The sequence below is a fragment of the Astatotilapia calliptera genome, chromosome 7 (genome assembly GCF_900246225.1).
Source record: "Astatotilapia calliptera chromosome 7, fAstCal1.2, whole genome shotgun sequence".
Taxonomy (NCBI): Eukaryota; Metazoa; Chordata; class Actinopteri; order Cichliformes; family Cichlidae; genus Astatotilapia; species Astatotilapia calliptera.
This window is the reverse complement of record NC_039308.1, coordinates 1490806-1612701: the sequence shown is the minus strand read 5'-3', so window position 1 is coordinate 1612701 and position 121896 is coordinate 1490806. Positions and strand designations below refer to the sequence as shown.

Below are 121896 nucleotides of genomic sequence, written 5' to 3'. Positions count from 1 at the left end.
ATTTGTAAAGGCTTTTGTAAGTGCAGGCACAGCAGTGCTTTTTTTTTAGATGCTGCCGGTGCGGTCGTCCTCCCAGGTCGTCGGCAGTCTGCAGCTGACCGCAGCCCTGGAGGAAAGAGCGAGTCCTGTCATCACTCCCGTTTTCATGGAGGAAACTCTCGAAGTGCAGAGACACTTCTTCCCCCTCTGCCGCAGTTTCCTGGTAGTAACACAAAAGCCACTCACTGCTCAACACTGTCAAACCCACTTTGGTGCAAATACACTGGAAGTGACAGTCGCTGAGAATCATCACAGCCTGCCAGAGGACAGCAGCTGGAGTGCTGGATGTGTGCGTGCTGTTCTGGTCATCACAGAATATTATCAGCACTGTTACCGTTTACATGCTTTATGCCTCATTTCCAGCAGAGAAAGACTCTAATCATGATGGAAAATGTGAAGGAGGGCATCGATTTTCAGCTCGTCCTGCTGGTAAAGACCTCCCACATCGTCATTCCTACTAAACCGAAGTAATTCAGTAATAGGCAAACAGCTAAACAACCATGCACGACAAAAATTCTTCCCTGTTTTGTTTAGTTGGTAGTTTTTTGTTGTTTTTTTTCCCACATTTTAAATTAAGAACATTTCTATGAATTAACATAAACTTTCTGTAGCTGCAGGACAGTCTGAGCAAAACCTTTTTTATTTTACACATTCATTTCTTATAATTTTCTCAGATTGTCCCACAAATCGAGACCTGCTGTTGAAATGACAGCGTGGTCTGCAGTGCCGCTGCAGGGGAGGAGGACGCACCTGAGCGGGACCGCAAACACGCCTCGCCGCCTTAACATCTGTGCTGTTGTGTTGGTGTGTGTCGGGCTGTGAGCTGCAAAGCTACAGCCGGCTGTGTGCGTCAGCACCTGTGTGTGAAAAGCGTGTTCATGCAAACATCGTCGGGTCTGCTGTGATATGTTTACAACGGGACTTCTGCTCCTGAACCTCTGCGCACAGCGTCTGCAGGTCGGGGCTGTACGAAGTCACTTTCATCTTTACAGGACTGTAAGCTGTCGTCTGTGAGGCGTGAGCGTGTTTGTCTTTAACACAGTTCACGGTGGAGCTGCTGACAAAATGTGGATCCGAAGATCCATAATTGGCCTACCTGGGGATGAAAGTCTCGATAAATGCAGGCGTTTCGGCGGCTACACCGGCTTCCACGAGTGTGACGCTTATTTTGAGCGATGAAAAAATAATAGAATATTGTGGTGGACCACTGGAGGGCTCCACTCACACCCAGTTCTCAGGAAGTGTTGTTGCTGTGTTTTGGAGTGAAAAGTATTCAGTTGTGTGGTGATGAGTAATAAACGAGGAGTGTTAATCGAGAGCTCTTGTGTCGTCTGTGTTTACCTCCACATTGGTGACCCCTGACTCCAACATGCTGTAGTCCAATGGTGGCGCCGACTCCGCTCTGGATGCATCAGCAGCCGCCAGCCCTCTGCCTCCTGCTGCAGCTGCGTTTGCTGTGGCGCTCGAGCTGCCGGACTTTTGGCTTCACGATCCCCCGTCGTGGTTCGTGCACGTGGAGGCTCAGTTCGCCCTTTGTGGCATCTCGGCTGACGACACGAAATATCACCATGTGGTGGCCTCTCTCGACCCGCCAACCACCCGTCATGCGTTGACTCTCCTCCGGGACCCACACACCCGAGGGAAATACGCCGCCCTTAAGGAGCTGCTTCTTCGGCGCTATGCCCTCTCCGATGCAGAGCGAGCCGAGAAGCTCCTCTCCCTCTCAGGCCTGGGTGGCGGTACGGCTCTCGAACTGATGGAGCACATGCTATCCTTTCTCGGACCGGACGACGGGGGGATTCCTCTTCGCCCACATCTTCCTCCGACAGTTGCCAGCGGCCGTGAGAGCCGGTGTTCCAGATCTACTGGCGTTTAGATCAACTGGCGTTGGTCGAACAGATGTGTGGCAGTCTTGCGTTTCAGGAGCTGCTACCGACAAACCAGCAAAAAAACAGCAAATGTGTCACCTGTGACACTTGTGAGGTTGTCTCAAACACACTCCGTCAGTCTTGATGCTGTTGAACAACAAAATGTTTAAAATGTGGCGAGTTTACCTGGTGATATCCTCACGCGCGACGCGATCGCGAAAACAGCAAACAAGTAACACCACGCCGATGTTGTTCACAGGACAGCAAGAGTCAACGATCGGGAGACTCTTGTCGTCGTTATCGTTCCCCTCGCACGGTTTATTTCTCCGAATTCAGCGTTTTTGCTTCACAACTACAGCGAGCAGTTTACTTTGTGCACTAACATGGAGTCGAGTCAACCAGCGCCACCTCTGGCCAAGTGCCACAGCCTACAGCCAGATCAGCCTGTGACACACATCTGCAGCACGTTTGAATTCGTGTCATGCACATTTGTACCTTTCAACTGTGTCTGTTTGTGCGTCATGCAAACAAACCTTTGAAATGAATGAAATGACACTAATATTTCACTAGTGTTGTAACATCACATGTCGTTAGCGTAGTCTGTCTGTGTCTTTACTCTGCGAACAAACATGTTAGAGTTGGTTGTGATATACAGTCTGCATAAGTGTGGTTAATCTAATAAACATGTGTAAGGAGACGGCAGTTACTGTGAATTCACAGCAGTTACACAGTGATTAGTAATAAACAGCCAGTGAGAGTGAGTGGATTTAAGAAAGTCAGTGACTCAGGTGTGTCGCTTGGTTTATCATCTGTTTGTGAGACTGGAGGAGACGTAGAAATCTTTTGTTTTAAATCTTAGTTAGGAAGATTCCTGTTTGAAAACAAGCACTCTTTGTGAGAAATGCAAGAAGCACATCTGCAGAAAGCACACAGTTACATTCTGTCCATCATGTGGACAAAATCGAAAATGTTGAGCATTGAAAAACTGAGAACATTGGGCAAGTTCAACAGAAATGTGTTTGTAAGAACGAAAAACCAAACTGTTCCTAAAATAGTTATGGAAAGTCTAACTGTTGTATGTCTGTGTTCTACATGTTTATCTGATGGGAAATAAAGGTGCTATTGTTTTATTGCAGTTTTTGGATAATTCTGAGTGGATTTACACAGTACGGGTCAAAATGACCCGCAACAAAATCAATGTCACTCTTTTGTTCTTCAACATAATACAAGGGTTAATTTCCAAAACTTGCTTATGATCTTCAATTTGTAGCAGATCCACTATCACACAGCAGCTGGAGCAGTTTCAAATGGAGCTCAGTCCACTGCTACCATAGCCCACTACTAGATTAACTTGTGACACATCTTCACCTGCTGCTATGATCACAGTGAGTAGAGGCTGAGTGGCTGCACTTACCCCTGGTACATCCAGATCTACCCACAAACATGTTGAAAGATGCAATGCCAGCAATGTGAATTGTCAACACTGAAAACAATCAGTAAGCAAAGACAACAGGGATCATTTGTTTCTGTTTATTTAGCACCCACAACATCTGTAGTCGCCTTCTGCACAGGGGAAGTCCACACACACCGTGTGGTACCACTTTCCACAGAAGGTGCATTCAGTCTGCAAGATTGAATGAGATTGTCAGAGTCATTGTCTGACTGTTTATTACTATTCACCTGCTGTACATTCACAGTAACTGCCGTCTCCTTACACATGTTTATTAGATTAACCACACTTATGCAGACTGTATATCACAACCAACTCTAACATGTTTGTTCGCAGAGTAAAGACACAGACAGACTGCGCTAACGACATGTGATGTTACAACACTAGTGAAATATTAGTGTCATTTCATTCATTTCAAAGGTTTATTTGCATGACGCACAAACAGACACAGTTGAAAGGTACAAATGTGCATGACACGAATTCAAACGTGGTGCAGATGTGTGTCACAGGCTGATCTGGCTGTAGGCTGTGGCACTTGGCCAGAGGTGGCGCTGGTTGACTCGACTCCATGTTAGTGCACAAAGTAAACTGCTCGCTTTAGTTGTGAAGCAAAAACGCTGAAACCGGAGAAATAAACCGTGCGAGGGGAACGATAACGACGACAAGAGTCTCCCGATCGTTGACTCTTGCTGTCCTGTGAACAACATCGGCGTGGTGTTACTTGTTTGCTGTTTTCGCGATCGCGTCGCGCGTGAGGATATCACCAGGTGAACTCGCCACATTTTAAACATTTTGTTGTTCAACAGCATCAAGACTGACAGAGTGTGTTTGAGACAACCTCACAAGTGTCACAGGTGACACATTTGCTGTTTTTTTGCTGGTTTGTCGGTAGCAGCTCCTGAAACGCAAGACTGCCACACATCTGTTCGACCAACGCCAGTTGATCTAAACTCCAGTAGATCTGGAACACCGGCGCTCCATCTGTTGTAAGTCCAACAAGTTTGTCCCAGGGCAGTTTCACGTCGTTACACTTTGCCATGCGTTTTTAAAAACGCCTTTTCCCGTCGTTGTCCCGTGCATCGATTTAATGTCCAATATTTCCTCTCCACGGATGAAGCTGGTCAGCTGTGCAGTGTCCATCATGTCTGTCCTTTCATCCACAGCCGAGCATGCAATAAAGTTTTTGCTTCTTTCACACAACTGTGTTCTTAAATCAGTGACCATCTCACCAACCGATCAGCAATCGTATTTCTGCTCAGGCTCACATTTGCTAAACTCTGCATTTTGTCTGGACACAAGACGTCCACAGCTTCATCCTGCAGCTCTTCAGAGTGGTACCGGGCTGCTTTGGCTCCTCTGCTACGATAAAACTTGCTTTCACAACAGCTTCACTTTGTGGTTTTGCTCTGGTGACGAACGTCTGCTGAAACGTCAGATTCTTCTTCAGCTCTTCTACTTCCTGTAGTTTCTGCGTTTCGGTTTTTCAGCTTATCCTGACGTTTTGTCTCGTAGTGCCGTCTTAAATTAAATTCCTTCATTACAGCCACATTAGCTCCATTAATAAGACGCACGGTTTACCAGCATGTCTGTAAACATATATTCAGCCTCCCACCGGCGCTGAAAGGCTCTGCTTTCAGAGTCAACTTTTCTCTGCACCATCGTGAGCGGCGAGCTTGACGCGGGAATGTTCCCAGTTAGCCTAGCGCTCAGCAAGGAGGCTGCAGCGCTGCATCATGGGATCCGTAGTTTGTATATTACTAGCGCCTCATATCGCCGGGACATGCATAACAATAATAATACATCTATATAAAATGATCCCGCGGGCCGGATGTGGCCCGCGAGCCTTGACTTTGACACATGTGCCCTAACCCTGACCCTAAACCTAATTGTAACCCCGACACTAAAACCACATTTTGAGCCTCAAAAAGGACTTCAAACTTGTGAGGACCGGTGAGTGTGTCCTCAGAGTGACTGTTGGTTCTCACAAGTATAGTAGGATGCAGATTTCGGTTCTCACAAAGATAGCTAGACAGGAACATGCGCACACACACACTCCTTCCCAGACTCCAGTGGATACAAACAGTGTGGAGGAAACGTTACCTGCAAGGTGCCGTTGCTCCCTCCTGCAGGTGTGGAGGCCTCCGGGCTCCGCCTCTCGGGTTTCTAGCGTGCCCAGCTGAGGCTCCTCACTGACAGACGCTCCGCTGCCCATCACGACATCCACAGACTCAGAAGCATCCAGAGAAAAGGAGACAGAGAGGGAGCTGGCAGTGATGTCAGCCTGACAGGTGAGAACAGGTAATCCGACACACGGGAGTGTCTCCTGTCACCTCTGAGGATGACTTAAAGGGGTTTCCCTTCTCATGAGGTCTTGTTAATGGTTTTTTATGAATGGTTTAAATGTGATTTCAGTAGTTATCATGTGACAAACTGCTGGTTTATCAACCTGCTGTTTGTCATTTACAAACTCATTTCTCCAAGAAGCTGCTGTGAAGAGAAGATCTCCAAAGTTTTACCCTCAGTGTTCCTGCTCTGCACTGCTGAAGATCAACACTAGAGGGCAGCATCTACACACTAAGACACTGCAGGGAACACGACTCCTGTTACTCATCCTGGAGAAGGTCGATGGTGTTGATACAGAAACACTTTAGACTGCAGAGCAAACTCACCTGTTCAGCCTTTCATGACCTGCCCACTGAGGCCCTGACCGTCCGACAGCTCTCCTTTCTTCTGCTTTGTTCAACACCAGTATCGGTCATTTAACCTTGCTTTAGGGTTAATCTCACTGTCGTGACCTCAGTCAGCAGTTTGCATCCTTCACTGTTGCCCAGGGGCGTGTCTAGAAGTGGGCGTGAGGTGGCGCCTGCCCTCCCTGAAATCTGATTGGCCCCTTGGGACCACGCTGGGCTGGAACACTGCTCCTCTTTTAGCCCCCACCATGTTGGATGAGACAGGAACATTTACTCAGGTTTTATGTACTTTTTCTTCATTGAAGTATTTCCACACACTTTATATTTTGAGTGAAATCACTGCATGATCGATCTGCTAAACAATATATTAGTGATTAAAACCATCATCAGCTGGAACATTAAAGATATACACATCAGTAAATCTATAATTACAGCCCAGTAACATCATCATATATTTGAATACACAACCACTCAGCTATTAGGCTACTTAAAAAAGCTTCATTTCTAAGGCTACATTAAACATTATCTTTGTTAGAATTACCTTTGAATATATATTCCAGATATCTGTAGTATTATTAGAATCATGAGATTACAACATATTTACCTCTCCTCCACTTCTTTGAAGTGTGTCCCAGTCCTAGCGCACTGGTTAGCATGTTTTGGTTCGTGCAACTGGTCCGTCGGGTTATTGTCTCCCCAGGAACATTTCCGTTGTCTTTTTTCCTATTTCCGTTGTGCTTCGTGTGCTTTTGCAGCGCTTTTCTTTTTGCAGCGTCTTTCTTTTTGCAGTGCAGAGTCTTTCTTTTTGCAGCATTTTTCTTTTTGCAAGTGTTTTCTGAAGTTGCAGTCCGTTTGGCCTCTCAGGGCCACCGTACTTTTTTGCACTTTGCAGAACACAAAAAACAAAAGCAAACACAAAAGAGTAGAGCATGTCTGCATGCATGCTGATTCAGCAGGGGTAATATTAAAGAAGGAAAGCAGAGAATATTTATTTGAAAGTGAAAGAGGATTCCTGAGAGCCTGACGACAGGAAGTTACTGATGCTCAGACTGTCGTGCCTGCTTACCATGTCCCCACAACACTAGAGCCAAAGCCACACTTATCAGAGGGCGAACAGGCACGTCCACGCCAGTTCACCCCAAATCACACGCGCAGAGCATCAAGCTGTGAAGACTGTTTGAAATCCGCTCGTGTGCAGCAGATTTACCACAGTGGAGAGGTGGGAGTGCTCAAAATGTGTACAGAAACAAAAGTGTGCCTGTGTGAGTGGAACGAGCGTGCTGGAGTAGTGCTGCAGGGCTGACAGTTTAAGGTGTTTTAGCCCCGCCTCCTGCTACACCTGAAATGAAGCCTGAGCTTCTGGCTCACATGGATTATGTGCACAGGTGACCTCGTTATCAGAACTGTGGCCATGTTTAATGCGAACATCCACCACGGCAGCAGGATACAGAGGAATAAATATATGTGAAAGGTTTACCCTCTTATGTGAACTCTGGCACTTTCTCTTCTTCAGTGTTCGGCTGTTTTGGACGTGTCATGAAATGTGCTCCCAGAACTCGCTTCAGGCCAGACAAAGTGAGAGCAGCTGGTGATCCCAGCAGATATATTGTATCCCAGTCTGTGAGCCATGGAGCAGTAAAATCCTCGCTGATTGCTCCTTTTAAAAGAGGTGGACGCGTTTCTGCTCCCGGAGGAGCTGCCGGCTGTTCTGGCAGCAGAGCGGCGGGTCGAGCGGTGAATAACAGCAGGACTCATTGTGCCTCGGCTCGGGCTCCACACCGCAGGCCAAATTAAAAATGACACGCAATGAAAGAGCAAAGGAAACGAGTTTCCCCCAGAGAACAATCTGGAAAATTACCCTCCATTCACACAGACAGGGAGAGTATTGACAGAGTGTCACACTCGCTCACAGCCAATCAGCTTTTGTTGCTTTCTATCAGAGCGGACTCAGAACATCTGCTGCTCCTCAAACGCAGCGCCTGTGTCTGCGTGGAGCTGAGACGCCTTACTGGAACAGGTGCTGAAGCGCGCAAACCCACAGCATGTTTGTCCTCGTGTAGCTCTACACAGGTAATGAAGTCACAGCAGCCATATTATTGTTCAGGTAATCGCGTTAAAAATTATCCAACAGGCTCCAGCAGCACAAACACAGTCCAGTTGTTCAGACAGCTAGCAGCTACAACCGCCTGTGTCGCCATCCACCTGTCAGTCAAAGAGGCCACGCCTCTAATAATGCAGAAGTCAGTTATCAGTTATAAAGAGAAATAGACTTTTAAGAGCAAAACAGTTTATCAGGCTGTAAACATGTTTATTTCTGCTGTAAAGTTTTCATTTGGGATGCGGAAAACGTCTCTATCGCCCCCTGGTGTCTGGCTGCAGTATAGGTCATAAACCCCGCCCCCTACATGTTAGCGGATGGGGCTGGGGTCAGACAAAAAAGTAATAATTCTCCTCAGATAAATTTTTTCCAAAGATTCTTTCTTTTGTTTTCAATAGTTCTCATCACGCTGATTTATGTCCAATGAGTCCTCTCTCATAAGTCTGATTCTACTTCCTACCGCGGTGATGTTAAATTGGGGTGGAACGTCATCATAACAGCTTTGACTTGCAGCTGCAGTCACGGAGAAACTTGCGTATCTCTGTTCGGCAATAGCAGATAGAGCGTAGGCTCTGAGAGGAGGGCCAGCGTTTACGCTACGAAAACACCACCGAGTGTTTTAACCTGACAGCCTGAGGTGTTCTTCAGTAAACTGGACTACCCGAGGCTGTTGGGGAAACTCATTTTGTAAAGTTTGTTTAGCTTCTTTTCTACAGTCACTGGGACCGACCTGCTGGAGCCTCTGCTGGACGTTAGAGGAACTGCAGTTTTTTGTCAGTTCCTGCATGTTTTCCCTGAAGCGCTGACGTTTGGATCCGCTCAGAGTTCTAAAATCCCGCACAGGCTTCTTTCTGTATGAGGCCTTTTTCCAAACAGCTGTTTGTTGCTTGAAGAAAACATTTTCTTACTTACTAAATATTTTGCAGAAAGATCTAAACGTGAACACACCTTTTTTTAAAGAATGTGGTGAAAGAAGCATGCAGTGCTTTTTCTTTGGAGGAAACTGGCGCTTTATTGTTGTGGGTATACACACATCATGTGTTTTACATTCTTTAAAATGCTGTGAGTTTAAATGGCTGCTACCTTGGTCAAGCCTCTCTTCTAAGAGAGACGTGATATTTAAAAATAAATAATGGGAAGCACAGTTTGAAAGGATCGCTTCTGGCTGCTATAAAAAGGAAGAACCTGGCAGCACGTATTCGCGGCGTTGTATACAAGGAGCATCATTTCTACATATTTTAAGCTTTTCTCACGTCTCTCTCTGGGACTGAGGAAGCAGAGATGGGGAGATGCAGAGTTCTTTCTGATACAAATGACTCACTGAAGGAATAAACTGTCCTTCGTACCAGCACTAAAATAAGTGACCTGGAAAGAATTGGAAAGGTTTGCAATTCATATATACTTACATGTTTGTTGTTGCATGCTGTTTTCCTTCCTGAAACTTAGTGGAAACGATGATGCGTTCAAGGACACTGTCCATTTAATGCCTCTGTGTATATCTATGATGGCACAAAAGACCTCACAAAAACTGCAGACGAACATCGTGTTTGGAGTAAAGACGAACAGGCAGACGCAGTAAAACAATGGTGTCCACTGCTGTACAGAAACGTTATCGCTGTAGGATCATTTTAATGCTTAATGGACTGAAAGAGCACAGATGATACAAGCACAACAGACTGCACATCTCACAGCATCCACCAGGTCACTGGTCAACCATCCAGGGTTGGTTTGTGTTTAATGTTGCGGGGGGGGGATAGCTCAGTAGGTAGAGTGGTTGCCCCATGATGGGAAGGTCGGGGTTTGACTCCACTGAACGGCTAACCTGAGGTACCCCTGAGCAAAGTACCGTCCCCACACACTGCCCTCCGGGCGCTGCATTGGTGGCTGCCCACTGCTTCACTGGGTGAATGGGTTAAATGCAGAGGAAGTAATTTCCCTACTGGGACTAACACATTATTATTACGTCCATCACACTCAGATAAAGAAATCTCTGAGACTTCATTGGACGTCTAACTCTGCACCTGGTGACCTGGTGGATGTTGACAGGTTAAACTATGTTTGTGAGAAAGTATTTTCCACATTATTTTGCATATTTGTCATACTTACATGTTTCCAATCAACAAACTATTTTTAATATTGAACGAAGATAAACCAAGAGAAGAGTTATCAAACCCACCTGCCCTGTGTGCGAAAGTAACTGCCCCCTAAATCTGATAACTGGCTGTTCAACCCTCGGCAGCAAGTCCTGCAGTCTCATGTTTGTGATCCATTCAGGGAGTCTTTCACATCACTGTGGAGGAATTTTGTCTTCTTTTCAGGATTATTTGAATTCAGACACACTGGAGGTTTTCCAGCATGAACGCCTGCTGAAGGTCACGCGGACGCACCTCAGTCTGACTGAAGTCCAGACTTTGACTCGGATGCTCTTGGAGTAATTTTGGAAGGTCGGTCACTCCTGGCTCGGCTCAGCCCTGTTCCAGGTTTTCTCCATGTGTGGATAACGGCTCTCACTGTGGTTCACTGAACTTCTTTGTAAGTGATTTCTGACTCAGTGTGGCAGTGAAACTCAGCTTTACAGAAATGTGGTTAATCACAGTTACTTCATGATGTATTAGGACAGTTACTTTTTCCACACAGGGAAGGTAGGTTGGGATAACTTTTTTAAATAAAGTTATCATAAAACAAAGTTGTTTGCTTCAAAGCACAGGCTGCTTGAAACCAAATCAGGAACATCTTTTCAAAAAGTCTTAATTCAGTTCTTCAATCGGGATCCTCAGTTGGTTTCTGTTTCAGTTTGGAGCAAAAGAGACGTCCAAATTTGTGAGTGTGGTTGATTACCGTAATTGTCGGGGTATAAGCCGCTACTTTTTGCACAAGCTTTGAACCCTGCGGCTTTTAGTCAGGTGCGGCTTTTCTATGGATTGTCCGTGATTTTTGTCATATCGTAAGACGATTTTTGTTTGTTCCGCTGTTGTACGGCACTACGTTGCCTGGCGGAAGGGCATGTGATCAGACACACAGTATCGGGGTTCAAGAGTGGTATGTTGGTCACGTGTCCATCCGCCAGGCAACATAGTGCCGTACGAAGTAGCGCGAAAAACAAACTTCAAAGTAGCGCTATGCGTTCAGCGGGAGGCGTGGATGATGAATAAACTTGTGAAAAGCAAGTTATGCCCAACTCCACCGGTGGATTCTGACAGCGTGGAAAAGTGTGAAAACATCCACGATCACCAACGGATTTCGAAGGGCTGGACTGCTGCATGATGGAGAGGAGGACACCGCCACGGCCCTTCTGAGGGTGTTCGACTCTGACAACGAGGATTTGTTTGGTTTTGAAAGTGACAACGAAGGAGAGAAGCTGAGAGTGGATGACGAAGCCACCCTGAGCCTGTTCGTGTCCGACACTGGAGGAGAGGACTTTGGTGGTTTTAGAGCGCAGGAAGAAGAGAAAGATGGTGAATGACTGACTTTTCTTCTTGTTAAAGCCGTGTCGCTGAACCTGAGCCTAAAAGGTAGTCCGAATCTATTTTTCTGGTGTGCTGTAGGCTACTGTTATGTACTACATTTGTTACTCATTTATGAAGCACAGTACATGTTTCCTACTTGTAATTACCGCTACTTGTACATATACCAAAAAAGTTGTGCAAATATGTACCCGTAACTTGTTTTGCAAAGTATTAATAAAAGGGGTGTGTCTCCAAACAGCCGTCTCTTTCCTGACAATTCCCTTTGTGCATATTCTCTTACATATGATAAGTCAACATTGAAACACCTGCGGCTTTTAGTCAGGTGCGGCTAATGTATGTACAAAACAGGATTTTCCCCTGATTTTAGCTTGTGCGGCTAATATTCAGGTGCGCTCTGTAGTCCGGGAAATACGGTATTTTTCAACAGTTTCTTTAAACCTGGATTTTCTGCTTCTCCAGCGCTGGGAGAACCGCCATCACGAACTAAACTGAAGAGTCTGAAACAACAATGAGGTCTGGAGCGGCTGAACACGTGTTTGATATAAGTGAGTAAATGTCCAAAGGTCACAGTGGGAATCCACAGAGGTTCAGTTCTGAAAAAAGAAAAGTACAGCAATGACATATCTCTTATTTGAAGGATAATTGTTTCTACGAGGACACGATGAGGGTGAAGTCAAAGCGCTGGGACCAAGACGTTGGTTTTCGGTTTGCACGTGAGATTTCTCCATAAATATAAAAATAGAGACACTCGTTCGTCCTGTCTTCCCTCCTTAGCTGAAGAAGTCTTTGGAAATGGCTTCCACAAAGTTGGGGGCGGACATGAGGATCCCGATGGTGCAGAGGATGGTGAAGAGCGAGAACGCCACCAGGCAGAGCCGGTCAATCACCGCCGCGGCGAACTTCCACTCGCTGCAGACCGTCTCCTCCTCGTCTTGGCCGCGGAAACGCCCAGCGATGTATCTCACCTCCTCCAGGATCTGGTTCAGCTCCGTCTCCAAGGCTGAACCCCCAGCTGCTCCCCCTGCTCTTCCTCCAGCTCCAACCCCTCCTCCTGCTCTCAGCACGTCTTCCTCAGCACCGACGGCGCCTCCAATGAGCCGTGAGCACAGGAGCTCAGGGTCAGCGGGGGATCCGTAGTGGAGTCCTTCCACACCCCTGAAGCCGACGTAGAGGAGGTTGCTGTTATTTACCTGTGGGTTGTGCCGCAGCGAGCCCTGGCTGACGCTGAGCTCCAGGCTGGACAGGCTGCCGCGCCGACGCTTGGCGGCGTTGTGACACGCTGGACGGACCTTCGCTTCGCCGGGGCGCCGCATCCTCAGGAACCAGGCACACCAGTTCAACAAAATCACACGAGTCTAAAGAAGAAAGAGAAGAAAGTCATTATTTCAAAGTAAATTTGATTTATTTTTCTGTTATCAGAGTTCCAGTTTTGCGATTCTGTGTTTTGGTTCCTTGGAACTTACGATTAAGATGTCGCTTTGTGCGTTTGGCTTCTCATTCTCGTCTCCATGTTTAGTACGAATCCTTCAAGTTGTTTCCTGTTTTATCATTATTATATATTTCTTATATATTTTATCTGGCTTCTTGATTAGGGCTTCCTTCCCCTGTGCGTTCGTCCCCTACAGCTTCAAACCCGTTTGGATAATATTTGGACTTTTTGTTCACCTTTTGGATGTCATGACTTTAAACTTATAAATAACCTCATTATTGGAAACTCCTTTTCTGTTTGCGTTCTCTCTGAGCCTGCTATCTGTTCCCACCTTAAAGATTAAGGGTCATCATAACAAGTGCCTGAGGAAGTTTGTGTTACTTGGTCTGTATCATTTAAATGTTAGCTTAAAAGTGCTTGTATGAAACATGTATGAATGGGTGAATGAGGCTTGTGGTACGAAAGTGGTTCAAGTGCACAGACAGAGTTGAAAAGCACCATTTAGGTGCGAGTCCATTTACCAAGTAGGTGAAAAACATTTTCTTAGGATTTTCTGCAGCCCCGTAAAGAATGCATCCTACAATTCAGTAGCTTGTAGAACTTCCTTCAGCCAGTCAGCGGTCGGAAGGAGCTCAAATCATCATCCCTCCACCACGCTGACAGTTGCCAGGAGGTGTTTGGTTTCCTCCAAACGTGCTGCTGTGCACTGTGCTTTGTTCAAATGCAGCTTTGCAAACCTCAGCTGTTCTTTCTGTGTCTCAGGTTTCGTTTTTTAATTGAACCGTTCACAGTATTTTATTGTTCTCTGATCACAGGCATGAGGATGCTCACTAAGAGCACAACCCTGCATGCTAGAGCCGGGCGATAGAACGATAACGATATGTATCGCGATATAACTTTTACTCGATAGAGAAATTAAACTATCGCGATAGACCTCGCCGCTCGTCCTCAAAAAAAAAAAAAAAAAAAGGTCAGCCAATCCAAATTCAGTAGCGCAGAGCCGAACCAATCACAGCCGCAGCGTCACGTTGCGTGACTTGTTACGTGTAGCACAAGTGCCAAGCCGCACGTGTGTTTGTTTGGGAAGCAGCCAGCGGGTAATGGAGGAAATGAGTGTGCCGACTAGAAAAATCAACCGAGCGTGACCGAAGAGAAAACAGATGATGGTTCCAACGCCGGAGAGATTGTCGAACGGAAGAGCCATAGAAGTTCCGTAGTGTGAAGGTATTTCAGCTATTTCAAGTCTGACAAAAAACAGAGTAGCGTGCACTGTAAATTGTGCCGAAAGCAAGTCTGGAAATACAATAAACTGGTGCATGCGTCACACTGTGCGCCACGTTATTGTTTCGGTGAAATGAATTTCTACAATACTGTTAATTCTACTCTCTGCAGTGTTTAAATGCTTACATATACACACAGTTACTGTCCCTCCACACGTACGACTCGGTTCTGCTTCTATGCCCCAGCTTTGTTTACTTTTTCCCACCGAGGCTTCTAGACTTCTGATTGGCCAACATTTCTGCACGGTTAGGAATCTAGCGCCACCTGCTGCTTTGGTATGTTCATAGCAGCGTTTTCCTTCATTTCTGCCTTTATGTGTGGACGGGATTATTTTTTAAAACGAAAACGGAAAATCTCCGTTTTCAAAAATACCCGTGTACGTGTGGACGTAGCCTCAGTCTCTGACTGGAAGCGCTAATTCGTCATTCGGCTTTTGTCAGACTAAAGTAACTGTTAAAACTGTTTGAAAAGCTCAGCTATACAACAAGGAGAGATTGAGAATTTCCTTTTAGTTCTCAGTTTATTTGATATTGACAAAAGTTAGTCAGTTTTGTCTGTTCTTCTGTAAAACAAACTAAGATTTATTTTTAGAATTAATATTTTGTTTCTAAGTGGAATTGACAATTTAGTCTGTTTCGTTTGTTCTATTTTGAAACTTAAACGCTTTAGCGGCTGCCTTTTGTATAGTTTGCAATATTTGCCTTTATTTATCTGAAAAAGTCTCATGTTCCTTAAGTACATCTACCCTGTTGAACTTATTATGGGAAATAAATATTTAAATAAAAACAAGCTGCTGATTATTTCACATTTTACTTGTGAGCAACGGCACATTTAAATCTTACAAATATAGTTATTTGGCTTATATCGTGATAGATATCGTTATCGCCTGAAATGAAAAAAACATATCGTGATATGAAAAAATCTCATATCGCCCAGCTCTACTGCATGCCCAGTGCGTCAGTCTGTCATTACACCGCCATGAGACTGTGACGGTGAAACAGAGCAGGGCGATATGGCCAAAAATATATATCACGATATATATTTGAAAATTTGCGATAACGATATAACTGACAATATAATTTCTGCGAGACAAAATACAACTGCACAACTTTACTAGCGCAAAAAACCCCCCATCCATTTAACAGTGCAAATGCAAATTCCTTGCTGAAAGTTTAACCAAAAGGCATTTCCAGTAGAAATGGGCTGACATATCCTGAGCATAACCATGTATAATATCCACTGAAGTTAAAAAGAGGAGCTTCAGTGCAGTTTCATGTCGTCATTAAGACGATCAGCATTTAAACCAGGAGGCGACTGCTGTTCATTGCTGGATCGTTGTCTACCACGCGTTAGTGAAGTCAAGCTACAGAAAGTCTAATTAAGAGTGTTTTCCTTTGTGCGTTAGGGCTGCTCGATTATGGCAAAAATGATAATCACGATTATTTTCACTGAAATTGAGATCTCGATTATTTGACGATATTTATTTAACCCTTTAAGACCTACTATAGAACCAAGTCCACCAGAGCTTATATTATTTTTTTACATGCTGTAGTGCCATTTGTGGGAGCATTTCAAGTTACTATACATCAATACAACTGTTATAGCCCATATTTTAATAATATGTATGCATTAAGTCCATAGTAATTACATAAATTGCAAAAAAGTGCAATAAACTACAAAAAAAATTGAAAATCGTTTTTGTTTTGTTTACATATATTTCTACTTGGAGAAGTTTAAGAGGTTTATCCCTCAAAACTTTAAATACAATAAAGTTGCAAAAAAATAGTTTACAACAACAGGAAATTTATTTTGAGTGTCTTCATAGTTTTATTTTGGAGATACAGCAATTTTTATATACTGCAGGAAAAACAAAAAACAATCCTATGATGCAAATTTGCAAAGAAAACAGCAGGTGCATCATTTCACTGTGGGAAGTGTTACGAACAGCTGATAGGAACGGCAAAGCGTGTTTCTGGAATATTATGTTTCTGTTCCTGCAAGCGCTTTTTATGCAATTTTTGCAAAGCTTTATGTGGAAGGAAACCGTGACCGAGGACAAGCTGATGGCATCAGATGTAAGTACAACTCCTCCGGTTTCATATGCAAAACAAATTATTGCGCTAGCTTACACGGTTCAGGTTCTACAGGGATTTAAAAATAGTTACGCAACACGGAGCGTGCTGCTCTGACCGGCTTTAAAGGGTTAACAATGACTTTAAAAAAATAATATAACATAGTGTGCAACACCACTGAAGTTTGTTTTTTAAACTCTCTTTTCAACCAACGGCAGTCACTCTCCAAATAACTTCTGCTTAGCTTTCCGAGCTTCCCTCGGGTCCTCTTAATCAGCGGTCTCCACCCTTTTTTGCGCCACGGACGGTTTATGCCCGACAATATTTTCACGGACCGGCCTTTAAGGTGTCGCGGATAAATGAGGGAGGGGCCAATAATCGGCTCAGTCATTTTTAATGATCGTTGAAAGCCCAGATCGTAATCGTGATTAAAATTCGATTAATTGAGCAGCCCTATTGTGGGTCGTACTTAACCCTGTCTCCCTGTCTACAGAGCTTCCTGGATTTTCCCCCGTGTGATTCCCGTGTGGCAGTGTCAGAGTGTGAGCCTGTGATCGTGTGTGTGGATGATCTGAAGAACGCGTGCTTTCCCCCTGGACTTCCCTGGAGACCCCTTCTTCCCTCACTCAGCTGTATATAGCACCCCCCGCACCTTCTTGTATATACACCTGGTGAATTGTAAATAAATCCTTCTTGTGAGCATCAGAACCGGAGTCCTGCGCTTGAGTCCTCCTCCAAACCGTAACATAAGTGAAACAAAGCAGTCAGATAAATCAAACGTTATTCATTCTTCTTGCTTCCTCCACTTCTGTACCATTGATTCATTAATGCTGTATTCTATCACAGCGGCTCTGTTCCCATGTTGTTGCAGTATATTAATGACTAACCTCGTATTGTGGATGGATTATCTCAGTTGTTCTCCTGACTGAAGTTTGGTCCGTTTACAGCATCCTGCCATGCGACTGTACAGTGGGGCAAAAAAGTATTTAGTCAGCCACCGATTGTGCAAGTTCCCCCACCTAAAATGATGACAGAGGTCAGTAATTTGCACCAGAGGTACACTTCAACTGTGAGAGACAGAATGTGAAAAAAAAAATCCATGAATCCACATGGTAGGATTTGTAAAGAATTTATTGGTAAATCAGGGTGGAAAATAAGTATTTGGTCAATAACAAAAATACAACTCAATACTTTGTAACATAACCTTTGTTGGCAATAACAGAGGTCAAACGTTTACTATAGGTCTTTACCAGGTTTGCACACACAGTAGCTGGTATTTTGGCCCATTCCTCCATGCAGATCTTCTCGAGAGCAGTGATGTTTTGGGGCTGTCGCCGAGCAACACGGACTTTCAACTCCCGCCACAGATTTTCTATGGGGTTGAGGTCTGGAGACTGGCTAGGCCACTCCAGGACTTTCAAATACTTCTTACGGAGCCACTCCTTTGTTGCCCGGGCGGTGTGTTTTGGATCATTGTCATGTTGGAAGACCCAGCCTCGTTTCATCTTCAAAGTTCTCACTGATGGAAGGAGGTTTTGGCTCAAAATCTCACGATACATGGCCCCATTCATTCTGTCCTTAACACGGATCAGTCGTCCTGTCCCCTTGGCAGAAAAACAGCCCCATAGCATGATGTTTCCACCCCCATGCTTCACAGTAGGTATGGTGTTCTTGGGATGCAACTCAGTATTCTTCTTCCTCCAAACACGACGAGTTGAGTTTATACCAAAAAGTTCTACTTTGGTTTCATCTGACCACATGACATTCTCCCAATCCTCTGCTGTATCATCCATGTGCTCTCTGGCAAACTTCAGACGGGCCTGGACATGCACTGGCTTCAGCAGCGGAACACGTCTGGCACTGCGGGATTTGATTCCCTGCCGTTGTAGTGTGTTACTGATGGTGACCTTTGTTACTTTGGTCCCAGCTCTCTGCAGGTCTTTCACCAGGTCCCCCCGTGTGGTTCTGGGATCTTTGCTCACCGTTCTCATGATCATTTTGACCCCACGGGATGAGATCTTGCGTGGAGCCCCAGATCGAGGGAGATTATCAGTGGTCTTGTATGTCTTCCATTTTCTGATGATTGCTCCCACAGTTGATTTTTTCACACCAAGCTGCTTGCCTATTGTAGATTCATTCTTCCCAGTCTGGTGCAGGTCTACAATACTTTTCCTGGTGTCCTTTGAAAGCTCTTTGGTCTTGGTCATGGCGGAGTTTGGAGTCTGACTGTTTGAGGCTGTGGACAGGTGTCTTTTATACAGATGATGAGTTCAAACAGGTGCCATTCATACAGGTAACGAGTGGGGGACAGAAAAGCTTCTTACAGAGGACGTTACAGGTCTGTGAGAGCCAGAGATTTTCCTTGTTTGAGGTGACCAAATACTTATTTTCCACCCTAATTTACGAATAAATTCTTTACAAATCCTACCATGTGGATTCATGGATTTTTTTTTCACATTCTGTCTCTCACAGTTGAAGTGTACCTCTTGTGCAAATTATTGACCTCTGTCATCATTTTAAGTGGGGGAACTTGCACAATCGGTGGCTGACTAAATACTTTTTTGCCCCACTGTATTTGTCTCTAACCATGAAGAACCTTCACGTTAACTTTTATAAGTGGAAAAGTGTTAGTGTTCGTCCTCCAGCTTCACTGTTTATGTTATGCTAACATAGCTGTGTCGCTAGCGATCACATAGCACAGTGGTTCACAAACTTTTTTTGCTGGGCCCCCCTTTGTTTTAAAAATGTAGCCCCGCGCACGCACACACACTTCCTCCAACCACACGCGCCCATATTTTGCTCCATTGCGGTTTATTTCACACCTCAAACATTTAGTAAACAATCAAGCAAATACAAGTAATCTGCAATAAATTACAGGTAGCAAGGAAATAAACCACTAACTCTTTTACGCTGCGTCCGCACCTACACGGGTATTTTTGAACACGCAGCTGTTTCGTCCACGTAGATGGCGTTTTGAATCACTGAAAACGGAGATTTTTTTTTAAAACTCCTTTTTTGCGTTTACATGTGGACGAGGAATACAGAGTTCATCACGCAATGTCAAAGGTATGTGTCTTTATTCACATCACGCTGTGGCCACGTTATTGTTTACATGAGATGAATTGCAGAATGGCAGATAAACAGTATTTTGTCTCTATCGGCAGGTTTTACACGCTTACATACACAGACAGCTACTGTCCCTCCATTTACAAAGGCAGTGATTATTTTACGTGTAGTTGTTTTTTCCTGTGTAATAATATTCAACATTGCGTCAATACATTTTTCAAAAAATGCCTGTCTGTGCAAAATAGGTTCAAAAACATAAACAGCTGTGGGATCCTGTTTGTCTGGTATTTGAACTGGGGGATAATTGTGGCAGGATCAGCCTGATGTTATTTGTATCCCGCTGTAACTTTACTGTATAAAGAGCTAACATCTCCAAAATGTCAGGAGTAGTTAGTCATTACAAGAAGTGTTTGTGAACTAAAAATCAAGAATGTGGGATCTTGTTTGTCTGTGATTTGAACAGCCCAGCGCTGCTCCCGATGCAGGGAAAACCAATCCTGCAGGGAGACCTACCTCGGCACTTGTGCAGGTGAAACCAAAGGGAATGCTTCATCTCCTGCTTTGCGTTTGTGTGGGAGCCCCGACAAAAACCTGTCCATTATGCTAGCAGTGTCCAAGCGTTGTTTTTTCCCCCCCTTTTCATACCGCGCACCCCCCCCCCCCTCCCCCACTCCCCCACTTTGGGAAGGTCTGACGTAGCACATCATTATATACCACCTAGTCCAACTCCAGTAACCCCACAAACGTCACTGCTGTTTAGTTTTCTGTCTTCATTCATGCTGGAAGTGATAGCAGAGCTGTACGTTTGAATGTTTTCAGAACTCTCTCAGTCAGAACATGCTACATCATGCTTAGCTAACTAGCAAAACTAGCGAGCTAACTTCCGCTAACTTCTAACTCCGTTAAGTGTAATAAATTCTGTTTTCATGGATGCCTGGATGTTAAACTTCATAGTTACACCTGGTAAAGCAGCAACGCTGATCGTTTTATTACAGATGAAAGAATTTAGACAGTTTTTAACTCTGTGATGTTCGTTTGACTTCGGGACCTAAAAGGACGGAGTTTAGGACCCAGATTACTCCCAGATTTACGAGCACCTTAGTCCAACAAATACGGCAATAACGACGGCCGCTTGCATGTTCTACAAAAAAAATGTGCTTTGTTGTGTATCTGACGGACAAACACCAAACCAGTTCAGTTGCACCATTTTTCCAAACCAATTCTGGTTCATCCGCTTCACTCAACTCTGCTTTCCCCATTCTCATTCTCGGTTACCGCTGCGCATGCGCGTTTTATCCATATTCTATCCCGATGTTTCATTTTCTTATCGTTGCCTAGCATTGTACCGATATAATATGGCCCAGCCCTATGGTGAAACAAGGAAATTTCTTCTTCAGAAGAAAAATGAACTCATTAACAAGCAGATCCTTTATACCAAAATGTTTTTCCTCATTTGTTAATTACTGATCGGTAGTTTGGATTTATTTGCTTACAGTGTAGAAGAGTTGCATAAATATCTGGGAAATCAGAAGCTCGTTAATATACAAATGCAAGCAGAGAGAAGCTCTGAAGTCTAATCAGATCACCTCCTCCATATGCATGTGAAGCGTCACATGTTCACACGTTCAGGAGAAGTCAGAGAGTAAAAGAGTCACGGAGAGGCAGAGTAATTACAGCGTGCTTATCTGAAAGTTGACTTTACAGGGTGCGTAAGTAAGGAAATATTTACGTGATTAAAATTCATTTATGCACAAACATGTTTATGCGGAACAAATGTGCACGAGTGAGAGAGATACGAGCTCCGTGTGCGACGCAGGAGGAGTGGGCAGATAAAAATAGAGCATGAATAAAGTGGGAGGGGGGCTGCTCGCCTCTCCGAGGAAATCTTCTCCAGCAGTCCAATATCTCACTGCACACACACACACTCATTAAATATTTAGCTGTCAAACGCAGTGTTGATGGACGGAGTCTGAACATCAGTCGGTCCTCAAACTGCTCAGTCTGAGTCATCCCGAGGAGCACGGACAGCACCTTAAATTACAGCCATTTCATTTCTTTCCTCTCCGCGTCCGTCACAGTCTGCCTGGATTTCCTTTCCTTTCACGTTCTTTAAACTTCTCTTCACTTCCCACAAAAGCACCGAAACCCTCCAGACTCAAACTTCTGCTCTGAAGCCGTTTCCTTCTCCCTGAGAGTGATGGTCACACAAACCTCCACAGCAGCCGCTCACATGGTTTGAATGTCAAACTTTCTGCAGGTTTAAAGAATAATGCAACATCTCGAACACCTCTTCTCGAAATCTGCATTCGTAGTTCTGCAAAAGCTGTATGAAATATTTTATTTCTAAATATCAAATCTGACGGTGCGTAAATATTTGTTTCTTCCTGATTTCTTATTTTTGTATTTGTCACATTTTCATAAACAAACTTTACGTTTTAGACAAAGATATCAGAGTCATCATGTTTTCACACTATTAAAAAACGAATATGAATTTTTTTCCCTCATGACTCCATAACTACAGGCAGGAATATATTTAAACCAATTTTACTTCGACTCCTATCATACTGCTGACTGACAGCTGTGTTTGGATTTTAAATTCCTTCAACAGCGTTGGAATTGACCCTCCGGACCCCAGGAAGTGTCCCGGCGATCCCGAGAGGCAGACCGCCACTGCAGCCGTGTATATATGAACCATTTCTGTCCTGACGCCAGCCCTGTGCAACGACACCGGAGCAAAATGTTAACAAGTCTTAACCCTCAAACGAGTCTTTGAAGAGACAAGTTTTATAAAATGTCATCACTCTGACGGTCTTGCGTTCAGAGACATGATTCCTGTAGAGACCTGTACCCTCCTGTGCATATGGGGTCGTGCACAAGTTATGTGACCTGTGCTTTGCTCCCATCTGCTCAGTCCTACATGCTCAGGCTGAACGAGGCACAGGCTGTTTCTAGAAGGCTCTACTCCACCTGGAAACCAAGCAGGAGACCAAGACAACAGCAGCGCTGCATCCTCCTCTGTGGTTGAGTGTTGACCCATCACCAAGAAGGGCTTCACTGAATATGCGACATCTTCCATTCAGACCAGCGTTCAAAGACTGAGCTGCACAGAAGAACCGTTTGCAGAAACATCTCAGCACTTCAGATTGTTCCAGAAGAACATTTGTGAGAACACACGCTGATGTTGGACAAGAACACCTCAGTCTCCACTCTGATTTTATCTAAATGTGTTCTGTCGGGTTGGGGCCAGGACTCTTCTGCACCAAACTGACTCATGGACCTGGACCTTGCTTTGTGCTCTGGTGTGCAGTCATGTTGGAACAGGAAGGCAGCATCCCCAAACCGTTTCTACTTTCCACTGACTCTGCAGGAAGTTGGCGACCTCTGCGCCTCAGCATCTCCTCTGCGATTTACGTGGCCTACAGCCAGTGTTGGGAAGGTTACTTTTAAAATGTATTCCACTACAGATTACAGATTACATGCCCCCAAATGTATATTGTAACGTATTCTGTTATGTTACTCAATGAGAGTAACGTATCCTGAATACTTTGGATTACTTAATATATTATCATGCTTTTTACAACTACATGAATATCCTATTGCTGTGATTTATTACTGAAGGTTACTCTCCATACCAACACCAGCTAGATGCTTAAATCTTAATATAAATGAGTAACAGTAGGTGGACATTAGGTAAGGCTGCACTTTTTGCAGCGATCTCGTATAGAAAACTATTCGGCGCGTATATAAAACAGGTGGCGTCCTATCACGGTACCACACGGCACATGCAGTCTGCTCACCTAGTTTCTGATTTTATACACCTGTGGCCATGGAGGTGACTGGAACCTGAAATCAGTGATACTATTGGCAATATTTGAATATTATCTTTGGCATTCATGTCATCTGAGTTTGAGAAACCTGCAGCCAAAACTCTGGCTTTACTTTGAACACACGTTCGGTGAGTTCATCTGTGCAGCTTTTTGTTTGCCTGTGTGTGACAGCCTGTTCTCAGGTGTCTGTTCTCCTGCACGCTTCATTCATTCAAACTGAAACAAACAAACTGCTGGACTCCTCGTGTGATCGGAGCGGACAGCCTCGTCCTCCTCACAGCTTCTCCTTCACACCTCAGTGGTCGTCCCTCCTCTTCCTCAGCAGGAACATTCACATTCATAAGAGGCATCAGAGCAGGACTGTCACCTTCACACACGACCGTGACACACACACACACACACACACACACACACACACACACACACACACACAGGTAAGAGTTCTGACCTTCAAACTAAATTCTGCTTTAATGGAATCTTGTTCAGAGCCCCAAGTGTGTGTGTGTGTGTGTGTGTGTGTGTGTGTGTGTGTGTGTGTGTGTGTGTGTAGTCGTTCTTTCTGAAGTTTCTGAAGGAAGCTGCTGTAAAATAAATAGGGTCTGTATTAATAGTCAATCAGTTCTTGGAGCGAAGCCTCTTCTTGTTCAGAGCTCGTTAAAGCACAGACCTCGTTAAGGACCTGCAGCTCATTAAAGCTGACTCGGCACAACGTAGAGACCAAACTGGACTCCTCACTAAGAAATCAGCGCATGCTGGAGCTACATAATTAAAATGCAGAAGAAGAAAAGAAGTGGAGTTACTGACCCACTGTGGCATGTGTCCTCCGTCGGGGTCGTGGTGGTGATACTGCAGAACCAGGACCGTAGCGATGACCGACAGACCCACAATCACCATGGTAGTGGCAAAGTACTGCGCTGAAAGACAGACGTCCAGAGGACACTCAGTGCTGCCCAGCTTTTACATCTGCAACATCCTCTACGCTTACGTTTGTCTTACTCGTGTGTTGGTTACTCGTCGTTTTTAATCTCCCATAAATGTGATAATTGGCAGAATTATCAGTGGAGCTGGTCCTGCAGGCTGCAGCGAGCCCTTTCTGTTCATTTTAGGAGCCAAGTGGGGTAGTGTTGGACCAAAAACACCCAGCCCAGAAGATTTTAAGCTGAATTTGGAACTATTTTTAGGTTTTCATATATATATGTATGTGTATATATATATATATATATATATATATATATATATATATATATATATATATATTCTTATAGACCTGGGAACAGCTAAGATACTGCGCAGGACCCTCAAGCTCCCAGGCCTCTGGTAGAGGACCCGAGCTTGAAGGATAAACCGCCCGCAGGGGCGAGCTGGGTGTTTATATATATATATTTTGTCCAGCATGAGTAAAATACATCATGGCTGTACTGGGAAACCGAAAGTAATGATGGAGAGTAAGTTTTCCTCAGCCTACAGCTCAGGATGGATTTTATATGGTGATTATGAGCAGCCAGCAACAGATTTCCTGTGCTGGCTTCCAATTATAACTCCATCACAGGAAGAGATGAGGTGATGGAGGGATTAAGGATGAGCAGCGTAATCTGAGTGAGGCTCACCTATGAGGGGAACGGAGTCCGAGGTTGCCGGCATGATCTCGGCCACGAGCAGCATGAAGACGGTCAGAGAGAGCAGCACGGTGATACCTGCAGGCACAAACCTGTCATCAGCTTCGTGTTTTTAGTGCGCTCATCAATTTCACAGTGTTCTGACATCTTTTATAATTTTATATTGAATACAAGCTTATTCGTTTGTTTCGAACCGTTTTGGAAATGTGGAGGATCTAATGTGCTGGTTTCCATTAACGAGGCTCCAGGTTAGCGTCTCTGTCAGACTCATCCACAGCTCAAATTCATCACTATTTGCTGCTCATTCATATAAGAAACGACTTTAAAGCTGGAGTAAGTGAAATCCATCATTACCTTTTCATGCCTTTCTGTTCTCACTTATGATGATGGGTTGGGATTGCAGCGATGGGCACAGATTATGACAAAGCGAATGAATCCCCTTGTAGCGCGGCCGCTGCTTTGAGAGGCTAAAACGATCTGCCGTGTCTCGCATGAATATTGTCAGAATTCTGTTTGGATCCTTGTTTCTTCTTATTAAACTCGGCCTCGCACCGTTTCCTCCCAGGTGGAGTCCTTCCTACAGTCTGCTTTTGCAGAGACGATGTGTGAACGGTCCTGTTCAGTCTCGACCCGCTGGCTCAGTGAAAGTCGGATGAACTTTGGGAGATGTGAAGAGTGATGGCCCTCTTGACATTCAAGTTTGATTAAGAGCGTAAATTAAAGTTCCAGGGGAAGATGCCGTGTCTGCCGTCAGTAGCTGGAGGCCTGCTGGCACCTCCAACTCCCTGTTCCAATACGTTTTATGGCTGATGAATATCGACTCTGAGACATCAGTCATGTCAGGTTCAGTGGACGAAGCAGGTGTCCAAAACACCCCCGCCATCCCCCTGAGAGACTGAATACTGCTAGGACGGATATTTGTAAGGACCAGCCTGAAAAAATGACAGAAACATATTTTCTGATTCTTCCAGCTGTTCAGAAATCTCTCGTTTCTGCTCTGATGTGAGGCCTTCAGAAAGCTTCACCTGAACACCATCATCTCACACCTGCAGAGCACTTTACTGCTCTTTGTGATTTGCTCTTGGAGTCATACCGTGTTTGCTGTCGTCCCTCTGTGATGGCTGCTGGATCTCCTTCTGTGAGTGTTTTTCGTGGCGGTGGTGACTGAAGGTCGTGTTAGTGTGATAGAAACCCCCGGCCCTTTCAGGCGTCTCCCTTAGATGCCGCGGGACATTACAGGAGAACTCCACAGCGACAGTCTCTCTCTGGGGGATAAATCCATGGTACACGACCTTGTGGATGTCAGGAAAAACGAAGCACACGCTTCTGGTTTCATTTGTCAGTTCAAGTGCTGCTTTCAACAGAAAGCTTTAAAAGATGCGCAGAGACGCAGCCCTCATCAGCGATGACCCTCCGGTTCAGTTCACACCAACGAGGCAAACTGGATCTGATGACATACATCGCTTCACGTGTTTCATGTCCTCCTGTGCTGACATCCTCTCTCCTGCATCCTTCTTTCCTTATCGTTCAATCAATGATTTAACGCGCAGATTTCCAGGGAGCGATTTACAGAGAGAAGCTCAGGAATGATTTTTGTCTCTTAGCCCTTTAAGACCTACCATAGAACCAAGTCTGCCAGAGCTTATATTATATTTTTACATGCTGTGGAGCCATTTTTGGGAGCATTTCAAGTTGCTATACATCAATACAATCATTATAGCCCAAATTTTAATAATATGTCTGCATTAAGTGCATAGTAATTACATAAATTGCAAAAAAGTGCAATAAACTACAAAAAAAATGAAAATCGTTTTTGTTTTTTTAACATATATTTCTAGTTAGAGAAATTTAAGAGGCTTATCCCTCAAAACTGTAAATTCAAAAAAGTTGCACAAAATAGTTTCCCACCACAGGAAATTTATTTTGAGTGTCTTCATAGTTTTATTTTTGAAATACACCAATTTTTATATACTGCAGGAAAAACGAAAATAAATATTATAATGCAAATTTGCAAAATAACAGCATATGCATCAAAATAAACTATTTCCAGCAGTGCAATATGAGTCCTAAGCATCCCAGAAACGACACAGAAAGTCATAAAGTCAAAGATAACTTTTAAAAACACCAGTATAGGCTCATAAGGTCCTGATGGTAAAAAACTACATTTCAGCGAAAATGACGTCACTTCCGGTTTCAGGCAGGTCATGGCGGACATGGAAAAGTTCGCGCTGACGTCTATTCCAACCTAGGAAGTGTTACAAACAGCTGATCGGAGCGGCAAAGCGTGTTTCTAGAATATTATGTTTTCGTTGCTGCAAGTGCTTTTTATGCAGTTTTTGCAAAGCTTTATGTGGAAGGAAACTGTGACCGAGGACAAGCTGATGGCATAAGATGTAAGTACAACTCCTCCGGCTTCATATGCAAAAAAACTTATTGCGCTAGCTTACGCGGTTGCAGTGCTACAAGGATTTAAAAGTAGTTGCGCAAAACGGAGCGTGCCCGCTCCGACCGGTTTTAAAGGGTTAACTTTACTCATAAACAATCCTCCAGTCTCCAGTTATAGTTCTAGTGTTGGGACTGAGCGGCGTCTGTCTTTAAAGAAAGGTCCATGCAACATGTTCACAACAGAAGAAGGTGAATATCAGGTGGATGTGAACAGAATTAGCGGGCGACTCTCTTTTGTCAGGTAATCGCTGTTCCAGATGGGCGAGGGCCACTTCAGCGAGAGTATAATGGACCCGACTGTGCTAAAGTTATATTTATAGAATATGTGCAGTCTCGGGCTATTTCACAGAGTTTATCTTTCTACACAGGATGTTTAATTGTGACATCGTTTTCTGACTGGTGCAAATTTCAGCAAAACATCGAACTGAAGCTCAAACAGGAGAAGCAGAACATCTTACAGGTAACGACCTCGAATGAAAACATGTTACATCTATATTCCAGTAATGTATTCTTTCAGATCAGAGCACATTTCTGTGCCTTTGTGTGACTCGGTGTTTTGGCATTGAGTCTGTTTCTGCTTCTTCCTGTTTAAAAGGACTTTTCCTCCCTGCTGCCGCCGGGCGCTGCTCATTTGGTTTTTCTCTGTAATCTTGTGCTTTTGCCTCTGTTCACACTGAACACTCTCACAGTGTGTGAATTTTACTAGTCTGGAAAGTCTTTGAGGAAGTACTTTAAGAATCGGAGTAACTGTCATCACCGATAAAGAGAGCTGAGCGCTCACCCAGGGAGATCTTCTCTCCGGAGTCGGCGGGCAGCAGGAAGACGAGGAGGGCGAGGGTGGAGATGAGGACACAGGGGATGAGGAGGTTGAGCCCGTAGTAGAGCGTCCTCCTCCTCATCACCACGGTGAAGGTCACGTCAGGGTACGGCTCCTTACAGCAGTCGTAGAAACGCTCGTTCCTCCGCCCAGGAACCTCTGCGCACAAACAGGAAAACACCGACGGTGACGTCAAAGAAACCATAAACCTCGTTCCTCTGAGGGGAAAATGATCTGCTGCCCCTCTAACATCAACATATCTCAGCATGTCTTTGAATTTAAACCCATGACAAAAATATTCAACTGGAAATGATAAAATAACTTGTTTTCTATAATCATGAAGCCAACAGTTTAATGCTAAAATGTAATCATTTTTGTATCCACGTTTTTTAAAATGAAAAATTCAAGTGCTTTGATGTATGTTTTTACAGAATAAGAAACATCATTAAAACTGTTTCTCTCAGGCTTCAGAGATATTAGTGTTTTCTTGTTTTTATCCCAGGTGATCTAATAAATGTGTTAATGTCACGTTTCTGGCTCACTGAACGCAGCGTTTGACTTTTGTGTTTTGGTCTCTGTCACGCATCAGTTTCGTTACTTGTGTCTTCGTCCTCTGTGCTCCTCTCTGTGCGTCTCTGTTTGTGTGTCTGGGTTTTCCCCATTTAGCTCCCATGTTCCCCTCCTTGTGTTTAGTCCACGCCTCCTCGATCTGTCGCGTGCGTTCGTCCATAGCCGTTTCCACCTCTCGTCTCGCACTGTCGCTTCCCTGTTCCCCTATTCGTGTATCTTAGTCTGTCCTTTTCCTGTTTTATTTTGACAGCCTTGTGGTCGATGTTCAGTGTGTTTAGTTTTGCTTCAGGTCTTTGTTCAGGTCTTATCAGCAGAGCACGATGATGGATGCAGCGCCTGTGTCAGAAAATGATAATAAAACACTGCGGTATCAAGGCCAACGTTTGACGTCTTCATTTAAACCGACGTCATCTGGATCTGCACTAAAATTTAACGAGTCCTCCTGACGCTGGGAAAACCGAGTCTCTCCAACAAACAGAGGGCGATCACGCGCCACAGACGAGAAGAAAAGCTGTGACGGGTGTGTGTGACGTGGCCTTTCCTCCAGGTAAACTGAACGGTCGCTGCTCGGCCAGCACAAAGGAGGCGAGCTCAGCTCACGAAAAGCTCGTTTACTCGCCTGCGACGCCTGCTGAGGACGGCTGACAGTAACGAGGTCTCCTCAGGGTTTATTACTGGAACAAGAATCTGCCAGTGGCAGGTTTATTTAGAAATATTAAAAAGCAATGAATTAAAAAAGAGCACATGACGTGACGGCCTCACAACAACAGCTTCTACTCCTCCCTCTGCATCCTCAGAAAGCTAAACCATGACCCAATGCACTAATCCACCGAAGGCTTCCTCCCTCTTTGGGATAAACTTCAGAAAAGTGTAAAAAAATCAATCATAAAAGTTGTGGCTGCTTTACTCTGATTGGACTGAGCCGTACCGGGCACTCCATGCTACGATGTTATTGTGATTATTAATTTATTTATGTTAATGCTGAGTATTGTAATGTGCAAGTTAGTAATTCCATGCAATCAGTTTCTGATAAAAATGCAGTGAGATAAATGAGTGAGAATCACACCTCTGTGTCTGTTGACGTCCACAGAAGGTCACGTTTCCCATCTGCACTCGCAGCCTGGCGAGGCTCAATCAGACTGAAGGCAACATGTTGACAGTCTGTCTTCATTAGACTGCAATTATTTGCAAACCTTCAGCAATCTCTCTAAGAGTCACTGCAACTATCTGCTCAAAGGCTGCAACACTGTGATCAACAGTAAGTGTGCAACACCTGCAAGCTCTGGCCACCCGTTTTGTTTCGCAGATGTAAGGAGGACAGCGTCCTGGTTTTACTCGTGTGGCGGAGCCGTTAGCTCGCGCTGAATTATGAGGCAGCTTCATCGAGCCGACTGTGGTCAGCGTCTGAGATGAGGCGTCATAGTATTCCCAGAATACTTTATTTATTTAATAAAACATTGATATCTGATGTCGCTGTATTGGTACTGTGTACTGTGCTGTAGCCCCTCCTTCACTTCCTCCTCGTCCTTTTCCGCTTTTAGGTTCATCTCTGGAGGAAGTGGCAGATAAAAACTGGCGTGCAGTACGCCTGGCTGCGTTTCATTTGCCTATACATCGCAAACATTGCTCACTACATTGGTTTTAATCTCAGCTAGGTGATGGAGGAGAGTAAATGGGAAACATGATGTTGGACTTTTCAATTAAGTTCCCTTGCAACGGCCCATTGGCTGAGCAGGAAGCCTCCACGGAGGCCGGCATTCATCCTCAGCTGTCTCTCTCTTCAGTTTGTACCGAACAGAAGCTCTGAGGCTCCCCTGAGACTTTGGGTAACCCTGTGCTCATCCTCACTCTGCAACCACAGCTGTGACAGAGGACAGAGACGCTGCTGGATCACCTTCAGAAACAACAGCAGAGACAGAGAGCTCTGGACCAGAGGTCACCGAACAGACATGACAGCATCACTCAGGTCACCTGACATCAGATTTCCTTCATATTGACTGTATTCACTGTCGGGTCTCAGTCACGTGTGAAAAAGCCGACAGGCGTGCAGCGCAGACCCCGCCCTCGGGGTTTTGGCAAATGTGACGAGATTTGTTAAATTATTTTTAAACACATTTGAGGCGTGATCGAAAACCTAACATAAAAACTCCAGTGTGACGATCAAGCTGACCAGATCCCAACAAACTAAATGTGTAGAAGTAAATTTATGTCATTTGATACACAAAGAGGTGTTTATGAGGGTTATAGAGCTGCTGATGTTCCATATGGTGCTCACATGTTCTGATATTTACATGTGTACGCTCAGAGCAGTAACAAGTATGAGTTGAATATTCCGAGTTGGTTTTCCTGCATCTATCGTTGGAGCTGACTCCTGACTCTTGGTGGCGCTGTCACTTGGTGTTCGCTCGCTCTGTGGTAGAGTATCACTGGTCGTGGTATAATTCTCAAACACGTAGCCTAAAGCAGATGACTCGTAATCTGGAGAGGAAATGGCGTGTCACAAATTTAGAGGATCATCATTTAGCCTGGAGAAAAAGTTTGCTGCTTTATAAGAAAGCCCTCCGCAAAGCCAGAACATCTTACTATTCATCACTGATTGAAGAAAATAAGAACAACCCCAGGTTTCTCTTCAGCACTGTAGCCAGGCTGACAAACAGTCAGAGCTCTGTTGAGCCAACCATCCCTTTAACGTTAACTAGTAATGACTTCATGAACTTCTTCACAAATAAAATCTTTATCATTAGAGAAAAAATTACCAGTAATCATCCCACAGATGTAATATTATCTACAGCTACTCTTAGTACCATTGATGTTAAGTTAGACTCTTTTTCTCCAATTGATCTTTCTGAGTTAACTTCAATAATTACTTCCTCCAAACCATCAACGTGTCTTTTAGACCCCATTCCTACAAAAGTGCTCAAAGAAGTCCTGCCATTAATTAATTCTTCGATCTTAAATATGATCAGCCTATCTCTAATGATCAGCTATGTACCACAGGCCTTCAAGCTGGCTGTAGTTAAACCTTTACTCAAAAAGCATCTCTAGACCCAGCAGTCTTAGCTAATTATAGGCCAATCTCCAACCTTCCTTTATATCAAACATCCTTGAAAGAGTAGTTGTCAAACACCTAACAGATCATCTGCAGAGGCTTATTTGAAGAGTTTCAGTCAGGTTTCAGAGCTCATCACAGCACAGAAACAGCTTTAGTGAAGGTTACAAATGATCTTCTTATGGCCTCTGACAGTGGACTCATCTCTGTGCTTGTCCTGCTAGACCTCAGTGCAGCGTTCGATACTGTCGACCATAATATCCTATTAGAGCGATTAGAACATGCTGTAGGTATTACAGGTACTGTGCTGCAGTGGTTTGTATCATATCTATCTAATAGACTCCAGTTTGTGCATGTAAATGGAGAGTCCTCTTCACACACTGAGGTTAATTATGGAGTTCCACAGGGTTCAGTGCTAGAACCAATTCTGTTTACATTATACATGCTTCCCTTAGGCAGCATCATTAGAAGACATAGCATACATTTACACTGCTATGCTGATGACACCCAGCTCTATCTGTCCATGAAGCCAAATAACACACACCAATGAGTTAAACTGCAGGAATGTCTTAAAGACATAAAGACCTGGATGGCTGCTAACTTTCTGCTTCTTAATTCAGATAAAACTGAGGTTATTGTACTCGGCCCTGAAAAGCTTAGAAATATGGTATCTAAGCAGATTCTTACTCTGGATGGCATTACCTTGGCCTCCAGTCATAGCTGGACTGGTATGTCCGATGATGATTTTTCGTTTTTATGGGCCAAGGGTTTTTTGGGGGTTTTTTCGTTTTTTTCCGTAACGGTATAAACACTGAAAGGTGGTGGATTGGCCAGATGAAGGGAGATGTGAAAAAATAACTTGTTGTTTGGTGGTGGCTATTGTGGAGCTTCCACAGATTCAGTAACATTACCTTTCCTGGACTGCGCTGTGCACATTGAAGAGAACGGCAAACTCAACATCGAAGTTTACCGGAAGCCCACACACACGGACCAGTACCTCCTCTTTGACTCCCATCACCCTCTGGAACACAAACTTGGAGTAATCAGGACCCTACACCACCGGGCAGAACATGTTCCCTCTAAGCCTGAAGGGAAAAAGAAGGAACACACACATGTAAAGGAAGCACTCAAAACCTGCGGCTATCCTAAATGGGCGTTCTTAAAGTCAGCAAAGAGGCACAGAAAAGAAGACCAGACACCAGCGAGGGAGGATAAGAAGGACAGACGCAACAACATTGTCATCCCCTATGTAGCCGGTGTATCAGAGAAACTCAGGAGAGTTTTCTCCAAGCATGACATCCCGGTGCATTTCAGACCCAGCAACACGCTCAGACAGAAACTGGTTCACCCGAAAGACAAAACGCCAAAACACAGACTTAACAATGTGGTGTATGCTGTACAGTGCAGCGAGGAATGCTCAGACCTCTACATTGGAGAGACCAAACAGCCACTTCACAAGCGCATGGCACAACACAGAAGAGCCACCTCCACAGGACAAGACTCAGCAGTCCATCTGCATCTAAAGGTCAAAGGTCACTCTTTCGAGGATGCCAATGTTCACATTTTGGACAGAGAGGACAGATGGTTTGAAAGAGGAGTGAAAGAAGCCATCCATGTCCACTGTGAGCGACCATCTTTGAACAGAGGCGGGGTTTACGACACCAACTCTCTGCCATCTATAATCCAGTTTTGAGATCCCTCCCAGACGCCTTAACGCCCACTCACATCCTGGGCCATCTGACCTCAGGAAATCGCATGATAAGGTGGGGCCAGGTTTCACAATGAACACACCCGAAACTCTGGCTGATTGGGACCCACACCCAGTTTCCCACCTTGGCTCAGGCGATTAGAGGATCATCAGGGGGTCCTTTTGTCCCTCTGTGGGGGGTCACTCCCACTAGGTTTATATCTGGGACTCTCCACCATTTGACCTTAGAACTGAAGAAGCTTCTCGGATGAGAGGTGAAACGTCTTCAAGCAACTTAAAGAAGTCCAGACGCTTTTCTTTGCAAGCTCCTTTGATTAGCAAGTGGTGGAATCCAGCATATGCAACACGCTGGCAGGTGGATGACGGAAAGGCAGGAGGAGCAGAGACCCGAGGCGGCAGTCTATCTGGGTCAGATATAGGGATGGGTACCGGTATCCGGTGCCATCATGGCACCGGTTCTGACATAAACGGTAGTAACCAGACCGAAAAGCAGCACACATTTTGCTGCTTTTTTCCCCCCTGAGATGTCATATACTTTAGATTCTAGCCAATCATTTTACGTTTCCGAGGATAGTAGGCGGGCCCGGGTATGTACGTTCTTTTAGAGCTACAGATTAAAAATGCCCAAAGCGAAGCGGTCAAAGTCTGGCTGTACTTCACAGCAGAAGATGCAAACTCAGCAGCAACAAGTGCTTTAAGCTGATACTGTGATACTGTCAAAGGAGGTAACACCTCAAATCCGATGAAACACCTGGAGACTCATAGCATTTTGTTAAAAGCCAAGAAATGCACCGTATTTGATAGCTTGCTGCGAGACCTCACACCGAGCACATCTACTGCGGGTGGGTTGCCTGTTATCTGACCCGGAGTTAGCAACATCCCCCAAGAACCCGAAGAGGAGCGTCCTGGCCCGTAGCCCTGCCAGTGTAGCAGAAATGATGATGGATGATGGCAGCAGCAGCCGTTCTTCTCTGCGTGAGTAGCTTAATGTTGTTCGTGTGTAATTTACGTTGAGCAGGCTAACCACGTTATTACATTAATGCATGTAAGGTGAACTAGCAAATATCATCATAGCTACATGCGGCTGTCTTCCTGTTTGATGGCAGGTACTCCCTTCACCCTGGCCAAAAAGGCTAAAATGACCAAAGGAAAAGTGGGAAACAGTTAAACATGAGAGGTTTTGGACAAAGTTTGTGTTTTTTCCATTGTTTAAGCTTCCAGCCAAGAGTGATACCATATATGTATGGGCAGAAATCTGTGCCATCAGAAACTGAATTTGAATAAGTTCAGATTGAATCTGAATTGTAACTTGAATAAATGCTTTTGAAAACTGAATTTGAATTAGTCTAATTTGAAATTGAATTTTATATTTTGAAAATGAATTGATTTGCTTTGAAACTGCATTTTATCCTTTAAAAATTCAGCTTTCGAATAATTTCAGTTTCACTTCTCACCATTCAGTTTCAGTTCCAAAATTCAGTTTTTTGGAACTTACATCTGGTTCCGGTTCAAGAGCAGATTAATAGAACTACGTTTTACTAGTGGACGGAAAGTGTTACTGACGGGAATCTACAGCGTCTTGAGCTGAATTAAGACTTCAGAAGTCATTCGTCATGTCGAATGACCAGCGGATAAACTCTCAGGTTGGTAATAAATGTATTACATGTATAAGAACAAGCGTCATGTTAACAAAAGATAGCCGTACAGTAACTGTTATGCTTATTGTAGCTGTTAGCTAAAAACGCTAATTTAGCGTAGTTTGCCCTGAATTCAGCTTTGACAACAAATATGATCGACTGTTTCTAGTAGAATTCCAAAGTTGTCATCTTGGACCCTCTCAGAGTGCCCCTCTGTATGCTTGCAGAGACCCCTACAGTAGGGAAACATGCAAAACGGTGTCCAAACCTTTGTGTTTTAGCTTTATTTATGTCTTACACAGCATCCCAACTCTTTAGCTAACTTAATAACTTTAGCTAAAGGGAATAGTTAGTCTAATTCATTAGTGCAGCATTACTGGATCACCTCTGTTTGAAGTGATATAATGTGATATACAACTATCACTGAAACAGCAAACTTTGTAAATAAGCAAACAACACTTCTCATTCTCTCAACGTTTGGCCACAGCTGTAGATTACACTATCAGTGCTTGTTCACTCTTGACAATAATTACATTTCTAAATTTACTTTGTGCATTTACAGGTAAACAATATCTAATATTTTATCTAAATGACTGCTTTGTCTTTGAAAAGGGTGAAGAGCCTGAGGCTGGTGACAGTCCAGTTCTACTCTAAGTACATCCTTACAGTGGCTCACAGGACAAGGCCACATTCCTGTCCTGCCAGAAGAGAAGAGAAACTTCAGTCTTCATGCAGTTCAACCACACCTGTCATATTCCATATGACAGGGGTCTCAAACTCCAGTCCTCAAGGGTCAAAGTGTCATGCAACTTTTCCATGCCCTCGAGGACTGGAGTTTGAGACCCCTGCCGTATGGTGTTCATGCTGTTTTCCACCCCACAGTTACAGCATGTCTGACTGCCTGTTCAGCATATGCAAAAATATATGATGAGTTTAAGCATGTGATGACTAAGGCCTTCCATTATGGTGTTTGTCATCACATGTCACAGACATCTGGATGATCATTTGGAAAAAACTAAAAACTTGTTACTTCATCTTTTATCTTTATTATTATTGTTGTTCTTATTTTACATTGTTAGGCATTAGGTTTATTTGTAGTAGTCCTTTCCAACTTCTTTCCCTCTTCCATGTCACTGTGTCAGCTTGTCAGCATCTATTTGGGTTTGGAAGTGGAACAGAAAGTAAGGAAATCCAAAGTGCCATTAAAACCAGGAGAGGTTCTTATATTTCAGAAGAAGGGATTAATTCAAAAGAAATGACCTCAATGCCATATTTTATTTAGGAACCCTAGAGAGCACTTTGCAAAATAACACATTCTTATAATTTCACCCTCAGATGAGCCAAGCTACGACTGTCAGGGAAGGTGATGTAGGTACAGAGCATATGAGAGTGGTTAAGTTAATGTCTCTTGTCTAGATGAAGGCACAAGAGGGATCAATGGCAAGGCGTAGAGATTCAGTATCTTCAGTCTTCAGTGGACACTCCATTTCTGGCACAAAACTCCTGTAAAAGATGGTCGATTTAGGAGGTGACCCGACAACTTCAGCCTGTCAAACATAGTAATGGAGCAGTATGCTTTTAAAAAAAAAAAAAATCTAATTAAGCATGCCCTCAGTACCCTAAGAATTATTATGGTAGTTAAACACAGTGACAGTTGTATATCATATTATATCACTTCAAACAGAGGTGATCCAGTAATGCTGCACTAATGAATTAGACTAACTATTCACTTTAGCTAAAGTTATTAAGTTAGCTAAAGAGTTGGGATGCTGTGTAAGACATAAATAAAGCTAAAACACAAAGGTTTGGACACTGTTTTGCATGTTTCCCTACTGTAGGGGTCTCTGCAAGCATACAGAGGGGGTACTCTGAGAGGGTCCAAGATGACAACTTTGGATAAAATGCAGTTTCAAAGCAAATCAATTCATTTTCAAAATATAAAATTCAATTTCAATTTAGTGATGATCATTTTCAAACCATAAATTCAATTTCAAATTAGACTAATTCAAATTCAGTTTTCAAAAGCATTTATTCAAGTTACAATTCAGATTCAATCTGAACTTATTCAAATTCAAATTGAACTTATTCAAATTCAGTTTCTGATGGCACAGATTTCTGCCCATATATATGCCCCATAGCTGCAGAAAAGGCTAACATTGTTGTCTTTTTACAAAAAACACAGCTGAACATGAGAGGTTTTTGGACAAAGTGTGTGTTCTCCATTCTTTAAGCACCGGTTTGAGCTCCGTTTAAGCACCGGCACCATTTCAAAAGTACCGGTTTGGTACTGGTATCGGATAAAACCTAAACGATACCCATCCCTAGTCAGATATAAACCAAGTTAAGGTGGAGTTTATTTTCGTTGTGCTGACTTTTTACAGTCAGTTACAATAACTCGTACTGTGTACTAGCTAGCATGATGGATTTTATATACAGCTGGGTGGTGCTTTGATGTTACTGATGTTGAACTTGTTTTATCTTATTTTATTTATAAGGTTAGGTATTAGAGTTTCCAACCGTCCCATAAAAAACAGAATCGTCTTGCATTCAGAGAAAATATTACGCGTTTCTTATTGAGGTGAAAAGGAACAGTTTGTCCCGTAATTCAGCTACAATGAAAAAGACAAAGCTGCAGTTATTCTGTGTCTTTGCTGCACAGCTGCCTCTTCTCCTCTCATTCTCCCCCCTCTCTCTCCTGTTGCTACTTCAATCATGAAACTGATCAATGATCAGCTGATCGGCTTTTCTCTCTTGTTTGTTTATCGCCCACTTTGTGCCAGAAACCAGCGGATGTCGCTGTTGTTAGAATTTATTTAATATTAATTTCTAGCATCAGCTGATGTTTGCTGGAGCCACAGCTGTAAAGCTGCTGGTCATGATATGGTTTGGATATGTGGTGAGAGGGAAACATGAAGATGAAAGCAGGAGATGTCCTTACTGGATCATCAGAGCTGTGATGGAGAAACAGGTTTACCTTTTAGGTGACATGGATGAGTTGAAGTTATGAACTGTTTCTGAGAGACAAATAACACCAGGATCCTTTTCTACGTTTGCTCTGACCCAAAGTGCTGCTCATAGGGGGTCATATGATTGTTGGGTTTTTCTCTGTATTATTGAAGCGCCTTGAGGCGACTTTTGTTGTGATTTGGTGCTACAGTATATAAAATTGAATTGAATCCGAGTATAGGATTTCCAGGCTTCTGATTGGGCAGTGAAGTACCATGAGGGCCGTAAACAGGAAGTGTTTTTGTTGTTGTTGAGGCGTGCAGAGAGTAAAGCTGCTGCTGAGACAGTTATTGTCTCCATCTAATACTTCAGAGAGATTCAGAAACACATAACGAACCCTGACGTTAAACCTGGCTGATGCTCCGAACACCTGAAGGACGTGTTTTATTTCAACGTACACTAGAGGAAGCCCCGCCTTCCCCCAATAACCTTTAAAACTGTTACCTTTTGTTGGAGCTGATGCTTTGTAATCAGTTGTCTTCAGTAGAAATGAGTCCAGCTGAGCTGCAGATGTCCTGAAACACCAAGGAGCTCTCTGAGCATCACACTGCGGTTACTAGAAGGTTCCTGCTCTTCACTGTAGCTGCTTTTCTCTCATTTATGGTAATTATTTTACTGCATTTCACAAAAATCTGCAAAGACCTGCAGATTTCCACCTCATGTGACCCATCGACCGTTCTCCGCTGGCTGTGGTGACTTTCAAAAACTGTGATCCTGTTTTCTTTGTCCCACATGTTCACACAACGCTGTGAATTAAAGAGGGACTCCTGCTCACCCACTGGAGAAGTACAAGCACCTAAAAACAGGAGCTGTGCTGGAAGGCGTCTGCACGCCTCAGAGTCCAAGCAGGACATGAAGCGTTTGGTCAAATATCATGTGAGTCACAATATTCAACAGACTGGAGCTTTGGATCTGAAACTAAAGAACTTCACACAACTTCTCGGCCTCTTCCTTGGTTTTCCTTGGAATGCTTTGTGTACGGATCAAAGAGGCAGCAGGAGGAGGCTGCAGGCGAGACAAAGACATGGATTTGTAAACCTCCAGAGCTGCTCGGGTGATCCTGAGCGCTCTGCAGCACGCAGGCAATCAGGCAGCTTAAAACCTGAAACTGTGTCATCTGTTCAGGAGGAACCGGGACTCCCCACGTGCAGAGTGATGGATAAAATAATACAATGTCAATCAGTGCTCATGTGTGACCTGGTGTGTTGTGAGTATTGTGCGTTATAAAAATGAGCCAATTACAACGGAGGCTCTGCTTCAGGGTCATCGAGCTGCCTGCCCTTCAGGCCGCCGCGCTCGGAGGAGGATTTAATTACCAACGCGTTAATGCTGGATGGGAGCGCCGATATGAAACCCTGTTCCTCCGCAGCAGACAGCCGGTGGAGACACGCTGTCGCTGGCAGGAGGAAGATCCTGGATGTAAACTAATTAAAACAACTTGTCTGCGTTGCCCCGAACCTGCTGCTGCTCACTGTCTCAGTGGGAATCCTGCCGTGAAATGAGCTCAAAAAGTTTTATCCTCCAGCTGCTGCAGGTTAGATCAGGACCGAGGCTGTTTGCTCTTCCTCCATCCAGCTCATCTTTTACTATTACCTTAGATTCGTGCATGCAGTCCTGATCAAAGAGGCCTGATGGGGAAACATATCAGCAGACGTCTATCAGGACAGGACGGGTCTTTGTTAGTCTGCTTTAGGTTTGGTCTGACGGGAGCTGGACCCGAGACAGACGGCATCCAAAGCCACGCGAGCGTTGTTGTTCTAAAATGTGTGAAGATGCCGATGTGTCTTACCCACGAGGTCCCACTCTCCGTTGGCGATGTATCCGGTGATGTCAGCCTCAATCATCTGCAGGTCCAGAGACCAGCCGCCGTACGTCCACGAGCCAAACTTGAGGTCACAGCGCTGCACGTCAAAGGGAAACCAGCGGACGTCGATGTAACAGGTGCTCTTAAATATTCCTGAAGCAGAGACGGACATTCAGACGAGTGCTGTTAAAACAAGCTTCAGTCAAAGGTGGAAAAAAACAAGAAGAAGACTTGACAGGACAGCTGTTACTGTGCTCGAGGGAAAAGGAAGAGGGGGACGGTGAGCACAGCTGAGATTACAGTTTGTATTTGACACAAAATCTATTTCAAATCACACAAAGCAGCTACGAGGTCTCCGGTCAAAGAGGGAAACGCAGGAACAACAGAGACGGCAAACAGAAAGCAGCACATGTGAGCGCAGACGCCGTGACAGAGAAGACAAGCTGTGAAGACAAACCTCACCCACTGATTGATTTTACAGATGCAGAGACCTGAAAGCAATAAAAGGAAGTTATTTCTCATGTAAACAGGAAAAGGAGCGCAGCCTCCCTCGGAGAATCACATCGCAGCTGTTTGCTTTGCATTAACTCCGCGTGGATGAGCTGGAAAAAAGATGAATGTTTAATGATCCCGGGGAGGAATCAGGACGCCGCCGCAGCATGAGCTGACGCCTACAGCGAGGAAGAAACACCATTAAATATACAGAACACCTGAGGTTGAGACCCGGGGTAAAACACGGGGGCAAATATGGATTCGATTATTTTATAGGGCAGCAGGCTGGAGCTGAAGGTGCTCTGAAAGGTTTTTAATTTCTCAAGTTTGAGTCACACGTCCACAGTAACAAGAGGTTTGATTGGAGGAGTAAAGGTGAGGCTGTCAAACCCGAGACCAGCATAACAGCTGTCAGGCATGCTGGTGGGAGCATCGCGCTGCTTCACTGCTACATTACACCAAGTGGATGGAACGAAGCAGGAGGACTGCCCGCAAGTTCTTCTCAAATTTTAGTTTCACATTGTAATCCTGGAGGTTTGCTCCAGGACACTCCAGCAGGACTGTGGTCTCCAAACAGCTGTTACTGATTTCTGATTGGACGATGGCTTTCCTTTCTGCTTCTGGATCATTACAGTTCAGCTTTGAATCATTTGCAGATGCATATTGTTTGTCTTTTACTGTAAAGCATCAGTTTTTCTCATTTCACGGTGCTCTTTGTGACTGAATCAATTTAAAAACAGGGACAAACATCCCAGAATCATCTTTCAATCAGCGCCGCGCTAAAAGACAACGTGAGTCTCGGGCTGTGAATCACGACCATAACTCCTCCAGATGACCTCGGGACCTCATGTTGAAGCCCCCACCAACACACACACACACACACACACACACACACACACACACACACACACACACACACTTTGATAAAAATGCTTTTCACAGCCTATTTACACTTTGATGTCCAGAGTTTAATTATCTGAATCAAACATCGGATTTAAAATTGAAAATCCAGTCTTTGTGACGTCCTGCTGCTTCCACCATCACACTGTGAACAACAGTGAAAGACTCTGAAACAAAGGGATGCATTTTATTTTTATTAAAAATATTCACCCTGAATTATGAAATTAGATGGATGGAGAAGCTTTTTATAAATCTGTAGTCACTTCAGCATCATTGAATAAGTAGAACCACAAACTCCTGTTAATGTTAAACAGCTGTGATTACAGGTGAATTCAGGACTGTGTAGTTGTTGTTGATGGGAGGGGCTTGTGTGTGTTACCTGGCGGCAGGTACTGGCAGTAGCCTGTGGAGTTGACCAGGATGTTGGTGTGGAATGAAGCATCGAACCTTTCATCAGCGCTGTGGGCAGAGACAGATCCACAGTCAGGGTCCGTCAGCAGCCATGAGCGTTGAGCAAATCATAGTTTCATCAAGACGACAGCCGAACGCGCACACACGTGTTCTGTACACGTGCAGCCTCGGACACACAGAGCTGTGTATTTATACCTCTGACCTTCATTAGAAACTCTTCACTGAAACAAACCACATCTCCATCAAATAAAATTAATATTTAAATAATGTCCACTAATTCTTACAGACGTCGTCAGGGTTCATTTTACCTGCAGTGATGCTTATGAGCTGAAAAATATTATTATTAAATGACTTTATTGCTTCAGAACTTTCTCCTTTTTAATGTTTTGTTTACAAAACTCCTCTTGTTAAATGTCCTTCCTTGTCACTCTGTGTTCATCAGAGCTCAGCCCACAAGGAGCTCAGACTCTGGGAAGAAGCTCCAAACATGTCAGCTGTTCCTCGGCGGCGAGAGAAGCTCGCCGGGACGGCTCTGACGGCTGAAGAGAGAAATCTTTCAGGGCCTTCTGTGGAGGTTTTATTGTTGGAACTAATTGGAGGGAGAGCCCAGAGCAGACATAGAACATGCTGGTAGTATAAACCAATCAACCACAACAATAAAACCACCTGCCTAAATTGTGTAGGTCCTGCTCATAACCCAAAACACTCCTGACCCACAGGGGCGTGGACGTGGGCCTCGTGGACTGTCCAGTGTTTCAGGAACAGTTGAATACAAGTCGGGGCGTGGAGCCGGCTTGGATCAGGCTTGTCCAATATCCGCGTTGCTGCTTTACCAGGTGTAACAATTAAGTTTAACATCCAGGCATCCATGAAAACAGGATTTATGAAGTTTAACAGAGTTAGAAGTTAGCAGGAAGTTAACTCGCTAGCTTCTATCTAAACATGATATAGCATGTTCTGACTGAGAGATTTCTGAATTCAAACGTACAGCTCTGCTATCACTTCCAACATGAATGAAGACAGGAAACTAAACAGCAGTGACGTTTGTAGGGTTACTGAAGTTGGGCTAGCTGCTATATAATGATGTGCTACGTGATCGCTAGCGACACAGCTATGTTAGCATAACATTAGCACAGTGAAGCTGGAGGATGAACGCTAACTTTTTTCCACTGGATAAAAGTTAACGTGAGGGTTCCTGATGGTTAGAGACAAATGCAATCGCATGGCAGGATGCTGTGAACCAGCGGTGTCAAACTCAAATACACAGTGGGCCAAAATTCAAAACTGGAACAAAGTCGTGGGCTAACATTAATATTTATTGAAGAAAAAAAAAAATCTTCCTCCAGATATAAGAATGAAACTTTTCTTATGGACTCAAACAAGTTTTGGTGAAAAACTGAATATGGAACAAGCAAAGCTTAATACTAAACAATATATATATATTAGCTGTATAATACCAGTAGGCCAGCTCTGATAGTAATTTGGTATGGCTTCGCGGGCCAAATTTGGCCAAATCCAGTAATGCTGCACTAATGAATTAGACTAACTATTCACTTTAGCTAAAGTTATTAAGTTAGCTAAAGAGTTGGGATGCTGTGTAAGACATAAATAAAGCTAAAATACAAAGGTTTGGACACCGTTTTGCATGTTTCCCTACTGTAGGGGTCTCTGCAAGCATACAGAGGGGCACTCTGAGAGGGTCCAAGATGACAACTTTGGAATTCTACTAGAAACAGTCGATCATATTTGTTGTCAAAGCTGAATTCAGGGCAAACTACGCTAAATTACCGTTTTTAGCTAACAGCTACAATAAGCATAAAAGTTACCGTACGGCTATCATTTGTTAACATGACGCTTGTTCTTATACATGTAATACATTTATTACCAACCTGAGAGTTTATCCGCTGGTCATTCGACATGACGAATGACTTCTGAAGTCTTAATTCAGCTAAAGATGCTGTAAATTCCCGTCAGTAACACTTTCGGTCCGCTAGTAAAACGTAGTTCTATTAATCTGCGCTTGAACCGGAACCGGATGTAAGTTCCAAAAAACTGAATTTTGGAACTGAAATTGAAATTATTCGAGAGCTGAATTTTTAAAGGATAAAATGCAGTTTCAAAGCAAATCAATTCATTTTCAAAATATAAAATTCAATTTCAAATTAGACTAATTCAAATTCAGTTTTCAAAAGCATTTATTCAAGTTACAATTCAGATTCAATCTGAGCAATTCAAATTCAAATTGAACTTATTCAAATTCAGTTTCTGATGGCACAGATTTCTGCCCATAGAACTGGAGCCATCTGCCAATAAAAGCTCAGATGCAGATGTATTGGTATCAATGAATGTGTCCAGCCAACATGTAATAAGACTGAAGTACAGCGATGCAAAGCTAAATGTTATAAGGTCTCATCCAACAGAAATGGCAGACAGGAAGTTTGCTGTAAAAGTGAACCCACTGGCTGATAATCATTCACCGTCAGGCTCTGGTCCTGTGAGCTGGGTCTGCCTCATTAAAACCAGCCGGGTCAATATTCCCTCTGACAACCACCCACCCCCTCCACTTCCAAGGATCAAACTTTGCAGCTCGGTTAATGAGCTGAAGCGCCACCAGCAGAGAGCCTCCCACAGCCCCGATGTTAACAGCGAGGTGTTCATGCTTACAGGAGAGAGCCTAACTTTAGCATCTATAACAGGATGGCTGACTCGGCAACAAAGAAATAAAACCTCAAACTGAGAGATGTCTTTGGCTTCCACCAGGAGACAAACTGATTTCTGGTTTATTGATTTCTTTCAGAAACTTTGCAGATCAACCAGAAGACGAACGATCGTGACGCTCCATCTCCGTTCTGACATTTTTCATACTTGGGGCAGCTACACCAGGAAACTTTAGTCTGTACGTCCTGCTCTAAAGATCGGGTTAGAGGTTATCAGCTGTGCAGCTAACACACTGGGATACATTTAGAACAAAGATGGAGTAATCTCTTCCCGGCTCCGTTACCGAGTGGTTCGGCTGCTCTCCCGCAGCACACAGGTACCTGTTGTACAGCAGGATGTCGGGCCTCCAGATCTGGCTGTCGGGGAACCTGACGTTGGTCACGCCTGGATAGTCGGACGTGTTCCACTGCAGGTAGAAATCTGTCCAGTACTGCAAACACGCATACAAAAACCCCATGTTACCAATGGACTGACGCACCTCGTACCCACATGTGTTTGTGTGGAGTCGCAGACTTTATTTGGCGCTCTGTGCATTCAGTGAGTTACAAAGCAGGATCTCGACACTGTGATTGTCAGACTTCACATGAAGGTCATCCACGTCAACAGCAGTTATTTTTAGCCCCCTTCAATAGCCAGTATTATAGTTTTCCTGCCATATTACCATAAAAGGCTCCAGTATGATGATGCTAACATTAACACGTGTTGGTTTCCATGCTGAAGAACGGAGCAGCTTTGCAATAATATTATTTTAGCTCAACATTTCTGCTCAGAGCCGAACGGATCGTTCGTGTTTTTCAGCTGAGCTAACGTGTACACTCTTGCTTTTAATCCTCCAGGTTTATAACCTGTTTGTTTGGGTTTAAATAATATTTATGTTGTTGGCTAATGTGTCCTGTTTTTGGGTCTTTCTTAAAAAAAACTTGTATGTAAACATTTGATGACATGAACACTCCACCGATGCTTAAAGTAACCGGGAACAGATTTATTAAGTGACCGACGCGTTTCGGCATCTTTAAATAAAAAACAGCAAACAGAAAAAAAATACACATGGACCAATCACACCTTCACAAATAAACCAGCTGACCAGTTGAGGTGGTGACAGCTAATTGGTTGAGCCACAGCCCAAATAGATTCTGGACTGAACCATTGCAGATTAAAAGGGGGAGAAAATAAATAAATCAATAAAATAAAAGCATGTCTTAACATAATACGTACTCAAAATTACACAGAAAAATGCAAATTAGTTCAAATAAAAATAAACACGGTTTTCCACAAATTCACTGTATTTCTGTGAAACCTGCATAAATGATGGGCTAACAGTAAAATCACACAGATGTGATTCTTCTGTGTGATGAGCAGCAGCTGGCTCCTGTTTGCCTGACCTCCAAATCTCAGCTGGTGAAATCCAGATTACATTGATGGATCTTATGTAACAGCCATTGTTAGCTCCGGGTGTTTGAGAGGACGGAGCGCCGCCAAGAATCGCCTCATTTGCATACTTGGCTCCCCGGCAGGCTCGGCCCTCGTTACGTCTCCGAGCTTCTCCGAGTTCTGTGGTCCGTGCTGACGGTTTGAGGCTGTGGTGACTGAAAGTCGCACATCCCTCTTCATCTTGTTTACTTCCTGTCACTGAGTTGAAATGTTTTTCCCGGAGGACTCCACTGAGAGCTGAACTGTTGCAGAGATATTTCCCCTCAAAAAGCCTCTGACTTTTGTAAAAAATGCAGGGCGCATCTGATGTTTGACAAAAACGTGACGCTGTGCATATAATAACTTTTAAGTTATGACACAAGAAACATAAAAGTGTCACTCCATTACCATTAATGTCCTTTCATCATCGCGTCTGTCAAAGACATGTCATCACTTATTTTGTAAGCATCACGTCAGAGTAAAGCAGCCTCACTGGTTGGACGCACTGATGGCGCGTAAACACCCACAGGCTCAGTTACTGCTGCATCACTGCAGAATTGTTCATCTGACAGATCAATAAAAGTGTGTCACTAACAGTTAGACTTCACCAAATACACATTTCCAACCGTGTCATGGTGTAAAACGGGCTCTCTTCTCACTCTGTAATTACTCAGCATTATCAGGGATCACAGCTGGATTATTACATTCACACCAACAACAAAGCTGCGGATCTCAGCTCTTTTATCCGCTGTTAAGTGATGCCGAGAGTTTGGATAATGGGGTTTGGTACTGTGTCACCCTGAGTGTTAAAAACAAGGCTGAGAATTCTTGTTCTTTGAATGTGGTCGTGCTCCCCTCGTTTTGCTTTTGTTATGACAGTAGTTTACATCATTGCATCATAGCACAGCGCAAACAGCTCGTTTGCTCCCATCTGATGTGGTGTTAAAGTGATATTTAGTTTCACCAGTAGGTGGCAGCGGCACAAAGAAACGCAGGCCAGCTATTGTAATGGAAGCCATCATTAACCCAGAGCTGCTGTTTTACTGTTTCAGGTGAGAGCAGTAGATACATTTATGTAAAGTTGATACTTATTTAGTTATAAGTAAATAACGTGACCAAATAATGCAGGAGGCTAGCTAAACGACGTTAGCCTCCCGCATTAGACTTTGTAAAACTGCTCCATCACAAATTAGAAACAATTAGCTGGTTTCAGTTAAAGTTATAAGAAATGTTTTGGTAAACCAGCCAGTACATCTTGTGCTGTGTATCGTTTACTGATTTATTCTCCATCATTTACTCTGATTACACGTGATCCCTTACAAAGGTAACACAGGCCAGCTGTTGTAATGGAAGCCATCAGTAATGCAGAGCTGCTGCTTTGCTTGTGAACACCTGAATGTGCACCTGGATGAACCGTCCCTCAGTGCACCGTGCTGCTCGACTGTAACTGTCAGCAAAGCTGGAGAAACTGGGTCAAAGCGTCACAGACGCACGAGCGTGTAAAGCAGCAAAGCTTAAAGGTGATTTTCAGCCTGTTTTTGAGACGTACGGAGCAAACAGAGAAGCCTAAATATTTTATTTTTTACTAATTAAATATTAAGATTAATCCAATTAATTTTCCAGTTTGAGAGATTTGGTGATTTAGATCAGAGCGCTTTCATCCAAAGGCCTTCAGTTTTCATTTCACATATTCAATTCTTGCGACTGTTGAAATATTAAAAGAGTTGGGATGACGTTTTACTTCTTAGCTTTCAGGAGGAATATGTTGACTCCGTGAGGTTTGCTGAAATACGTAATAAAACACAACATTAACTCCTCGCTCCGTTAGCATTAGCATGGAAACCACTGAGACTACAACATGTGAGAAACTTCAGAACACGCCGAGGAAGCCGGTTTGATTCTGAGAGCTCACAGGTAATTTCAATGAGCAGGGAGGATGTTCAAAGCCTCCAAAGCTTCACAAGTCAGAGCTGCATAAGACCAACAGAAACCTGCACAGTACAAAGGGAGAGGCCGACTGATCCACGAGATAAGGTTCAGAAAGAAAGAGAGAAATGCAGCAGCTCAGAGACAAGGCCGGATATCACCGCTTTTATGCTGGAAGATTTCAGGGAGACTCTGGAACTCTGAAAGAGCCGCTGATTATTATAAGACCTCTCCAAACACTTTAATTATTTGTTTCAACACGACTAAACATGTAAAAGCTGCTGAAGAGCTGAAGATGATCCTGTCGTCACCACAGGCGGATGTAAGCAGTAAAGCAGTAAAATCGTGAGGTAAATACAATATTTTAGATATTTTATTTTAATGGTTTAACTTCGAGCTGCTGTTATTTTATTACAAGAAGAAGAAGAATTTCATGTTTATTACACTCGCTGGCCACTTCATTAGGTCCAGACGCTTATTAACACGAGTAGCTAATCAACCAATCACAGGGCAGCATGTGAATGCACACGTATGATAACAACTTTTACTTTTTTTGCCCTGAATATTGAATCAACTCTAAACATTTTTATCCTCATCAGTCATTTTGATGCAGTGATGTCATGACAGTCATCAGAGTCTGGACTAAATACCTGCGTGTTACATTGTTGCATTCATTGTGGAAACTAACTGATGTCATGTGGCTGTGTGTGTCATTAATCCCAGAGGACGTTCAGACCCAAACGCAGGACAGAGGCGTGGAAGTCAACGCGATCATTAAGGCTGATCACCCAGGAAATAACAAAATACCAGCGTCCCAGTTTCCAGCGACAGAGATGGCGACCAGCGGGGAGAACCATGCGTGATCGAGTACGGCTGTCTCCACTGTTGTTCGCCGGGAGCAACCGTGTTGAGGGTCGGCATGGCTATTAGCCAGGCCAGCTTCCCAAGCGATGGTTCTAGCCAGAATCTGTCTGTTATCAGGGCGATGACACGAGGGAAGGGGTGATGGCAGCGAGCGAGGGACCGATTGCGGAGTGCAAGGTGGAGGGACGAGACGGGAGGCTTCTCCTCGTCCTCCTGGGACTAAGCTGATCCCCGCTCTGGAAGAGGAATTCCTCTCCTGTCTTTAACCGCTTCGTTGTAGGTCGTAGGACAATCGTAGGACTGTGTGAGATTTTAGTGCATCGATTTTATTCATTATTATTTGGTTTGTTTCATTCCTGCTTTCCCCTTCGAGGAATAAAGTCTTTCTGATTAGACCTGTAACATCTCTGTGCCCTGGGTTTGTGACTCTTTAGTGTCTACATTTGCACCTCTGACTTTGACCTTGAGGTCACTGATATTCAAACTCTGTGCTCTACAGCGTCTGCTGCTCTCGACCCTCCAGCAGCCTTTCATGGCTGAGGGCTAAAAAGTATAAAAAATACTGGAGCTGAAGATAAATCTCAAAACCAAAACTTTAACCTGAGGGCCAAAGACCATCACAGCTAATGTGTTTAAGGCGGTAAATATCCTCACTGCTCATTTGCTTTGTTCATTAATGAAAAATCATTTTAAGTGGAGTAACAGTTAAAGTACAGCGTCATTTTTCTGTGTTTACGCTCCTTTATGCTGCTCTGAGTCTGTGCGTCTGGGTACAAACAGCTTGTAAATGAGACGAATGCTCAACAAAATCATTGCAGAATAAACGTGAAAGCTCTTTCTGAGCCCCTGAAGGAAGAAATGTGATCCAGGAGGCAGTTTTTACTCTCACGGTGAGTCAAAGTTTCTCGTCTGCCAGGAGGAAACGAACAAAAGCTGCAGGAACACTGACATTAAAAAGCCTACCAGCTCCGGCTGCAGAAATGTTTCTCCTCGCTTAAAGACATTCTTCCCCTTCACAATAAAACCCTGAACAATGACTCCAGCAGCAGCAGAGGAGGAGGAAGAGGAGCTGAAGCCAAATTAAATTAAGCCAAAACAGTCATTGGTCCTGGGAGAGCCTCTGGGGAGGAACCAACCTTTCCATCCGAGAGGAGCAGATTAGGCCGGATTAGTGCAGCGCCACCGTACAAACGCACATTCCACAGGCCCTGATATGAAACCTAATTAAATTTGGACAGCTGTGTGAAATGGGCTTAAGGAGCTCTCTTAATGGATTCCTGCGCTCGCCATTAGCTTTGACATTCACACCAGAGTCAGCCCTGCCCGAGGAAAACAAAGAAAACTGGCTTTCCTCCGAGCGAGACCGGCTCAAAGCGAACGGAGAAGATGTAAAGCGTCAAAGAGCAGGAGGTGGCGAGGCTCACGGAGCATTCTTGGAGACAGAGAGGCGGCGCTGGCGCTGCTTTTTGGAGTTTTTCTCCATCACAGCAAACTCACTGTATCTGGGTCAAGTGGCAGAGCTGGAGTTCATCCTCTGTGGAAGGATGGGGCGGCGTGGCTGCAGGCTTTTACTCATCGTCAGTGTTTGCTCGCTTTATTTTACCAACAGTCAGTTTGCTCGCCATCCCGACTGCCACCGATACTCCCGCCTGCGACGGCTGGCGGACACCCTGCGTTAACTCTCTGCAGGTGACGGCAGGGGGAGGCTGGGTGGAGGGCTAGCTCATATCTTGAACTAATCCTCCGGCAGTGAGTTATGGATCATTACACTAAACTCCCCCCAAAAAGGGACGTCCATTTCTAAATGTCAAAGCTGGCACAAACATACCCTCAAGATAAAGTTTGACATGTTGGGAAATACACGGATTCTCACTGAGGCGTAGAACGCGCTCAGCCTCGGCTGCAAATGTAAAAACATATAAAAAAGACAGAAAAGAGGAAAAAGACTCGAAACTACGTCTCCTGGAAACCGCTGATGTTTCCAGCGTGCCTGACAGGTAAAGGCGGCTCACCTGAGCACCACAAGCACGAGCTCAGAACAACATTAACAGATGTAATATTCATGTGCATCTTTATACAGTCAGTGGGTTGAAGCTGTGAAAACGAATGTTTACAGTTGGTGTAAGAACCGTCTGGACCCTTTTCTACGATCATCTTAATCTTTTACCAGAAAGAAAACTCACCAGCTGTAGCCAGATGTTGGTGGTCAGCACCTGGTTCTTCTCGTCCTGAAACAGAAAAAGAAGAAAGGCGATCAACGCCTCGGTTACAATGAACGGTCCATCTGAGAGGTTAGGCTTGCTTTTCTACAGGTACAGTTGCAGAAACCAGGATAGAGCGCGCATCATGGTGTGAAGAGGACAAACCAACAAAATGACTCTGAAGATGTTGAAGGAAATCTTATCTGCTCATGATGTCATTCTTTGGGCTTTGGGGTGGTGACCCCCACCTCACACTGGGGCAGTTAAATGAGCCTGTGAAGTGGGGTGAAGGAGAATTAGCACCCTCCAGTCTGAGGTGGGTGAAGTGGACCCACCCTGGACCAGCGTTTAGGTGTCTCGGCGTCCTGTTCACAGGTGAAGGGAACTGACAGCAGGTTTGATGTGGCGTCAGGTGTGATATAAACGCTGCACCGCTCCGCTGTGCTGGTGAGAAGTTAATGAGAAGCTGTCGATTTACCACCTGTGCCACGAGCTCTGAGTAGTGACAGAAAGAACAGTTTAATGGACGCAGGTGGTGGAAATAAGCTTCTTTGACGCGACGCCTCTCCCTTAGACACAAGGTGATCCTTCATTACGGAGCGACTCGGAGTAAAGCTGCTACTTTGTTGACGTGGTTCAGGTGTGTGACCAGGACGAGACGAACACCTGGGCCTCTCTGCCTGGAACAACGCCCCACAAAAATGTGCCTTTTAAAGTTGGGATTTAATTTTACAATAAAACCAATTCTGCTCTTTGCTCTGTTGCACTTTGAATACGTTCCTTTCCCCGACTCCTGTGAGAGAAGCTTCACAGCTCAGTTTCATCAGCAGAGATGCCCGACGGCAAACACGTTACAGACATTTGTCTGGATCCAAAGAAAGACACCCTCACAGTGTAGATTGCAACGTGGCCACTCACTGAGACGTTATTCAGACGAGTCGTAACAGGTTTCTGCCCATCAAGCTGATGTTCTTATAAAGCAGCTGCAGCAATGCTGTCTTCTAACAGATAATAGTCACATGTTAGTCACATAAATGCGGTCAAGCCGCAGGTTTACATGCCGGAGACGTTGGTTTGTGTCCTGCTGGTGCTTTTATGTGTCACGTCCCCCTCCTCCACACGGATGTGTTTTCACTCACTGGTTATTAGTAGATGCTAGCAGCACTCTGAAGCAGGGGAATGTTGGTGCTGGAATAACAGCGGTGGCCACAGAGCTGTTTCCTCAGTGCTCTGAACCAGAACAACTTCTGCATAAAGAAGCCGGCTGCAGAGAGGCATAACTAACAAGTTCACAACAACTTTGCAGACGCACATGAGGATCCTGCTGCTGGCGACTCAGACTCAGCTGAGTAGGATGAATCTCTGCTTCAGTGGGGGGGTTATGACATTTTCACAAAAAATACGCAAAAAACAAACTCTGGGTTTGAGCGGCGCGAGAGGCTCGGTGGTGAATCTGGAGTCACGTGCGCTTCAATTTCCCAAACAGTTCATAAACTTTGCTGTTCATAAAAACTGGAGGGACATGAAATGAAGACTGAACACATGAACTCATATGTATTGGTGATTCCTACAGTCTCAGGTGAGTTCAGCTGCTCTGAGCTGCTGATGTTAGGAAGCAGGTGTTGATCGCTGATCATCTCTAACTCGGGTTCATAAGGGCTTTAATGGATTGTGCGGTCATCTTGGCCAAAGATGCTTTTGGGTTAAAGGAGCTTCTGTTGTTTGCATATGACTGAACACTCCTCTGCAGTCACGGTTAAAAGACAGTCTATTCTCCAGCGTTTCCTTCGTCCCTGTAAATTAATCTTAAACATGTGGAGCGCCGGCAGAGGGGAGGATGAATGCGAATAATGTCACTTTGATGAATGTCCAGCCTGTTAATACATTCTCAGGCAGCCGAGCGTACTGAAAGAATTAAAAGATGAGGATGTAAGCAAGTGGCCGGCACGTTGGAGGAGGGAGAGTCTACAGAGGAAAGAATATTAAAAGTTTAAGGACTGACCTCCAGTTACTAACGAGTATTATCTGTATGCTAAGCTGACTGCAGCCACATGAAAAACAAAGAGTATGCTTGAACAAATAAACCTCTTTGAAAGAACGCCTACATTTAAAGGTCAGACAAGTTCTTTCTTGCACCAGGAAACCATATATTAGAGCAGGAAATGCACCTGGAGAGCAGATTGTTTGATATGAAAAGAAGCCAAAACTTCCTCCCAGGATCTGCAGGACGCCTGCAGTGGTTACACAATCGCTCTCACTATGCTCCTGCTGAAAAGCCTGCAGCAATGAGCCAAGAAAACTAGAAAACTTGTGTAATTTATAGCTAAACGTAGAAGTTATCTGCCATTAAACTATGAAATGATAACGTTTATAACTGGTTGATAACTGATTCTAAGAAAACTGCTTGTTCAGTTATTGCTATGCTAGTTGTTTGGTTTGGATCAGGAAAAGCTCGTGTTTGGTTACAGTTACAGTTGTAAATGTAATCGCAGGTATTTGTCCGTAGAGTGCAGATTGCAGTCAAACGTATCCTGTTTTCTTACTCCAGCTGTATAATCCTCGCTACGATGGCAGTCATAGAACAAACCTCTGTTTACCTCGACTCCATTTACTCTGGATGAGGCTGTAAAGTGCCCGTGGCGTCGTCGCTTTCCTTTGGGTTTTCATTTCTTTGATGCTGAGAACAGTTTCTCTGACGATAAAGCACAGGAACATGGTAGCTTCCATAAACTGCAAACCCACTCGTATGTCTTTTTAATAGGTTAATTATACGTTTTTAAAAATCCATCAATCTGTGCTGATGTCACCTGGACCCACAACACCATCGCCCTGGTAACGAAGGCCCAGCAGCTGCTGCACTTCCTCCGTCTCCTGAGGAAGAGTAACATCTACAGCTCCTCAGTGGAGAGCGTGCTCTCCTCCTGCCTGGAGTTTGTACTCAGGGGCCACGACCGAGAGCAGGAAGGCTGCACAGAGGGTCATTAACACCACCCAAAACACTGACTTTGCCCCCCCCGGAGGCTCTGGGTGGGGCACATAGCACACTCACACAGACTCTGTCCAGTCCTTTTGCGCTTCTTTCAAGCACTTTGAAACTGTTCTCTAATGTGCACCTCTCTCTTATGTTTGTCTATATATCCTGTTTTCCTGCTGTCTACTCTTTATATTTAATTCCAGCCCAGTGGGTGTGGTCACCCACCATTTCATTGTACATGTACAATGAAAATAAAGTGCTATTCTATAAAAGAAAACCAGGTACTCTCATACAGTAAGGAGAAAAGCCACAGTAGCAGCAGCCTGACGGAGAAACCAGGGTTGCCCTTTTCTCAGCCTCAATCGCACCTGTGACTCACAGACCAGACCGACCAGTCAGCCAGAAGGAAAACCCACCAGTGTGGATATAAAACTCGGGAGCAATGGGGCAAAACGGCAGCAGCTGTGAAATGGTGCTCAGCAGCTGATGAGATGATACGAGCTGATGAAGCCCAAAAATCACAGTGGAGGGGGGTGGGGAGGGTAGGATGGCACTTTATCCCATCGCCCAGAACCAAGAGTTGAAAAGACTGAATGAAAACGAGTTTTTATAGAGATTACTGCTCTTACTGTGTGTGAATGTTGATGTCAGGAAGATGGAGGCAGGTGGAGGTCCTGCTGGTATCCAACAAAAAGATTCAGCAGAGTACAGACGATAAATGAACAACCTGATATCCAACCCTGCAGCATCTTAAATCTGTAAAAAGGCTGCAGGAGATCAAAAGCTGCTCCTGTGCTCAGCTGAATCTGATACTGTGTCGTTATCTCGTATTAATAAGTGGTGATGAATGAGCGCTGAGAAAGGATCCTAATGTTACGAACGAAACCGCGTTTCCCAGAGGAAAGATGAAGTCTTTTAAAAATGGATGCAGACTGATCAGGCGAGCTCAGATGGGCTGAGACGGAGGAAAGTGTCTGATGAATGGTACCACGAAGAAATAAATGATGTTAGGAGTGGATGAGGACTGGAGTCGAGGAGAAACCAGCAGATAAAGCAACAGATGAACACAGAGATACTTTAGTGGGTGATTAAAGGAAAATGGTGTTTTGCCCCAAATAGCAAAATTGGTATGGCCTGGATCTGGCCCACACAATGTGCTTACACATGGCCCACATACCGCAAAGAATGACGGCCCTTTGGTGGCCCAGATCTGGCCCACACATGGGTCAGCACAAGGCCCTGTGTTGGCCCAGAACAGTTTCAGCTCTGGCCCCAGATGTCAGCTTGATATGTACCTTAATCAAGCCATGTAATAACAAAATGCGCCGGGACATAATAATGCAGAAGTAACATGACGAAACTCAGACACTGATTCTTATACAGCACTTTTCTTCTCTCCCGGGTTACAACATGCCACATTCACACACTTTCTCTAAGCTGAGTGCTCTAACTACATTCATACACATTCTCACTCTTGACATGCAGACTGGAGCAGTCAGGGATTGAACTAGAGATGGACCGATCCGATATTACGTATCGGTATCGGTCCGATACTGACCTAAATTACTGGATCGGATATCGGAGAAAAATAAAAAATGTAATCCGATCCATTAAATATCACGAAAGCACCTCACAAAACTTGCAACACGCCGTAACTCGCCTCAGAACGTTAGCAGTCGGAGCAGTATGCATCACGTGATAGAGCGGCTGTGGCATGCGGGACCTGTCGGTGGTCTGGATAGCATTTGGAGCTTCGCTAGCAACCCGGCATTTCATCTCCGACAAAGTTATCCCCGAGAGAAGTAAAGCAAGTGTGTAAGTCCATCTCTGAATGTTTGTAAAGCATTCCTGCGTTAAGCTTAACGAGCGACTGCCTCTCGCTCTCCGGCTGCTACTTCAATCATGAAACTGCTTAACGATCAGCTGATCGGCTTTTCTGTCGCGAGTCCGTGTCTCTAGTTTGTTTTTGGCCCACTTTGCACCAGAAAGAGGAAACCAGCGGCTGAACAACAGCAGCACGTTTAAGCTTGATCAGCTGTTGTTAGAATTTATTTAATATTACTTTCTACACCAGGATCTTTTTCTACGTAGCTGACGGCTGGTAACTGTGCAGGGGCGGATCTAGCAAAGTTTAGCCAGGGGGGCCGATAGGGCATGAACAGGGAAAAGGGGGCACAAAGACATACTTTTCTTTCTTATTCTCATTTAAAATGTCGAGCTTTTAATAAATAATTATCTGACACCCAAAGTTTTAATTTGATGTAAAAGGAATAGAAGTCAATTACTGTATATAGTGACTATTAAGTCTAATATATATACCCTAGTAAGCTATAGTACTTTTTCCTTTGGGAAGGTACCATCTGTGCAGTCTGCAATTTTGTTGAAGAAAGATGTTGAATCTATTTAATATTTCTTGAAAAATAATTGATTTCTGTGCATTTTTTTTCACACTGCATCAAATTAAGGTTGATTACGTCGATTAAGCATCATGAGGTGGAGCGTGAGGGGTGGTTCCCTATTTTTTATTTATTTATTTTTGTTGTTGCTGGGAGTTGGAACCCTATTAGTTAGGTTGCTTAATATTTACGCTAAGTACTCTTTAAAATACCAGAATAGGGAGGATGGTGTAGGTTTAAGTTTATTAGATTGATCAGTATTGCTGAACTATGAAATATTTTTTTTTTGCATACAGGTATAACAGAATAGCTTTAGTGTAGTTGTTGTTTTAAACTTGAGTATGAACTTATACAAAATGCAGCAAGATATTTAAAAAACAGTTTTGTTGATTAAAAAACACTATATCGGATTCATATCGGTATCGGCAGATATCCAAATTTATGATATCGGTATCGGTATCGGACATAAAAAAGTGGTATCGTGCCATCTCTAGATTGAACCACTAACCTTCTGATCAGCAGGTGACCCGCTCTACCTCCTGCGCTACAGCCACCCAGTGGTAACAATGAGTAAACTAGGTTTTCGATAAAGTGTGCACTCACAAACCTGCAAAACCTGCATTTGAAACGTTGGCTACCACAGCAGTATAGTATTGCAACATGGCATTGAGGTCTACTAACTGAAATAGGAAAATAGGAACATAAACAGTGCCATCATTGCCAGACCTGGCCCACATCTGGTTGACATAGACTCTGCCATGACACCAGTCAGCCAGCAGTGCCGGCTTGACACCAGATCTGGGCCAGACCAGCTTGCTATGTGGGGCAGTGAATGTTGAGCTGTCTACGTGATGAGACTGCTGGGTCCATATTTCGGTTACATCCTGGTGCTATGGGGAGATCAAGAACCCAAAAATAAGTTCAAACTTAGGATTTTGGATGTTTTCCTGTTAAACTTGAGTCAAACCCTCAAGTCTGTAACTTTCTATCAAACACGTCGCCAAGGGAAACGGCACCTTTCACCTTCGGGGTGGAAAAGCACCGTGCCGGGATGGTTGCTGCCAGCGATGCAGCGGCACGCAGACAGAAGTGATGCTGGAAAATCCTCCTAACAAAACCAAAGCAGATATTTGAAACGACAGATTCGCTTCAGATGAAGCTGCAGAAGTGAGAAATCATGACATCAGGTAATTAAACGCTCGGCTTCCTGCCAACTTCACGCTGAGTCATTTATATTGATTAAGAACCTCATCAAGCCCACCCAAAAATACGTTTCCCTCGCCGTGTGCTGTGGAACGCCTTCGTCACCCCTTTAGCTAATTAGCGTGTTCCTGCTAACGGGGAGCTGTTTGTGAACTCTTGCTACTTCTGAACGTTTACGTGCTGTTAGACTCAGATTTAAACAGTATTTCTTACATTTGTTCCTTATTCTGATCCACATCACTTGTTACCATGGCAACAGCTATTCTTCCTGAAGTAAAGAAAATAGAAAACATTAAAGAAGCAATACATCAAAATGAAAACAAGTAGCTCCTTCAACAACAATCGTTAAAGATGATAAAAAACTAAAATATTACGACTGGTTCGATTCCTGAAACGAGCCGGCTGCTTTCTCCCTCCTCACCCGACCTCCCCCCCACTCTGTCCGAGCCTCTGCTGGCGCTCCCTGCTCCAAAACCCACACTGACAGGAAGTGAATTTAAAGTTCATGTAAATACCAACGTTGTGTAAAAATAAGCTATACTTTGTCACGGTGAGAGATTTAGGTCCGATTCAGGTTTCATGAGTACCTTGTTTCTCCGTGGGACTGTGGCGCCCCCATAAATTCAGACAGAAGGAGGCGGGAGCGATGAGAGACACTGTGGGGGGCGCTCTCCACAATCACTCAATCCAAAACCCTCACACATGCAGAACAGCACCGAGGCCACGCCTGGGTCCATATGAAGGTGGAGCTGCTGCACGTGGAGCACGATCGCATCTCCTCTGTGTGCACAAACACACACAGACACGAGAGCAGACCCATGAAACACACACTCACTGCACATCGGAGACAAAAGGCAGTTTTAGAAAGAGTGTGTGTGTGTTAGCTGCCCTGCACTGTGGTTGAATAAAGTTCTGCAGCCAGGACTCTGACATGTCTAATAATTGATGTGTGTGTGCGTGTCACATGCCATGATAGATGAAAGATGAAAGTTGCCTCCTGCTGTGGCTGCTAGCAGGGTGCAGAGCGAGTGTTTGTTAAACTGGCTGTAAGATGTGCGTGAGGTAGAAACGAATGAGCTGAGCTCGTTTAGTTCCTCACAGCATCCGTTTGTTTGAGTTTATGTCTCAGCCTCACGGTCGGGCCGCGCAGCAGGAAAGTTCATCCCTGAAGTCGGGCTAATTGGAGCAAACGTCCACTCTGAACCCGCAGAAACGGTCGAGGACTGGGAGCTTCTGAAGTTTGTTTGTGTGAAAAGCAGAAAAGCAGTAATCTGAGGTGCGTCTCAGATGCAGCTCCACCAAAATCATTGTGGCTGTGGACAACAAGGTTCAGCCAGTCTGCCACTGAGTGGAGTCAAGTTGGCAGTTATATGCAATCTGTTTGTGATAATACACAATTAACTGTAATAAATGTGCAAAAAATGGATTTTTCTTCTCAGCAAAAGCAGAAATTCACTTTAAATTCCTCCACGGTGACGTAGCTGCTGCAGGACGGTCAGCTGGGAACAAGCTGCTGCAAAGAGCACTGCAGCGGAGCTGCTCGTCTGTGCAGACTGCAGCGTGTCGGCGACCCGTCTGAGTTTATTCATTCAACTCTACACAGCAAAACATTCAGTGCAAACACAGATGTTATCTGGATATTTCTGCTCCTGCTTTCCCTCTTTCCCTCCCTCATATCCTGGTTAAAGTGTTCATGATAGCGTTAGAAGATCACAATACCAGATCTTCATTGCATGGTTATCATATGATATGTCATATGTTGCCCTTAGTCACAATCATCCTTCATTTATTTGATTTATTTAACTTTATGAATTCACACTGGTTCCCAGTAAGACCTGCAGTCATAGTTACAGTGAGGAGGCACCTGTGAAGTTTATCTAACGCAGCTCAGATGCTACAATACAAACAGGAAGCAACAAACGACGAGGAAGCTGTGATTACACTGATGTTTACATATCAGTTAATGTTATTATTGGTACAACATGTGCACCAGTACATGCACCAGTACATGCACCAGTAGCTCACACTCTTCTAAAGATCCCCTTTAAGCATTTCTTTCTTGGTCCTGTATGAAGTCATCTAGTCTCTGATCTCACACACAGATGCCGTAATAATAGGGATTATTAACAGTTCATACTGAAGCAACAGTTCTTACCACGTCCATGATCTGCAGCAGGCTGAAGCTGAAGTGGACGGTCAGGCTGTGGGAGTCATTGCTGACCGGCCGCTCTAACGGGTTGTAGTTCTTCATCAGCTCCTTGTAGAGACGCCGCTGGTACACGCCCTGCAGAGAGCCTGGAGGGAAACAGGAACGACTGTCGTCAGCACGCATGACCGCTCCAACAGTTTAACTGAGGTGGAGCCGGTTAAACCACTGACGCTAACACAGGCTTTCTCTCCCAGTTTACAGCTGAGAACCACTAAAGTATTCTGTGGAGCTGCCCAGACTCTCCACCATCCCCATCCTGCCAGTCCAGAGTTTCCTCCTGGACTCCGAGGTTGCTTTGACTACATCGCTCACTCTGTTCCAGGTTTTTGTAAAATATAAAAATGAGTTTGATGATCTGAGACATGAAAGTCTGACAAATATGTGAGAAATGTGAGAAAACTTTCCCAGCACTACATTTGTTCTGTTCATTATCTGTTTTGTACGACTGAAGTGCTGTAACGCTGGGAGTGTTGGCAGGTCGTTAGCGGTGCCTCTTGATTGGCCGATGCAACTGAGCGGCTGCTTGAAGTGTGCAGAGCTCTGAATCTGCCATCGGGTGAGATCTGTGACCCACGTCTGGTCTGACAAACATCGATTTCACCGCATTTCTCTTCCTTTTGTCACCTTTCATCTGAGGCAGCCCAGAGTCGCTCAGAGACCGGGGGTCTTGAAGGCTTTGAGGAGACGGATTACATCAGCCTCGGTGGAGATGAAAGCTCATCCGGATGACTGACAGGTGCTCGGTGAGACCTTGGCCGAGCGTGGGGGGAGGGGCTGACTGTCAGGAAATGAGCTCCAGGTAACAGAAATATTTTCTGTTCCTTTGTCTGCGTTTCGTGCTCTGACTGCTCAGCTAAAAAACCCAAACGCTGGTAGAAGTCAACAAATGAAGGGATCTGAATTTCTGAATGAACGTAAGTGAAAATGAAATTATTTTATTTACTGTCAACATGAAGAAGTGCAGAGCTGTGACTGTTACAGTGATGCTGCAGCTTCTGCAGTCAAACGTTTTACTTTTACCTGGACTTCTGATCCTCGGGTGTATTATAAGTTTTAGTCTGTAGTCCAGTCTGTTACTTCAGTCCTGCATTTGAAGCTGTTTCTGTGGGTCAGTCTGCAGGTTTCTATTAATAGAACTGTTGTTTCTATTTCCCCCGCGCTTTCACGCCTGCTCTATCTTCTAATATAATTTCTCTTCATGGTTTATATTCTCATCTTGTTGTTTGAGTCTTTTGTTCTCGGTTGTAGTTACTGTTACCAACGCTGTGTTTTTGTCTGTGATGTCTCCTGTGTCACGTTAATCTTGTTTATCCTCATTCAGTTGTGTCTTACTTCCTGTTTTACTTTGATAGCGGCTGTTATCAATGCCTCATGTGAAGTTAAACGTTCCCCGTGTCTCTTTATGTTGTCTCCACCTGACCCGTGGAGGCACGGACCCTGCAGCTCTGATGGAAAGGTGTCAGGATGCACAGAGCGTCCTGACGGATCCGTTTGTCCAGAACGTGATTCTGGGGAATCTGGAGGCCAAGTCAACACCTCAAGCTGGTTGTTGTGCTCCTCAAACCATTCTGGAAACATTCCTGCTTCCAGTGCATTATCCTGCTGAAAGAGACCACAGCCATCAGGGAGCACTGTTTCCATCGCCCAAAGCATCACGCTGCTGCTTCCTCTGGCTCACCGTCTTCCCATAATGCATCCCATTGTCGAGTGTTCCCCAGAAAAGCGGCGCACACGCATCCATCCAGCCTTGGTGATGTAAAAAACGTGATTTGGACCAGGCCACCTTCTTCCATTGTTCTGTGCTTTAGTTCTGATGGTCAGCACGCCCACCCTGACTGCTCTGCAGCCCCATATGCATTAAACTGGTGCTCTGTGCATCCTGACACCTTTCCATCAGAACCACCTGACATGGACAGTTTGAGCTACAGCAGCTCGTTTGTTGGACTCGTGCAGACTGGAGACAAATCTGCAGTTTTCTACATGTTCTGACCCAAACTGTCACACTGACCCATTTCTCCTGCTTCTCCCATCATTTTACAGGTTCTTGTTTCCTGACATGTCCCACCCACTAACAGGTGCCAGGATGCAGATCGGTGTCATTCACTCCACCCGTCAGCGTGTTAAGGCTGATCGGTGTATCGCTCTCTGATTTTGCATTCCCAGCCTTGCTCTTCGTGTCTTGAGCTTTTGTACGTTCTCCTCATTAACCTGCATTAAACGCTCACTTTGAGCTCGATTCCTGCTGCCCGAGTCAGCGACACAGCTAACTCTGACACTCATAAACATGTGAAACACAAATATGGAGTCTACCCAGTCACGTGACTGATGCAATGTTGTGTAGGAGAGCTGATGTGAGTGAAGCTGATATGTAAATGTGTCAGACTGCTCCAATAAAAGCCTTTCATGCTGTTCCAGCGGTGGCACCCCAACCCTGCACGCTGCATGTACCAAACCAGTTCTTTTCCTTTGTTTTTTGGCATATTTCTCCTGTTCCAGGTGTGCATGTTCATATCAAACATGACCAAAGCTTCAGATGATGAGCTCAGTGTCTGCACAGTGAGCCAAAAGCTGCAGACTGCTGTAAAAACACCGTTTTTTCACCCTTTTATCTGAAGTATGTTGTGATTGGGGATTTCCTTAAGTGCTCTGATGTAAGGCAGGCGTCCTCCATCAGTCTGCTCGGGGTACTGGAGGGTGGGGCACGTGTTGAGAGACAGGGGTGGTTTTCAGAAATCTGCATATAACAGCTGACCTGCAGCATGTGTAAATGCAGAATGCGTGAAGAGTCGGTGCATTCAGGAAGCTAATGCTGCTGCGCCACATGCATTCATTAAAGACAAAGGACGGAATCTGAGTCTCAGCCAACCGTTGAACAACAAACAGAGATTCTGCAAAATCCCAGATTATGATATAGGAAGCGAGTCTGTGGAGGAGATGGAAGGAGTACTGAGCAGCTCATGAATAGAAAATGAGAGTGAGAGGACGGGTGGAGGAGTAATAATGATGAAGAGAGGGCAGCTATGACGAGTGGGACGGTGGTGACATACATGTGGAGGTGTGGAGATGTCCAGGAGAGGGGGAGGTGGACTTTAACCAGACTGTTAACGATGATTTTGGAGAGTTGGAGGATGATGAGGAAAGCAGGTGCATGATTACGTGTGTGGTAGGAGAGACAGGTGGGTTGAAGGTGGGAGTACATCAGGGATCTGCTCTGAGCTCCTTCCTGTTTGCAGCGCTGACAGATGAGGTCGAGAAAGAGGAACAGGTGGAGGAGAGCCTGGAGAGGTGGAGGTATGCTGGGGAGAGAAGAGGAATGAAAGTCCGTAAAAGGAAAAGGGACCATGTGTGAATGAGAGGTGGAGCGGTGCAACACAGAGATAGTGTCGCTGCAGGAGTTTAATGCCTGGAGTCAACCATCCAGATAGAGATGAAGAAGTGAGTGCAGGCAGGGTGGAGCGGGTGGAGATGAGTGTCAGGGCTGATTTGTAACAGAAGGAGAGCAGCAGAAGAGAAAGGGGAGGTTTCAGGATGGTGGTGAGAGCTGCTGTGATGAGTGGAGATCAGATTTAAAGGGAGAAGCTGCTCAGTGACTCCGCGTGCTGTGAAATAAACACTGTAAAAACACCACCCACTCTGAGTGTGGTGGTGTCTGAGTCAAACCGAACACTTCTGTGAAGACGTGAAGCTTCTGGGCTCTTTGTGTGTTTCGCACTGATCTCAGAGCTGTGACTGCCTGCGCGATAACCCTCGAACCTTCAAACGTCTTTAAGAGAAGGTGGGAGACACGGTTCAACAGTGAGGCGCCGCAAGGACGCCCCACAGACGCTCACTAACGGGAACAAAAGATGTTTTATTAGCTTTAAAAAATGCTTATTCTTCTTAGGAAACGACCAAGAAAACATGATTTAATTGGCTGAGTTATTTGAACAGCTGTGAAAGGTCAACATTTCCTTTGGGGAAATAACATTTCAAAAGATTTAAAGCGGCAGCTGCTGAAGAAGACGTCTTTAAACCTTAAACTGAACCTCAGAGCTGATTTCACAGCGTAAATACCAGAATCAGCACAGAGACGTGAAGTAGTTCAAAACGTCTTTTTCTAAGAAGACATTTATGACCCCGGTTTTATGCAAACGAGCTCCTCCAGCAGCGAATAATCTGAAGCCTGAAACCTGCAGCAGGCTGAAGACGTCCACAGACGGTGTGAACAGACGATGTTCATAATAAAGATCTGTGATAATATGCAGGCTAATAGAGAAACTGTAAACCTGAAAGAGTTCATACAAACAATCCAGATATGAACTGGTGACTTTTTTAATCTCTTCTACGAGATTACATTAAAAATAATCCCACAGAAAAAATACGTTGACAGATAAGTGAACACTGCTACCAGTTTAATCTGACATGAATCATGAAAACCTGATAACACGGCCCCGTTTAATCTCCACTGGACCAGTCAAACATCTGCCTAATAACCAGAGATGGGCAGTAACGCGTTACTGTAATCCGATTACTTTTTTCAAGTAACGAGTAAAGTAAGGGATTACTATTGCAAAAACGGTAATTAGATTACCGTTACTTTCCCGTAGGAACGCTGCGTTACTGCGTTACTAAAACCGTGATTTTTTGCGAGAATGTCTCACGACAGTGACGTAAGCGAGTGCGCCGTTCGTGACAACAGCTGTGTGCAGATCAACAATGGATCACATATCGAGTGCAGAGAGAGTATGAGCGTGCAGCGTTTAAAGCGTGGAAGTACTGACCTTACTTTGAGTTTGATTCCATAAAAAGTGACAAAAACATTAGTGTCCGCTGTGCGTGGGAAGAAAACTTCTTTTTACAGCGAAAAAACCCCTAAACTTCCAACAAGCACCGAGTAGCTACGACGTAATGGGAAACTCACAGAGAAACTCGCGGATTCTTCCACTGACCGCGGCACACCTGCACCAGGGTAACCCTCCGCCTACCCCACTCCTGCTTTACAGGTGAAAATAGAGCAACAGGACCGCTGAGTCTTTGACTTTATTTATTTTCTGCTGTGTTTTACTTGCATCTATTTGAAAGACTGAGTGTAAACACACAAACTATTTTATTTTATGAGCTGGAATGTGCAGAAAATAGGTTTCAATGTTAAACTAATTTCTTCCAGTCAGAGAATGTTGCATATAATTAAATCTTTGCTTGATGCATAAAGTTAAAAGATTAAAACTAATAAAACAAGTTTTAAAAAGAGACTTTTCCATCTGATTACATTTTGTATGATGGATTATGCAGAAAAAGTAGAATTGGGCTGAAAGATCTATCACTTTATCACCTACTCAGGTTGTAAATCGTGTTTTTAAAATGTAACTAAGTAACTAAGTAACTAAATAATTAATTACTTTTGAAAATAAGTAATCAGTAAAGTAACGGGATTATTTTTTGAGGAAGTAATCAGTAATTAGTTACTGATTACTTTTTTCAAGTAACTTGCCCAACACTGCTAATAACCCAGTAAAAAAACAAAACATCCTTACTCTGAGTGCATAAAAGTTTAACTGCACATTTAATCCTTGAGATGTCTGATAAGAAAAAAGATTGCAGCGACACTCGAGACGGGGGCGGGGTTTAACAACAGGCGAGTCGTTTATTAGGCTGGGGGAAGGTACAAACAAAGACTACTAAAGCTAAACTGAACTGGAACGAAACTGGGAGAAAATAGATACTAAACGGGACAAAGAACATGAAAAAGACCTGAACACAGGAAACACGTACGCTGGGAAACAAACACAACAGAAGACCCGACAACGACTGACGGAAAACTCCCACACTAAATCCACAGAGAGGAGACGAGGGGAGCGGAAACACAGCCGACTCAAATGAATGTGACTAAACACAACCCACAAGCATCGCAGAAAATCTACTGTTTCTTCTTGAGTGAACCCAGGAAAACTCTGCTGCACTGTACTGTGACACGTGGCTGAGCGTGGATGGTGTCAGGAAGAGGAGCATAAATCTGATGAAGATACAGTGAGAGGTCCAGCTTTGCGCCCTTCTCCTGTGAAATGTTCCCAAAGACTCGCGGTGGCCCAGACTGGACCCTTTGACGGCCTGGTTCTGGCCCGCGGGTTGCATGTTTGACACACCCACCCGTGGAAATGTTAATGCACAGATGCAAAATTCTTCTTCTTCCTTTTTCCTCCCTTACACCTGGACTGCACGAGGATCACCTCCCACTGATTCTCCCTCAGCAAACAGCAGGACGCCGCACGCACAGAATCAAACTTCTTATTTAATCTGCAGATTAAAGTTCTGTTTTTGATTCACTCCAAAGACATAAAATGTGACAGAAGCAAAATCTGATCACAGCATTTGTTGTTAAACGTTTATTCTAATCAAATCAACTTCTTATTCACTTTCTGTTTGAAAAACGCATCTTTGAAATGTCTGCATGTGCATCAAGATGCAGTTTAAAGCTGGAGAGCTGGTTTTAGTCCACAGGTTACAATTCTTAATCCAGATAAGTGTCCTCACAGCCATAGACGACCTGTGTGTGTGTGTGTGTGTGTGTGTGTGTGTGTGTGTGTGTGTGTGTGTGTGTGTGTGTGTGTGTGTGTGTGTGTGTGTGTGTGTGTGTGTGTGCGCGTGCGTGCCTACCGTGGATGAAGCTGCACAGCGTCAGGATGAGCGGGGTGAAGACGCGAGCGTCCATCATCAGCAGCGAGTCTCAGAGAAGCTGAGCGGAGTTCCTCCTGAACCGACGGCAAACACGGAGAGAACGAGAATCAACAGAGGGTTCGCTCTGAGAGGAGACGGGGTTGCTCCTCCCCCCAAAAAGCATCCAAAGGATTAGATTCAGCAGCCGGAGACACCGAGGAGAGAGAGAGAGGTCTGTGAGTGTGTGTGTGCACATGTGAGGACAGAAACGTAGAAACAGTCATAAAACTGAGCTTTACAGAACAACACACCTTCATCCACTGCTGGATGTTTACCAGTTTGTAGTGGTTTTTTTCTTTTTGTTATCTGGGATCTGTATGATGTCATCGATTGGAGATACAGTTGTAGTCAGAAGTTTCCATCCCCTCATCTCAGGCATGCATGCTGGTAATGTTGGGCTTTTAATCATGTCTTTGCACTGTTGTTTTCCCAGGGTGGATGCAGGCTCAGATATATCGTTCATATTTGTAGAAATGTCTCTGAGCAGGCTGCGCCTCGAGCACAGTGTTGTCGCAGCTATGAACATGAACTCAGGCTGATATCTGACTGCTCCTCTTGGCAAAACTGGTGGACTTGATTTAAATTGCTTGGTTTCCTGGGATGGACCACATTCAAAGACACTCTGAAGCTGCGTCGTCCACACCAAAACCAGTTCTGATGTGTGTTTGGACTTTTGTCCACACAAAAGCATCACACAGCTTCATCTACACTCACTCAAATCTTTTAATAACAATTCATTCGTGCGACAGCACTCGTTGGATTGACCGGCACTCCGAACAAAGTCCACCCAACTCAGTGAAGGAGAAGTGCAGATTTACACAACTACAGGTTCTTCTGATGTCGCGTCCCTTTGCCGAGGTCTGGAAGAAGTCCAGCCCTGTCACTGTGAAATGAGAGGAAAGCAGTTATGATGTTCAGGAACCAACCAGGATCAAGCTCGCCATGAACAGGAAACTGCAGAAACACCAGAGACAAGATGCATGTTTGGAGGAGTAAAGGTGAAGCTTTCAAAGCTGAAAACACCAACTGTCTGCTCTGTTTGCTGTCAGGGAGTGGACGTTACACTCAGCGATGGAACAATGAGGGACGATGGCTACTTCTCCTCAAATCAGCACATAATAAATAACATTCAGTGTTGTGGCTGAACGGTGCAGCGACACCTCCCAGCCGTGAGCTGGACTCTTCATCGCTCAGCTGTCACACCTCACTGAAACCAAGTCTCAGGGACTGACAGCCCGAGGTCACCTGCAGAGTCCATTCACACTTCTGACTGCAGCGCCATCACAGACACGAAAACTGAGAGACGCTTAAAGAGACGCCTGGAGGAACAAAGTCACAGCCGAGTTCAAATATGTTGCAGAAAAGAACACGCTTTCCTTTACTTCCTGTCATAGATCTCCTGTTCCTGTGGACGATGCTCAGCTTAAATATCGTGAAAGTTTCAAATAAGTGCATCAGGCTACGTACAAGTACTCAAAGTCAGAACCAAAGCTGCAGACCCTCACTTTCTCACAGTTTTTCTCTTTTGGATCTGTGTGATGTCATAAAGAGCCTGGTCCTTTCAGGTACTCGGCAGCGTCACCAAACTGGTGTTCAAATCTTGACCTAAAAGGGGAGGAGCTAAAATTATGGATGTGATTCAAGCAGCCCGCGGTGGCTGACGACCCTGCTGTAAATAAAGATTATTATTGCGGCTGTGTGCAGGGAACTTGGGGTCTCGTTGCCTTGGTTCCCTCAAAGACTCGTCTGCAACCACTCACAGTCAGCTGCAGCTCTGGCAACAACACACCCGTCTGCTTTCAGCTTCATATGAAATCTCTTTGTGATAATACAGTAATTATCTGTGATGAATAAGCAAACAATCTCAAATCTGTTGTTGTCCTTTTATACGGAGATTCACATTAACTGCTCAGACCTAGATTAGAAATCTGCTTTTAAATAGGAAAATCACTAGAAACCAGCTGCCAACCAGTTCAGCCTCTGTTGCAAAGACAGGTTCTGCACACATCTGTGCAGACGGACTCCCACAAAGGTGACATCCACAGGCTGGGGGTGTTGCATGCTGAACTTCTGAACAACCGCCAGTAAAATAAATTCAATGCAATGATTTTTACTTCTCATCTAGTCTAACTGAACCGTAACCTTTGACAGCTGGAGGATGTTAAGATCCATGAGGACTGACGGTGGTGCAGGAGCACCAACTACATCCTGCCAGCTTCTCACATGTAAGCACAAGGTGTCCTTTGTCTGCACTGCATGGCATTAAAGATTACACTCCTCACACATGGACACGTGTGAAGGACTTCAAACATATTTAAACCCTGGGTTTTACAGCCAGCATCTAGTGGCTGTTAGCGGTACTGCACACGAACTGCCTTTTATTAAAAGTCATTTTAAATTTCAGCATGTCAACATTTTGTTTACTGTCATGGAAACTCTGAATAAAGAGTCGAGTCCCCAGCGTGAAGGCGTTTCTCCGCTCAGCTGAGCGTGATACAAACTCCTGATTAATTTCCTAATGAGGGCTGAATAATTAGCTCGCTTTCTTAATGACTCTCTCCATTAAAGACAGCGGCTGGCACAGAGAGAAGAGCGACGTCTGCCAAACTAAAGCCAAACTGTGGCCAGGATGATTATCCTGAGTCTGTTTGAGTTTAGTCAGCCCTGACAGATCCATCGCTGCTGTCACGCAACGAGAAGCTTTACGCATGGAGACAAAGACTTAGTCATTCCTCAGGGCTCTGTGATGGGACTTTTTATTATACAGGTTTCCCCCAATACTATAATTCATTATTATCAGGATGTCATTCATTGGCTTCCTGTTAAATCCAGAATTCAAAATCCTGCTCCTCACATACAAGGTCTTAAATAATCAGGCCCCATCTTATCTTAATGACCTTGTAGTACCATATCACCCTATTAGAGCACTTGGCTCTCGCTCTGCAGGCCTACTTGTTGTTCCTAGAGTATTTAAAAGTAGAATGGGAGGCAGAGCCTTCAGTTTTCGTTCCCTTTAACACCAGCTCCGTGTTGTAATCTTTGTTTTGATCCCCGTGTCGGGGCTTCGCTCGGTGCAGAGGTGACTCTCCTGTCAGTAATGAACTTCTCTGCTGCTGTTTCTGAACTTTAAATAAAAGAAACCCATTCCTCTTTAAATAATCACCCAGCTGGGCACAGACTGTGAAGATATGAAAGTTTATCATTGGTCTAGGTAAATCCCCTGGATCAAGCTGTATGCAGCCAGTTAACAGTAAGACACTGAAACACTGATTATTGGTAATATTTCTGGTAATATTTGAGTTTTGCGCAGATGTTTTTAATCCCAGCATCCTCAGCTCAGCAGGCTCGGTGCACTCTGCAGCTTATTACCAGCTCTGCCTACAGCAGAGATGAGCACAAATGCTGTAACACATTCAAAGGAAATGACACGAGGAGCTGAAACAGCTGATCATTACACAGGCCTGGACTGCCACCTAGTGGAGGAAGAGAGAACTGCCTCTCACGACCGTTTGTGAGGAGCTGCAGGCAAAAACATCCTGAAATTTCAGGCTGTTTCACTGCCGTGGAGCCAGCTGGGTTCCAGACTTTTCTCATTTCACACTCATTTAACATCCCTGTGACTCTGGGCCTTACTCCACCTGGCCTCACCTGTGCACCACCTCTATTTTCTATTCCTCTACAGAGACATGGTATGCAGTGGGGACTGTGAGATGTCATGCATGTCTCCTTTTTGAAGTTATTCACTCAGTTTCCAGAACTGAAAAATGAAGCCAATGCTAAAGTGCTAAAAGCTGCAGTTCCAGCAGCGAGCCAGGCCCCTGGTCGAGACAGCTCTGGCCTCTGTGGGTAGCTCCTCTCTTCATAACTGTGTGGTGGTGAGTCAGCGGTCTGAATGGTGTTTATGCTGAAGGTTTGCATTATTAGGGGCGTGGCCTGACAGGTGGATGGTGGCAGAGGAGGCTGTAATGAAATGCACTGCGTTTATGCTGCTGGAGCATTTTTAGTTAAGTGTAGTGAAAGATGTCTGAGTGAAAGTCGAGATTTATCTGATCTTACTGAACACGGACGCGCTGGAGTTACAGGAAACACCCAAAGTAGTTGAAAGAGCATGTTTAATGTTCACGTTCATGTGTTTCTACAAAGACTTTGTGCTTATTTAACCACCGATGAGCCAGGAAACTAAATCCTGGTCACCCAGTGAGAAAGAAATCATCCATCAGGTGAGAAGGACACACGGCATTTTTCTACTAACACATCCTGTACATCCACAGTGTTTCCTGTCGTTGGCGGTTATTGATCACGACGATGCTGCGGCCAGGCAACGATCAGCTGCCCAGCCTGTCGCTCAGGTAGCTCGACGTCTTGGCGTCCTGCAGCAGCATCTTGGTGATGTCGTGCAGGTTCTGCTGGTACGCCAGCCTGTAGCGGCTGTACACGTCGTCGCAGTAAGTCAGCAGGCGCTTGACGTTGGAGGTGACGCTGCCGGGAGCGCCGTCCAGCCTGAAACACACACACTGCAGGTCAGTCCACGTCAAATTTTGGCTGTTGTCAGGTCGTTTTTCTGTGGTAGGAGTCTTACTTTTTGAAAATGTCCTCAAACAGGGTGGAGGTGAGCGGGCGGTGGCGTTTGAGCTCTTCCAGGTAACCGAAGTCTCCGTTCAGGACGACCTTCTGGTACAGAATCTCCGCCCAGTCCGGACTGTAGCCGTACGCCTCCGACACCACGAACACCTGAGACACAGGAAACACCGTCATGGCGGCTCCGCCGATAGTACGCAACATTAGAACCACCTCCCGAGTCCCGGGATCACATGTGGAGAACAAATCAACAGCTTGAACTTTTCTTCAAGTCCTTAAATTTGAAGCGCCCTGCTTCCAACCAATCAGCTTCAAGAAGTGATGGAGTTGCTGCTTCAGACAGGTGGAGGTTTGTGGAAGGAAGGACAACAGGAACCCACCTGGTAGCACCGCGGCAGCGCCATGGCGGCGCTCAGCAGCTCAGCAGGTCGCAGGTTGATGATGCGCAGGTCTGATCCCTGATTCAGGAAGTGGAGCTGAAGAGCGACCAGCTTAGCTGTGCGGATGCAGCGAGTCGCCTGACGCACACACGAATCCTGACACACACGCACACACACACACGCACACACACACACACACACGCACACACACACACACACGCACACACACACACACACACGCACACGCACACACGCGCACACGCACACACACACACACGCACACACGCACACGCACACACGCACACACACACACACACGCACACACGCACACGCACACACACACACACACGCACACACACACACACACACAGAGTCAGGTCCTCTCAGGACGTTAAAGACAGGAACAGGAAGCTGTGGGAGGAGCTCGGGTACCTTGGAGAAGCTCTCTGCCGCGTCCTTCAGCAGACCCAGCACTTTGGCCAATGAGCTCTTCAGCTCCGGCGTGATGACTGAAACACAGGAAGTAAGACTGGGATCAGACCAGAGGAAAGAACCAATCGTGGAGGCTTTGGTGAGTTTTTGGCGTTGGCCGGCTCTCAGCGGGCGCTCGCTCACCCCAGGCCTGAGACTCGATCATCTTCAGCTGCGTCCTGGCGGCTATTTCGTGGTTTTCTCCGATCTCCCTCCTCATGGTGAAGCACAGTGCCACCATGTTATACTTCTCGCTGTCTGCGGGGAGGCAGCGCTTTATGTAGTCCAGCAGAGCCGACTTCAGACTGGAGCTCTGCAGCGAGGGAGCGAGCGACAGCGTGAGTTCACTCGACTTATGGACACGCTGCAGGATGTTTCCCCATCCAACTGTTCCAGACCAACAACTCTCTGCAGTGCTCTCACATGTACCCAGGTAGAATCATCAGTAATTAGTTATTATAGACCTGTTTCTACTCTTTCCTGTCACCGCCCTTACAGTGAGAGCCAGTCAGGGTTGTCTATGAAGGTCCTCAGTCGTCCCGCTCATCGTCGTCTGAGGAGCCTGGAGAGAAAAAGCGTCCGGACTTCTTTAAGTTTCCCTCAAGACTTTTTATCCGAGAAGCTTCTTCAGTTCTCAGAGGAACTGTGTCATCTGTGTCCACTGTGAGCGACCATCTTTGAACAGAGGGCGGGGCTTACAACACCAGCTGTCTGCCACCTATAATCCAGTTCTGAGATCCTTCCCAGGAGCCTTAACGCCCACTCACATCCTGGGCCTTCTGACCTCAGTGAGTCACATGATGGGGCCAGGTTTCACCTGAAACCCTGGCTGATTGTGACCCACACCTGTTTTCACACCTCGGCTCGTGTGATTAGGTAGAGGATCAATAGGGGGTCCGTGACCCTCTTGGGGGGACACTCCCACAGGGCTTAAATCTGGGACGGTTTCTCTGTACAGCTTCTCGGATGAAACGTCTCCGAGGAAACTTAAAGTCCGGACGGTCTTCTTTCCAAGGTCCTTAGACCAGTGAGTCAGAACCAATCAGAGCGCAGGAACAGCTCTTACTGAAGTCATCCATGAGCTGAAGCTCAGCAGATTCAGCTGCGCTTCTTCTTGATCTCTGCTGATTTTAATCCTTCGTTGGTTTAACAGGTCAGGTTCTTGATTGGCTCTCACTCGTGTGCAGACTCGCTCGTCTCAGCAGCAAATCTCTGAACTTTCTCTGAGGAACAGGCTGCACGCTGACCTGAGATCAGTTAGAGCTGATCCACATTCAAAAGCAACTCTGTGTGTGTGTGTGTGTGTGTGTGTGTGTGTGTGTGTGTGTGTGTGTGTGTGTGTGTGTGTTGACCTGTCCTCTGTCTGTGTCCACCTTCTTCCTCAGCAGCATCTCGAAGCAGTGGTTCTGATGCAGCAGATCGAAGACGTACGTCATCTCGTTATACCTGCCGATACCTGTCAGCAGACGGACCTGCACACACACACACACACACACACACACACACACACACACACACACACACACACACACACACGAAAACTTACTTTTTTTCGTCTGTAATCCAACTTTGAACCCAGTAACTGAGTAGAAAGTTTCCATGGCTGGTTTGTGTAATGATAGTCACTCAAATCACTCAAGCATTTTTTTTCTATCAGCTGGCACGACGTGTACGCACCGGGACGCTACGACGCAGTAATTAACATGCGTGCAGCAGCACCAGCATGAAGGGGAACAGTGGATCTGTGTTTGGGGGCTCACCAGCAGGCTGTAGTGCCCTCCTGGAGCCAGGTAGGTGTGGCTGAGGTGACGGGCGGCTTGGAGCACTCTCACGATCCCCTCCATGTTGCAGGTGAGACTGAAACAGTCGTGCGCCACGATCAGCAGCTCCACAACTACAGGAGACAAAAAGGAAGGGGGCTTGCAGTTCTTTTCAAAATAAGACGCCGAGCCTCGTAAAACCACCTCCCAGCTGGAAATGGAAGAACTTGAAGCATCCTGATCAGACTCTGAAAGTCCAACCGCACATGTGCAAAACTCATCCCACAGTTTTATTATCACAGTTTGTCATATGAAGCTTTTATACTTTGTCACTGTTTATGAGTACGTGTGTAAATGTGCATTAGTGTGCATGACAGGACGAAGCCATAACAAGGTAAACATTAAAATCAAGAACATTTCATGCTTCTTATTCAGAAACCAACACTGTTCATTTGCTTTGTGGCCTCTTGGGGGCAGCAGAACACAACAAAACAGCTCTTTACACTCGAGGTGTATTTGTGTGTGCGCGCATGTGTGTTTGTCGTACTGCAGTTCAGGTCCCTCAGAGGAACAGAGTTGAGGTGCTCCAGCAGTTTGAGTCCCACCAGGTTCGGGTCGTCACATAGTTTGATCAGCTGCACCAGCGCGTCCCTGCCCTCCAACGGTCTGAAAATGTGCTTTTCCACCACTAACACACACACACACACACACACACACACACACACACACACACACACACACACACACACACACACACACACACACACACACACACACACATTACCTGGATGCTGAGGCCTAACACTGGAGAACTTTTCAAACCTGAGACGTGCTCTCTCACCTGGCTGCAGCTCCTGGGTGGAGGCCAGCAGCGCCTGAACCATAGCGGAGGAAATGAGCTCAGCCACGGCGTCTGCAGACAGACCCTGAGCTTTGACGAAGGCCCGAGCCTTCCTGAAGCGCTCCGGCTGCTCGGACAGCAGCAGCTTCTCCAGCACCGAGCAGGGCTCCTCCCTGCAGATGCTGCTGAAGGAGCACTGCAGCTCCTGAGGAGACGGGGTCGGACACTCCGGTAAACTTCACACAGTTTTATAAAGAAACGAGCAGAGCAGACGGTTCTGCAGGAACGTTATCAAATCACCCGACGGGAGCCGGTTAGATACCTTGGAGAGCTGGTAGAGGCTGAGGACTTGTTTGCAGTAGTTGTTGCCATGGCGGCACTGATCCACCAGTTTCTGGAGCTGGACGGCGACCTCATCTTCGGGGAGGGGGAGCATCACAAAGGAGGACAGGCTGCTGACTGAGGGAGCTGGAAAAGATGGTATTCATACTGTAATTACTGGATTAAAAACAATAACAGTTTGTGCCCAGCGTGTAAACTGCTGCCCGCATCGAGTCCTACGTGTATTTATGAGCTGCTCTGCCACCGACTCGTCTCAGATTTGAACCCTTGTGGTGTGTTCGGGTCAAAAACGACCCCTAGGTGTGTGGCAAACAAGTGTATGGGAATCCTGAGGACAACACAAGGATGGAGAGGATTTCTCATGGCAGTTAAAGGTCAAAGGTCGTTGAGTTCGGTGGCCTCGGGATCTCATCTCTGCCTTTTCTGGATAATGTGGTTCTGCTGGGTTCATCGAGCGACGACCTCCGACTGCACTTCCATGAGCTGAAAGGACGACACCACAGATGGAAGCAGCAGGAAGTGGAGCTGCCGTTCCTCCACAGCTGAGGTGGTTCGGGGATCTGACCGACATGTGTCCTGGATGAACCTAGGTCAGGTGTTTTTGGGGCATGTCCAACCAGGAGGAGAGCAGCACAGACCCAGGACAGAAACACAACATTACCAAGCTGGGAGAGGGTCGCGTGGGTGGTTACCGTTACTGCTGACCCCAAAGACAAAGACTTGGACAGATGGGAGAAGATGGACGGATGCATGTTGTCCTATTACACGAGTAGTTGGAATGCAGTTGAGAAAAATAAATATACAGCATCAAAAGCTTCAATATTTTCTGCTTAATTAAAAAAATCTGTTTTCTGGAAGTTCTGCTCGGAGGATATGTGCTTTATGTGAACTGAAGGTCAGAGGTCACTTACAGCTCGTGATGCTTGCCCTCGCGGGAGCTTCAGAGTCGTCCTCCGGCGGTTCGTCGCTCAGCTCTCCGGATGCCAGGCCTCGGCAGCGCAGCACCAGCCACACGTCCGGGTGGTACAGGGAGAAATAACGGCACACCCGGCTGGCTTCATGGATGCTGCCGTCGTCTAACAGCTGACCAATCAGAGCGGCCAGAACGCTCCTCTCCTCTGGACTCAGCGCCGACTCAGCATTAGGCTCCTCCTGCTCGTCGGAGGGACCGGGCAGTCCCTCCAGCGCGAGGTACCCCTCTGTGTTCAGCTGAGTTATGTTGGAGAAGGAGAACTCCTTCATCAGCGCCTTGTGCGTGTTCATTTCAGGGTTGACGGCCGGCGGCGGCAGGTTAAAGACGCTCTCCTTCTCCATGGCGACGGTAAGGATGCGTCTGCGGATCCGGCTGAGCCACTGCTCTTTCTCCAGGCTCTCCAGTTTGTCCACGGGAGCCGGGGTGATCCGGGAGAGCCAGTGGGCGGCGAGCCCGAGCAGCAGGCAGTGCTCCTGGATGTCCAGCAGGTCCTCCGGAGCCTCCAGAGACCCTGGAGCGCCGGCCTCAGCCTGCGACAGGAAGAACTGGGAGGCGGGGTCTGGATCGGTGGCGTCGGCCTCCAGCTGCTCGTGACATTTCTTCCAGAAGCCGGCGCGGGTCTCGAATCTGCCCCACTGCCGCTTGGACCTCTGAGAGCTCACCTCCTGAAGGAGCTGAAGGAGAACCGAGGGAAGCTGCTGTTAACTTTAAAGGGAAGCGTCTCAGATTCCTCAGCCACACAGCACAAAGACTTTATACTGGGTAAACTGGGCCCCATTTACAACAAACCAAACAGAGGAAATAGAGCTCGACTCTCAGTGGTGTGCAGGACCTCTCGTCTTCTGTGTCAGTAAATCAGTTTTTGAGACGTCACAGATAAATGATAGATTTTAAAGCATGCACGAAGAAGACCGAGTGTGCAGGTGGGTCGCACCTGGCTGAGCAGCAGACGGTGCACGGGCAGGCCGGCCAGCTGGGCCACCTGTCGCGCCTGGCTGTAGCACCCCCTCGCTTGCAGAGCGTCTACGGTCGCCTGGAACTCCTCCTGCTGGACGGAGGGAGAACTGCTCTGCAGGAGCCTGGGAGATATGCTGACCTCTGACCCCTGAAGCAACTGACTCAGCTGGTTCAGCTTCCTGAAATCTGGACCTTCAAATGAAAGAGAAAATGAGAAACTCAGGTTCTTCCAGAGAGTTGATGAAGCGGGTAGCTGCAGACCGTCGGGCACAGCTCACCGTTGGATTTGAGGAGTTTGTCGACGTCGGCAAGGAGCTGCAGCAGCCGGTGGATGTCGTACTGCGAGGAGCAGCGCTGCAGCATCGTGAGGAGCAGCACCGAGGCCTGGCTCTCAACCCACTGCAGGGGGAGGCCACCAGGGGGCGCAGGACCACCGTTTCTCAGCTACATAAGGAGAGAGGCAGATTAGAGACCCTTTGTTTAAAAAGCTGCTGGGTCGGGCTTCTGTCCCTGAATGACCCATCAGTTCAGAGCAATAATCACCAGCATCTACTGGAACAGCAGCAAGTGTGAGAAATCAGTTTGTAAGTAGCTGACAAATGTGACGTAGACAGAGTAAAAGTTAAAAACAGAAGCTCAGTTCTCGTGGTCGCTAACAGATGATGAGGAAAAACATGCGTTCAGGTAAACTAAAGGACGGATGGACTGATGAGGAAGGCCTGTCTTTGTCTTTTGTGTCGGGCACTGGAGCAGTCGGCCGGACTCACAGCGATGAGGGTCCGTTGGAAGTCCAGCAGCTTCGACTTGGCCTCAGCGAAGTTTCTGTAGTCGCAGCACAGCTCAAACATCCTGAGCACCAACACCAGAGGACAGTCCTGAGAGTCAGACGGAAAAACAACGAGTTTGTGTTTCAAGCTGATGCGACGAAGTGTTGAACGTTGACCACAACTGCAGCGGTCAGACCAATGGTGACTGAGGCGTGTTTTTACCTTCTGGAAGAGCTCGAAGCCTCGCAGGAGGGGCCTCACGAGGCTCCGGCCCAGGAGCGTCTTCCAGATGATGGAAAGGTCGTGCACGGTCCATTCGTGATGCTGCGGCGCCTGAGCCAGGTGGGAGGTGGCTTCCTTGGCGGTGACATCATCGACAGAGGTCAGCACCCACACACAAAGGCACGGCAGCAGCTCTGCCCCCTGAAAACATCAGGTTTCGAACATGTTTGTACTGCGGTACATGCATCACAGAGGAGCCTGTACAGGTGAAGGTGCAAACAGCACTCTCTCTGAGCACTTGCTCAAGTTTTACGCAACTTGTTTTCCACTGTTCATGCTCCACTGGATGCATCAGAGAGTAACTTGCTCCGATGTATCGTAGCACAGATCAAACCACCAACCTACCGATTAGCAAACGGCCTGCTCTACCTCCTGAGCTGAGCCCTGTAACTTTGATAATGACTGGAAAGGATAGCTGGGTGTGTTTCGCTCCCTTACCTGCATGCAGGCAGCCAGTACCGCCAGCGTCGGGCAGCGCTGCACCAGCGCCTCCTGCAGGAGGTATCTGCAGGGTGCCGGCTCCTCCTGGCTCTGCAGGAGCACCTGGAACATCTCCCCAGGGCGCTCCGGGCTCCCTGAGACCGCCTCCTCAGTTCTCAGAACCGAATGCTGCTCATCAGAGTCGCAGCTCTTCCGCTTACAGTAAACCTGCAGGTCCTGAAACGCCAAGCTCAGGTGGGCCTGGAGGGTGGGGCCAAACTGAGCTGCCAGCGACCTCACCTGGAGGAAGAACCAGACGTAGATGTTTGAGAGAGATTAATGTTTATGAACCTGCAGGGCCAGGCTGACCGTGCAGAGGGTACTGCTCTGTGTGTGTGTGTGTGTGTGTGTGTGTGTGTGTGTACCTGCTGAGGCGGGAAGTTGTGCAGTTGGACAAATAACAGGAAGTGGATGAACTGTCCGTCATGGGCACAGTGGGCGGGGTAAACGGAGCTCAGCTGCAGGTTGTGGAGCTGACAGAACTGAACGGCCAGCGCCCACTCCTGAGCCGCCTCGTACGACGACCTGACACACACACACACACACAGAAACCTCAGCCTGTGTTTAAGGTGTATGAAGTGCCCATTTAACCTTTACACAAAAACAGGAAGCAAGCCTTGTACTTCCTGTTTAAAAAATACTTCAATAACACAATAAAAGTCTATTTCAGACATTTCCGAGCTGCAGAGCACGTCACACTACAATGCATCAACGAGGCGGGGCTGACCTGCTGATGCCTCTCTGCTCCAAACTGTCTGTTACTGCAGCTTCCAGGTAACCAATCAGCTCCTCTGCTGCTCCAGGCTCCGCCTCCACCAGTTTCACACCTTTAGACACTTAATGAGACAGCAGAGGGGAAATGTAAAAGCAAACACCTGCAGTTCCTCTAATGTCCAGCAGAGGTGCCACAGTGAGTCCATGTTCAAACTACAGCCTGATAGAAAAGCTCATTTTCCCCCATTTGAAGGCATCGGGCTACTTCCTGTTCACCTCTCAGTTTCCTTCCTGCTCAGTCAGCATTTTGCAGGTTAAACTCAACTGTGTGTGTGTGTGTGTGTGTGTGTGTGTGTGTGTGTGTTGTTGTGTGTGTGTGTGTGTGTGTGTGTGTGTGTGTGTGTGTGTGTGTGTGTGTACCCAGAGTGTGCAGATGCTGTGTCGGGCTGCTGTGTGTGTTGCGTTGGTTCCAGTGCTGCAGGATTGCGTTCATGGCTCTGATGTCGACCCTCAGCTTGAGGCTGCAGACTCCCAGCAGCTCACAGAAACAAACGGCGGCCGACGCCACAGACGGCGCATTGAAACGCTGCAGGGCCGACCTGGACGCTCGCCGCGAGGCCTCCTGCAGCCTGGGACACATGACGCTGATGCTTAGCAGAAGGACGATGTTCCTGCGTGGTGTCCTCGCACCATTACACTTTCCTCACAGAAGCTCTGAAACGAGCGTGCGGTACTCACGTTAGCCTGACGTCCCCGCTGCCGCTAAGCTGCTGGACGAGGAAGGTGGCGTAGGCGAAAGATGGCCGACCGTGGTGGAGGAAGTAGAGATAGTCCAGATTCTCTTTTAGAGCGAACCTTTGGACCAGGTGAGGGCTGGAGAAGTGAGGCAGCTCTGATGTTTCTGTGGAGAATCATCACAAACAGGAACATTTAAAATCTTACAACATGTCAAACGTCTTCAGCTCATCCTCCGCCACATGCACCGCCTTCACGACCTCTGCTCCTTGCAGCTTCACCTTTCCACCTGTCTCCCTTCCTCTACAGCACCTCCCCCTCTGCAGGGTATCTTTTACCTGCTTCCTACTCTCACCACAGATCACAGTCACACTCAATTTAAAGAAAACATCTGTTTTCTGCTTCTCAGTTTCCAAAGTTCAGAGGTTTTTGGTGGTGGGGCTTCCTGTCACCACCTGAGCCGTGACCTTCGTGCTGGCTTTCGGGTCTTACCTGTGGAGTTGAGGGTGTTTGCTGCCTGCCAGCCAAACAGCCTGGACGGGTCCAGAGGGTGGAGGGACTGGAAGGAAACACCAACGGGCCGTCAGAATACCGACAATAACGAGGTGAATACTAATGAGCTGGCAGGTGACGGGTGGGCGTTTACCTGCAGCAGGTGGTACACGGAGATGTCGGAGGGCGGGCCGTTTCCTCGGGGGACGGCAGGGAACAGGGCGGCCCTCAGTTTGGGATGTGGGGCCAGCGCCATCTTCAGCAGCTGTGGGTCGACCGTCCTCTCTGACCTGCCTGACCTTTGACCCTGAGCCATCACCTGAAAGCACGGCGAGGAAACACTTCATCCTCCACCCTTCTTCATGTTTAACACCTGTCAGGGTTTTGTTTCCACACAGAGCAGCAGCTTCCTGACAGGAGCAGAGTTTACCTGGTCAATTCCTCCGGGGGCGAACATGATGGCGGCCAGCGTCAGCAGACTGTGACCCTCTAACAGCAGACTGCTGAGAGACGCCTGGCTGCCAGGTAATAACACCTGAGCACTGGTTAGACTGGCCTGGAACACCAGTCCTGGATCTGCAGCAGAGAACGAGGACAAAGCACGATGAAGAAAGGATTGAGGAGCGAGGAGGACGAGGAACGCGCTCAAACTGAGAGCGCAGAGTTCGGTTCCCACCTGACAGATCTCTGGTGATCTCCTGGATCCGCACCAGCATCTCGAACCAGGGCTGTCGCTCAGAGAGGCTCTGACTGCTCAGGAGGGAGCAGTTTCTGGGGGTCAGTCTGTGGACAGGAGGCCAGAGCTCATAATGGGGTCACCATAAGGTCGACCCAACAACAACACATACGGAGACAAACCCAGCAGTCATGTGACGCCCTATGAGTTTGGCAACAGTGAGAAGGAAAAACTCCCTTTTAACAGGAAGAAACCTCAGACAGAAGCAGGCTCAGGGAGGGGCGGGGCCATCATCAGCACTTACATCACATCATATCACACACCTGTAGTGCTCCAGGTAGGTGTAGAGCAGGTACTGAAGGTTGTGCTCCAGACAGAAGGTGATAAAGACGCCGTGGAGGTCGAGCCCGAGGGGGGAGCGGTACTGAGGGATGGGAGGAGAAGAAGACATCACGCCTCCACCCTGAGCCAACCTCCACAGCAGCTGCTCCAGGTGTGCCAGCTCGTCCGGGATGAACACGCCTCTCCTGCAGGAAATAAAACCCTGTGGTTATTTTCTTGCACCGTGCCAGCTGCACAGCTGATATGCTGGTTGGTATCAGGCTAAACTGGAGACGGTGGGCGTGCGGTGTCCCGGTGTACACGGGAGCTTCTGGTCACGTCTGTGTGGTCAGAGTTTGGTCTTTTGGATGCAGGTGACCTCATCGCTGCTCACAGTGGAGCTGTGATGAACCAGGACACCTGTGCACAAACGTCTGTGTTTGTACCTGGCCAGCAGGTCCAGGATGTTCTCCCTCATGTAGCTGCTGCAGGCCGTGCTGTCGTTCACCAGTTCTGGGGTTAAGTCCGGCCACCGGGGGGTGCCAGAGGTCTCCGTATTCTGGATCCAGTCGACCACGCGGCGCTGGTCGTGCAGGGCGGTCAGATAACGCCACAGCACTGAAGCGTCGCAGGCTCTGAGCTCTAACGGAGAAAAGGAGGTTAACACTGAACGGAGACTTATTAGAATCTGACCCCGACCCGGGTTCTACCTGCGTGCTGCAGTCTGGACAGGAGGACGGCTGTCCGGCAGCTCTGGTCCCAGTTCTTCACCCAGTCCAGTCTCAGTGTCCTCCAGAGACCCCCCCGCTCCTCCTCCTCGTCTTCCCGAGGCCTCCTCTGCACCTCCAGCTCTTTCAGAACCTCCTCACCGCCTCCCTCCTTACGAGCCATCCGAACAGTCCCGGAAAGTTTTTGGATTCTCAAAGTCAAAAACAAAGAGTTTGTGTTTACTCAGAGGTTTAACGTCTGAAAGAGTCGAGGGGCGGGTTAGAGGAGATAAAGAGAGAATTCGGAGGGTTCAGAGGAGGGCAGGTAACAAAAACAGAGCCGAAACAAAGCAGCTGAGAGCAGGATGGGGATGTTTGTAAGATGAAACAGGAGGCTGAGGAGGAAGCTGAGGAGAATTAATGTCTGTTCGTCCTTCATAACCATGGTGGGAGGAAGCAGAGTCAGAGCATTTATAATGCAACTACCTGACCAATAATATGGCTGCTGTGAGGTTACCGTGCCAACAGACTGTCCAGTCAAATTATAGCATTGTGATTGGATGTCACAGATTAGCAGGTGTCTGTGTGATGCTCGCAGTCTGCTGGCTCCACAAACAAACATGGCGGTTAAACATGAAGCTTTAAAACCAGCTGATTGCCTGACGGTGAATGTGCCATTTTCCATTTACAGTTTATGCATCTACACGACAGCAAAGACCTCCGAGGAATATTCAGACCTGATTTTCCATAAATGTGTTCACAGTGTTTGAGATCAAATGTGAAATAATGTAATATTTGACTGCTTTATGATGACTGGTATGATGAAGCCCATCAGCCAACGTGGATGTTTTTACTGATGGAAGCTGATAGAGCAGAAACTTTGTGTATTTTTCAGTTAGAAGTAAACTAGGCTTTCAGCGTGACCACAGTCACATCACAGACTGTGGAAAAGTCTGAAACTCCTCACATTAGTCCCACCTGTAGGATGGAGCCCTTACACATCTTACCCAGGTGTTACCTATGACTAGGGCTGCCACGATTTGTCGACTAGTCACAATTACATCGACTATCAGAATCGTCGACGACTGATTTAATAGTCGACGTGTCGTTTGAAGCTTTGTAAGATCACAAAGGACGCAGGAATGAGTAGTAGGATTTAAGAGTGTAATAACGGACTGAAACAGAAGATGGCAGCACTGCATGTACAAGGATGTCAGCTGCCGTTAAACCCCGAAGAAGAAGAAGCTGTGTCCCAGAATTCATAGCGCGGCCCAGCTTAGTTTCCAACAATGGCGGCAGCTAGTTAGTTTTAATATTGCTCTTATTATTCTTTCTGGGTCACAAAATAAACGTTTAACATATTTTCATGCGAGAATGTAGCTGTGTAAACCTCAAATATCTGCTCAGTTTATCAGGACACCACATGTTTTCAAAAGCGCTCCGACGTTTTCGGAGACGTCTGTTACCCACTAGCTCGATAGCGAGCCGGGGGCTAGGCTAACTAGAGCCGTGAGAACACCGGACTCCCGGCTTCAAACCCACCGCCGTCTTTCGCTGCTCAGGTTAAACATGATATATGAGTCACTTAGATAACTTAAAATGTTATTGTTTGGCTTTTTTCAGTATTTTATTTGTTCCTGAGTAAATCGGTTTGGCTGAGATTAAAGTTATAGTTTTTACACAGCTGAATAAACGTCAGACAGACAGCTGATTATCAGAAGTGTGAGATGCTCGAGAATTTACTCCGGTGTCCTGTTATATTTTAGATAGCAAGGAGTTTATTAAACTTCACCGAAACAATCTGCAAATTTCATTAAACTTTAATAAACTATCATCTTGTCTTTATTTTTAGTTAGCACCTTAAACACTTAAAGCTGTAAGCTAATGATAGTTATATAAGAGCAGATGCTGCTGGTGCAATAAGCTGTACGTTTGCGTCCAATGGATGATGATCTGACTAGTCGACTATCAAAATAGTCACAGCCCTACCTATGACCCTGAAAAAGCTCAGGATTTAGCTGTAAGCTGTAACATCTGTGCAGCATACTAACTACTAGGTCGGCTTCCAGAAGCTGACCAATCAGAAAGAAGCAGGTTTTTGGGTGGGCGGTGCATAAAGAGACAGGAGCTAACACGTCCACAACACAGACGTCTGCAGTGTGACAGAGAGCCACTCTGATTGGTGGAACTCTGTGCTGTGGATTCAGCAAGCAGCTGTTTACCCTTGATGCGAGGTACTTCCTGTGCAGCGGACAGCCGGCCGCGACCCCAGCTTCTCCATCTCCCCGATGAACTCGACACTCTCCTTCTCTTCCTCTGGGAAGTAACTCCGACTGGACAGCTCATCCACCTGTGCAACAAGTAGGAACAGTTTAGAGGTCGGACGGGGACGAACGTAAACATTCACAGAAACAAACGGAGAGCATGCTTCAAAGTAAAATAGCGGGAAACACGCCACACTCACCATCAGCTCCCTCAGCTCCTTGTCATCCGTGTGGAGGCAGATAAGGTGGAGCTGCTGTTTCACACTGAAACCCTGCAAACCCAAACACAGACCGCTCAGCCTCGACGCAAAAAGGATCGACGAATCGGCTCGCAGAGCCGGGGTCCAGGCCCCGCTCCGTTTGAGACTGTGGACTCAGAGTCTCTGTGACATCATACAGATCCCAGAGCAGATAAACTGGCCCACAGGCTTTACTCCTACACCCGCGGCCACATTATTAGAAACGTTGGTCGTGTTTGCTCGAACAGGAGATAAAAAACAATCGGTACTTTTGTCTTTACTTCTCTTCTATGAGGCTCATCTTTGCTCTTTTCCTGATAACCTGTAGTTGAACGTGTGTGATGTCAGCTGCTCTCACCATGTTGGCGAGGAGCGTGTTGGCGGTCTGCAGGTCTCGGCGCCGCAGGCAGGAGGAAACTTGCCGCAGACCCTCCCTCCTCAGAGCCGGCAGGTGACATTCGGGCCGGTTCTGCCTCCGCAGGACTGCCTGAGCTCTTGGGATCTGATTGGTCAGGATGGACTGATGGACCACTTCCTGCAGCATGAACACAGAACAACACTTTTCAGATTTTCACACATTTTTTTAGCATCACAGGAAGGTTACTGCGGTTATGGGACCAAAGAAAAACGTCTAAATCTGACCTCTGCTGAGAGCTGCTCCCACTCGTCCCGCTGAGCCTCCTCCTCGGCCGGAGCCGCAGCTCTGGTAGCCGACACATCGGGCCCTGCAGCCCAGGGGAATCTCTTCATGTAGCTCCTCAGCTCGGCGACGTATCGATCCAGAACGTTCATGCAGCTCTGCACGCCAGAGTCCTCGTCTGCAGACGCAGCAGAGCAGCGTCAACTCGGACACCTGTATTAATGCTCTGTGTGTGTGTGTGTGTGCTTGTTCTCTTACGGTGTGTGTTGGACAGCACGGAGCGGATCTGCGTGTTCACGAAGCTCAGGGTGATGTTGAGCAGCTGCTCGGAGAACTGTCGGCTCTGAGCTTCGCTGTTCGAGTCTCTGACGGCCGAACACAGCAGGTCTAAGGCGGGACACAGCTCCTGCACTCCTGCAGGGGCGACGGCTCGTTACACACACGATATCACAAAAAAATAAGAAATCAGGAAGGGGACAGATATTTGTATCACAGCAGTTTACCTCTAAGATTATGTGTTTTCTGATGTTACAGACTTGTTGTTAAACTGAACGATGCTTTGTGCTGTTGCTTCGTGTAATAAGCACCAACAAACTCTTTCCTGAACTCGTTTCAGGGAAAGTTGTTTTGGAAGATTTGCATTCAACGGCATCCACGTGCATCTGCGAGCAGTTTGCACGCTTCTCTGCCTGTGATCTAAAACGTGTGCTTGTAACGTGGCGTGCACGTACTGTCTGTGAGGCTCAGCGTGGAGGCGGCGGGCTGATCAGCAGAGCTGAACGCTGCCGCCGGAGGGTTCAGGACGTTTTCTTTGCTCTTCAGGTAGAAATCGACCGTGTCCAGCTGACGGTTCTTCAGTCCAGTCTGTGCAACAACAAAGAAGACAAACTGTTTGATGCAAATGTCATAAACAGTGGAAACAAAGTAGAATTTGTTTTTACTTTTCTTAATGAATAGATAACAGAGGTTTTTGTTTCAGGATTTTCTCTCTCACAGAACCATCAAAGATCTCAAAAATGTTTTCCTGTGATCAGAACCAGGTTTAATTAGATATACAGCTGTTTGCTACCTGCAGGGCGTGGATGGGGATGGAGCAGCGCCCCCAGCTGTTCAGGTGGCAGACTGCGTCCACTGTCGCCGCGCTGCCGAACAACATCAACCGGCTGAGCAAGTCCTGCTGCGATACGGAGAACAGGACCTGGAACACACCGGCCTCTGACACACACACACACACACACACACACACACACACACACACACACACACACACACAGGATGTGAGGTTACTGGAGGCGGGGCTTGCTGATTTGATGCGGTCCCTGCCGTCTTTCTTTCACAGAAACACGAGCTGTCAGGTGATCGCGCTGCTTCGACACAAACTGCAAGTTTTTGAAAATTACTTGGACAAAAAACCAAGTTGGATTCATTTGTGCAGAGTAACCGTGTGAACCTTTGGCGCCCTGTCGGGCTGCTGAGGCCATCACAGCAACAGTGACCTGGAGCGCGGCGACTTACTCTTCAGCAGCAGCCGATGCTGCCGCTCTCCACAGCGCTGGACCGGCGCTGCCTCGCCCGCCGCCTGGTGGTATCTCACGTTCCCGTACTTCATATCCCACAATGCAACTGTGGTCTGTTGGTTTCCCGGGCGGACGAAGGTCAGCAGAGCGGAGAACTCAGAGACGGTGAGCTGAGATGAAGCGGACGATTCGGGGACGGCGAAAGTGACGGTCATCCCCCCCGGAGGCACTCTGCTGTGGGACGAGGATGGAGCCAGGTGGGAGTCCAGGTAGGGGAGGGAGGAGAACCAAGAGGAGGTCCTGGGAGGCTGAGATGAAGAGAAGCAGGAGGAGGAGGAAGGAGCAGTGGCCTGTTTTGCTCTGCTGTACATGGAGTTGAGACGAGCCTCCCAGGAGCTGGAGTTGAGGTCAGAGGTGAAAGGTCAGAGGTGGACCTTTCTCTTCTTAAAATAAACAACTATTTTAACAAACAAAAATCAAGAAAGTTTCGGTCACAGCTCATAAATCCAGACGCTCCGCAGCTTACCGGTCGGTGCTGAAGGTCGCTCCCAGGGCTGAGACGCTGAAGCTGGAGCTCGACAGGCTGTCCTGGTCTCTGGGGTGCTGCGGCTGAAGAGGGGGGCGTGACCGAGGGGCGGCGCACAGCAGGTGGTCCGGAAACATCCTGAAAGACAGATCATGACTCTGAAGTTTGCTCTGTGCCGTCTCTGCAGTGCAGAGCGGGATTAGCTCGCAGACGAGTCGGCGCCATTAGATTTTCCCTGTTTGATGCAGTTAATCGGTTTAATATTCCTCCAGCTGAGCCGGGAAGCTCACGCACAGGATCAGAGCGCCGCAGACGAATCCACCCCGCCCTCGCCGTTTCTGCTTCTGTCACCATTCTGAGAATCTTTTCAGCACTTTATGGCTTTAATGTGACGCTTTTCACCTGAATCCCCACAAACAGACTCTAACACAGACACTACTCATCGAGATGCCTTCTACGTCATTGCACTGACTTTATACCTGAAGTAGTGGTTGAGGTCGACGGCGATGGCGGCGTGGGACTGAGTGACGGCCACGGCTGTGCTCAGATCAGCCGACACCTGGAGGAGGCAGAAGGAGGCAGAGGAGGAGAAGGGGAAAGAGGTGAGCTCGTCCTCTGCCGGGCTGGAGCTCAGGTAGGCGGCCAGGCTAACGCTGGCCAGCAGAGTGCCATCAGAGACGCTGCACACAGCTGGAGGGGGTGGAGTTAAAGAAAAGGATGTATGGACAAAAACGAGGCGCTTTATTTCATGCATTCATGAAAGTTACACTGCAAACAATTTGAGAGGAATGTATTTAAATGCTTCATAAAAAGGAGAACTCCATCATCGATACACATCCCTCTTTCCTGCCTCTTAACTAAAGGGACGCTCTCTTGGACGTGTGCAGAGGACGGAGAGTGGATGATGAAGATGGAGCTGCCAGGCAGGAGGAAAACAGGAAGGCCTCAGAAGAGGTTCGTGGATGCAGCAAAGGAGGACGTGGTACTGGGATGGACCATAACAGCAGCAGCTGCAGGAAGAAATCACCCAGCGATGTCTGTTTTCATGAATTATGTTATTGTTGGGGGATCATCTGCAGGACTTCCACCGCCCGTCAGTGCACATTTGCCCTGATCTCGTGCTATGATGCACTTACTGGTGTTGTGACCTTCTGCACACTGTTACTCGTGCTGACCTGTTTAGGACGGTGTGTGAGTCATGAGCCATGTTCTCAGTGTGTAGCAGTGAGACCGTGAAGGATACATATGAGTCCAGTGGAGCTGAGGGCAAACAGGGTTTCCATGGAGACGCAGTGATGGACAGCAGAGCACGAGACGCTGTCGGCCAGCTCGACTCTGCAGCAGGATAACGTCTGAGGCTCCTCCTCCTCCTGCTGCCACTGTAGCTGCAGCAGCCAATCAGAGTTCAGCAGAGCGCAGCAGCGGGCAGTCACAAAGGACAACACCTGCACCGCCTGCAGCTCGCTCACACCTGGGAGCAAACACTCGGTCAGCTAATGCGACACGTTAATAGCCGCGGGTGGTCTAGACGGTTTTGGTACTCACTGGGGTCCTGGTCTCTGATGGTCTGCAGCAGGCGGTCTGCAGGATACTCACACACACAGAGAACGGAGGTGAAGGCCGACCGCTCAGCCCTGACCTCCAGCAGCTTCAGGTCACCCTGAGATCCCACAGCCAGCAGCCTGAAGCCGCCGACTCCCCGAGAGTGGACGGACACCTCCTCCCACGAAAAACTGTGAGCAGAAAGAAACTTTTAGAAAATCTGCTTGTTTACCTGCAGTCCTGGGCAGCCCTCACTAACCGACACAGCACAGGGAGGACGTCTGCTGACCTCCAGCTGCAGTATCAGCTGTCTTTGGAGGCATTTTACTGGCTTTTTGTCTCCGTTTGTGCAGCTGCACTCCACAGAGAGCCACGCACTGCAGTGCTTCAGCATACAAACACATGTTGGTGTTTTAGTAATACATGCATTTATTTTCAGCCCATTTTCTTATTGTGTGTGTGTCACATTACCCAAATCATGTAGATATTTTAGCAAACATCAAATAGTTCAGAAATCACAGTTAAATGTTAGCTGGACAGTGCCAGGAGGAGCTCTGTTTGATGGCTTCTAGTTTAAACAGAGGATGTCTCAGATCCAACGCATTTTAATGTTAAACCAGTTACTCGGAGATTATTCAGCGTTATCACAGTCACTATCTGTGCGGTTCCTGCTGACTCACTCTCGGTAGCTGCCCTCCACTGCAGCCGGAGAAGCCTCTCTGTCCGCCGGGTCCCACACCACCAGCTGCCCCCGGACCCCCAGACATCCGAGCAGGGAGCCTCCAGGAGCAAGCTCGGCTTTCCGTACGTCCGCTACATCACCACAGTGCTGATTTTCCGGGATCACAGCTACCTCCGTGGATCCAGCCTGCAGCCGCTGATCCGCTTCCAACATCTTCGCGAGGTGAACCGGGACCGGAGAAACCGGATTAAAGGTCTAACTGTGAGCTAAGAAGACATTTTAGTTTCAAAAGAAGAATAAATCTGCTGTCGAAGCTCTTTGGACACTTCCTTTTCTCATGTAAACAGCTGCTCTGTTTCAGTTGTCACGTGTGCTGCCTCTACTGTCAGCTGACCTCCGCGGAAACTAATGCGCAATAACGTCATCGTGGATCGATTGCTTTTCCCTGGACCCAGCTCTAGAAAGCGACACGCTAATTGGCTGAGACTAACACCGCCGATCTGTATACAGTTTAGCAGTTAGCGCTCATGCTAACTGTAGCTGCTTGGTTCCATTGTCGCAGATAGAGATCTGCTGAAGGCGCGCTGCTGTACGCTAACGGCTGTCATTAGCTTTCCTGCCAAAGTCACCGCGAAAGGTCTCGTTTATTATGGCGTTTTCTAAAACATGGAAGCAGTGTTGAGCCTCGTGTCGTTAACTGTCACGAAGGTTTTACAGTTCTCCGGACTGACGGACAACTGGAATGCCCCGAGGGCCAAAAAGATGGAGGAGAAAGCGTTAGAAGTGTACGGTACGTTCAGCCGGTAATGGAGGCTAATGGAGGCTCTGGTCTCATAAACAAGGCTCTACTGCACTGTCAGCTAACCTGTCTACGTACTGTAAGTCTGTAAACCCACGGCCAGGATACTGACAATAAATACCAACGACTGTAAATAATGTTAAACACATGCAGTCAGTGATGACTACCGCCACACTGTAAGAAAAACTATCTGAGTAAGAGTTTTCTGTCAGCTTTGCTCGCAGATGATTAAATCACGCGCCGAAGTGTCGACCGTGTAATGAGCTTTAGCAGGTGTTATAGATTAGTAGTAAAAACGTAAACTGTTGAAGATTAAGTTAAATGTGAGATTATTGAACTGGAGTTTGGTGCGACGAAAGAAAAGATTTGTCTGGTTAAACATGTGGAAAAGGTTAGAGAATTAAAACTTACGCTCAACATTTGACCTATTTTTAACTGTCCTCCTCAGTAAAACTACATGAAGTTTCCATCCACTCGTCACAGGCTTGAACCTCACAGTCATTTTGGGCTTTTAATGATTTCTTTGAACGGTTCTTCTTCCAGCATGGACAGTTTTAAAAAACTTAAAAACAGGATCTGGGTGCTCAAGTCTGAATTGATTTTGATGTTTACGTGCACATGCTGAAAGCTTGTGATAAATGATGTTGGAGGTTCTACAATGTCTTTAAACTTGGCCGAGGCCTGTTAGCTTCTCATTAGTGATCATGGTTAATTACGACTGACAGATTCTCTCTGCAGCATAAAAAGGATTTGTTTGACAGCATTCACTGGATTGACCAATACTGGGAACAATGGGAAAGTCCAGCCATCTCAGTGAAGATCTGAAAAGCAGAACTGCAGATTTACACAAGTTGGGAAAGTCTCTCTGAGCCGTTTCTGAGCAAGGATCCAAGATCACACAAGTACAAGTTACTCAGATCTGTCCCCACTGAGGTCTGGGAGACACCCAGACTGTCCCCCTCAGCTCAAATGAGCAGCTAGCCGAGTGAAACGGGGACACAGTCAGGAGTTCCAACAGGACAACGATCCCAAACACACAGCAGAACTGGTTTTGGATAAAGCAGGCTAACACTGGGCTTAGCATTGAGCGTTTCAAACCCCTGAAAATTTGTGGACCAGTTTAAATGAACTCGACTGATTCAGCAAAGGAGAGCAGTCAAATATCAGCCAGACGTGCCAGAAGCTGGTTGATGGATACAAAAGCATGTGGTTGAGGTGCATCTTGCTAAGAGGCATTTAACCTGACATTCGTGGGGGTGTATGTATATATCTGAGCCTGACAGCCTTGAGACTCACTTCCTTCACAGTCACCTTCCTACAGGTCTGCTCTGCAGCAGGAAAAACTCAGAATTTCTTGGACTCTTCGTATCGTTCTCAGTTTGTTTCAGCGGATCCTCAAACACGAGGCTTTGCCTGTTTTCTCACTTTAATCTCGCCGTCATGTGACTCACGTTTTCTTTTTCTGCCCTCCATCAGATGTGATCAAATCGATCCGTGACCCAGAGAAGCCCAACACCCTGGAGGAGCTGGAGGTGGTGACGGAGAAGTGCGTGGAGGTGCAGGAGCTCGGAGAAGACGAGTACCTCATCATCATCAGGTTCTCCCCCACCGTCCCCCACTGCTCCCTGGCTACGCTGATCGGTGAGTCGATGATTGAACCAGTCTGTTATTTCAGCTCCTGTTAGGAGGACAACTCAAAATATTCCAGATAATCTATTTCTAAGGTTTATGGAAAATCTTTGCAGGAGACGTTTACAGGAGGAACCGCATTTGAAAAACGAATCTTAGCTTCAACAAAAAGAAACCAGAGTGAAAGATCAACATGAGCCTAAAGACAAGACTGAACACTCAAAAATGAAATCGAGCTAAAAACAATCAGGAACTAAAAAGTTCAAACAACCACCAGTCACACAAGAGTCTGTGATCCACCCGAGAAGCTGTTAGTTGGGATGCTGTGTGCAGTGTAAGTAACACTGCAAACCTCATAAACTCCTGTTTTATCTCCTGGAGCACAGAGACATGTGTCCAGTGTTTAAACTGAGAAAATGAACCACTATGATAAAACAATGAGCTCATTTTGAATCTGATGGCAGGAACGTGTTTCTCACTGCGTCCGCTCGTCTTTTACATCAGTGCATAAATGTCTGAGCCAAAGAGAGCAGCTGCTCGACGTAGTTTTGTGCAGATTGTGAACCTCTGCTCGTCTTTCCTTCTCACACTCTTTTTATTCCCAGACATGTTACTGACCTGCTGCCAGTGACCCGATTACCTCGGCCGAGGTGACCCGCTCTGTGTTTGGTGTCATTCTGTCTGTGGACGCGTAGCTGGATACACTGTGTCAGGGCTTCAGGTAGAGCAGGGTCAGGTTAGTTTCCATGATTCTTACAGGTGTGTTGTCAGCATTTAGAAAGTACTGTCTACAGATTTCAAAGTATGTAAGTGTGGTCAGGTTAGTCAGAAATACACTGCAGTATAATATTATATAATACTACTTAGTCCTGCATACAGTTTGTGTAATCAGAGTAAACCTCTGTCACACTTATCTGCAAACTTGTTAAAGTAGATTTAATAAGAGCAAAGAAAAGAAATGAACATGTAGAAAACAGCCTCGTGCTCAGAGAGCGAGCTGCCCCGCTGCTTCTCCTTCTTACAAAATGTTCCTCTCTTCCATGGAGAACAGTAAAAGTCTCAGTTTAAACATTTGATGTCTTTTCTCTCTTCTGTTGGGAATAAAACATGAATATTTATGAGAGCTGCACATCACTGAATTCTTGTGCAACGGGGTCGTAACCACCTGATTTATTTTAATTAGAAGTTTGTTTCCCTTTTAATCACAGTCCAGTCTCTCCATCACCTCTGTAAGGCCGCCGTGCTGGCAGCCACAGAGCTCGTACTTATTATTCTGGACGTCCTCACAGCGGCGGCGCTGCAGTGACAGAGTCCGCCCGAGGACGCTCTTAATGTGATGAGCAGCAGGAAATAACCAGCGCCTCGCTTTTAGCTCAAAGCGATCTCTGGAAGGTGTGTGTGTGTGTGTGTGTGTGTGTGTGTGAGAAAGCAAATAAAGTTTTAACCAGACAGCGCTGCTGCATCATGGAGAGCCTTTTAACACAGCTGTGGGGGGTCCAGGATGTTTTATCGGCCCGCTCCTTTTCCTATTTCTATCAAACTGTCGGAGCGACAGAGTGAATCTACTTCAAGACAGACTATATAAAACCTGATATATGCTGTGGCACCTGAAGACATCACTGTGGGACTATGATTAATTTAGCAGCTAATGGCAGAAGTTGGTTCTTTTTGAATGGGAGGCTGCTCTCACGATGTGTTTATTGTTGTTAAATGTTGTCACTGTTGTGCTTCAGTTTGTAAACCTTTTCTTAAACGGCATGTTTAGATATTCTTTTGTTCTCCTCCCCGGCCTGTTGAATGGTGGGGGGGCCGTAATGTTTAACTACAGGCACAACTACAGATTTCCTTATCTTGTGAAGGATGTTCAGCCCCGGCCATTTAGGGGCTCCCCTATGCTTGTATATGGTGAACCATTAAAGTTAAGCTGTATACAGGTGTGGGGAGATGACCTTTGGATAACCAGGAAATGTGGTTAAACAGTTGTAAGCATATATTGTGTGGCAGGAAGTCATGTATACAGAGACACACACAGACACATTCATTCATACATGCATGCTCACACACACACAGTGCCTTAGTTTTTATGGCACGTGCTTCTTCTCATGTTTGATGTTCCTGTTTGCTGTTTTCCTCATCAGTAAACTCTGACACACACTCGTCTAATCTGCTGCTAACGTTGCTCTTCGTCAGTGTCTGATGGGCTTCTTCTGTGTCTGCAGGCCTGTGCTTACAAGTCAAGCTCCAGCGATGTTTGCCGTTTAAACACAAGGTGAGTTTCAGCGTGACATAAGCCGCTGCACCCAAACCACAGATGACACATTTTCACCCCGGATTTGAACCTTTGTGTTTAGAAATTGGCATCACCTTTTCCCCCGCCCACTTTCTACTTTTGGTCAGGGTTTAGGCGGAGCTCGTCGTGGTCTAGGTTAAAATGCGCACCCGCTTCTCAGTGATGCCACAACAAAGTGGTCAGCTGACCTCTGCCAAATGACACCTTTGCTTTCAGCCATTTTCTGTATAGAGCAACTAGCAATATAATTATAGAAGTTTCACCCGGTGCTGTTTTTGTGTGCGTAGACGTTTGAACTGCCTTCCAAACTCAGACGTGACAAAACAAATCGAACAGAGAACAAAAGAAAGCGGAGGAGTCGAAGCTTCCTGGACAGACACAGCTGTTCTGTCATTAACACATCAATGAGCGGCACTCGGAGAAACGGAGGCAGGAATACCGCTGTCGACGAACCCTCCGCTGGCCTTGGCAGCCCGTTAGCGGTTTATTCATGAGCTCGTTGGAGAGGTTTCAGCATCAGAGATCGAGGAGTTCTTGGACTGCTATCAGACAGACCGGAGAGGGTGCAGGCAGGTGGAGAGCTGCAAGCTTCATCATTAAAGCTGCTTTACAAACGAGTCGAGTAGCCTCTTAATTAGAGGAGTGATTTTAATCAGCAGTGCTGGACAAAGCAGCTTCACACTGGCAGAAAAAGTTATCAGGGTAATGAAAAGTTTGTTTAATGGAGCCTGATTTCTGCAGGAAGCTCTCACTGACTGTTTGCATAGCAGTTAATCCAAACCACACAGGAACATTAAAAATACAGTGAGTGATTATTTCAGGTTATTTTCTACAAAAACTCATATTTGTATTATTGGTATTTAATCCTCTCTTCCTGATTCTCATGAAAAATAAACTCACCTTCTGTTAAACGTATAATTAATAGGTAACACATGAAAAGTGCATAAACATGCTCATTTATTCCTGATGTTGTCCTAATTACTTTTTACCAGCAGATTAGACAAGCCTGACGAGCACTGGTTAAACAACAACAACAACAGCTGGTTATAAGCTAACACTTTTCATGTCTGTTCTTCTCATTAACAGTTTGATTTTATTCTCACATCATGTGAGAGTTCATTTACTTAGTGTTCGAGTCCGAGAAAGTTGCATCCACTTCAAAAAAAGTTTCACTAATGTTGCCTAACAGAGACTGACGATGCCCGACAGAGGCTAACAGTGGCTAGCAGTGCTCAACAGTGGCTAGCGGTGCCCGACAGTGGCTAACAGAGGCTAGCAGTGCCCGACAGTGGCTAACAGAGGCTAGCAGTGCCCGACGGTGCCCGACAGTGGCTAACAGAGGCTAGCAGTGCCCGACAGAGGCTAACAGTGCCCGACAGAGGCTAACAGTGCCCGACAGAGGCTAGCAGTGCTCGACAGTGGCTGACGGTGCCCGACAGTGGCTAACAGAGGCTAGCAGTGCCCGACAGTGGCTAACAGAGGCTAGCAGTGCCCGACGGTGCCCGACAGTGGCTAACAGAGGCTAGCAGTGCCCGACAGAGGCTAACAGAGGCTAGCAGTGCCCGACAGAGGCTAGCAGTGCCCGACAGAGGCTAGCAGTGCCCTATAGAGGCTAAAAGAGTTTTTAGATGTGTCCTTGATCCATCACAGCTGATTTAAATGGCTAAATGACCTCCTCAACATGTCCTGAAGTTCTCCAGAGGCCTGGTAATGAAGTCATGTGATTCAGGTGTGTTGACCCAGGGTGAGATCTAAAACCTGCAGGACACCGGCCCCAGATGTTCTCTTGGACAAAGCTCTGTTAGTTTCCAGCGTTGTCTTCCTGCCACATGATAGCGTTTCTCTGCCCATTGGGGACCAAGTACTATCACTGAAACCAGTCATCTGAGAGCGGTCTCAGTCATCGAGAGTTCACGCTGTGCACCGTCAGATTTCAGTTTTATCACACTCTGAGCAGCGTTCACGTTTCAAAGTTGAGTTTTAAACGATGAATGGCATCTGTTGTTCTCTGAGCCGCAGAAATCCTGCTTTATTTCTGCTCTCCGAGTTTCTAATCCTAAACCACCTTCCTCTGTGTTTCTCGCTTTTATGTAGAGCCGGGCTTTCAAATCCTCTGTTAACTGAATAAAAGCTGGATAAATGATTCTGAAACAAGCAGCCCGTTAACAACGCTTCTTTTTCTTTGCCTTCTCAGTTGGAAATTTACATTTCGGAAGGAACACACTCTACTGAAGAAGATAGTAAGTCTGCCTCATTTATTTTTGAAAGGCATTTTCATGGATTGTGTGGAACTAGACGTATTCAGCAAAGACAGCAGGGGTTCAGAAGGATCTGAGCTTTTAGAAACTACAGATTGTCTTTTACCTGAATCTGCTGTTAGAAGCCAAGACGTTCATGGTATTTACTTTACACGTCTGACTTTGCTCCTAACCCTGTCCTACTGTTTTAGTCACATGCTACCCCGGCTCTGCACAGGTTCCTATGGTTACTATTATTTTGACCGTCTTTAGGTTTAATTTACACAAAACTTAAGAACTATGGGATTAAAGTGCTCAACGTGTAAAGGCATTAGCATGTAGACGGTGCAAGATAAAAAAATAATATCAAGAGATTATCTGTACTGACAAGTTACATGAACGACTTTTAAAAAATGGAGCAAACTGACAAAATACAGCAACAGGTGAGAGTGAAGAGCTAAAAATCCCCACAGAGCAATAAAGTGCAGAGACAAGAGGCTAAAATGCTGCATGAACATTACAGCACAGACATGAGCAAGTGGTTCAGAGCACATGGTGTCATTAACCATTAAAACCCTGAATCTGAAACCACAGCACTGATCCCACTGACGCTGATACCTGATCCAGCTCTGAGTTACTCAGAAATGTGGTGAAATCTTTACAAAGACTCAGATAAACCCGATCTGGGAGCAACAGCAGAGGTCCTAGAATGGAGCCCTGAGGAACACCCCTCACCGAGATGATATGTTGGAGCTAAGCAGCGCTCTCTGAGGTTATTCCAGCTCAAACATTACAGGAGGGGGCGGCACGTGTGCGGGTTTCCGGTGTGGTCCAGTTGTCAGAACGTTTGTGTCGTCTCTGTTTTTGTCTCAGTTAACAAACAGATCAACGATAAGGAGCGAGTGGCGGCCGCCATGGAGAACCCCAACCTGAGAGAGATCGTGGAGCAGTGTGTCACCGAGCCGGACGACTGACTGCTTGGACCGTGTGTGTGTGTGTGTGTGTGTGTGTGTGTGTGTGTGTGTGTGTGTGTGTGTGTGTGTGTGTGTCCATAGTGCCTGAAAATTACACTCAGAGGACTGCTGAACGCTCGCCTAAAGGCGGAGCCTCGTGTTGGCTCGCCGGACCGTGTCGGGGGGATTTGGGGATTTTTGTTTTGGAGGCTCCTCACGGGGAACTCTGAGCCATAAAGAGTCAGAGGCTGAAGTCAAACAGCACGTGTGTGTGTGTGTTCACTTTCTCATCATTCCCTGCTGGAGGGACTCTCCCTGAGCGGCAGCGTTTCCTCGCTGTCGTCTGCTAAAGGCGAAGCAAGATGCTGCAGGCGGAAGTGGGTGGGGCAAACAGAGACTGTCCTACTTCCATGTCATCGTGCAGACTGGGTCGTTCTGTGGAGAATCAGAATCTGTGGCTTTACCTCCTTTTATATACAAGAAGAGAGACGCACAGATGTTTCCAGCTTCTCTTGTAATGGTTGTTTTTTGGCGCCTGTCCTTTTCTAAATGCACTTATCGAGATTTATCTGAGGGGGTCGTTATTTTTAATGAGTAAGGTGTAAAAATCTATATTACTAAATAACCAGGTAATAAAATTAGATTAAAAGTGGACCTGTTTTCCTCGTTTTGTTCTTGTTTCCTGTCATAAATCTCCCGTTCCTTCATATTAACTTGATCAAAGTTTGTAATAATGAGCTCAGTGTATGTACAGTCATCCCTGTGAGTGTGGGTCAGGCTGCACTCACTCATTTTATCAGGCTTTTCTATTCCTGGAACTTTGTGATGTCACAGAGAACGGTGGAGCAGCCAGAACTGAAAGATCTCCCATGTACAGGAGTATTTTTTAATAGCAGGCATTTTTTTTTTCCAAGTTCATGTTGATAAACATCTCAGTCGTCAATATTCTCTCAAGTGCTGCCGAGAGCACACTGCGGGTGTCGATATCATCCCAACCAATCAGTCCGTCAGAAACAAACAAGAACGCGGCCCACATGATGTCCAAACGCAGAGATGAAGGTTTACTTTCAGAGTTGCAAGACTAAATTTCCTGGTTTGGGAAAATCTTCACCTTCACAGGAGTTTCTCAAAGACCGCGCAGAGGCTCAGTGTGAGCTAAGTGATTATTTTGAACTGCATATCATGCAAAGCTGCTAGTGAAGCACGGAGCAGATGAATCGTTTCATTTACGACTGCAAAGCTACAGCTGAGAGCCGCCGTTACAGACAGGAAGTGCTGGACAACAGCGAGGCTCTAAAGTCTGCTCGTAGGATCGATTCGACCAATAGCGACATCTGAGCCCGACTCCTGTACTAAATATCTCTCCCTTATACTGGGCACTGATCCAGCTGCTGTCAGGTACTAATGAGACAACAGCTTTTTCTTTTTTACTGCGTAATAATAATAAAAGTAATTGTGCTGAAAAACCTCCACCGGCAGCTAAAATCACTGAAAATGCTCCAGAAACTTCTCAAAATTACCCTCAAACTGTAACTACAACTCTGGCCACCAGGGGGTGACATGTCACCAGCAAACTGTTGCAATCTTTCCATCTTCTACTTCAGTTTCCTCAACAGATTTGATCCCAGAAAAAGGGTGTTCTTAATAACCTGTTTAATAAAGGTTGCACTGGCTCGCTGCACCAGGTTGTGGTACGAATGATGTTACATGAAAGTACAGCCCAGCTGAAGTTCATCCTCAGACAGGTCCACACCTGTCGAAGCTTCAATAAAACCAGATAAATGCACAACTCTTTGTTTCAAACTTGAGCGCCTCCCCTCAGGTGGACCTGCGTGTGAAAACTGTGTTTTTTCCACTGCAATGATGTTGCATCAGCTGCTGGGGGCGCTGTTGGTCTTGGGTGAAGATCCTGAGAGGATGTAAAATGATAATTATACAGCTGTGTTATTTGAGGACCTCAGATCTGAACAATCAGGGCCGACTGGTCGACGTTTTCATCGCGGCTTTATCCGCTGATGCTCGTTAAGAAGCAGCCCTTTTGACATCAGAGTGAGCGTGTGGGTTTGTGAGGTCCTCAGGCTGCTCAGGCTCGTTGTTTGGCTGCAGACGGCACTTTCTGAGCTCTGCAGCTGAAGGGCTGACAACAACAACACAGAGGAGGTTTTAGACCTCTTCAAATCCCCTCACACCGACTCATCACGCTCACAGCCACCACACTGTTGTTACCAGGACTGAACACCGATTGCTGTTTTTCTCTTCCTCTCAAGAATGGAAAGTTTAGACGATGAGCGGGGAATACAAAGGTCCAGAGATGCAGGAAAGAGCAGAGAAACAGAAAGAGGCGATCACACTCAGAATAAAGCCTGAAATGTCATTTTTCTGCAGTCTACTGCCGATGGACTTCTCAGGCATCAATAATGCTTTTGGCTCTTTTCCTAAAGCAATAGAGTCATCGGGATAGAGATGGTTAAAATTCCTCTCGTTGCCCCAAAATCAGGTTTTTAAAGCTTCCCTCTGGTTAAGTTGTACTTGTATCTTCCATGTAGCAGAATGATCCCACAGATTGAATTCAGGAGTCTCTGAGTGTCCTCTGTCGCTTTCCTAACAGTCTGTGCAGCTCTTGGCAAGCATGAAGGACTCACCATAATAGGACCCCGGCTGCTCAGTGCTGATGCTTCCCAGTGTGCTTTCAGGGTTCAAATGGACATTTTATGATGAAGGCATTTTGAGAATCATCACATGAATGTTCAGATGTTCCCGTGTGATCTTCTCGTCCTCCTTTCAAACTGCATGAAATGCTTTAAAAGCTAAAAGTCTGCCTCATCAGGGGCATTTCCAGGTTTGTTCTTTTCCAGGACTGACATGGTGGAGTGGGCAGGAAATCCGAAGAGGCGGTTGGAATTAAATACATTTTTGTTGCCTAAAATATATGTTATAAGGTTAAGACCCTACAACAATATAAGGAAGAAAAAGCCAAACAATATGAGCAAGCACGTTGGCAACAGTGGGGAGGAAGAACTCCCTGTTAACAGGAAGAAGTTTCCGGCAGAAGCAGCAGCATCCACATTTATGAGATTTACAAAACCATCACAATAATTCAAAAAGTTTCTATATGTTTTAAATTGTGAATCTAATTTTGTTTTAGTTTTCATAGTATTTATAAAACATACAAAGTACATAATTACAAAAATATTCTGTTTTTTAGGAACTTTATTTTAAAACAGTTCTGTTTAAAACGATATTTAATGACAGCTGCTGATTTTAAATGATAATGAAATTTAAAATGTTCAAAATCGTTAAATTTGTGTATGTCTTCATTGATGTCTTATTATTACTTTTCAACAAGTTTATCAATTTCTTTGTAGAATTAATTGTCTTTGCACACAAAATATAGTTTTCAAGATACAGAACTCACGAGTAATATTACTCAGTTTATTTATTTTCAAAATAAAACATTTTATTATTTGCACTTATGACGTGCTGCTGTATCGTTGTTTTCGTTCTTTTTTCTTTACAGTGAAAACATCCAATAATAACTGATCTTTGCGCGATTACACAACTCAGACCTCTTTCTGTATAATCTTCTCTCAGGGCATCAGATGTTAGATTTTTAGTTACAGCATTAAACTAGAATTTAACATTATTTCTTTTTACATAAAATCACATGTGTGTGAAATTGTGTCTTTTTTGTAGTTCATGTTTATTCACAGTTATGGATTTTTCTTTATTTTGTACGACATTATTTAAAATTACAGGAAAATTCTGTAAAATTACAAATCTTTTTCTCCGCACTGAATCAAACACCGCGTCAGTCGCGCCTGTGAAGGCCAGCTGACTGCTGCGCCCTGATGCTGATGGTCCGTCGGTACAAAGGCATTATTTTTGCTTCCATGATAATAACAAACACATATAAGAGTGAAAGTTCTTGAGATCTTTTTCGGAGTTTAGATCAATTAAAAATAGATTTTGTCTCAGCCTGAGGCGATTTTCTGTTTGTCCCACGAGGTTTAACACCAAGGTGTCCACTGAGTGTCCAGTCAAAAAACACACCATCACCGTGAAGGTGGTGAAACTGTCCCGGGTGGGCGCAGACGGAGACCACCACGTGGCAGGTAGAACACGCTGAAACAGACCAAACTGAGCCAAGGCTGAGATGATCCATCCACGACACAAGGTGAGTCATTATCTGCTTCTGTTTGGATTACTGCTCATCCTCAGCTTAATGCCCACGCTCACACCTCGCTCAGCCCGAGAGGGATTCTCGGACGGGCCGAGAGTGACGTTGAGGGTTTTTGTGTTAAAAAGGTGAAAATGAGGCAAAGACAAGAAAGATCCCGATTCAAACCCCCGGCTGGTGTCTACCGCCTGCCTCAAGGCTCCAGCGCTCCTCCGTGGCGATCAAAGCCAACCAACACTGGCACATCCGCGGGTCGAGGGTGGCACACAGCGAGCAGCGCTGCTTCTGCTGTGCTGAATCATCGGCTCGTCTGCCAGCGGAGGCTCAGAGTGCCGCAGGGGAAGAGGTGATTTGCATTCAGTGTCAAAACATAATTTCCAGGACTCCAGCAGCTCAAACACGGCTGCATCGAGCTGATGGGAAGCACACTGCTATTTTAATTTCACGCTACACATCCTGGACCCAGCTCTCAGAATAGAAGCGTAATGATTTTGTGCTTTACTGCGACACGTTTGTTCTGATCAGCTGGTTCACAGCGAACAGCTTTTACGTAACCGGATTATGTAAATGTCACGTTCTTCCTAATATCCAAGATGACTTCAGGGTAAGTGAGCGTGATATTATTCAGTTTGTGAACTTTGCCTTTTCTGTCTTCCGTCGCTCTTTGAATTTACAGCATCTTCATGTGAGGAAACATCCCACACGCTCCCCAAACACCTCAGCCCGAGCATCGCAATGCTGAGCAGGAAAGATGGCAGAGGAGAAAAACGCAAGTTTCACCACAAACTAGTTTCCACGTGAAACGAGGGGAAACACGCAAATGCAGGACGCTCAGAGAAAGAGCAAAAACAACAAAGGTCCGTGAAGAACACGAGGGATGTTGGAAGGCCTGGAAACCGAGCTAGATCTGAACAAGAGCCTCACGGCCACTTAGGTACAGCAAGTATCTAATAAGCCAATCACGTGGCAGCATTTAGGCACGCAGACGTGGAGAAGATGACCCGGAGTCCAAGCTGAGCAGCAGATATCAGCGACTTTGACTGATGCGTGGTTGTTGGTCGGTTGGCCGATTGGAACGAGCAGAGCTTGACCCGAGCGTCCCGGTAAACGCACACTCACACGTGTGGCGCCTGCTGTGACCGCTTGACTGCTCATTGCTGCACGTGCAGGTTTGTGGCAGTGAATACCTGCGTGCGTGGAATTGTTGGTGAATACGTTTGATCTTACGCAACATTTAAACAAAACTCTGACTCCATAGTTTTGTCTCTCAGATAGCTCGGACCAAATCTATCTTAGCACTGCTAAGTCTCAGATGTGCATCAAACTTTCATGGTCCACATTTCTGATGTCTGTGCGCGGAAAGCTCTGATATTTAGCTTCATATGTCCACCATATCCACCCATGTTCATATTTCAGTGTGAAAGTGGGTCGATGGGCCTTTTAAAAAATAAAGAGCTTCACAGCACTCATTATATGTGCCCAAACTCTGGACCATAACATTTTTAGCTAAAGCAGAAAATGTGATGATATGGGATGAAATGACCCCTGTAGTGAAAGCTGTAATAATATTGAAGTTTAGTATTATTTTCTGATATTGTCGACGGGGAAGAGAAGAACAGGGAGAGCTGCTGTGTGGTCTGAAGACGTTTGTCCTGACAGAGGACCAGGACACGTCCTAACCAGTTAAAGCTGTCTCAGCACCCACAGGATGAGGATGGAAAACGAGCCTTCGCTGCTGTATCAACACATTTGTGAAGGGTGGAGTGAAAAATTGTAGAGGCACTGAGCTTGTTTAATAAAACATGAAAGGACACAGTCACACGGGGACGGTGGCGTTTGGAAACGCTACAAAGCAAAGCTATTCCAAGGCAGTGTTTCCCAGCTCCCGCAGACAGGAACAGCTAGCTCCGCTAAAACAGACGAAAGGAGGGAGTACCTGCAGCGCGTCGAGGCAGTGACCTGCATGTAAGCACACAGTGCCGTGTTTAGATCATGAAGAACTCGCAGAAAGTCACAATAAAAGCTGTCTCCATAACTTTGTTGGAGCAGTCTGATTTTGTGTCAGAGGGGTGTACACCTCACAACGACATGACAGAGTGCTGTCCAGGAGAGACTTCAGGATCTACACCACTGTGGCTGACGAGGCCAGAGATGGGAAGCACACATTTACCTCCAGGAGAAGCAGAGAACGTGGTGCTGATGTTGTAAGACAAACGACACAGTGTCGGGGGGATGTGTCCCGGCATGTTTCAGGTTGTGGTGTTTTTGGTAGTTTAGTTTCTATTAGTTACTCTTTGCTTTGATTGGATGCTGTCTCAGCTCGGCGTCTCGTCTCCACCATCTGTAGTGTACGCCCATCATGTCTCGTTCCCTCTTCTCTAGAGCTGGGCGATAGAACGATAACGATATGTATCGCGAAATAACTTTTTCTTGATAGAAAAATTTAACTATTGCGATAGACCTCGCCGCTCTTGTCCTCTTAAAAAAAAAAAGAACAGCCAATCCCCCTTCCTTCCGCTTAGCGTACAGCCTCAGGGTGCTGGACTTAGGGTGAAACCCTCCATGCATGGTAAGGAGCTTTCTTGTCTTTATGTCAGTGGCTTCTATCTCCTCCTTTGGCCAGCTTATTACCCCAGCAGGGTACCTGATCACGGGCAGGGCGTATGTGTTGATGGCCCGGATCTTGTTCTTACCATTCAGCTGACTCCTCAGGACTTGCCTGACCCTCTGCAGGTACTTGGTGGTTGCAGCCTTTCTAGCGGCCTCTTCATGGTTCCCATTTGCCTGTGGGATCCCCAGGTACTTGTAACTGTCCTCTATGTCTGCAATGTTGCCTTCTGGTAGTTCAATCCCCTCAGTTCTGACTACCTTCCCTCTCTTTGTTACCATCCGACTACACTTCTCCAGTCCGAACGACATTCCAATGTCATTGCTGTATAGCCTGGTAGTGTGGATCAGTGAATCGATGTCTCGTTCACTCTTGGCATACAGCTTGATGTCATCCATGTACAGGAGGTGGCTGACAACTGCTCCGTTCCGTAGTCGGTATCCGTAGCCAGTCTTGTTAATGATCTCACTGAGGGGGTTCAGGCCTATGCAGAACAGCAGTGGGGACAGAGCATCTCCTTGGTAGATCCCGCACTTGATGGTAACTTGTGCTATGGGCTTGGAGTTGGCCTCTAGTGTTGTACGCCACATCCCCATTGAGTTCCTGATGAAGGCTCTTAGGGTCCCATTGATCTTGTACAATTCTAGGCATTCCAGTATCCAGCTGTGGGGCATTGAGTCATAGGCCTTCTTGTAATCAATCCAGGCAGTGCACAGGTTGGTCAGTCTGGTCTTGCAGTCTCGGCTGATTGTTCTGTCTACCAGTAGCTGGTGTTTTGCACCTCTGGTATTCTTGCCAATTCCTTTCTGTGTCCCGCTCATGTATTGACCCATGTGCCTGTTCATCTTAGCCGATATGATGCCTGACAGGAGCTTCCATGTAGTACTGAGGCAGGTTATTGGTCGGTAGTTGGAGGGGACCGGTCCCTTCTTGGGGTCCTTGGGGATCAGGACCGTCCGGCCTTCAGTTAGCCATTCCGGGTGTCTCTCATTAACTAGCAGCTGGTTCATTTGTGCTGCCAGACGCTCGTGGAGTGCGTGAAGCACCCTCAGAAGGTCTGCTAGATGATGTTAATGCAGCACTACGGGCAATACCTACAACCACGATTACCGACACTAACAAGCTGATCTACAATATATATATATATATATATATATATATATATATATATATATATATATATATATATATATATATATATATTTCCTCGTTATTGTGTAGTCCTGTGTCTTCCTGCGCCCAGCGTCAGGTCGTCAGTTTGTGTTTCTTCATGTTTTGCTTTACCTTCAGCAGCTCAGGTCATATTTTAGTTTGTTTTTTGTCAAACTTCCGTTCTGCCTCTCGTGTTGTCTGCTCCACAAACACCCGGCGTCCGGGCCGTGACACGCAGCGTCCCACAGTGTTTCTGTTTGAGTGACGAGGGTTAAAACATAAACAAGGATCCAGCTGAATATTAGTTCCCCTGAGACGCTCACTGTGGATCAGTTCAAAGGAAAACGATTACCCCGAGTCCCTCTCGAACGACCGAGCTGCTCGCCCCATCTCTGAGGGAGAGCCCGGGCACCCTTTGAACGACGTCACAGATGATGTGTTCTTCTGTGAGCTGCACACCAAGCTCAGGAGGACCACAGAGCAAAGCTCCAAAGCTGTGATGTCGGCTGCACACGAGGGACAGATAGATCTGCTTCATCGAGAGAGACGCTGGAGTTATGAGGGAAAGAAGGTTTAAGTGAAACCGCAGCTTAGAGTAGACGGTTTGGATTTTAGGGGGAAATGAGCCAGTTTTACATTTACGTGATATGTTATTAATACCATTGCAACTCTAGTTTGAGCTGAGCTCTGCTGGGGTGAAAGGCACACTCCATTATTCATTTTCCAAACAACAACAAAAAAAGGGATGTATTCATGTCTGTCTGAGCCCATCTCACAAACCTCCCCTCCTCCTTACTCCACGCCTCCTGCAGAGGCTTCCCTGGCTACGAGCTGTGTGAGAATAAACTCCGAGCGAGGCCTGCATCCCTGCTGGAGACCTTCAGACACGCTGAGCCTGGCGGGAGGCGATTGTGGCCGGTTAGCTCAGCGTCTTCACCGCGCCATCGTCCTCCGCTGTCGCCGTGCTGTTCAGACACTCAGTGCAGCAGCAGCAACGCATCTGTCTGCACAGTCCTCTGGGACATCATCTGACATGGTGTCGACACCTGTGACACCGCCACGTTTCCTCCCAGGAATTCCTGTCCCAGCCGCTTTTGAGGACCTGAAACAGGTCCGTTTGTTTTATAGATTATAGAGACGTGTGATGTACGCCGCAGACAAACTCCACCCCCCTGCTGTCCTGTTCATCAGTCACGTGAAGAAGCAACAAAATCAGACACAGGATGGAGGTGCTGTGTTCCAGACAGCACGGCGAGAGCCGAGGGCTCGCCCGCCTTTACTTTTAGAAAGAACCACAAATAAGCCTGCAGCCTGACAGAGAAGTGCTCTATTAGCATAATATGGAGCTGCTGGGATATGATGGGGCCTGATTATGCAGGGCCGTATATGTGAGGAGAACGGTTTGAAATTTAATTCTGGGTTTAACAGAGAGCCGGTGATGAGAAGCCAGCATTTGAGAAATACGATATCTGTTTCTAGCCGTCTCACTAATGTTATTAATGCTCTGCATATGAGGTCACGGAGCACTCTGAGGGCTTCGCATAAACTAAGCAAACAAACTCAGAAATAATTGGACCCATCAGAGATATTCAGGCCTCTCTGATTGGTCCCCAGAGAACTTTCAGGAAGCATCACTGCTGCCAGCGCAGAGACTTCATGTAGATCCTCCAGAGGTTCCTAATCGTTTCCACGTGCTCACGCCGCAGCATCACAGCACACATACGTGATGTTCATCTCCAGCAGCTGTTCGCGGCCATGCAGCCGGTTTGCCCACCTGAGGTCACGTGTTTCAATCCTCAGGACATCTGTGAGGAGGACAGATTTCTAAAACCTACAACGTAAACATCGTTAAACAACTCGTGTTTACGTGAGCGGAGGATAAGTGCGTGTAGTCGTGTTTGTGTCTCAGTGAGCGGGAGCGCTGCTGTAATGCGCGCTAGAAACTGCACTGTTTATAACTTCAAATACATTTTGAGATATTTCGGTCTGGATCAAAGCGGTGGTCCGACGGACTTCGCCGTCCCTGTGAGCCACGCCACTGGCATGGCTTCAAAGGAAGGGTCAGAATCAAAGCAGAGGCCCAGATATCCAGTGGCACAATTGCTTTCCTCTCTGCACTTTCATCCTACTTCATATTCAGTTTCTCTGCATAACTTTGCGGTCACTCAAGTTCATAAACGGAGCCGAAAAGCACCGATGTGAGTGCAAAATACAGCCTTCTTTATTTATGGCAGTAAAAACAACGTGCTAACCACCACGTCAGCCTGTGCAACGACCGTCAGCGACGTCAAACATCCGGCTGCCACAGAAACCAGGAGGCCTGTTTGTGCGTTTGATTGGCTGAAGAGCAAATACAGATACTGAGTACTGTCCAGCTGGTGGGTTGGATCAGACTGAGAAAAATATTATGTAAAGCTACCATACATAAAACTGTGCAGATGAGGTTTTTGTGTCAAAACACGGTTAATTATCTGTTCTTTCACTGAGCTGAGAGCAACCACGTCAAGTGAAATGTCATCTCTGGACAACAAATGCTTCATCTCATTAGCAATGAGCAGTGCGTGCTCTAGCAGCAAGTGATCCTTCATCCCTCCTCCAGGCCGGCTGATTGTACGCACAAGAAGGGCAACAAGCAGGGCGAAATAAGCCGTGTGAGCAGTGCTTCAGCGGGAATCAGAGCTCCTCCTTTGTGCTGTGACATTTTCACTGGTGTAACGTCAAGACGAAAATGGAACAAACAGAATCCTGAACTCGGTGCCTGCTGGCCATCGTGAACAGGAGACAAAGAGAGGCGCTTTCTACAAACCGCATTACCTCGGCCTTTCCGACACACCTGAAGGAGCGCAGACGACGCTCTCATCTCCGTGCGGCCCGGGCTCGCCTTCAGCTCTGAGCCCGCTGGAACAAAAGTTGTGTCGCAAGTTTGGAAAGTTTTCATTCCTGCTCCTGTGACAAAAACAAATTTGTTTTTTGGTTCTGCTGTGCCGCTTCATGGTATCAAAGAGGCCCAGGCGGACAGCTCAGAGCTGCGAGATCCAGCGTGAGCGCTGGTCTGGAAAGACTCGAGGAATTATTCTCTAAACTTACAGCTGAAGACACATTCGTCACGAGGAGCATACATGTGACACTGGTTGATTTATTTTCTTTACAAACTCGTTGACATGGATGTTTGTGTGGCGAGAAGCTTTCTTGGCTGTTTGTGAAGCCAGAAAATATCTTTTCCAAGTCCTCTGCATGCTGAACAGTATTTTTAAAGCACTGCAGGAGGTTTAAGTAAAGTAATGCAATATATCAAAGCACACTAGTCAAAAAAAGAAATGCAGGGTTTATGTTATGAAATACATTTTCAATCACTGTTAGAAATCCATCTCAGTACAAACACGTTCAGTGCCGGCCTGTCGGCGTGCTGAACGCCGGCATGCGTGTCGCTGTGCATTTATGAGGAGGTGGTTAAATCTCTGAGGAAGAGTTCAGGAGAACAAATGGCCTCCCGTTCATTTCGACTGTGACAACGTCCGAAAACTGAATAACAGAGAGCAAAGACGGCCAAATAAACACAGTGCTGTGAAAAGTTTCCCGTATTTGGCACACATGCATGTTTCATAGCAAACGTTAATATTAGAGAAAGATAAACAGAACACCTTGTGTTCTGGGGGCCTCTGGATGTCTGGAGTTTTGCTCTCCTCCATACCTGCTTCATGCCCTGGAGGACGGGGCTGTGGCCCCCCCACACCCTCTAGCAGATCATTACATGAAGGAACCTTTAACAAAAACAAGCGCGTCCATGCTCACAGGTGTACACACGGGTGATCACACCCACAAACTACACCCTTTTTGGCTCCTACCTCAAAGCACACTGTGTTCTGTTGATCTTATGTGCTGCACAATAATGTTTAATATTTAGTATTTACTGTCATATTCCCATATATCATTGTGATGTTGTTTATTCTATTACTCTTGTTCTCTTCTGCTTGCTTTCTTTTTTCTTTCTCAGCAGGTGACCCAGGTGATTGATATATGCATTTTTTATTTCTTTTTCTGCTCATTCTGTTGGTTTTTGTCTTTTGCCCTTCTCCCCCGTCCCTCTTCTCAGCTGTTTCTCTTTCCCTCTTTCTTTCTCCCCTTCTTTCCCCCAGTCAAGTCTGTCCCGTATTCAGTAAGTGAAAATAAAATAAACAATAAAAGGTGAATCAAATGGACCATTACGGCAAGGCTGGGATGGTCAGTTTGGTAAAGTAAATCCGTTGGGCATCTTTCTTTGCCTTTAGACAACAATTCTGATGCAAAAGAGCCAAACGGGACAGGCAAAAAAAAACCAAAAAAACAAAAGAGAAAGATAAACAGAGTGAGTACAACGCAGGTTTGAAACAATGATTTCATTTATTAAAGTTCTATCTATGCTGTCAGCAGTGAGCCACAGTGAGAGCATCACACACATTGCCCTTTGGTTTATCAGAGGTGAGAATCACCAAACATCCCACGATACGATATTATCACAATACTTAACGCACGATACGATATTATCACAATACTTAACGCACGATACGATATTATCACAATACTTAACGCACGATACGATATTATTGCAATTTTTAAAAAATATTTTGCGATATTCAGATTCTGTACATAAAGGTAAACTTTATCAATATTCATTTTATCTAATGTCAAAGTCTCACACTCAGTCTTTCTCTCATTTCAGTTTTATTGTTGACAAACTGAACGGTTTGTATTATAGTCTAGTCCAACTTAACTGAATGCAACCATCTGGTACAATTATTAACTATTAACTATATATAACTATATTAACTATTCTAAACTATGCAATATGAAAACTATGCAGCCCCTTCAGCAACTGAAGAAAGTAAATTAAAACAAAATATAATTTTACATTAAATAAAAAAGTTTTAAACGTAATTAAAATAAAACATGTCTTAAATTAAAATAAGCAAACTGTCATGTTTATTGCTGCCATAAAACAAGTTAAACACATTTGGACAGCGTCAGGATTCTTGCTCAGAAAAAGGATCAACATGCTCTGAAGTCAGAGCACAGAAACCTTTTTTGTAACAAAATATCGATTTGTGCTGTCCCTGTATCGATACATTATTAGCAAACAAAATATCACGATACTACACAGAATCGATTTTTCCCCCACCCCTATGGTTTATGTTATTTGCATATTAATTCAAAAATGCTGATCAAACTTTTAATATTAGACCTAATAAGAGCAAAGAAGCTGTCCAAACCTACCTGTCCTATTAGAAAAACTACCTGTTACAGAGACATTTCTAAGGCTCTGGGACTCCAATGAACCGCAGTGAGAGTCGTTATCCACACATGGAGAAAACCTGGAACAGTGCTGAACCTTCACAGGAGCGACCGGCCGACCAATATTACTCCAAGAGTCCATCGACGACTCATCCAGGAGGTCACAGAAGAACCCAGAACAACAGGGGTGTCCAAATTCAGGGGCCGCATCCTCCTGAGGCCACATCTGTAGGCCGATTACATCACAGCGACGCGATGAAGGCTGTCCCAATTCTTAGAATCCTTAGCGTCCTCCGTTTCCCCAGATTTGAAGGATGGGTTGGGTGTATCCTTCGTGGCCCGCCACATCCCAGAATTCATAGCACGGCTCAGCCAATTCCAGTTTCCAACATTTGTGTTTTATTTGTTCGTGAGTAAATCGGTTTAGCTCAGATTAAAGTTGTTAGATTAGTCAAAATAAAACTTTATTAATCCCCCAGGTGGTTTTCACACAGCTGAATAAACGGCAAACAGAAGTGTGAGACGGTCGAGAGTTTACGCCAGTGTCCTGTTATATTTTAGATAGCAAGGAGCAGACGGACGGGTTTATTAAACTCCACCGAGACAGCGGTGACGCAGATCTGAAGGCTGGACCGTCACATTTCACAGCCGTTTACTTCCGGCCTACCCGACCTTCTGAGGACCCGGCCCACGTAGACCGCGAAGGCCGGGTCCTCAGGAGGATGCAGCCCATGAATTTGGACACCCCCAACATCTACAGACCTGCAGGCCTCACTCAGATCAGCAAAGGTCAGAGGTCAACGATAACAATGAGACAGAATGAAAATGGCCTCAGTGGGAGAGTCCAAGGAGAAAACCACTGCTGAGCAAAAACATCCCAGCATACAGACGACTCGCTGCAACTGACAGAACTGTGGCCTGAAAACCCTGAAGGAGGATGTCCGCCCATCAGTCCGTGCCCTGAAGCTCAAGAGCACTCGGGCAGAAGGACAATGATCCGAAAGCAGCACGTCCACCTCTGATTGGCTCACAGACACAAAATGAAGGTTTAGGAGTGTCCGAGTCAAAGTCTGGACTTAAGTCAGACTGAGATGCTTCAGAGTGAACTTAAACATGCTGGAAAACTCCAATGTGTCTGATTTCAAACAACTCTACGAAGAAAAGTGGGCTGAAATTCTTCTACAGTGATGTGAAAGACATGAAATAACTTCATGTAGAGAACCTTTCATGGTGAAAGTTGTGTTGACATTGGGAGACTTTCTAGCAAGCAAAACTTTTAAAGATAAGCTAAGATAAGCTAGGATAAGATAAGATAAGATAAGATAAGATAACTCTTTATTGCCATTGCAGAGTCATACATAGAACAATAGCACAATGAAATTGGAAAACTGTCCCACGTTGTCCCACAACAACACGACACAGTAACGTAACTTTTATTGTTATTATTGCACATTAATTATTATTACACCTTGTTTTTTATAAATATAAACATTATTATTGTTGTTGTTGTTGTTACCCCCCCAAAAGTCCAGGCAGGTAGCCAATCAGGTCAGCTGATATCATTGATTAGGGCTCTTGCCCCTCTGTAACAGCTGTCCTTGAGTCTGGTTGTCTTTGACCTCAGCAGCCTGAACCTCCTGCCAGACGGCAGCAGCTCAAACAGCCGGTGTCCTGGGTGTGTGCAGTCCTGTAGGATGCTGCGTGCCCTCTGGAGGCAGCAAGTGCTGTACTGGTCCTTCAGGGAGGGAAAAGGATGTCCAATGATCTTTTGGAGACGCTGTTAGGCCTTCTTCAAAACTGCAGTGGTGTTTGAGCTCCAGGAGGTCTGTGTCTATGTGCACACCCAGGAACTTGAACCTGGACACCGTTTCCACGCACTCCCCGTTGATGCTGATGGGCCCCAGCTCGGACTTCCTCCTTCTGAAGTCGAGTACCAGCTCTGTTGTCTTGGTGGTTTTGGGGTCCAGGTTGCTGTCTACACACCAATCCAACAGCCTCTGAACCTCTGAACGCTGTCTCGTCTCCCCCAGAGATGAGCCCCCACACGGTGGTATCATCTGTGAACTTAATGACTGTGTTGTCTGGGTGGGAACTAACACAGTCGCGTGTACAGTACGGACTCACACCGCCTTGTGGAGGGCTGGTGTTAAGGCTGAGGATATTAAATTTTTATATTAGGGTTTAAAACAAAAAGCAGCTCAAAGAAAAAAGTAAAAACCTCTGTAACGATCGTTAGCCTCACTTATCAGCATGAGCTCTCCTTCTGTGACAGGTCGATGAGATGAGTCACTCAGGTGTGGCTCACAGTAGAGACGCTGCTTCTCCACATTCAAGGACGTAGCTGAGGTAGTTTAGACGTGATCAGGCTCCCTGGAGAGATCACTTTGTGTTCGACTTCCTCCAGGTTACCTGTTCAGCAACATGAGGGGCTAAAAATGAAGTGAGCGTGCCAAAGCCAGCAGATACAGTGAGGCCCGCATGTAAAATATACATTCTATGCTTCATTTCCCCCATTCACAAAAGGCTTCAAGTTTATATGTATTAGGGGCGTGGCCTCTTTGATTGACAGGTGGATGGTGGCACAGGTGGCAATAGCTGCTTGGAGCCTTTTTAATGACTTTATCTGACCAACAATATCTCTGCTGTGAGGTTACTGCACCAACAGACCCACAAGTCCCAGCTCCGGTTTGGTGAGTGAAATGTAAGGATTTTAGTTGTTGCTCAGGATGAATGCAGCCTGATAAGCAAGCAGGCTAGCGCTCCACACCAAGATCCAGATGTGGTCACTTCTGGATCCTTAAACCCAACAGGCTAAAATCATGAACATGCACTCAGTCACATTTTCCCAAACTTCTAATGAATATTTAAAAACAGATCAATTATTCTGCTCGCAGGACCAGATCGTCCTTGATGCTTTTCTGTTCTCCTCAGCTCTACGCAGAATGTTAAACAAACGGCTGATGGGACATCTCTCCGTGTACGTTATCAGGGGCGTTTCCAGTCGTTTCTTCAGTGCTTCACGTCGCGATGAGGCTCAGAGGACTTTACAAGGACAGGCTGATGTGATCTGATTTAAAACGCAAAACAAATGACTTAGTAATTGATCTGTTTTCCCCAGTAAGCACTGGAGGTGAGTTCAATGTCTCGGCTGTATCTCTTAAATCAGCTCGAGAGAGAAAAACATGTTTTAAATACTACGCATAGAGGATGCAGCAGAATGTCTAATGAACCGCATCGGGCTCGTTTTCAAGACAACAACAACAAAAATGACGTCTGTGAAACAGCCTTCACAATAAAAGCACAGTAACATCTGGCTCGCAGCAGGTGGCGCTGATTGAAACGCTCCTCTTTAATTGAAATCGTTATGATGAATAATTTATCATTTTGTGAACGTTCCTAACCAGAGCTTAACTTTTCTGTGGGGTGACAAACGCTCCCACTGCTGCTCTGACAGGTGGAGCTGCTCTCAGGTGGAGCTGCTCTCAGGTGGAGCTGCTCTCAGGGGAATAAAGAAGGCGTTTAAAGGAGGATATCTGGTGTGAAACATCCATCAGGACTCAGTGAGGAAGGTCAAATGTTAAAAAAATATTTAAAGGTATCAAACAGGAAGGACAGTGAAATGGTCTCACAAAGGAAAGCCCAGGAGTCAAACTGTGCCAGTCAACATATTACATCTGTTAGAGCTACGATGCTGCGTCACTGATCATCAGACCTCTTTTTAAACAATATCACACCTTTATTCAGCAGCAACAACCAGACCAGTGGCAAAGCGTGAGCCACAAAGCAGCCAATGAAATGAACACGTAACAGTAACATCAAAGAAAAATGGGACTGAACTGAAATGATGAGCAAATGATCACATCTCCATGACCTGAAATCAGACTTAAGTCTACATGGACACGAATCAGTGGACACAAACGTGTTCATGAAAATGAAGAAAATTCAGGATATTTGAAGGAAAAATGGCAACAACATATTTCCATATACATCAGTAGGTTTAATGAGCTCGGTGAGTACAGCTGTATCGTGTTTGGTTTAGTAGCACTGTGTCAGTCCTTCATTTGGAGCACAGCTAAGGACAGCAAGAACTAAACTCTGTGGACCCGTCGTGATAAACACGAGAACCAGTGAACCTCAGAGACACCTGCAGGTCTCACTCCTGTTTTATCCCAGCACAGAACAAGATGGTGAATCTGGGTTCAGACAGGAAATATCCAGGTAAAGAACAAATTGGAGAAATCTTTATTTGTAGTTAATGCTAAATCCATCCACACAACAGGAAACAACAAGGACAGAGGACAAGAGAGCAAGGTCAGGAAACTGGAAATTCACGAGAGAAAGGCCTGATTCTCAGCAGGCTGTTGAGGGTGACAGCAACCTGGCAAAGAGTGCAAGTTTCACTCGGCATTTAGAGCCAGAGATCTGACGAGCAAATAGAAAACAGGTGTCCAAGCTCACTCAGGAGACACGGCAGACCTGCCCGTGGGCTGAGCAGCGAGCCAGAGCACTGCCCAAACTCCTCCTGACTGTTAGAGTGCCAGCACACAGCCATTTCATAACACTGACAGGAACAGAGGAAATAGGAAAAAAGGACCCTGACAGTTATATTCACAAGCCTGCCATTATTTCGGTCTCCTCCTGAGTTTGTGCTGAAACACACCAACATTAGACTCCCTTCACACACCCATTTATCCCTGGTTAGATAATAGATGGTATTAATGCTCTTTAGTCTATGGTATATTTGTGAGACCACAGCATGCAGGTGCATTAGCAGGCTAGCCAGTTGGATAGTTAGCAGTCATATATATATATATATATATGTATATAAAAAACACCCAGCACGCCCCTGCGGGCGGTTTATCCTTCAAGCTCGGGTCCTCTACCAGAGGCCTGGGAGCTTGAGGGTCCTGCGCAGTATCTTAGCTGTTCCCAGGACTGCGCTCTTCTGGACAGAGATCTCCGATGTTGTTCCCGGGATCTGCTGGAGCCACTCGCCTAGCTTGGGAGTCACCGCACCTAGTGCTCCGATTACCACGGGGACCACCGTTACCTTCACCCTCCACATCCTCTCGAGCTCTTCTCTGAGCCCTTGGTATTTCTCCAGCTTCTCGTGTTCCTTCTTCCTGATATTGCTGTCATTCGGAACCGCTACATCGATCACTACGGCCGTCTGCTTCTGTTTGTCTACCACCACTATGTCCGGTTGGTTAGCCACCACCATTTTGTCCGTCTGTATCTGGAAGTCCCACAGGATCTTAGCTCGGTCATTCTCCACCACCCTTGGGGGCATCTCCCATTTTGACCTCGGGACTTCCAGGTTATACTCGGCACAGATGTTCCTGTACACTATGCCGGCCACTTGGTTATGGCGTTCCATGTATGCCTTGCCTGCTAGCATCTTGCACCCTGCTGTTATGTGCTGGATTGTCTCTGGGGCATCTTTACACATGTCATTTATTAAAAGTATAAATATATATTTTAACTCAGAAGTACAGTTTTTAAATTTAATGTTGCTGAAACAACAAAGTGATAATAAAACAAATCTTTCTGATTGAGGAATCACTCATCTTTGGAAAAGAGAGTTTATTACAGAGAAATGTCTCTTTCCAAAATAAAAGCTATACTATAGCTTCTTCTGGGCTATATTCTCAGCAGCATATTAAACATATCAGGTCCCTATAAGGAGAATCCTGTGCTAACGGCTGTCTAAATGACTCGGCTAAAGTTTGTAGCATGCGTGCTTGTTGTTTTTGTCTTTGCACCAGGATGATGTCGGCGTAAATGTGCAGTCATATTCGTTGTGTTCCCACTAGTGCTGTCAGTGTTAATCTGAAATGACGTTAACGCCATAACACGGCAAATCTCCGTTAACGAGCTACCGCATACATATGCGTACCGAACCGAAAGCACTGTATCGAACGGTTCAATACCGATATGAGTATCGTTGCACCCCAAATATATATGTATGTATATATATCCTGATAACCTACCAGTGGCTGGACTGAAAGACAGCACAGAGGCACTAATCATGGCGGCACAGATCCATAGAGGCTGGGGTCTATCACACCATGCAAGACCCCAAGTGGAGACTGTTTATAAGTAGTTTTAAACCTTGTGATCCACAAAACAGCACTACAGTAAAAGAACTGACTTCATTACAGTCAGTGCCGGAGCGGCGGCTTCACTCATACGCGATTCATTTGCAGTTTGGACGCACAGGTATGAACGTCTCCTGCCCTGATAGCAGCGAGGGGAGGACTATCCTCCGCCCGTGAGCGCTTTGGCACGGGTGAGGTGACCACAGCAGCACCGCTGCTTGTTCACAGTATGAGCGATACGCCCTTTCACGTCAAAAAGTCGTCATAAATAAGTCTCCAATAACACCAGAAAAAGTCACCAGATTTGTGGCTAGTCGCTTTCTTAGAAAAAAAGTAGTTAAGGGGCTCTGAAAACTCGCTAAATATAGCAACAAAGTCGCTAACTTGGCAAGGCATCTCCGAAAACGTTAGAGCACTTATGCAAATATGTGATGTCTTGATGAATCGAGCAGATATTTGACGTTTACACAGCACCATTCTCGCATGAAAATATCTTAAAAGTTTATTTTGTGACCCAGACAGAGTAATATTTTAAACTCTGCCACTCTGTGTTCCTCCGCCACTGCCTCATTTGAGTTTTGGACGAAATGCATTCTGGGATATTGCATTTCGTCATTTCGAGCTGATTGGAGACCAGAACAGCCAATCAGATTTTTTTTTTGCATCCAAGTCTGTGATTGGCTGGTTTTGTGGCACAAATATAACGGTGTAGAGAAAGAGTTGAGCGCGCACGGGCAGAAATGTTGAGAGCGCGAGCGACACATCGTGAGCAAGCGCAAATGCAAAAACTGAGCGAGAGGGGCTGCTGTTGTGTGTGTTTGTGTGGATAATAGCAAACACGGAAATACATTTTTTGCACGCAGGAATGAATTTTGTTCACTCAAATTCAGCTTTTCTTCGCTCAAAATAGATTTCTCCTCAAAATACAACAGTTGCACCTGCAAACTTTTTTTACGTGTGCTCCAATTTTTTTTTAAGTGCGCTTAGAATAGTGGCACAAAAATAACGCCATAGTCGGTGAGTCGGGAACTATCGCCTGGATGCCGAAGCTCCTGGTAGCCAGGAGAATGCAATCTGCTTCTTCTGCGAGTGAGCGGTAATCCTTCGAGGCCAGGAGCGGGGGGTTGATGAGCTCACACCGGCAACTGTCTGAGAAAGACATGAGTGAAGAGGAATCCACCGTCATCCGTTCCTAGCAAGGACAGCGTGCTCTCCATGAGCACGGTACCATCACCCAGGCCCGAGAGAGAGAGGAGTTTCTCGGCCCGCTCTGCATCAGAGAGGGAGTAGCGCCGTAGCAGCAGTGCCTTGTATGGGGGGGATCCCAGAGGAAGGTCACCACACGGCGGGTAGACAGAGGATCCAGCGAGGCCACCACATGATGGTATTTTGTGATGTTGGCTGAAACACCACAAAGAGCAAACTGAGCTTTGACATGCACGAACCATGAAGGAGGGTTGTGAAGCCAAAAGTCCTGCAGCTTAACCGCCACAGCAAAGATTCAAACGTACAGCTCTGCTGTCACTTCCAACATAAATGAAGACAGGAAACTAAACAGCAGTGACGTTTGTAGGGTTACTGAAGTTGGGCTAGCTGCTATATAATGATGTGCTACGTGACCGCTAGCGACACAGCTATGTTAGCATAGCATAAACACAGTGAAGCTGGAGGATGAACGCTAACTTTTTTCCACTCGATAAAAGCTAACATGAGGGTTCCCGATGGTTAGGGACAGGAAGAACGAGATCCGGGCTATCAACAGCTACGCCCTGCATGTGATCAGGAACGCTGCTGGGATAATAAGCCGGCTAAAGGAGGAGATAGAAGCCACTGATATCAAAACACCCTCGTGACCACGCATGGAGGGTTTCACCCAACTCCAGCACCCTGAGGCTTACGCTAAATGGAAGGAGGCCGGGAACAGATGAGACAACAAACATCCGTGAGTACATCAGTAAGAGGGGAATAAAAAACACTCAGGAAAAAACAATCTTGACTCAGGTTCTCATGATTCATCCATGAAAGGGTTTTAAAGGGAATCATCTGCTCCTCCAAACTTTGCTTTTAAAGGCGCTCCAGGTTTGAACAGGCCTGCGAAAAACTGCATAGATAGAAAAACAAGTTTAGGTTCAGATAAAATACTTTGAAACCTCCTGAATTCAACGTCATGCAGTGAAGGACAGATGCAGCCTTTTGTCTTGTTCTCGAGAGGCCGTGGCAATGTTTTGACTTTGGCTGCTACCCTGGTCAGGCCTCTGCTGGAATACAGATTACCTCTCAGTGGGACTTCCTGATTAAATTAAGGTAAATAAGTAAATATGCATGGAGCTGTTTTGATTTAACACAGAAGTTTATTCAGAAAGTGAGAAGCTGCACTTTAACCACTTTTCATGTCTTCTCTTTAGTGAGAGATTAAACGACTTCATTTAATAAAGCGGTCATCACAGTGGGAACTAAAAAATCTTTTTTGAGATGTAATTTAAGACGACAAATAAGATTTCTTACTGACATTTTTCCAGTTCCACTTCCTCTCTGTGTTTCCTAATATGGATTGGGCTAGCTTCTCCATTTAGCCTTTTAGTCTGTGGAGACAAAACATTGCAAAGTAAAAATGTGGGTTGATATAAGGAGCTCGTTAAACTCTCTGATTGGTTAAAGATACATAAAGCGGCCCCGGATCCTCTGAGTGTGCTAACATGGGTAATTCTAGCATCACTGCACGTAGCCGCACTATCTCACGTTAGCTTGTGAAAATGTTAGCACCCAGCAACACTAGCTAGTTAGCATTTTTAGTGAGCTAATGTGCTCTTGACAAATAAAGCCCAGTTGCATTTAAATATGTGGTGTGTAAACACAGCTGTTACCACATCACTTCCTGAGTGAGAGAAACAGGTTGATCGAAAGCTTTCGGTCCATCATTCCTTGTATTACTTCCCTCTGGAGATGACGCCACATTTCCGGCCTCTTCAGTAACTGATTGCTCAGATTGTTGAATTTAAACAATGACTGCACATCTCACCATTAGACGTTTGGTAAAGTCAACACTGTGAAGCTTTGTAGGGTCCAGTTAAAATCACGAGTATTACACAGTGTCTGACACATATACTGTTACTTAGAAGCAAACGGGTCACACGAGTTCAGCACTTGTGGATGTATCTGGATCTCTGCTTGGACCTCTTTTAAGCCGCCTTTCCTTTCTGTGAGCTGAGTGATGGTTTAATCCTGACAAAGAGAGCAACAAACATTCTGTTCCTTTCTGCAGCTGTAATCGAGCAGGCCAATATGTGGGAACAGATAATCAATACCTCAGCTTCAGGTAGATGATTCTTTGAACACTGATGGGGCATTTATGGTCTAACTTCCTGTCAGTATGTCCTCATATAGGATATTACATTCTGGCTTTTCTGCACGAGTCGTCTCTCTCTTTGGCTGTAGCTCAGCAGGTAAACCAGGTGACCTGCTAATCAGAAGGTTGGCGGTTCGATCTTTGGCTGCACCCTTGGGCAAGATACTGAACCCCGAGTTGCTCTCCAATGTGTTCATCTGTGAATGTTAGAAAGAGTGGCTTTATGAATGAAGCATGCTGTATAAAGTGAGTAGAGCGAAACTGATGAAATGTCCCCCGAGTGAGACGCGTTTTGGGATTTCTTTACTTGGATTACTGAGCGTGCATGAAGACAATCTCTTTGTTTTTGCACTAAACTTTTCTTTTTCCTTTCAAAGCGAGCTGTAGTTTTCAGAATGAAACTCGGAGCATCCATGAAAACATCAGGAAGACGACCACCTGAGATGGTGCTTGCTCATAGGGGGTCGTGTGATTGTTGGGTTTTTCTCTGTATGTATTATTGTAGGATCCACCGCCTTGAGGCGACTGTTGTTGGGATTTGGTGCTGTATAAATAAAATTGAGTTGAACTGAATTGAGAGCGAACAAGAACATCTTCGTATAGACTACAAGTACCCAGGTCCCGATGGGAGACACCACTAGTTCCACACAGACGAGCAGCTGCTGACCACCTGACACAGCTGCAGAGGAGCAGCTGTTGTGACAGATGCAACAATCGCAGCATGGAGCAGAGAAGTACCAGAGGCTGAGGGAGCAGCAGATGTGGAAGGTCCAGGTGTTCCCACGTTAGGAGCTGAAACTGAATGAAAACACTGATTAAGCTACAGGACAGCAGCTGTATGTTGACCTGAAACTACGTGTTCTAACCGTGTTGTTTCAGCAGCTCCATGGGTCCAAACTTAAAAATACAGAGCTCATCAAATGAAATAAAATAACACGTTTGTATATTTTTAACTGGTAAAAGAAAATCTGAGCATAGGACTCTGGTTCTGGCCTCCTTACACTGGCTTCCAATTGAATTTAGGATGTATTTTAAAATCCTTTTACTGGTTTTTAAATCCTGAAATGGTCTGGCGCCGTGTCCCCCTCGCTCGCTCAGCTGAGCAGTTGTTGCTCTCAGTCCCTCGATCACGGCTGAAACTTGGAGCGAGCGTCCTCTACTGTGACCCCGACGCTTTGGACGCTCTTCCTCTGCCTGTTAGCTTTTCTCATTTTTACTCACTGGCCTTTGACTCAGTGGGTAACTGACAGTTATTTTATTGTATTTATTATTCTTTGATTATTCTTTTTATATTTCTGCTGTACAGCACTTTGGTTGGCCTTGTGTTATTTTTAAAGTGCTATATAAATAAATTATGGCTATGATATTTTCCTGCTGGACAGATGGTCCAGCTCCTTTCCTCCCCTTAGTTTAGGATTCCTGTGACAGCAGTAAATTCCCTCCATCCATCACATTCACTTAACACATAAAAAGGCCAGTTTCTGACTGGGAGGAGACACAAGCCCATCTTCAGGGTGGAGGCTGTCCTGCAGCTATCCTTATGCGTGTGCACGCCTGTTTGGCCCTAAATATCATTAGAGTACAGTTATGCTGCCTCTCGGCCAAATCGCTTCAGTAAAGGATGTTTTTAATCTCAGAGAGATGTTTTTACCTGGATGAATGCAAACGTCTCTCTGATCTGACAGCAATATTCTGTCTTCAAAATGACTCGATATCTTTCATGAGCCATATGTTTGGCATGTTTCACAGATTATAGGCTAATATATAATTTACTATGAGTTCCTCTTTGGTCACAGCCCGGATAAATGGGAGGGTTGTGCCAGGAAGGACATCAGGTGTGAAGTCTGTGCCAAATCGAGCACAGGGATTCATCTCTGCTGAAAGCACTTCTTCTTCATGCCTGTCTGAGCCGACAAAGTAAAGACTAATTGATTGGTGGGAAAATGAACAGGAGCAAAGCTTTAATCCTTTTAATTTAGCTCCTAATGTTGATTTGGAGACTTTCTGTAAAGCTGCTGCACAGATGCTCACAGCTGTGCAACTTAAGTGTTGAAAACAACGGAAAGCACACGTTTAGCTGATCTGCACCGTTCTATCACACACGTGGAAGGTTGGGT

The 121896-nt window shown here is 45.9% G+C and overlaps 3 protein-coding genes across 5 annotated transcripts; 1 reads left to right on the top strand and 2 right to left on the bottom strand.

Annotated features, from left to right (window-relative positions):
• Positions 1 to 11984: 11984 nt before the first annotated feature.
• Positions 11985 to 67306, bottom strand: LOC113025044 (neuronal acetylcholine receptor subunit alpha-7). The gene is made up of 10 exons (XM_026172417.1): positions 66277 to 67306; positions 59590 to 59729; positions 50844 to 50888; positions 44781 to 44890; positions 41711 to 41790; positions 39925 to 40092; positions 28130 to 28324; positions 24895 to 24981; positions 24092 to 24201; positions 11985 to 12967 (listed from the first exon to the last, which is right to left on the bottom strand). The coding sequence occupies exons 1-10, from the start codon at positions 66332 to 66334 to the stop codon at positions 12383 to 12385; spliced, it is 1578 nt and encodes a 525-aa protein (XP_026028202.1). The 5' UTR covers positions 66335 to 67306; the 3' UTR covers positions 11985 to 12382.
• A 3125-nt stretch (positions 67307 to 70431) lies between these two features.
• On the bottom strand, positions 70432 to 89603 carry spg11 (SPG11 vesicle trafficking associated, spatacsin). Its single transcript, XM_026172414.1, has 40 exons — positions 89221 to 89603; positions 88544 to 88731; positions 88242 to 88469; positions 87478 to 87688; positions 86999 to 87136; positions 86471 to 86868; positions 86025 to 86170; positions 85687 to 85819; positions 85214 to 85369; positions 84958 to 85133; positions 84674 to 84850; positions 84277 to 84348; positions 84035 to 84162; positions 81816 to 82024; positions 81552 to 81747; positions 81108 to 81311; positions 80785 to 80891; positions 80539 to 80684; positions 80263 to 80427; positions 80109 to 80175; positions 79620 to 79782; positions 79302 to 79510; positions 78895 to 79003; positions 78533 to 78692; positions 78126 to 78407; positions 77628 to 77828; positions 77406 to 77513; positions 76917 to 77082; positions 76616 to 76830; positions 75620 to 76355; positions 74689 to 74834; positions 74367 to 74571; positions 74073 to 74213; positions 73526 to 73659; positions 73118 to 73237; positions 71910 to 72078; positions 71727 to 71803; positions 71295 to 71450; positions 70916 to 71067; positions 70432 to 70836 (listed from the first exon to the last, which is right to left on the bottom strand). The coding sequence occupies exons 1-40, from the start codon at positions 89433 to 89435 to the stop codon at positions 70662 to 70664; spliced, it is 7284 nt and encodes a 2427-aa protein (XP_026028199.1). The 5' UTR covers positions 89436 to 89603; the 3' UTR covers positions 70432 to 70661.
• Positions 89604 to 89722: 119 nt separating this feature from the next.
• On the top strand, positions 89723 to 97784 carry ciao2a (cytosolic iron-sulfur assembly component 2A). Of its 3 annotated transcripts, XR_003272756.1 has the most exons (6): positions 89735 to 90012; positions 91498 to 91662; positions 93870 to 93919; positions 96135 to 96180; positions 96772 to 96949; positions 97051 to 97113. XR_003272756.1 is itself a non-coding variant. In XM_026172416.1 (5 exons), exons 1-5 carry the CDS (start codon positions 89889 to 89891, stop codon positions 97149 to 97151), a joined length of 486 nt encoding a protein of 161 aa, XP_026028201.1. In that variant the 5' UTR covers positions 89744 to 89888; the 3' UTR covers positions 97152 to 97784. The 3 variants fall into 3 exon arrangements, 2 of the variants coding, with proteins under 2 accessions (XP_026028200.1, XP_026028201.1); XM_026172416.1 differs by lacking the exon at positions 96772 to 96949 and having other exon boundaries at positions 89744 to 90012; positions 97051 to 97784; XM_026172415.1 differs by lacking the exons at positions 96135 to 96180; positions 96772 to 96949; positions 97051 to 97113 and adding an exon at positions 94228 to 95307 and having other exon boundaries at positions 89723 to 90012.
• The last annotated feature ends 24112 nt before the right edge of the window (positions 97785 to 121896 follow it).

Excerpts from the sequence above, each read along its gene's own strand:
- ciao2a (XM_026172415.1), top strand. The coding sequence starts at position 89,889 with ATGGAAGCAGTGTTGAGCCTCGTGTCGTTAACTGTCACGAAGGTTTTA. Across the intron at positions 90,013-91,497 it reads GAAAGCGTTAGAAGTGTACG|ATGTGATCAAATCGATCCGT; the intron begins GTACGTTCAGCC and ends GCCCTCCATCAG. Across the intron at positions 93,920-94,227 it reads GTTTGCCGTTTAAACACAAG|ACGTTTGAACTGCCTTCCAA; the intron begins GTGAGTTTCAGC and ends TTGTGTGCGTAG.
- LOC113025044 (XM_026172417.1), bottom strand. The coding sequence starts at position 66,334 with ATGATGGACGCTCGCGTCTTCACCCCGCTCATCCTGACGCTGTGCAGC. Across the intron at positions 44,891-50,843 it reads CCAACATCTGGCTACAGCTG|TACTGGACAGATTTCTACCT; the intron begins GTGAGTTTTCTT and ends GCGTGTTTGCAG. Across the intron at positions 28,325-39,924 it reads CGGAGAGTGGGACCTCGTGG|AGGTTCCTGGGCGGAGGAAC; the intron begins GTAAGACACATC and ends GTTTGTGCGCAG.
- spg11 (XM_026172414.1), bottom strand. The coding sequence starts at position 89,435 with ATGTTGGAAGCGGATCAGCGGCTGCAGGCTGGATCCACGGAGGTAGCT. Across the intron at positions 87,689-88,241 it reads CAGCTCCACTGGACTCATAT|CTGTGTGCAGCGTCTCTGAT; the intron begins GTATCCTTCACG and ends CACCCCCTCCAG. Across the intron at positions 80,176-80,262 it reads CCGTGTACCACCTGCTGCAG|TCCCTCCACCCTCTGGACCC; the intron begins GTAAACGCCCAC and ends GTTTCCTTCCAG.